The following is a 144,179-nucleotide window of genomic DNA, read 5'->3' as shown; positions in this document are numbered from 1 at the left end:
GTATGTGTTTTGCCATGAGTGTAACTACAATAAAATCACATGGTTATGGGACTGACACTGGTATTACACTTTTGTTGCTCTGCTTGCCAACAATCAACGTGTACAATTAAACAGCTGTTCAAAATGTCGACTGTTATTACCACGATAAACAGCTCAGTGTCACAACTTGGATCGTTCTTGCATATCAGAAAATTGGTACCCACGTGTGATAATCTTAGAAAAAAACATGGATTTGTCGAATGGAACGTCGTACTCAAAATTCTTCGCACATTCTCAGAAGAAAATGCCCAACACTTTCACATCTTGTGATCGACATGGTTATGAAACTGAACTTAACACTGAACACGATAGTATTTGGTCAAATGGCCTATAAAACACCTCCAACGGTTCGGTAAAAAAGAAGACAACTTAATACATGCTGTACGTCAGTGATACACAGAGTAGGAATGTAAATTACTCGGCAACGAATCACAGATGGTCGTATAATAATAAGCAGTCACCGGGAAACCTCACTTTGTTTCTCGGGGAGTTCTCTCCTTAATTTTGTACGTAATTAGGGCAGTGAGTCACGTAGGTTTCAAATAGGAATTTTGAGAAGAGCATTACAAGTATTTAAATATTCTCACACAACTTTGAGATCCGAGTAGATTGACGTTAATTGGTATTTGTTCTCGCTCCTGATTTAGTATTAATCATAACAAATGATGATTGATACTTCGCTTCGTAAAAGGAATAGTTACCATGATTTAACTACTATCTCGAAGGAGCTCTTACAGCAGGTTACTAACAGGAATGTGCTACAAATGATGAGTTCCTGAAGTCCGCAGTCAGTCGTCTTGACCGAGGTCATTATACACTCCTGGAAATGGAAAAAAGAACACATTGACACCGGTGTGTCAGACCCACCATACTTGCTCCGGACACTGCGAGAGGGCTGTACAAGCAATGATCACACGCACGGCACAGCGGACACACCAGGAACCGTGGTGTTGGCCGTCGAATGGCGCTAGCTGCGCAGCATTTGTGCACCGCCGCCGTCAGTGTCAGCCAGTTTGCCGTGGCATACGGAGCTCCATCGCAGTCTTTAACACTGGTAGCATGCCGCGACAGCGTGGACGTGAACCGTATGTGCAGTTGACGGACTTTGAGCGAGGGCGTATAGTGGGCATGCGGGAGGCCGGGTGGACGGACCGCCGAATTGCTCAACACGTGGGGCGTGAGGTTTCCACAGTACATCGATGTTGTCGCCAGTGGTCGGCGGAAGGTGCACGTGCCCGTCGACCTGGGACCGGACCGCAGCGACGCACGGATGCACGCCAAGACCGTAGGATCCTACGCAGTGCCGTAGGAGACCGCACCGCCACTTCCCAGCAAATTAGGGACACTGTTGCTCCTGGGGTATCGGCGAGGACCATTCGCAACCGTCTCCATGAAGCTGGGCTACGGTCCCGCACACCGTTAGGCCGTCTTCCGCTCACGCCCCAACATCGTGCAGACCGCCTCCAGTGGTGTCGCGACAGGCGTGAATGGAGGGACGAATGGAGACGTGTCGTCTTCAGCGATGAGAGTCGCTTCTGCCTTGGTGCCAGTGATGGTCGTATGCGTGTTTGGCGCCGTGCAGGTGAGCACCACAATCAGGACTGCATACGACCGAGGCACACAGGGCCAACACCCGGCATCATGGTGTGGGGAGCGATCTCCTACACTGGCCGTACACCTCTGGTGATCGTCGAGGGGACACTGAATAGTGCACGGTACATCCAAACCGTCATCGAACCCATCGTTCTACCATTCCTAGACCGGCAAGGGAACTTGCTGTTCCAACAGGACAATGCACGTCCGCATGTATCCCGTGCCACCCAACGTGCTCTAGAAGGTGTAAGTCAACTACCCTGGCCAGCAAGATCTCCGGATCTGTCCCCCATTGAGCATGTTTGGGACTGGATGAAGCGTCGTCTCACGCGGTCTGCACGTCCAGCACGAACGCTGGTCCAACTGAGGCGTCAGGTGGAAATGGCATGGCAAGCCGTTCTACAGGACTACATCCAGCATCTCTACGATCGTCTCCATGGGAGAATAGCAGCCTGCATTGCTGCGAAAGGTGGATATACACTGTACTAGTGCCGACATTGCTTTGTTGCCTGTGTCTATGTGCCTGTGGTTCTATCAGTGTGATCATGTGATGTATCTGACCCCAGGAATGTGTCAATAAAGTTTCGCCTTCCTGGGACAATGAATTCACGGTGTTCTTATTTCAATTTCCAGGAGTGTAGTTTGAGCAATTGTTCAGGCAGTTAAGGGTGAGGAGAAAATAAAGCGCAGCCATCCTGGAGCAACCACACCCTCTTTAGCCTGAAGTGATTCAGTGCTGATGATAATTGAGGCATTGAGATAAAAAACGGGAATTGTCATCATTTTTTGGGGTATAAGAGTTATTACGGTCATTGTTCTTTCCTTACGATTCCGCATCTGTTGGTTCTAAAAAGGGACTTCTTCAGTGATTTTTCCCTATCCAAACCAGTGATGGCATTTCGTTTCGTCACAGAGGCAAGTCCCTATATAGCAGGGAAGGACTTGAGGCGTGATGGCAGCACTATACTGCGATGCGGTAAACAGCTGTGAGGTTTCAAAATGGCTTCGGTGATGCAACCGTAAGGCGTGTCCAGAGACGATTTACATGAATTTAGATGGAAGAAACCCCGCCCTGAGTTGTGGGAAAGAAATGTGATAAAACAAAAGGTGGTCACGTGTTGAGAGCATACCAACTGGAAAGAAAACCTTGTTCTTAAAAGTAAACAGGTGCAGATAGCAGGTAAATAGTCATAGAAAGTTCACTGTTTGTATCCCCTGAGAATAATACAGCGAAGGAAAAAATCGCTGCACCAAAAAATAATTAATGTGGAGTAACGGAATTTCGGGAATACGTTTGTCTAGGTAACATATTTACGAGGTCTGTTCAGAAAATTACAGATCTTTCGTAATTTCTCGCAAATGGTTTATTGGAGCGAAACGCGGTTGGCATCCCTGTACACGCCTGTGTTTAATGTGTAACTGCCGGAAGTTTCATTGATGTATGTCTGCTAGTTATTGTTCAGTCTTCTATTGAGTAGTGTTGTGTCGCACAGTTTGCGAATTTCGAGATGGCAGAGTTACAGGAAATACGCGTCTTCGTTAAATTTGTCATGAAACTCAAGAAAATCTTTACAGAGACACACAAAATGATGCACGAAGCCTACGGTGATGAGTGCTTAAGCCGTACTTGGTGTTACGGGTAGCTGACACGGTTTAAAAATGTCCGGACAGTAGTTAAAGATGACCCTCGTCTAGGGCGCCCTTCGACGTCCATCGAAATTGTGCGTGCCAATTGAAGACTAACTGTTCGGGAGATTGCACAAGAATGTAACATTTGGGCTGGATCATGTGAAAAGGGAACGGCCTGAAATGTGGCGAGACAACTCTTGGCTCCTGTATCACGATAACACACACATACTTTCATCCCTGTTAGTGCGTGATTATTGCACAAAAAACGAAATCACTGTGCTGCCTCATCCTTCGTACTCTTCAGACCTGACCCCTGAGCCATTTTCTTTATTTCAAAAGTTAAATACCTCGTTGAAAGGACGAACGATTCAAGCGATAGAAGAGGTAAAAGAAAATTTGAGACGGCGCTTCGCGCGATCCAGCAAGAGGCATACTGAGACTGCTACCGGAAGCGGAAACGAAGCTGGGAACTGAGTATAAATAGTGGAGGACAGTATTTCGAAGGAGACCATGCACAATAAATAAAAGGTAAGAGTAGAAAAATTTTGTGGAGAAAGTTTCGGAACTTTTTGAACACATCCCGTAAGTGATCAAGATTGAAAAATCACAGATTAATGTAAGCGTGAGGTAAACCATTGCAAATGTGAAATGCTGGTACACTAATAACCAGTGTAACCGCCAGAATGTTGAATACTGAATCTGCAAGTGATGATCTAAAGTATATCTGTGTTAAAAAGAAGTCTGCGGTTACTTATGACTGTATGCTGTCCCCTATTTCGGTTGTACAAGAGATATGATTCTTTCCTTACGCAGGTCAGGAGGCCTGAAGATAGAGTAGTGTAACGCTGAAACTGGTAGCAAAAATAAAACTGGAAATTTAGACGGATGAAGGTGTTGTGGTTTGACATTGTAACTCGTGTTGTGATTTGACATTTTAACTCTCCAATGTCACAATCCAAGGCACTAAAAGGGATACTGACTTCCAGTATATTGTCTGTTTTGATATGTACTGTTTAATTATGAATATTCTTCCAAGTAATAAGAAAGTGCGCCAACATGTTGATACGATTAAAAAGAATATTTTGCTTGAAAATATACTATTTTTTAGCTTAATGATGCTTATGATGAAATGAGCGTTTTTTAAATAAAACGGAGATATGTCAGTGATTTCAATTACTATTTTCTATTATTTGGCTTTATTCTATGATTACTGATATTGGTATAAGATTGTATTCTTCCTGATGAGCATGTGGGAGTAGCTATAAGGCTGGGAATAGTAATATTCATGATTATATACTTTTTTAAATATATCTCAAAACTACTGCTGAGTAACATGTCCCCCTTCTGATCTTTACACCTCAAATGCTGCATGCCTGAAAACTCAGGGAACTTGCCGTCCGCTGGCATAATTTCAGGCCGAGCGGTTCTAAGCGCTACAGTCTGGAACCCCGCGGTCGCTGCGGTCGCAGGTTCGAATCCTGCCTCGGGCATGGATGTGTGTGATGTCCTTTGATAAGTTAGGTTTAAGTAGTTCTAGGTTCTAGGGGACTGATGACCTCAGATGTTAAGTCCCATAGTGCTCAGAGCCATTTGAACCATTTTGATAATTTCAGAAACATATTTTATAATGAGGTGATGGTGAGCCATTTTGACTCAGATTGGTTCCGTTATCCAGCCCACCGTAAGTCAGGATTAGAGAGTTCGTGAGTTATGCACAATATTGAGGGGGTTTCCGTTTTCAGCAAGATAACCGCAGATTCTTCTTGAACAATTGCTGACGGTCGACGTACACTATGTGATAAAAATTATCCGGACACCTGGTTGAAAATGACTTACAAGTTCGTGGCGCCCTCCATCTGTAATGCTGGAATTCAATATGGTGTTGACCCATCCTTTGCCTTGATGACAGCTTCCACTCTCGCAGGGATACGCTCAATCAGCTCGAAGATCTCTTGGGGAATGGCTGCCCATTCTTCACGGGGTGCTGCACTTAGGAGAGTTATCGATGTCGGTCGGTGAGGCCTGGCACGACGTCAGAGTTCCAAAATAAACCAAAGGTGTTCTATAGGATTCAGGTCAGGAATGTGTGCAGGCCAGTCCATTACAGGAATGTTATTGTCGTGTAACCATTCCGGAACGCCGGCCGAAGTGGCCGTGCGGTTAAAGGCGCTGCAGTCTGGAACCGCAAGACCGCTACGGTCGCAGGTTCGAATCCTGCCTCGGGCATGGATGTTTGTGATGTCCTTAGTTAGGCTTAACTACTTCTAAGTTCTAGGGGACTAATGACCTCAGCAGTTGAGTCCCATAGTGCTCAGAGCCATTTGAACCATTCCGGAACAGGCCGTGCATTATGAACAGGTGCTCGATCGTGTTGAAGGTTGCAATAGCCATCCCCGAATTGCTCTTCAACAGTGGTAAGCAAGAAGGTGCTTAAAACATCAATGTAGGCCTGCGCTGTAATAGTGTCAGACAAAACAACGAGGGGTGCAACCCCCTCCATAAAAAACACGACCACAAAAGAACACCACCGCCTCCGAATTTTACTGTTGACACAACACACGCTGGCAGATGACGTTCACCAGGTATTCGTCATACCCACACCCTGCAATCGGATCGCCACATTGTATACCGTGATTCGTCCCCCCACACAATGTTTCTCCACTATTAAATTGCCCAGTGTTTACTCTCCTTACACCAAGCGAGTCGTCGTTTGGCATTTACCGGCGTGATGTGTGGCTTGTGATCGGCCGCCCGACCATGAAATTAAGGTTTTCTCACCTCCCGCCTAACTGTCATAGTACTTGCAGTGGATCCTGATGCAGTTTGGAATTCCTGTGTCATAGTCTGGATAGAAGTCTGCGTACTACGCATTACGACCCTCTTCAACTTCGGCCGTCTCTCTGTCATCAGACGAAGTCGGCCTGTACGCTTTTGTGCTGTACGTGTCCCTTCACGTTGCCACTTCATTATTACATCGGAAACAGTGAACCTAGGAATGTTGAGGAGTGTGGAAATCTCTCGTACAGACGTATGACACAAGTGACACCCATCACCTGACCACGTTCGAAGTTCGTGAATCCCGCGGAGCGCCCCATTCTGTTCTCTCGCAATGTCTAATGAATACTGAGGTAGCTGATATGGAGTACCTGGCAGTAGGTGGCAGCACAATGCACCTAATATGAAAAACGTATGTTTTGGGGGCTATCCGGATTACATAGTGTAGTTTTTTCTGCATACCGCACATGCACGTCGAGCTGACGGTTGTTACAGCTCACTGCTTCTCCGCATCCAGTGCACTAGCGTGGAAGGACATGCGGATGCAACGGTTCCCTACGCTAGCAGCGCGCTAATGAAAGCGCCTGGCACTCGGCAGGAGTAGTGGTTATCAGGCTCATTTTAGCGGCGCAGTCTCGCTTTGTCTGTGCTCGCCCACGCTGGCCGCTCGCAACTCAATTGTACTCCTGCATCACTCGTTTGTTTCCACGTGGCCTTCGTGTAATTAAATTGGCTCGTTTGCAGCAGACCGCTCTGAAGACGCGAACTGTTCCGCGCCGAACCCGGTTTGCCACGTACACTCATCATCCCATCCTTTAATACTAATTTCCGTGAAGATTTGCATCTTAGTGTAACAACATCCAGCATTTTGGTCAGATACGTTTCGCTACACGAACTCACTGCATTCGGTTTGCGCTTCGTGTGCTCATTTTCCTAATTAACGAGGAGAACACGACAAGTGTAATAATCCGATTTCCCAGGAACTTAGCCTAGTGGAAGAGGAGCCAAAATAAGCGAACACGTGTCCCCGCATTTTGGCAGATGCTCGTCCGTTACTGAGAACATGACTGTCAAGGTTTAGATGCCTTTTAGCGTGCAACATCTTTAGCCTAACTTGTGGCCTAGTGGCTATAGTCGCGACCTCTCACTTTTGCGTTCCGTTTTCGAAACCTGTTTATTATTTTTATTTATTTTATTTCGTTTATTTTTTCATTTATCTTCCCATACCGTAGAAGGATACTACACGAATGTTTCTTGTAAGTTGGCCATACAAGGGTGTGTGTATGTGAAATCTTATGGGACTTAACTGCTAAGGTCATCAGTCCCTAAGCTTACACACTACTTAACCTAAATTATCCTATGGACAAACACACACACCCATGCCCAAAGGAGGACTCGAACCTCCGCCGGGACCAGCCGCTACAAGGGCGTCATATTAATTGTAAAATTACCACTGGTTTTCACAATGAGTGTCGTATATCTATTATATAACAGATGTGTGTACGGTATTTCCATCAGTTACAATCTTTTCAAATTCTCATAGTCTTACATTTCGTTCTATATCAGTTCTTAATACTTATATTTAATTTTCCAGGAAGATTTGGTGCATTCCTTTGGATGATACCCATCGCAGAAACTTTCGAATTATAGGAATTCAGATCACCACGAGTACTACATGAGGGGAGGTTCGCCATAGCGACATTTCTTCGTATGAATCTCACTTGGGAAAGAAACGCTACTACTGCTGGAGATTCACGCATCGGCAACAATTTCGCGGCAAGCCACGTATGACGGATTACTTTTTCGACAACTGGCGCTTACAACTGTTTATGAATCAAGATACACTACAAAGATTTCCCCGAAAACAATTTCAAATAATGTTTCAATTAATTTATTTTTTGTTTTGCTTTTTTCAAATACATTCAGGAGACATACAATTAGTAGATGAATAAGGACAACAGTACTTCAAAAGACACTGGAAAACATATGTGTAGTAATCTTATACGTAGATGGGTAGATAAATTAAAAACAAAATGAAAATAAAAATAATAGTAATAGGGTTTCAAACACGGAGTGCTAAATTGCATTTACTTGCTGAAAGGCACACAAATTGTCTCGAATAATTTGACCGTCGTTTTCTCACAAACGGTCTAGAAACGTGTTCGCCTATTTCAACCCCTCTTCCACTTAGATAAGTTTCTAGGAAATTGGGTTATGACGCTTGTCGTGTTCTCCTCGTAAACGTAAATACACCAATTTATCAGAAAGAAACGCCCCAGAGTGTTTGTTCTGATTCTAAGCTTTTCCTAATGTCAAACAAAAGAATGCCATATACGTGTCTTGTATACACAATTGTATTATGTTTGACAAATTATTCTCCAACGTTAGAAAGCAAGTTGTCAAAACCTAACAATGTCCTAGTATACAGGGTGTTTCAAAAAGGGCTATACAACTTTAAAAATTCATATACATTTATTGAAAGAAGATACAGACCTGGGTTTAGTGTTATGTTGTAGGGAAACACATCAAGATTTTTTTGTCTTAAATTAAACTTGTTGTTTGTGGCTTCCGTTGGTTATCCTGCACACATTCCATTGGAAGTCAGTTTCTTCCCAAACTCGCTGTAGCACTGCAGGTGTAACCTGCTCAGTGGCGGCGTAAATTCTTGATCTAAGTTCAAGTAGAGAAGCCGGCACAGGAAGAACAAACACGATATTCTTGATGAATCCCCATAAAAAAAAATCGAATGGTGTCAGGTCTGGGGAACGTGAGGGCCATGCAACTGGCGCATCACGGTCAATCCATTGACATGGAAAGCGGTCACTAAGAAAATCCCGGACGTCAGCCAGGTAGTGGGGTGGTGCACCATCTTGCATGAAGTAAACATTTCGTTCTTGGTCATTCTCATCGATCTGTGATATAAAAAATTGTTGTAACACACCCAGTTACACTATCCCATTGATGATTCTCTCATGGAAGAAAAGGGGCCATACACTTTGTTCTTGCTCAATGCACAAAAAACATTCAGTTTAAGGCTATCACGAACATGTTGCAATGTTTGATGTGGATCTTCACTGCCCCAAATCCTATAGTGATGTGTGTTAACCTTACCACTTAAGTGAACAGTCGACTCGTTATAAAAGATGATTTTCTCCAAGAAATGTTCATCCACATGTAAACCATTTAATATATCCACACAGAAGTTCTTGCGAGAAATTTTATTGGTATCTTTTATTGCTTGTTCTATCGTCAATCTGTACGGTTTCAAATGCAAACTGTTCCTCAACACACGACAAACAGTCGTATGTGGGATCTGCAGTTCGTGAGATGCACGCCAGGTCTATTTCGTAGGGCTGTTGACAAAACGTTCTTTCACTCGCTCAGCGACGTCTTCAGATATGCTTGGACGACCTGATGGTTTCCCATGTCTTACCGATCACCCTGTTTCTACAAAACATTTGTCACTCATAAATTGTAGGCGTAGTAGGAGGATCTTTAGCGTACTTGGTACGGAAATTACGCTGAACTGTTATCGCCGACTTTGATTCTTCAAACCAACACACACAGCTAGCTTGCTCGGGTCCAGTGCTGGCAGCCATCTTTAACGCAACTGCCATTAGCGCTCCTTACTGTGCGATTCGACACTAGCGAACTACGCGAGACAGAACTTGATATATTTCCCTAGAAATTGACACTACAATCACCTCTGTAGGTACTATGAAGTAATGTATATGAATTTTCAAAGTTGTGAAGTCGTTTTTGAAAGACCTTCTATATTTATTTCGACGGGAATCCCACGCTGTACTCTTCTGAGACTTATGGAATATCTTGGCTGTGAGGTAGTGAACATGAAAGATTGTTTCATATATACTACTTATTGCTCACACCATATTGCTCGCGTAGGACTGATCATTTTCGAAGCTATCATACAGACATGTTCAGTTTGGAGTGGGATACAGGATGGAATTGCAACAGACAAAAACGAACGTTATTACAAATTTCCTTCAAAAATGTTGACGTTCGATATTGCACACATGTTGGGCTTGTTACAACAAATATTATGCTTCGTGTTTTGTGCTTGACTGATTACAGCTCTCTTTGTTCTATCATCCCCCCCCCCTTTCCCCCGCCCCTCCCCCCCAATCCCTCACACACAGACAGATTCAAATAAGCGACGGCCAAATCAGATTACGTCACATTTTCTGTCATTCACAATTTCAGTGACATAATATGACAATTAAAGACGAAATTTGGCCTCATTCATGGCTGGGGCTCATTACAGTGCTTCATACTGGGTGAATACGAACTCCATCGACGAAGTTATGGAAGTTATTCAGGGATATTTTCTGGGTATTTTGGGAAGACGGACCCATGGTCTCCAATATCTCGTTATTGAATAGATGCACTTCGTTTGCGTTCTTATTTCTATAGCTGTGTGCACTAAAATATATGCGCAACAGTGCAGTGCAGATAGCAACAATATTCACTATTTGTCTTGCTTCCATTCATTCTCGGTACTGGCTGTGGATAACAAAAACGTTCACTTTACGTCTACAAATTAGCTTTCAGTAGTGTACGGTTCTATCTTGGGATTGTGTTTCTGGCAGAATGGACAGTGATACACAGTAGTACTGACAAACCAGTGAGAAAGAGTTTGCCGATCGGCATCTCGTGTGTGGGTTAATGGTGGGCAACGGAAGAGCGGCTTACGACGCTACACCGAGCTGTTCCCGAAGCGACGGTAACGTAGTAATTTTGTACCTGACGGCCGTTTGTGTCGTTTCTTTGTAGGTTGAGATGATTGTACTTTGCAAACTTTTGTACTTTTGTGATGGTATTTTCAAGGGAACAAAGTTACTAGGTAAAAACACGAATAAGTCACAATTACATTAATACTCCGTAACCAGCCACTGGAGACAAAGGGTCGCTTTTATCAAAATACTCCAAAAATATCTCCGAAATTTTATCGGTGGAATTCAGGTTCACAGAAAATTTATAAAATTTCGTAAATAGAGTTTTATTAAACCGTACAGAGCAAAATAAACGAATACAATTTTTAACATAAGCTTACATACTACCGTCTAGGAAGTGGAAGAAACATATCTACACCTACAACTACACACGTTTTAAGCATGTCACCATACAGTGCATGGCGGAGGGGAGTGTACCCTGTACTACTGCAAGCCATTCCCTTTTAGTTTGACTATCAAGTAGATTGAGAGAAAACGATTGTCTCTACGCTTCCGTGCTAGCCCTCATTTCTCTTTCTTTGTCGTATGTTACTTACACGAGATGTATATTGGTAGCAATAGAATCGCTGGGCAGTTTGTCGCAAATTCCGGTTCTCTAAACTTTCTCTATAGTGATGAACCCATCAGCACCAAAACTGAGATCACAGCCTAAGATCCACAAACCAGAATGTCCGATACGTCCCATTGTGAACTCCATCAATAGTCCAAGCTATAAAATGACCAAGAAACTTAATGATATTATCCTCAAGACATATGTATTTGAAAATAACTTCTCTATCAAAAACAGTTATGAGTTCATCAATAGTACAAAACATATCCCCATCCCAGTCACAACTAAATTTACATCTCTTGACATAGTCAACCAATATACAAACGTACCTGTCAAGGAAGCAATTAGTTTAGTAAGAAATAACTTACTCAAACATGGGACAATGGGTAGAGCTGAAATCTATGAACTCATAGAGATCCTGGAGCTTATATGGTCACACAACTACTTCCTGTTCAACAACATATTTTAGATTCAGGAAGATGGACTGGCAATGGGTAGTAGTCTTGCGGGTTTGCTAGCAGACATATATGTCAATAATCTTGAAAACAATTTTTTTAGATCCCAAACCCAACTAAAAGATAAGCTGCTTTATTATAAACGCTATGTTGATGACACTCTCATACTGTTCAATGGAACAACAGAAGAAATAGATAATCTAACCTAAGAACTTAATAAAATACACAATAAAATTCAATTCACAACAGAACATGAAACACCAGAAGGCATTAACTATCTTGATCTAACAATCTCAAATATAAATCAAAAGCATAAATTTCAAATTTTCAGAAAGCCAACAACCACCAATGTTACTATACACAAATCCTCTTGCCAATCAGACAAACATAGAAAAGCTTTCTTCAGAACAATGGTTAATCGCATGCTTAAAATCCCAATGGACACAAGTGAAAGACAAAAAGAAACAGAAATTATTAAATCAATTGCCTCCAGAAATGGGTACAACCCTGTAGTAATAGATAAACTAATCCATACAGCAAAATTAAGTCAACCAACTGCTGAACAACTACCCACAAACAAGAAGACCAAATTTGTAAGCCTGCCTTTCCTAGGGAAGATTTCTCACCAACTTGACAACCTCTTCAAGACATACAACATAAAATTAAGTTTCTTCACCAACAACAAAATACAAAATAAAATCATACACAGCACCAAAACCACTATACAACATTATCAAAAGTCAGGTGTGTACAAGTTCATTTGCAACTCATATCCAAGCTTCTACATTGGACAAACTGGTAGAAGCTTCACAACAAGATTTAAAGAACACATAGATGCACTCCGTCTTAACAACCTGAATATGTCCAGCTTTGCCTCACATCATGCCCACACAATCACTCTGCAAACAACATAGAACAGAATCTCCAAATACTCCATTTTGCCAACAAAGGCTCAATACTTGAACTTCTTGAAGAAATTGAAATATTTATCAACACAAATACAGCACCTGACTACCTGCTCAATGATCAAAGTGAACTGAGAAACAAATTTTTCCTTCAGAACTTTGATGACCTACTAGTTCAAAACAAGTAACCACTCAACGAACTCTACACCTCCTCCCCACCCCCCTCCACAACGACCTTCCCCCTCCCTCTCCTTACATCCTAACTACACAGGTGTCAATGTAATATCTTACCACAGAATAAAACCTGTACTATATTTCTAAATCTTAAAGCCCTCTACTGCTAACATAAATCAGTACTTTTATACATATTACTTCTAGCTGGAACAAACAGAAGCTGCCTTTACCAATATTCCAGATCACTTTAATGTAAGAATAAAAATAAGTCAACAGTTGAAGAACTTTTGTTCATGGTTTTTGAATATAAAGTGTACAGCCATACAAACAGCTTTAGTGTATTACAATCACAATAACTTTTATACAAGCTAAAATAAACAGAATCTACTCTTGCTAATACCCCAGCTCATGTTAACATAACAACATAAATAAGTCAACAGTTCATCCGAAGATTTGTTCTTAATTTAAATATAAAGGTCCTAGTCATACAGACAGCTGCATCTCACTGCAGATACAATGCCTCTGTATCATTGGTTCCTGGGTATTCATGTTAATGCCAATAATGATACAAAAAAATAAAAGAATTGCTATAAACTGCCTGCATTACACGTAATATACAAATGGAAATAAGATATCAGATCACCTAAAGTTTGTTCTTGTAGTAATTTATTTATTTATTTTATTTTGTGCTCTCATGTTATCGCCAGTCTGATTAAAATATTTGCCCTTATATCGGCTTTAATACATGTAAAGAAGAACAAATTACATCTCTGTGCAAAGTAGGCCTATGCCGTATCTTTCTGTCAAGATCTTTGTTACAAGCAACAGTTGTAAAGCGAATGCTGGATGCTGGCAAAGTCTCGCTGTCAGAGTGTAAATTAATGTAGTTTGTGTGGAAGTGTGTGTAGTGACATAACAACTGGACATTAAAATGGAGGCAGACAGATGGTCACTAACCGAAAAAAGCCGCCTGTACTGTTGCTGTAAATAAAAAACTAAATTTACATCCATATCGACAGATAATCTATAGTCATGGTGATACATTAGTGTGTTCCATCTTTTTGTCATAGAACCAGCACCCAGCATTATGCTATCAATAATGATGTAACCTCCTGAAACCATCTGAAGATGAACCTGAAAAGGTTCGAAAACCGGTTCATGGAATAAAACAAAATTATTAAAAGAAGTGTACTGGTTGCAGTCTTCTATAACTAATTTACATTTTCTCAATAGTGTTTCGCGAAACTAACGTCTGCTTCTCTGCAGGGAATCCTATTTAAATTCACGTTGCGTTTCCATAATACTCGTTTGTTGACAGGACAAATAGGTAATACATCTAGCAGCACTCTTCATGTGTCCCTTTAAACCAACCTGGTGGGGATCCCAAACACTCGAGCCGTACTGAAGAATGCTGTCTCCTTTAAAGATAAGCCACAGTTTCCTAGAATTCTCCTAATAAACAGAGGTCGACTATTCACCTCCCCTCCAACCAGCTTCGGTGCTCGTCTCATTTCATGTTGCATTGCAACGTAAGCCCTAGATATTTAAACAAAATAACTGTGACAAACAGCACACCACTAATACTGTATTCAAATCATACAGGGTCGTTTTTGCTAGTCATTAGCTATAGTTTACGTTTTTTCATTAGAACAAGCCGCCATTCGTTGCACCAAATAGAAATTCTGACCAAGTGATCCTGTATCCTCCTAAAGTCAATCAACCACGTCACTGTTGTACTATGGTGAAGCAAACAGTAGCAGATTGGGGCTCATTCTATCCGTGAGATCGTTTGTGGACTCTTATATAGAGTTATTGGCTTTCGGCTAGCGTCTATGCCGCCATCTCAGTAGTCGAAAAACACCCGAGCAGAGGAAATCTCGACCCTGCAGGGGTTCGAACCTGCGCCCCTACGTTTAGCAGTCCGTCGCGCTGACACTGCAGCTACCGAGGCGGACAATAGTTCATGTATACAAACAACAATAGCGCTCATATAACACTTTCTTGGGGCACTCCTGACGATAATCCTGTTGTCGATGAATAGTCGCCTTCGAGGGCGACATACTGGGTTCTATCACTTAAAATGTCTTCGAACCGCTCACATATCTGAACATCTATTCAGTATGCTCTGACACTTGTTTATAACAGTCTGCAGGGTGGCAGTTAGTATAGCTGACGCCTAGGAGTTGTGTGACACACACAGGGCCACGCCTACGAATCGTAGCGCTTTGACCTTGATCTTTGTTAACTGTTACTGTGAAGTACTTCTTTACGCGGATCATCCGTAGCCAACGTCACTAACGCCTGCTTTGCTAGTGCTGTTCCCTAACAGAGTCTGGCCTGTTGACTGGCGCATCGGTAACAATCGACCGTAGGTAACTTAGATCAGTCAGTTTTGAGGATAGATTTCTGAAATATGGAGAGGTTCAAACTTTGATTGTGTAGAAATTTGTAGAATAACACCCTTGTCCATTCCGCATTACGGATGTTTTGTGTCGTCGAGAAGATTGAAACTTCAAATGCCATGTTCATTTAGGAACGAAGGATTGAAGCCTGGCGATGTTTCGTTCTCTCGTCTGCTGCGAGTATTCCGAGAGTCGGTCCCATTCATGAAATGCCTCTTTCATTACAGTAATTACAGTACAAAGAAAGATATTCCTTTCCTGACACTCCTCCTCGCTAACTCGTCACCTATTGTATCTGTGATTCTGAAATGCTCTTTGACCTTCAGAACACGCTTGCTTTTGTATTGTTTGATACACTGATAGATAGTCGAAGATGCGATAGTTAGTTTTTAAACTACATGACTGATGTTCTTTTTTACCAGAATTTCTATTGCTTGAGCCTTTGTCCCGCAGTTACCCAGGGTCAGCCATCGTTAATCGGATTTGGCATGTTAATGGTTAAGGGGTGGGCAGATGCCCTTCATGCCGCCACCCATTACCCCCCCGGTACAGAATTAGTGTACCCCAAATGTCTGTGTCGAGTGTAATCCATGGAATAGTGCGAATGTGTTCAGATGTCTGCGAGCCGTGTAACTGAGGCATGGGGACCAGCCCGGTATTCACCTAGCGGGATGTGGAAAACCGCCTAAAAACCACATCTAGGCTGGCCGGCACATCGGCCCTCGTCGTTAATCCGCCAGGCGGATTCGATCCGGAGCCGGCGCGTCTACCCGAGTCCAGGAAGCAGCGCGTTAGCGCTCTCGGCTACCCTGGCGGGTATCTTTTTTACCAGAATAACGCTGATATTACATAGTGCGTATATGGGAGCCCCTATTATTGCTAAAACGTAAGCCATAAAGCTGTATGTTTCAGGAGGAAGGTCGTACATAACTCAGCTTTCCATAGAGGGATAAGAGAATGCAAATCCTATTCTTTCAATTTATTTAAAACCGTCAGTGTATATCGGGACCGTTGTCACCCACTCCGTCAAAATGACGTGGATGATATTTAGTTCTTCGGAGGCAGAAGTAAATACGGGACTTAGGAAGGGAAAAGTGCGGGAGCGTTCAATAAGTAATGCAACATTTTTTTCTGGAAACAGGTTGGTTTTATTCAGTATTTCACTACATCATATTATTACTCACTCTTTTGGCTAGAAAATGTAAACTCCGTTCAATGCGACGGCCTTACGCCACCTTGCTGGCTAAGGAAGAACAGTCCAATGATATTTTGTGAGGTCTTCTCTGGTGCGCAGACTTGGGTGAGGCCTTGCGTTGTCACGGAAAAGTTTGTTTGGAATTTTGTAACGACGAACACGCTGAAGTTGTTTCTTTAATGTCCTGAGAGTAGCGCAATGCACTTCAGAGTCGATCATTACACCATGAGGGAAGACATAAAACAGGATAACCCCTTCACAGTCCCAGAAGACCGTCGCCACGCTTTTCCTGGTGAGGGTGCGGATTTGAATTTCTTATTCGGAGGAGAGGTGGTGTGACGCCAATCCGTGGATTCCCGTTTTGTTTCCGGTTCGAAATGGTGAACCCATGTTTCATCGCCTGTGACAATATTCGACAAAAAGTTTTCACGATCACCCTCGTAACGCGCAAACAATTCCACACAGATGATCCTTCACTGCTCTTCGCGGCCTTCTGTTAAGTAGCAAGGAATCCACCTCAACTGGTGGACAAATGTCTAGTTGAGCAGCGAGATGTTCGTGATACGTCGATCACCTCGAATGAGAGTGTCCGCACGTTCCAGCAAAGTAGTATTCACAGCTGTGAGCGGGCGGTGACACGCGGTAGACCGGTCAGATTTGCATGTTGCGATGATGACAGACGCCTTGGGCGACGGCTCGCCGTGCTTTTGTTTACTGACAGGTCTCCGCAGACATTCTTGAAACGTCTACGAATATCTGCAATGTTCTGGTTATCCGCTAAAAGAAAGTCAATGAGAGCTCTCTGCTGGGAACGCACCTTCGTTACAGACACCATTTTCAAGGCTACGTATAGCTCACCACTTATTGGAACTTCATGAAACTATAGGAGCTGAAGCGTGAGTAATCTACGATGTCCCACAATAAATTCTGCATTTTTCAAGGGAAACTGGCCGAGAAAAGAATATGTTTTGCGTTACTTGCTGAAGGCCCCTCGTACCTCAGTAATCACGTTGTTATTACTGTTGTGACTTGGCAAGACAGCCAAGCCACTATGAGGAAGCCGAAAGGCACGCGTTTAAGCTCACGCAGGCTGGCGTGAGGTCTGGAACATTTAAGGAAGTTAGACTATAGCAAAAAAGGTCGTAGCTGTTGGAATACTTAACTTTAATCCATAATTGGTGAACATCGGTCTGACGGTACATGCATCACAAGATAAATAGCAAATGATAATGGCGCCTTGCTAGGTCGTGGCAAATGACGTAGCTGAAGGCTATGCTAACTATCGTCTCAGCAAATGAGAGCGTAATTTGTCAGTGAACCATCGCTATCAAAGTCGGCTGTACAACTGGGGGGAGTGCTAGGAAGTGTCTCTAGACCTGCCGTGTGGCGGCGCTCGGTCTGCAATCACTGACAGTGGCGACACGCGGGTCCGTCGTATACTAGCGGACCGCGGCCGATTTAAAGGCTACCACCTAGTAAGTGTGGTGTCTGGCGGTGACACCACAATTACTATATTAGAGAGCAATACAAGCGTAACAGTACTCTGCACTCATGAGTCTACTTCACGATACAGATACCCAATTGTCATTTCACAACGAAATCGGAGGAAGAAGAAAAGTTAAAGTATAACGTCCCGTCGACAACGAGTTCGTTAGATACGATCATCAGGCAAAAGACCACACTGCTCACTTTGGAGCGCTGTAGTTGGTGTAGAACTGGTGCCAGGCGATTGTGCAACCCTACGCCACTGACGAAAGTTGTAGCGAATTGGTGTGACGTTCCAGTTGATTGTATGATATTAGTGTATTGTGATACGTCGGCGTGAGAGCAATACAGAATGGGAGAAAGGAACTGTAGTGTTTGGACTTGTCAATAACCACACTATGAGTAAAGCTGCCAGATTTCACGATGTATCAGCATCGACTGTCCGATGTGTCTACAAGGTACGATGTCATACACGCCGCTATTTAACGCAACGTAGGAATAATGAACGTAGAGAGATCGGCAGTCTAGCGCCAGGACCTGCCAAAGACAGCCAATGTCAAGCTGCATGGGAATTGCTGCTGTCAGTGTATGCACACTGATGGGAAAAACTTCATAATCACCTGCTCAACAGCAGGTTGGTCCACCTTTCTCCATAGCACGGATTCGACAAGTCGTTAGTAGGTATGCGGCACCAGGTGTCTACCCACAGCCCTCTGTGGTTACGTAGAGTTCTCCGGCGTCATAAATGTTGTTCTTCACCGTTATGCAGCCATATTTCATCGTCCTGACGACACGATATTTCGACGGTCTAGCTGGCCTCCATCTTTAGGTGAGATGGGTTTTTACTATTTCGGATTTTGATAATTTGACGCAAGAACTGGATTTTCTCGAGGTTGTTTTAAGAGAAAATGGATATATTCATCATCAAATTGTTCGCGCTTTTCCGTTTGGACCACCATGCGAACCAACAATGGACACTTGTAAATAAGATGCTTTTTTTGTCCTTTGGAAAATTTGTTCGAATATTTAAAGAATCATCAGAAAATACGATATTAAAAGTGTCTTTTTGCCTTTGACCAAAACTAGAGTCTTTCTTGGACCTGTTTAACATGATTGCGAAAATTCCCAGTCACTGCGGATAGGCTTGTATCGGACAAACTACTCGACGGTTCATGACCGATGTGAGGAACATAAACGTCACACACGTTGGCTCCAACCTGAAAAATCGGCCGTCGCTGAACACTGTCTCAATGAAGGGCATAATATGTCATTTTTAAGACACGTAAATTATTGCTCCGGCTTCCCGTTACAGAGATTGTAATCCATCGAAATCCGATTATCCGATGACATTGTTAGTAGAGATAAAGGTTTTTCTTTAAGCAAGATATAGAATGCTATTTTATAAGATACAAAACAACAATGGTCTGGTTTTCGACGGGCTGCATCTCCATTTGCGTTTGATCGCTTTTGTTAGTTTCTACCAACTGCAGCGCTGCAACTTCTTTGCTTCGCTGAGGGCAGCCCTCGAGCTTCTCGCTCATGTGCAGCGGCATGTTCCCGGGTTACAAAGCAGGCGCCGTGTATTGCGGTACCTCAGTTCCGGCGTGACTGTTCGCCTACAATCTCACCTGAAGATGGCGCCCAGTTGGACCGTCGAAATATCGTATCGTCAGGACGATGAAATCCAACTGCAAATCAGTGAAGAGCATGAATACAGTCCTGTTGTTTGAGGACAAGTTGCTGATGCCCGATACCGTCCCAAATGTTTTCTGTTGGGTTCAGATTAGGCGAATTTACTGGCTAAATATCTACATGATTTCGTTACCATGTATCTCAAAGTACTGCAACGCGACTCTGTTCAAATGGTTCAAATGGCTCTGAGCAGTATGGGACTTAACATCTGAGGTCATCAGTCCCCTAGTACTTTGAAGTACTTAAACCTAACTAACCTAAGGACATCACACACATCCATGCCCGAGGTAGGATTCGAACCTGCGACCGTAACGGTCGTGCAGTTCCAGACTGAAGCGCCTAGAACCGCTCGGCCACTCCGGCCGGCCAACGCGACTCTGGCCTTGTGACACGGGCAATTATCCAGCTGAAAGACGTCATTGCTGTCGGGAATGACATCGGACGTGAAGGGATGCACGTGATCCCCAATAATGCTCGTGTAGTGCACAGACGTCATTGTGCCTTGGATTACTAACGCAGGTTCCATGCAAGTCTATCTGAATGTCCCCACAGCATAATATTGCCCCTACGAGTCTGCTTGAGTAGTGCAGCCGTCCGCTAGGACGACGGTCTATCCCGATCTGGTGTAATAAGAAACGCGACTGATACAGCCAAGTGACACGTTTCCATTGTTCCACTGCCCAATCTCCAAGATCTCGGGCTCATTGCACTCGTAGTTGACGATGTCGGAAAGTGGGGGTTGTTATAGAGTCTAGAGTTATAACGCTACCGTTGGTTACCGTAGACTATCATAAGACTACGGTAGTTTTCCTCGCAGCGTTAGTCAATTAAAATCGAGAAAGTAAGTGAGGACATATAAAGGGACATGTAATCTACAGAACAGTTTCGTTTTACATAGTTATCCTCGTGCCAGCTACTAAAAAACAGACAGCATTTATAACAAAACTGAAATTGTGAATACTAAATTCAGGTCTTATTCCAAAGTTGTTGATTTGTAACGTGAAGCAGAAGGATGTTGTGGGGAAAATAAAAAAAAAAATTTACAGATTAATCATGTAGCGCTAGAAACTCAATTGCCTCTAAAAACGTAAAATTAAAAATAAAAATAAAAACAAAGAACTATTTCAAACATAGCTCAAATAGTTCGTAGAGCTCATTTAAACATGTTTCTGTCTTTATTAATAAAGAACTTTCGCACTTCTCAGCAATAATAGGAAACTCTTGCCTTTGATCATGACGAAGAATGTTCTACTGAGTCCAAAACAACAACAATATTATATAGATTTCTTATGAGTGCATGTAAACTACTTGCATTAAAAATAATTCATTTGGTTGTAATTTACGTGAACAACTAATTTTTATTACTTATAAAATGCATAATGCACTAACACTGAACGATGTACGGCTTTAATTATGTGAAAAACAAAAAAATAACTAAAAACCAGAGATTTCATTGGCTCCAGTTTCTCTTTCACACATTCATTTATTTCTTTCCTTACCAGTGGTACCTATACTACACCTATACTACCGGTAATCCTACCATTTATTACGTAATTTATGTACTGTATCAAAATTACCGAACTGTAGGTAGAGCGCAACTCTAGCAGAGCCCCACGGTCAACAATTTGCGCTGAACTGCGTGTCCGATACACTGTGCGTGCACCAGCATTGAACTCTGTCGCCACCTCTTCTGCTTTACAGAGAGACTGAGCCTCCGACTTCCACGTTCTGTGACGTGGCGTAGGCGTCCAAGAGGTCGCTTGCTCGTGGTTTCACCGTTCTGCAACCGCTTTTGGTAGATGTTCACGACATTAGCATGCTAATAGCCGCCCAGCTTTCTAATTTGGGATATGCTCGTTCCCGAACTCCGGATCATAAGAATCTATCTTTTGCTGAATCCGCTTATGTCAGTGGATTTCTCCATTCGTTGTTTGTCTCCTCAATAGAATGACGGAACCAACTGGATAACTGTGCGTATTAAAATGCTGCGGGAGTTGTGCCGGCCGCGGATCAAATCCTCCCGGCGAATTAACGATGAGAGTCGCTGTGGCTGGTGGCTTGTATGAGGTTTTTAGGCGGTTTCTTACATCGCACTAGTTGAATACCGGGATGATACCCAAGTCCTGTCTCAGTTACACGGTTAACAGACACTTAGAATACTTTCACGCACTTTTACATGAAGAACACTACACGCAGACAGCTGTGTTGCACATACTCCGTCCAAGAGATTAACAGGATGGCGACAGGAAGGGCATCAGCCAACCCTTAAAGTTACGATGTCGACCCTGCCTGATGCGTGACAAAGAGAAAATAAAAAGAAGACCGTCATTTCAATGATTTCCGATTCTCTCTGCTCCGCTAATACCTGGTGTTATGGTTATAAGTGCAGATATTTCTATTGACGATTGAGACCAGTGTACTGAACAACATTATATTAGTATTTGGCCGGCCGGTGTGGCCGTGCGGTTCTAAGCGCTTCAGTTTGGAACCGCGTGACCGCTACGGTTGCAGGTTCGATTCCTGCCTCGGGCATGGATGTGTGTGATGTCCTTAGGTTAGTTAGGTTTAAGTAGTTCTAAGTTCTAGGGGACTGATGCCCTCAGAAGTTAAGTCCCATAGTACTCAGAGCCATTAGAACCATTTTTATTAGTATTTACTTGACTTACAGACTAGTAATTATAGCTATTATGAATAGTATCTTATTAGGTTGATTAGTACCTCCAAGTAAGGGGACACAAGCAAGCCATTAACATTTATCTTCCCATGGGCAGCAGGTCAGCTACTGAACTGTGCACTCTTTGACACAAGACGGGTAGTGCATACTGACAAGTGTAGTCCGAGTCACGACGTAGTTACGACCGATCATAAAACATCAGGCAGTACATGTTGTGATGTGTTTGCGGGAAGACCATTACACACACAGAAAAACAACGAACATAATGAAGTCGGTACATATAAAGGATCATCAAAGCAAGGGTAAAGTACAGCCGTAATTTTTCCCAAGGGCATGCAGCTTTAAGCTACTACAAACAGCATAGTGAACGCATTATTATGGCCAAGATAGACACGAAGCCCACGCCTACTACAGTAGTACAAGCTCTAGCGACTGATCGATGAGAGATACAGAACAAGAAAGCTGTAGTTCTTGCCGTAAGATAATTTCTGTCATTGGATAACGGTAAAATGTGCCAAGTGTCATAGTTATCGTCGTCCATAAGCAAAGTTCTCCACAAGTAAATGTACTTACCTTTGTCATATAGAAAATTAAAGTGCTATGCGTATAAATGTCATAGTTATTACGTTCATTTCCATGATCTTGAAAGTACTATACTGTAACGTATTGTTGTGTCACGAAAAATACCTGCCTCATTTTAGCTATGTCACAAAAGTCATTACCAAAACATGTTTTACTTTAAAGAAGAACGTAGAAAAACTGTGCATACATAAAACAGACACAGCGCAAAAGCAATAATAAAGATTGTGTCACTCATAAGTAGTGTCGTACTATAATCGTGTAGCTGTGAAACAAATCAAATACTCTGTCATCTGTCACCTCTCAGAAAGTACTTTAAATAAAAAAAATTTTTTTCAAGTAAACAAAATGTTGCAGTAAAACCTCATTAGCAGTATATGTTCCAAGAATATGAACCCTATAACTGTGACGTAATCGCGCAACTAACAAGCAAAAATGTTCACCCAATAAGAGTGTGTCGTCCGTTCCCTATAAAAGTGAAATCATCAAATTACTGTATTAATTGATAGTCATGCCAGCTACGTCGTCAGCTTCATAGGTACGTTTTTTGGCTGTCTGCGGTGTGAATCACTGTCTATTATCTCTTTGTTATCGCGCGTCGTTACTGGGATTTGGTGGTCTAATTTCTACAATATCAACTTGACGAGAGGGCCCTGCCCTTTTGAATCACGCCAGTTCTGATTAAATTCTCGTCTGTTGTCATAACTATAGCGTCTGTCGTCATGTCGGTAATTTCTGAAATGTCTTTCTTGTTGATGAAGTGGTGGAGAATTTCCCGACAATCGTAATTACGTGGTGGACCGTTGCGTCTGAAGTCATTTTTTCTCCGCTGATAACAATTGTTCTGGTTCCCATATTGTCTGTTTCTACGGTTATCTCAGTCATAGTCATTACTACGGAAATGTGATCTTTCTCTGTAACTATAATTATTCTGCTAATGGTTGTGATATGGGTGGTGATCACGATTTACGTTATAAGAGCCGCCTTGTCGTGTCCGGTTATTATTTCTGTCGTCACCGAATTGTGACGGATGTGACCTGTAATTGTTGTCATTTTCCTGTTTTCGCATCATCCCATTGTCTATGTCGATTTCCAATTCTTGCAAAAGTTCCTGAAAAGCTTCAATATCTTCTTTACAAAGTCCTGCCAAAATAATATGTCTTAAATGTTCAGGCAACTTAATTAAGCAAATGCGGATAAGTTCCTAGGGACTGTACGGGTTTGACAAAAACTGATTTTTGTGTAACATAACTTCAAAATATTTTACAGGGCTGGAAAATTCAGACTGTTCCAAATGTTTCATAATAATAATACTATGTTTTACTCGATATTGCCTAGCCTGAGACCAATACGCAGAAAAGAAAGCATGATAAAAATCTCCTTCACTGTGACAGTCCCGAATAACCGACCGTATCCTTACAGCTGGTTCTTTTTCTAAGTAGCCACACATAGACTAGAATTTATGTTCTAATGGCCAATTAGGAGGAAAACGATGAGACAATTGATGAAGCCAAGCTTGTGGATGTATATCATTACTGGAATTCTTGAATGTTTTAAATTTACGCGTTGTAATCATGTCGGCGAGTCGTAAATCTGTCATTCTTATGTCGCATCGGCGGTTCCATCTCAAGGTTTGGTGCACCCTGCCGACTCCTTAGAAAATCTCCGAAATGCCTAGTGTTATTACTTTGTGACTTTTCCGTAGTTCTAAATCCCTCTTCCCGTGTCAGAGCGTGAGTATCCTCTGAAATATGTAATTCTTTTGTCATGTGTGCTAACTGATCTTGTACTTCCCGCATTTCTCTTTTACGTTGCGTATTAATTTGTTTCTGATTTTGTTTGAATTTCCTAATTTCCTCGTACTCTTCTGCGTCAGTAAAGGCTACCGGTTTTGTAGAATTCAAATCATCATCTACCTTCGTAGATAAGTTTATTAACTGATCTGAAAGGTCGGCTACTTTTTTCAATAATGAGCTAATTTCCTCCGTGTGTTTTTCTGAAACAAATTTTAGTGTGCATTTGTGTCGTAATCGTATCTACTGTGTCCTTTAAGTTTTCCTGATTTTTTTTTTACAAGTTAGAAGACCGTACCTGTAGATGCAAGTGAGTCAGTTTTAGCCTGCAAGGTGTCGTGATTTTCGAGAACAATGATCTGTAGTTCTTTTATGGCTGCTTCATGATTCTGTAATGCGTCGCGAAAAAATAGGCTGCAAATTATCACAAATTTGTGTTTTTACGACTTTAAAAATTTTTTGAGATTTCGATTCGATTTTAAGTAACTTAGCAGTTAGAACTTCACGTGTTTGTTCCAGCGTTTGCTCAATTATGTCTAACTTTTGGAGTTGTTGCTGTGTTAGTTTCTGATTTTGTTCCATTTGTTGCTGTGTTTGTTTCTGATTTTGTTCCATTTGTTGCTGTGTTTGTCTCTGATTTTGTTCCATTTGTTGCATTAATTGCTATAACAATGTATTAGTAAATGAAACATGTCGCTTTGTGTTTTTCGGCAGTGCATTTGCACAAGCAATATTCGGATTTTGAAGAGCAAAGAGTGAATCTTGACTTAATTGAGAAAAGGGTAATGATGCAAAACCTGAATCTACGGTATTTGCCAGATTTTGTTCTGTTATTTCGCGTTCCTGAAGCGAACTGTTACCAATCGATCGATCGACAATATCTCCCTGTTCACTGATTGTTTCACTTTCTACACCACTATTTACTACCTGGTCCATGTCCCTACGCACTATTATCAAATTATTGTCTCCAACATTTGTCACTTCATTACAAGGTGGTGCTAACAAGCTACGCTCATCGTCACTGTCATTTCTCAATTTGCTTTGAAGCTTTTTCACACGCCATGATTGTCAGACTGTTTCACACGATAACACACACACACACACACACACACACACACACCACACACACACACACACACACACACACACACACACACACACACACAAAATTGAAGAGCAAAAGTGAGAAGACACACTAAATAGCACTGAAAATAATAAATATCTAATTAGTTGCAAAAGCGACTGCGAAAGACTTAGTGCAAATCCACTTGCCTGCCACGACTGCTTTGCTCATTACAATACAGCACAACAATAAGAAACTACAACTACAAAGGAAATTCTCTATAAACAATTACGCGCTAGCAGTAAACAATAACTAATTTCTAATGATGCTCTAATTATTCAAACTACGAGAAAATCAGAAGATTCCAGTGAAGTATCCTCGGCTAAGGGTCCACAGGTGGAACCTCTTTGTTTATTCTGAAACTGCTGAGTGCAACTGAACGTAGTGTCACTTTGCTTGTCTTTATCATTTCATTTCTGACCTACAAAATTATTCCTGACAAATACTAGTTAAACTTATTCATATACAAGGATAACGCAATCTGACTATTAATTAACAAAAATGAATGGCCCTGAATTAGAAGAAATCTTAACAATAACCCATACATTTCATAAGTCACTTACCTCACAGCAAATCTTCATGACACGAACTGCAGCAAATACAGCAAGTACACAGCCGGCTAAATAAAAAGATTCTAACTGCTGTAGGCTCTAACGACTAATAGGGATGTGGTTAGCAAAGGAAAGATTTTGTTGCAGAGCAAACAATGTATTTAGGAGATTTTACCTTATTCACGTGACATCCCGTTCCAAAAATTATATAATCGTCCGTGACATCCAGTTCCAAAAATTATATAAACGTCAATAATTCCATTACCCACATTTTACAATACATGTCCAATCAATATTAAATCTCCATGACGGATACACGTCCAGACCGTCCGCTCTCTCTAACACTGCTTCTAACCTCCATCACTGCTAGTTATTAACTTCTAACCGCGATTCGGACCAGCCAGCGAGTCCCTTACAGAGGGCCCACAGCGCTGTCAGTAATATTAATGCAGTCTAAAGCGCTGCCAACATACAAACATATAAACAGGCTACTTACACGTTGTACACAATGGTTCCGCATTGCCGACGTGGTGTTTATTTACGGAAAGGCACATGGCAACGGGTGGCGGGCAGCAGGGTTGTATCACGAGAGCTACCCATGCCGACAACAAACACATCATTCAGTGTTTGCAATAGTGTTTTTCCCCGTTTATCTGAGACAGGATCGTTTCAGGAAGCAGGAAATCGTGAAGGACGCACCCGAAATGTTCGGACACCAGACTTGGAGTAAAATGTGATTAACACAGTGGAAGGCGACTGCCGTGTCAGTACCAGCGTTGGCCCGCCCGTACTTTCCTTACCACATCACGTGCTTGCAACGCCACTACTCCGCACTCAACTCACTGTGGATAGCGGCCGTACTCTGACGAAAAAAGGATCGCAACACCAAGAAGAAGTTATGTGACATAAACGAAAGTTGGTAGGCGTATTTCTACGTCAGGAAGATGACGTGTATTCAAATTTAGCACTAGTGGCATAAGAGTGGCGCTACTAACGCCACCATGAGGATACAAATAAAGTTTGCTTTAAATACGCGAGGTAATGGTCGCCAGCGTTAAATGCCTTTGAGACTGAAAATGGTGACTCGATTTTAGTCAAGAATGCCTTCAAGACGACAAAGACATGACTGAATTTTAATGAGGTCGATCAATAAGGAAACTAGAAGCTGGATGTTCCTTCTGCGATACTGCAGAAAGTCTTGGCAGGCTCAAATGGGTCAAATGGTTCTGAGCACTATGGGACTTAACATCTATGGTCATCAGTCCCCTAGAACTTAGAACCTAACCTAAGGAGATCACACAACACCCAGTCATCACGAAAGTCTTGGCAGGATTGTAGACATCATACATGATTGTTGGCAGTAGTAATCCTGGGAATGTAAGGTCGCAAGAAGACCGGGTTCTGCCGGCCGGGGTGGCCGAGCGGTTCTAGGCGCTACAGTCTGGAACCGCGCGACCGCTACGGTCGCAAGTTCGAATCCTGTCTGTGGCATGGATGTGTGTGATGTCCTTAGGTTAGTTAGGTTTAAGTAGTTCTAAGTTCTAGGGGACTGATGACCTCAGGAGTTAAGTCCCATAGTGCTTAGAGCCATTTGAATCATCTGAGTCAGGGTTCTGGACGGCCACGTAGGACTACCGAGAGGGAAGACCATGTTCGGTATATGGCTCTGGCGCATCAGGCTGCATCTGCAGCAGCAGTTGAGCAGCAGTTGGCACCACAGAGACACAACTAACTGTTACAAATCGGTTACTTCAAGAACAGCTCCGAGCCAGACGAACCGTAGCCTTCCCCTGATCCCAAACCAACACTATTTGCGAGTTCAATGGTGTCAAGCGAGAGCTCATTGGGGGAAAGGGTGGAGGGTCTGTCGTGTTTTTTTGATGAAATCTGGATCTACCTCGGTGCCAGTGATGGCCGTGTGTTGGTTAGAAGGATGCCAGGCGAGTGCCTGCAACCGACCTGTCAACATGCTGGGCACACTGCACCTACACCTGGAGTTATTGCCTGGTGTGTGACTCCTTATGACATCAGGAGCACTCTCGTGGTTATCCAAAGCACCCTGACTGTAAATTTGTACGTCAGTCTGGTGATTTGAGCTGTTGTGCTGCAATTAATGAACAGCATCCCAGGTGGTGTTTTCCGAAAGGATAACGGTCGTCCACATACCGCTGTTATTACCCAACATGCTCTATAGAGTGTCGACATGTAGCTTCGGCCTGCTCGATCACCAGATCTGTCTCCAATCGAGCATGTGTGGGAAATCATCTGACGACAACTTAACAATCATCCACAAAGAGCATTAACCATCCCTGTATTGATCGACCAAGTGCAACAGACATGGAACTGACATCCGGCACCTGTACAACACAATGCATGCACGTTTGCATGCTTCCATTGAACATTTTGGAGATTACACTGGTTATTAATGTACCAGCATTTCACGTTTGCAATGGCGCATCTCACGTTTAGAGTAACATGTGATCTTGCAAGGCTAATGACTTAAATTTGATTTCTAGACATATATATTAGTGAAGATGAGGATTTAACCGAAAAGTTTAGATTTCAAATACATTTGTACTTCCTACGACAATATGTAGTACTGAAGTCAGTGGCGGTCCGTCACCACACATACGTAATTGTCTCACGAACTGCTAATTTTCAGATATGTATTCAGTTGAACTACCGGCGCAGGACGTCGTGGCAGCGCTACCTCCCTAAGGCACGGTGCATAATCATATTGCGGAAAAATGGACGCAATTCCAGACATATCCTGTACTGAACGGAGTCCGCCAGGTCAGAATAGAACTTAAAAGACATCTACCTTCATATCTGAATATCGGTGGTTGCCGTGCCATCGTCATCTACGACGGACAACTGAAGACCTGCTCTGGTTGTGGGAAGGAAGGACACCTCAGATCCTAATGTATCCAAAATTGGATCACTCAACTGCCGCCGGCTGACGCGGACCCGCCATCGCAGCCGACGCTGCTTCCTGTGACTTATGCAGCAGCCCTCACGACCGCTACCACTTCACCACGACAGCCGATATCCACTGTTGAGTCGCCGCTCCCTCCTCCAATACAGGGCGTTGAGAACACATCCGTTCTACATGTTACGGATTCAACTCCTATGGCGCTGCTCCCTTCGACGGATGACGCGATACATGACGATAGCATGGCAGTAGACTCGTTTATTGTGCCAACGGCGGCCTTTGTGCCGAAACGTCGTGAGTCGTTGCCATCGTCTGACACAGATGGACGCACCAGGAAGCAACGCTCTCCGAAGCAATGGAAGCGGAGGCGTAGAGCAACTTGCGAACGGGGTGCGACACAGCCTCCAGAGGACGACGACTCCACCTTCAATGACGACGCTACCACAGAGGCAGCCGCCCATTGCTGCAGTGTGGCACCACCGACCGGAACTGAGGACAAATCACACATATCCACAGTGGCGCAATCGGATGCCGATATGCAGGACAGATGATGCCCACCACACCACATTCTGCAGACAGTCGTGCCGTGTCCTGAGAAAGCTAGGGGAGCCGATATTGCTCAGAGTTCCCCGGCGTGGGTGGATGACCAGGACGACGACGGCACCGTTAAAGTTATACCAACAGGGCCCACGCCATTGGCGCCGGCTCTCTAGAAACGACTGCAGGTGAGATTTGGGGTGATGCGGAAGTGCCAATACAATCGGAAGCTCCATAGATAATTTCATTCTCAATGGATAACTTAGCACCTGCGGTTCGACAACAAGCGTATCGTATCGCCACGATTAATTTCAATACGATAAGAAAGGCAGTGAAGATCCAGTTGCTGCCTGAGATGCTTCGTTCTTCGGATGTTGACATTGCCCTGTTGCAAGAAGCGTATCTAGCGCCCCTCCCCGTCTTATACGTTTATGTGACATATATGTCACCGGCGGACCGAAATGGCAGCGGTACGGCAATAATAGTGCGCGACAGAATTGCCATCGAAGAAGTGACTTACCTTCCGTCAGGCAGGGGGCTGGCGATCACAGCGCTGCGCACGCGCATCATCAACATTTACGCTCCATCGGGAACTGACCAACGCCGCGAGCGATCGCAGTTCTACTCGGAGGATATCGCCCCCCTCTTTATTAGTCGCTTCGATCAATATATCTTCGGCGGCGACTTTAACTGTGTGCTCCACCCCAAAGACCAAGACCCACATTTCTCGACTTGTCAAGAACTTAGGGTAATGGTTCGAGATCTGCTTCTCACCGACACTTGGGAGAAAATGCATGGTGACCGTCCCGGACCCACATACCTTACCGGTCGCTCAGCCAATCGCCTAGACCACATTTATGTCTCACGAGCTCTTGCGCCGGGAGTGTTGGACGCCGAACGTTGGCCGATGGCCTTCCCCGACCATAGCGCTTTCATATGCACGGTCACTCTACAGCAGCAGCGGATATGGCGCAGCCGTGGACCCTGGAAGCTGAATGTGACACACCTTCAAGACCCGGAATGCCGTCAGATTATCGCCAGCACATGGATGGATTGAGAACGTCGTCTCCCCGATATCCTTCGACTCTAGCATGGTGGATGGAATGTGCGAAACCAGCGCTTCGGCGTGTGCTAACACAATATGGAAAAGTGATCGCAGCGTGGCATCGTCACACATTGGACATTTATTACACAATGCTCCGCGAACTCGCCACCCAACCATCGTCACCAGACCGACAAATGGAAAGCCGCCGAATTAAAGATAAAATATTGTCTCTTATGAGGCGACGTTTGGATGGGGTCGTCGTGCGGTCGCGACGTCAAGACCACGCGGGAGGAGAAAACCCGTGTATGCATCACATTGTGCTCGACAGCCGCCGACGCCGACAGCAGCTGACCACGGACCACTTCTTGCCCGATGGTAGGGTCGTAATGACTCAGGCGGCTGTTGCAGAAGCCTTTGCAGATCACTATCTCCGGTTTTACGAAGAGGTGACTACGGAGGAAGCGGACGATCACGACATACTGCAGCACTTCTCGCACACCCTCGACAATGCAGCAGCGGCGTCGTTTGTAACTGGACTTACACGGGACGACATCGAGGACGCGCTTAACAAGGGAGCACTCAACAATTCACCCGGGCCAGACGGACTGCCGCTCTAGTTTTATCGGACTTTCCGCGATCTCATGATACCCCGATGGTTCACCATGTACCAAGAACTGATGACCCCCGATTCCCACGTGCCACCTGGATTCGTCGAAGGTCTCCTCATACCGATACACAAGCCTTCCAGAGGTAGGACGGTCGAGGGCTGCAGGCCAATTAAAATGCCTAACTCGGATTATAAAATCTTCGCCCGACTACTCACCAGCCGCATAAAGAAGGTCCTGCCACTACTCCTATCAATGGAGAAAACGAAACAGGGCGGAGTGACCAACATGCAGACGGCAACCAGCGAATGCAGGGATTTAATAGCGATCGCCACATCCTGTCGCCTTCGAGCTCAAATGGCTCTGAGCACTATGGGACTTAACATCTGAGGTCATCAGTCCCCTAGAACTTAAAACTACTTAAACCTAACTAACTTAAGGACATCACACACATCCATTCCCGAGGCAGGATTCGAACCTGCGACCGTAGCGGTCGCGCGGTTCCAGACTGAAGCACCTAGAACCACTCTGCCACAACGGCGGGCCATCTTCGAGCTCCTCTGATCTCCATAGATTTCGACCACGCCTTCGACAGAGTTCACCACAAGTTCCTTCTGTCAGTTATGTCCCGCATAGGCTTCCCGCATGACTTTCCCGACGTGTTTCAGCGCCTTTTCCGCGGAGCTGCATCCCGTGTACTGGTGAATGGACGGATTGCGGGTCCTTTGCCGATCCGACGGTCAGTTCGCCAAGGATGCCCACTCTCCATGATCCTTTACGCGATCGCACTAGAACCACTTGTCGGAGGGTTGAAAAAGAGGCTCTCGGGCATGTCACTGTGGGATCACACATTTCACTGCAGGATGTATGCTGATGACCTTCTACTACTTGTCCGATCTGGTGAGGAGGTACGCTCGGTGATACAATGGATCAATCGATACGGATTGGCAGCGGGCAGCCTCATGAATGTGCCAAGTCGGCAGCAATGCCTATTGGGAGAGGTCTACAGGAGGGCGCTTTGGCCCCACTCCCACTAATCAACAAGATCCGGTTCTTGGGCATAAAATTTACACAGGATGTACGCCGCACAGTTGCCATGAACTATAAACGATTACTGCGGGCGATACGCACAGAAGTTCGCCGGAACCTACTTCGACGGATGGACCTCCTACAGCGTGTGGAATATCTCAACCATCACGTGGCGCCTAAGATGATCCACATGGCTCAGGTTCTACCAGTATCGACAGCGATGGCACACATACTGCAAGCAGCGTTTGGATATTACCTTACCGCTGGACTCCAAAGTCCGCTACGAAACACTCACCCTTCCTCCTCGTGAAGGCGGACTGGGACTTAAAAATGTACGAGCGAGAGCTACAGCGTTATACTTGTGCACAATGATGAAATTGTGGGCCCATGAAGATGTTTCCCTTACAGGACGTCTGTTAGAGGAATTGCCGCCGGCGCCTCTTCTGCCACCTGTCACGATTGCGCACATTACTCCCTCATTCTCGCGCCTCTCGGCACTTATTCCTGAGTATAGTTACGTACACCCAGACCTTCCCAACACTCGCAATCCCAAGGCGAGAGACATTTACAGTTTGCTGCTGAGGTCCATCCCTCGCAATGTGATTGAGAGGAAAAGCCCGACCACCCTACGGCCTGCAGTGTGAAGAGCGGTCCAGAAGCCGTTCCTCCCCACGTGGGTGCGAGCCACGTGGAACCAGGTTGTGAACGGGAAAGTTGTAACACGACGAAGGCTGCATGCTATTGGGATGATGGATACCCCTTTTTCCGACATTTCCACCTCGTTGATACTGACGAACACCGTGGATCGGCGTTCTGCTAGTGCAGAAGATCCTCGCCTGCTACCTACGTATCGAGCCCCGCACAATTGGGCCACGGTCCCTCCTTTGTCCGGAGGATTCTTATTTCCCTCCTGCGAAGGCTCACGCTGTCACATGCTTTAAAGGCATGTCCAAATACTGCCTCTTTCGAGATGATGAGAAGATGGTACTTGATTACTGGCAATTTCCCCAGGACAGTCATAGCACACTTGAGCGTACACCTCCATATCAATAGCTATTTGCGAACTATTCGCGCAGTGTCTTCGATAACCCGCCTCACAGTTGGGGAGTACCGGGCAGAGGATGACCGCCGTCATGGAGCTCCACACGCTGCGACATGTTTATCAACTTGGAAAATGGAATCTGTACGCAGATGGTCCATGCACATGGAATGGAGTGCAAGACTTGCTTACATTTTTCTTGGTGTATTATCTATCATTATACGATTAGTTTCAAATTCCATTTCATAGTTTCGAAGGTGCTCTTGTTCTGTTATTGCTCTGGATGTAAACTCTAATTTTGCTTGTAGTAACTGACAGACGCCTCTTCACTAAAAAATAAAAAAAAATAAAAATGCTCAGTGCGACGGCCTGTCGTGCCAAGGAGCACGGGGCCCGGGTTCGTTTCCCGGCTGGGTCGGAGATTTTCTCCGGTCAGGGACTGGATGTTTTGTTGTCCTAATCGTCATCTTCTCATCCCCATTGACACGCAAGTCGCCGAAGTGGCGTCAACTCAAAAGACTTGCACCAGGCGACCGGCCTACCCGACGGGAGGCCGTAGCCACACGACATTTCATTTCAGTACCACGCAGAAAGAATTTAAAAACTTAGTTGACAATGAGAGAGCAAAATATCACAACGATTGCCTGGTGGGATTCATTATTCTTTACGTTAAGAAGCACTTTCTGCTAAATTTGCAGGCGTGCAGCACTTGAAGGAATTGATGCTATGGATAATGTTTCTGAAGTCGCACGCATTATTCCATTGTCATTTGCCAACGTTTTCGATGGAACTGTTCGAAGAGCGTGGACATCTTTTATATTACCGAAAATGACGTTGGCTACGTCAAGTTGCATGCCTGGAACGATTATTCGATTTAAAACCCGCTATTGTTGATTTTATGAAGCAAAATGGAGTGCAGAAACGAAAATTATTATGACATGCACAATGGACTGCAGACATCTCATTTGATTGCACATTGCCCACAGTAAGACGTTGCAAGGTAACTTCTTTCTAAATTAATGAGGATGCATTTAAAAAGAAAATAAGGTTGTAGAAGGGACACATTCTGACAAAGGCAGTCCAGTTCGCTAACGTTAAAGTAAACACGAGGTTTGAAGAATTCATTGTGTCCTTGAAATAATTACAAGGATAGTTTCCTAAACGTTTTGAGGACACTGCTAATCTTACATCTGTTTTTGAGATCGTTTGCCATTTCAGTTGAAAGTGACTTGTGCTTGCGCAGATTTAACTGATAGACCTGCAAGGTAATTCCTATTTTAATAACAAATCCTTTTACGTTAAAACTGTTCAGAACGTCTGTGTTTCTTTCCTTATGTATAGTTTCAATGTCTCTGCAAAAGTGCTGCAATATTTCGATCGACGTGTTTGTGGGTGAAAAACCTTTCTGTAGTAACGAAACTGTCTTTGTGTGTGAAAAAACTTTCTGTAGTAACGATTACGTGGCGACTTCAGTGTGAAAATCTGTGAAATTGTCTGCATCTGCCCATATGCCGACAGTTCGTACCAGATACAAATTATGTCTTGAGAACGCCAAAAAAAATTAAATAATACTGAAAATTCGTTTTGTTAGTGATTTATGTTATTGCGAAATGTAAAATATGAAACGAAGTCATATGCAGTGCGACTGCATTGCCATCTAAATGCGGCGCCTTAGCAATCCCCCCCCCCCCTCTCCCACTCGCGCTCAGACAGCATGGTGTGGCAGTGGGAGAAATGTGCAGTAAGGTTGAGCGCTATGCAACTCATACGAGAGCACGCCTCGTGAGCCGAAATTTTGGCCATCCCTGTTGCATAAAATGCGGTAGACGATTTCTTAAACACAGAGTACCAGATTCAGGAGTTGTCGAATGACACATCAGCCAAACCTAACATCTCGTGGAAGACTGACCGGCAGAAATGGCGATGTCTCTTGGCCACCAAGGTACCTGGGACTTAACCCCGCTTTAAATTTTTAGTTGTGGGGATGGCTAAAAGGGGAATTCTAAATAAATAAATAAATAAATAAAAAAGTAAACTCAAGAGGCGAATCAATAGTTCAGATTATGAATAGTGCTGCTGACATTAAAGAAGTCCTGGACAACCACAGAAGAGCTACAGGCGGTGTTGTCAAATTCGAGATAACCACATATTTTGTTATAGTAAAAGTGTCATGTGTGAGCTGCATGGCATTACACTGCAATCTTCATATTCAAATAATACTTGCCCTGTTGTAAATATATTTCTTTTTCCTACCAATATTTTATCTGTTAAAAACAACGTGATAGTATCTTGTCTCCCAGAGCGGATGCGTTGAAAGTAAAGAACGTACTGAAAGAAAGAAAAATGTATTAAAATGAACAAACAGTGTCTTGGATTTCGTAAAAAAAATAAATCAGAAGGTGCAAAGCAATCAGTCCACGATGACACTACCCAGCTTCTGTCTGATGAGAGTAGTCTGTCTTTATCAGGTAGTCAAGCTGTCCGAAAATAAGATAGAATAGGCTCTAACACTGCGTCGACAGACGTAACACGAGCTGAGACTGAAAAAGCACGAGGAAGTCGACTGTGTCCTTTTCGAAGGAACTTTCTAAGGATACACCTTAATAGATTTTGGGAAAGTATAGAAAACCTTAATATCTATGAACGGATCGAGATACCATCCCTACTACTCTCGAACGTACCTCAACTCCTGCGAGACCGTTGTCGATACCGACCACGAAGAATAGTAGCATTGAATAAAAGCGTCCGTTTGTGGCGGTCAGATCGATGCCAGTACCTTCGTAGATGAGCTGATGAAAGGCAGCAGGAAATGGAATCATTTAATATCCACTATGTGCTGAAAACCTGCACAGAGGTTGATAAATAGTGGACTGGGGCTTCGTAGTGTAACATTTCTCATTTCCCTGTGTAAGCAGCAAAAAGTTTGGATTTGTCGATCTTTAATACGGAATTTCTCGTGGCGTCACACTTCTAAATTTATCGTGTTTACACTAGATGAGGCGGCACTGAAGGTCAACCGCAAAGTAGAGGAACCGAGCGAGGCGACGCAGTGGTTGAAGCCCTGCAGTTATTTTCGGAGGACAGTGTTTCAGATACCTAACATATTTATGTTTTCCGTGGTTTCTCTACATCAATTTACTTGAATGCGTGAATAGTTGCTTTGAAAAGGGTACGGCAGATTTCTTTCCCGTAGTCGTTGCAACTGTCTTCTTTTTCAAAATGCAAGGCGAAACACTGCAAGACCGTGTTTCGGTACTGTAATATATTAATATAATTCGCTGTGTCAAAGGTAAAATTGATACGTAAAGCAGAATCTGTATCGCTGCGGATGATTAGCAACGATTCTTCAGTTTCGTTTATCATCTCTTTTTAAATAACTGAGGCACGAGAAATCTCCTAGTTGCCTTTTATACTCCGACTGTCTTCATTAAGGAAGTCTTTTTTCTTGCTCTGTTTGGTATAATAATAAAATTATTTAATTTCAAGGAAGGTTTCCTCTACATTTGCGTTTTTAGAAATCAAATTTCTTATTACCAAGTCATATTACTGTTACTGTGTAATACAAATAATTTGTTGCATTATACTTCATATTATCACGGACCGCCGTCAGCGAGCTTTTCCGCTCCGCAATGACGACTTTGGACCTAACTCTAAAAGAAATCCAAAAATTGCAGGTAAAGGAGACGTCTTCCGCCAAGTAGGAGTTTTGATACCAGGTAACACTGAAATTCTGATCAGTCATGTTTTTAACGTGCTCCTGCTGTGGTCGGAAGAATTAGATTTCGGAGGATTAAAGTTCAATCATTTTCTTACAAATTCATTCATCATTACAGTACCTCTCCGCATTCTAGTCTCTGTGCTCTCTAGTCTTTCACCATAGGCTCTGTGATATACTTTGAACTTTGCGAGGTTCCCAAGAAATTGAGTCAGATACACTCTGAAAAAATTTACAGCTGTCATTTTTTTCATTTTGGCTTTCCATGTGTTTAACGGATTTACCCTTTGCACAAAAGCATCCCTAATTAAATGAAATATACTTCGATAATTTTCTTTGGTTATTAATTACATGATTTATGGGCTCGGCACGTGCAATACAATAGCCATACTCTCACCCTAACAATATGACTGAGTAATGAAGCGGGCAGCACAAAAGCCAACAGAAAATTGAGGTCGTTGTTGTCCGACGACTCTAGTCAGGACACGGTTGTTTAGTTTAATTAACGTAAGAGGATCAGGCCGATGGTTATGACTGGAGTCCACGTCTTACTCTTCCAAGTGACGCAGGTAACGAAATCCAGCCGAGATGTACATCACAAAAGCTCACCCAGAAACAAAAATGCTAACAAAACAAAGGCTGAGTGTACAGAAACTTCCTTCAGTTTTCAGTTTTGTTGATATTGTTGAGTTTGGTAGGTACCAAATATAGGCAACATCTAAAACAGCGAACCGTCACTAACAAAAAATGGGCATACGAAGTTTAGGAACACGCTCGTACAGAATACAAAACAATGGCTATTAACTTTATCGTTACAACAATTTTACAATTATTACGATAGAGTTGTCCCAATAGCGTAAATTACGACCATCTAAAATTATATTAACCAAGTTAGCACGTGTTTTACACGTGTATAGCACATGGATGGCGTGAATTAAAAAGTCTAGTACATGTTAATCTATAGTTTCCACAGCTTATCTTTGTCATGGGACGCAAGGATATTTAGAAAGTTACTTAAACAGGGTTACACAATAAGACACCACCTTATGAAACTTGAGTCTGAACTAAAACTACTCAGTCACACCGCTGGATGTCGATGAAAAACAACATTTACTGTTTCTCTCTATTTCAGATATTTGCATTTTCTGTGGCCCATATTTACAAAATCTGGTTATGATGCGAAAATTGTTGGTTGATTATAAATAAAATATATTGCATGCTTACCTTTTCCATGGATGGCTTTTGTATTAACCTAAACCTAAAATTAATTTCAGAAACTGGATCTATGCTGAACTTACTTAAGGAGTGGAAGACGTCAAACAAAAATAATTTCAGAAGGGTTGTAGTAGGTTTTATTACCTACAAGTAATTTAATTTCCAAGGGAGAGGGTCACATATTTTTATGATTGCATACTTGGCTCACCTTCATGCAAGAGTTTTGAATAGTGGAGGCTGTTTCCGGTCCTAGTGTTATATGAAAGAATGCCACTATTATTTTCAAACGTTCACCTGTTTTTAACACCATATTTCGTAAGATAGTAAAAGGATTGTCAGGCTCTTGTCTTAGGCCTGTTTATTTAAACAACTATCTGCTTGAGGGTGTAGGATGTTCGCCAGACATTATCCTTTTATGCAATGAGTCTGAGGGTGACATTTCTTCAGGAAATTATTTCGTAAGAAATAAATGACTGGAAGTATGCAAATTAAGTTACTGTTCTAGTGCTTTTGTTATCAAAATCAGCTATCACACTCTGATCGTATATGTCTGAACATAGGTGTGCGAGACAGGCAACATGAGACTTTTCGTTCTAGTTCTCAGTAGTAAGCACACCCAGAAATATTGAGTATATAAATGTACGTATTTTCTTTTCATGAGCCTCTGCTGTTATGGATTACTAGCGACCGGGCGTGCCTTCGGACAGGTAGCATTAAGTATCTACGGCCAGACGACTTTCTTAGCGTAGCGTATTTTATTTACAGGTCATTGAGTAGAATGTCATAGAACAGCGTTAAGCGACAGAATATCATGACCTTCATATAATTTAAGTGATGTAAGCAGCGCACTGCAGGAAAGTTGTCTGGAGCCGTAAATGTCATGTGTTCCGTATTGAATTGGTATGTGGAGTGACATCTCATGGCAATATGGGTGCTGTCATCAGCGCCCGTACAGTCCCAATTTTGACACACTCCAATTTTTACACAGTCCGATCTAGCCACTGTCACGAACGATGATGATGATGATGATGAAATGATGATAACATAAACACCCAGTCCCCGGGCAGAGAAGATCCCCAACCCGGCCGGGAATCGAACCTGGGACCCCGTGATCCAGAGGCAGCAACGCTAGCCACTAGACCAAGAGCTGCGGACTTTTGACGAACTGAAGTGGCGTTAGTTGATGTTTAGTAACACGGCGCATTACAGCTGTTATGATGAAGCAGTTGCCACTACAAACGGAACTGGAAGAGTCAAGACACGGCCTACGTATGACGTGGCGACGAGGGATGCGTGATACCGGGGGCTGAGGGCGGCATCATTGGCATCTCAACTTAGTGGCTTGCAGAGAGGCGGCCGAGGAACAAGTGGGAACATCGACGGTAGCGGGTACCGGCGTCTGGCATGGATCTCGCCGAGGACGGTCTTCAGCGCGCGCAGACTCAACTACGATGGGTGGCGATTGACTTTGCAGTAGTTAATGCAAGTTGTGCTTACATTATTATTAGAGAAATTGACTTTTATTATGTATTTAAGAAATGCTAACTTCGGAATTTTGTGATTTGAAATTGTTTTAATTTGTGTGAGTAACAGAGCAACAGGGCTTCTGCTAACGTAAACGTGGATAATGAAACCATCACTCGAGTGAACGCTGATAGTAATGGAGGGAATAATAATGAACTAGTAAACTTTAATATGGGTAATGAGATAACTGTTCAAGCAGATGTTTATAGTGTTCAAAACAATACTCATGAATTGATCAATAATGGTGACTGTAATTTAATACCACTGAGTAAATGTCAATATGTATCGTTTCATGACACTGATGGAGTAAATACGAAACAAGAAGTTGATGATAGTGTATGTCAGGTTGAAGCAACAGTATTATCAAGCAGTGATGATGTTAGCGTTGGACCACGAGAAGAGTGTAGTCGTCGGAATATTATGTATACATTAATACAGATATAAAACGCAAATCGTAGGAATAAGACGAGGTTGACGAGAAGAATTATTAAAACTGAGTGTAATAAAATTTTAGAAAGAAAAATTATTACTTTGGTTAATCAGTTAAAAAGAACTAATGAGAATCTGAGTAAGAATATTAGACAAACTAACAATGAGTCAAGGCAAAATAGAAAGGATTTATCAAAGAAAACAGATGAGCGAGTTAATCAGCTGACCAAATCTTGTAACGAATTAAAAACGGAATTAGGCTCGAATTGTCTAAATTTAAGGCTCAAATGAAGGGCGCGAGGGAAATGTTTAGCACAGTAAATCAAAAGACAAACATCATAACTGATCAGCTGAACACAAGGGCAACTGTCAGAAAAGAACATGGCCGGCCGGGGTGGCCGAGCGGTTCTAGACGCTACAGTCGGGAACCGCGCGACAGCTACGGTCGCAGGTGCGAATCCTGCCTCGGGTATGGGTGTGTGTGATGTCCTTAAGTTAGTTAGGCTTAAGTAGTTCTAAGTTCTAGGGGACTGATGACCTCAGAAGTTAAGTCCCATAGTGCTCAGAGCCATTTTTTGAAGGCACATGATGATAAAACTAGTGAACTAACATCTGGTGTTGATCAAGTAAGCGAAAAGTCAGATAATACTGCTCAGTACTATCAAAACAGCATGTACGTAGGCTGTTTATGTTTTCTTTATGTAAGTAGGCTGTTTATGTTTTCTTATTGGTAACGCCGCCGCCACGTAGCGCTCTGTATGAAAATCACTGGCTGTGCTGTGTGCAGTCTGTGGCTAGTTTGCATTGTTGTCTGCCATTGTAGTGTTGGGCAGCGGCAGCTGGATGTGAACAGCGCGTAGCGTTGCGCAGTTAGAGGTGAGCCGCCAGCAGTGGTGGATGTGAGGAGAGAGATGGCGGAGTTTTGAAATTACATATATTATGACTTTTGATGATATTAAGGTACATACATTGTTTGTTCTCTATTAAAATCATTCATTTGCTAACATCCCTATCAGTAGTTAGTGCCTTCAGTAGTTTGAATCTTTTATTTAGCTGGCAGTAGTGGCGCTCGCCGTATTGCAGTAGTTCGAGTAACGAAGATTTTTGTGAGGTAAGTGATTTGTGAAACGTATAGGTTAATGTTAGTCAGGGCCATTCTTTTGTAGAGATTTTTGAAAGTCAGATTGCGTTGCGCTAAAAATATTGTGTCAGTTTAAGCACAGTCTTGTATAATTGTTCAAAAGGGGACGTTTCATATGTCGACCCTTAGCCTAGGATACCTCACTGGAATCTTCCGATTTTTTTCTTGTAGTTTGTGTAATTAGTGTAGATTTTGTTTATTGCTATTGCGTAATTGTAGAGAGAATCTCCTTTGTAGTTGTAGTTTTTCATTGTTGTACACAGTTATGGCATACATTTAGATTTGCACCAAGTATTTCGCACCTGCGCTTGCAATTAACTAGATATTATTTTCAGTGCTATGTTAATGTATTCACCTATTTTTGCTCTTCAAATTGTGTTTTTCTGTGTTGTTGTGTGAAATATTGTGACAATAATGGCGTGTGAAAAACGTAATACTAGGCTCCAAAGTAAACTGAGAAATGACAGTGAAGACGAAAGTAGTGTGTTAGCGCCACCATTGTTTGTTGTTGTGGTCTTCAGTCCTGAGACTGGTTTGATGCAGCTCTCCATGCTACTCTATCCTGTGCAAGCTTCTTCATCTCCCAGTATCTACTGCAACCTACATCCTTCTGAATCTGCTTAGTGTATTCATCTCTTGGTCTCCCTCTACGATTTATACCCTCCACACTGCCCTCCAATGCTAAATTTGTGATCCCTTGATGCCTCAAAACATGTCCTACCAACCGATCCCTTCTTCTAGTCAAGTTGTGCCACAAACTTCTCTTCTCCCCAATCCTATTCAATACCTCCTCATTAGTTACGTGATCTACCCACCTTATCTTCAGCATTCTTCTGTAGCACCACATTTCGGAAGCTTCTATTCTCTTCTTGTCCAAACTAGTTATCGTCCATGTTTCACTTCCATACATGGCTACACTCCATACAAATACTTTCCTGACGCTTAAATCTATACTCGATGTTAACAAATTCCTCTTCTTGAGAAACGCTTTCCTTGCCATTGCCAGTCTACATTTTATATCCTCTCTACTTCGACCATCATCGGTTATTTTACTCCCTAAATAGCAAAACTCCTTTACTACTTTAAGTGTCTCATTTCCTAATCTAATTCCCTCAGCATCACCCGACTTAATTTGACTACATTCCATTATCCTCGTTTTGCTTATGTTGATGTTCATCTTATATCCTTCTTTCAAGACACTGTCCATTCCGTTCAACTGCTCTTCCAAGTCCTTTGCTGTCTCTGACAGAATTACAATGTCATCAGCGAACCTCAAAGTTTTTGATTCTTCTCCATGAATTTTAATACCTAATAGCGCCACCATGTAATGAATTAACTAATGTTCAACATAGTAATTTGGTAACTGTGCATAGGGAAATGGAGCAGGCGGCAAACAATGGCGTAGGCAGTGAAACAATTAGTGAACAGGGAAGCATTATCGATCGATCGCTCGGCAACAGCTCGCTTCAGGAATCCGAAATGATAGGACACAATTTTGCAAATACTGTAGATTCAGGTTTTGCGTCCTCACCGTTTTCTCAAATAAGTCAAGATACACTTTCTGCTTGTCAAAATGTGAATGTTGCTGGTGCAAATGCACTGCCAAAAAGCGTAGAGGAACAGATTCCGGACACTAATGCATTGTTATTACAATTAATGCAACAAATGGGACAAAATCTTCAAACGTTAGACACAATGGAACAAAATCAGAGACAAACACAGCAAAAGCTTCAAAAGTTAGACACCACACTTGAACAAACACGTGAAGATTTAACTACTGAGTTACATAACATTGAATCGAAATGTCAAAAAGTCTGCAATGACGTAAAAACACAAATTTGTGAGCATTTTCAACCTATTTTTTCGCGGCATGAAAATGCATTACAGAATCACGAAGCAGCCATAAAAGAATTGCAAACCATTGTTCATGAAAATCATGTGACCTTGTGGGCTAAAATTGACTCAGTTGCATCTACCGATTCGGTTACGCAACTTGCAAAAACTCAAAACTTAAAGAACACAGTAGATACTCTGAAAATTGGTTCAGAAAGACACATGGAGGAAATTAGTTCATTATCAGAGAAAGTAGTTGAACTTTCGGATCAGCTAAATAATTTATCTACGAAGGTAGATGATAATCTGAATGACACAAAACCGGTAGTCTTTACTGACACAGAAGAGTATGAACAAATTAGAAAATTCAAACAAAATCAAAATCAAATCAATACACAGTACAAAAGAGAAATCCGGGAAGTACAAGATCAGTTGACGCAGGTAATACAAGAATTACATATTTCAGAGGACACTCGCGCTCCAGTACGGGAAGAGGGACTTAGAAATACGGAACAACCACAAAATAATAACACAGGACACTTCGGAAATTATGAAAGAAATTGGCAAGGCGCATTGGATTTTGAGATGGAACCACCGAAACGAAGTAACAATGAGCGATGTGCGACTCGCCGACACGATGATTTCGACTATAAGCTGTTCATTACTACACGTAAATTCAAAACATTTAAGAATTCTGGCAACGACATTCATCCACAAGCATGGCTTCATCAATTTTCTCATTGTTTTCCTCCCAACTGGTCATTGGAGCACAGGTTAGAATTTATGTGTGGCTACTTGGAGAATGAACCAGTTGTAAGAATGCGATCGGTCATTCACGATTGTCACAGTGAAGGAGAATTTTATCATGCCTTCCTCTCAGCATATTGGTCTCAAGCTACACAAGACCGAGTAAAGCATAGCATCATAATGATGAAACATTTCGAACAATCTGAATTTTCCAGTCTTGTGAAATATTTTGAAGACATGTTGCACAAGAATCAGTACCTGTCCAACCCATACAGCCCCTCAGAACTCATCCGCATTTGCTTAATCAAACTGCCTGAACATTTGAGACATATTATTTTAGCAGGACGTTGCAAAGACGACATTGAAGCTTTTCAGGGACTGTTACAAGAACTGGAAATTGACACTGACAATTGCGGAACGCGAAAACAGGAGCAAAACAATTACAGATCACATCCGTCACAATTCCGCGATGACAGAAATAACATACGACAAGGTTATTCTTTCAATGTAAATCGTGACCGAAACAGACACCACCCGTATGACAACCGTTGGCAGAGTAGTAATAATTACAGGGAAAGATCACCTCTCCGCGGTAATGACTATCACAGAGACAATCAGAGAAACGGACAATATGGGAACCAAAATAATTATTATCAAGGGAGACAGTATAACTTTAGACGCAACGGTCCAGCGCGCAGTTACGATTCAGGGAGAAATTCTCCACCACGTGACAGACAAGAAAGAAACTATGGAATCTACCGACATGATGACAGACGATATGATCGTAATGACAGACCTGAATTGCATCAGAACTGGCGGGATTCAAACAGAGCAGAGCCCTCTCGACACGGTGAATTTGTAGAAGTTAGGTCTCCAAATCCCAATAACGACGTGCACCAACAAAGACACAATAGGCAATGACTCATACCGTTGGCAGCCACAAAACGTACTTATGAAACTGACGACGCAGCTGCCGTAGCTAGTAATTACGTAAAAATTAAAGACATTAGGGACATCTTACTCCAGGAACACGACGTAAAACATAACAACATTGCGTATCCTGTGATTCACATTACTGTAAATGATGTAAAATTTACGGCAGTACTTGACTCTGGCGGTCCCATTTCAGTAATTAGTGAAACAGCTTTTAGCAAATGCAACAAATCGAACGATTGCCCCAAACTTCCGTTACGTAAGATTAAATTACAAGGTGCAATCTGTGGAAAAAGTGTAGATGTACGCCAACAAACCAATTTAGAATTCTTTTGCCAAAGCCACAGCTTCTCTATGAACTTTCTTATTGTTCCATTATTGTCGACGGAAATTATACTGGGAGTAGACTTTTTGAATGAATACGAAGCAATCTTAAACTTTCACGATGCTGAAATAAGTTTAGAGAAGGAAGGTAAGTCAATAGCTTTAAAATTTGAAGATTGGCTCTAAACCATGACGAGGAAATTAATCGGCTTTACCTTCTGTTAGACAACAGTTCGGAATTTTCTACGGAACTAGACACTAACAATCACTCTGCAAGTACTGACAGGGATGATATCGACGGCATATTTGAAATTAATGAGTTAATTCTGAATAAAATTCAAACAATTGAGAATTGTAATGACATTGATAGGCAGGACATTTTTGAGATTTTACAAGCACATTCCACAGTTTTTACTCACAAAAAAGGAACAATCAAGGGATTTCAATACCAATTTCGTGTTTGTGAGCATACTAAATTTTGTGTTAGACCATACGTAATTCCAGCACATTATAGGGACCGTGTTAGAACAGAAATACAATCTATGCTTGACGAGGGCATTATTGAGCCTGCAGTAAGTCATACAACAATCCGTTACATGTTGTTGAGAAGAAAAATGGATCGATCAGGCTTGTCTTAGATTCGAGACAAATCAATACTATCATTATTCCTGAAACAGACAGGCCGCAGACGATGGAAGAACTTCTTCAAAATTTTAATGGTGCAAAAGTGTTGTCTTCCATTGATCTCAGATCCATCTTTTATCAGATCGAACTTCTTCCAGAATGTAGAAAATACACAGCTTTCCTATGTTTCGGCGTTTGTTATCAGTTTCGGAAACTTCCTTTTGGTTTGAATATTTCTTCGGCAGCATTCATTCGCGTGCTAAATTCCATATTACCTGAGTTCTTAAAACGTCACATCACCTTATATGTGGACGATATTCTGATAGCAGAAGCCTCATGGGAACAACACAATCGCATCCTCAACAGCGTGTTACATATTTTTGCAGAATCTGGAATTACAGTTAACTTGGAAAAGTCTGAATTCGGTAGGACAAAGGTAAAGTTTTTGGGACATATTATTTCTTCTGAAGGCATTCAGCCGGATCCTGAAAAGTTAGAAGCAATCAGAGCCATTCCAGTTCCATCCACAAAAAGACAAGTCCGCAGTTTTCTAGGTCTCGTAAATTTTTACCGTCGTTTTCTGAATATGCAAATTCTAGTTACACCAAAACTTTGTTCTCTCACTGGAAAAAATACTATTTGGAACTGGGACGAACAAGCACAGTTGGAATTCAATTCTTTGAAAGAATCGCTACTTAACGCGCCAATACTAGCTCATCCAGATCTGTCACAAGATTTCTGCCTTAGCACGGATTTAGCACGGATTCTTCTAAAGTCGGTCTTGGTGCTCATTTATTTCAAGAAGCCACCGAAAATGACACTACTGTTCAGAAAACCATTGCTTTTACTAGCCGAGTGCTAACAAAATCTGAAAAAAATTATTCCGTTACTGAATTAGAAGCTTTAGCTATCGTTTGGGCATTTAACAAATTCCGTTTCTTTCTTTCTGGTAAGCACGTAAAAGTATACAGTGATCATTGTGCATTACAATATCTTATGTCTTCAAAATTAAATCATGACAGGTTAAAACGTTGGGCATTGTTTCCGCTTCACAATAGTCTACATTCCCGGCAAGGAGAACATTGTTGCGGACGCGCTGTCACGCGCACCGGCTGGGCTTGAGAAAAGTAACACAGAAGGCAACCTCGAAAAAAATTTCAGTATTCCTTACATTCAGAAAGTCGCCTTTGAAAACTTCATCACCACATCTTTAAAGGACATTGCTCATGAACAAGATAAAGATCCGATTTGGAAAGACATCAAGAGCAAATGGCATGAAAAGACACACACACAGATTCGGCATTATTATCTGGTGAGAAACAACATACTGTTCAAACACTGCACTGTTGATGGCAAGCTATGGGTACTTTGCATTCCAGACGATTTTGTTAATAAGCTCATTTGGTACATTCATTTCAGCTACGCACATTTTGGTCCACGAAAATGTTATCATATTCTACGGACGACTTGTTATTTTAACAATATGGAAAAGAGAATTCGAAGAGTCTTGTCTATTTGTAAACTTTGTCAAAAGGCGAAACCATCTACTATCTCCCATCGTGCTCCGCTGTTTCCTATCATTCCTTCTAAATTAAAAGAATTTGCTGCTGTTGATCTCTTGGGTCCGCTTGTCAGAACGTCGAATGGATTTTCGTACGTTCTAGTCACTGTTGAACTTACTTCAAAATTTGTTTCTTTCACTCCGTTACGTAAAGCCACTGGACGGTCTGTATCCAACGCCTTTGTTAAAAATTTCTTACGTGAAGTTGGCCACGTTGCTAAAGTCATTTCAGATAACGGACCGCAATTCAGATCTGCTGTTTGGTCACGCATGCTTCGGAATCATAAAATCAAACCTGTTTTCATTTCATTGTATTCACCACATTGTAACCCCTCCGAACGGATTATGAAAGAAATCAATGAGCTTTGCACACTTTATTGTCACAGAAAGCATCAGCATTGGGGCAGATATTTACACTTATTTCAAAACGTTTTGAATGAAATGCCTCATGACTCCACTGCTTTACCACCTACTCTTGTACTGAAGAATGTAGAACCACCGAACAGAATCAGAGAGCTTGTACCTTTCCCGAATACACGTAAACTTGGACACAAAGACATAATTGATTTGGCTCTTAAAAATATAAAATTTGCAGCAGACAAAAGGAGAAAACTACATGGTAAAGCAAAGGCAAAGAAATTATGTATTGGTCAGAAAGTTCTCATTAAAGCTCATTCATTGTCACATAAGAAAAACACTTGAGTCACAAATTCTTTCTAGTTTACAATGGACCTTACAGAATCCGACGTATACCACATGATAATTGCGTCGAAGTTGAAACACTACGTACTAGGAAGAGTAAAGGTTTACACCACATTTCACATGTGAAACCGTTTATTGAAAGATAATCTGCCTTTTGTCTTTGCCATATAACTTTTCACTTTACATTGCTAGTATGCTTTGTCAGACTTAGAATCTGTTAACATGCAACAATGTTGGAAGTTAAATATCAAATCAAGAACCAAGAGAACTAACTTAAACAGAAATTACGAATGCATTGTTATAGTGAACAGACGTCACAGTGTTATTGTGTGTGTACATTCTTGCTTGTTAGTTGCACGATTACGTAACGACTATCAGGCTTACATACTTAAAACATATACTGCCAATGAGATTTTAATGCAACATTTTGGTTTACTTGAAAATACATTCTGGATTTAAAGTACTTTCTGTGAGATACCAGATGAGACAGTGGTTAGTTTATGTGACAGCTACACGACTATATCACGACGTTACTAATGAGTGACAATTTACAATGTTGCTTTTGCGGTGTATCTGTTTTATATCTGCACAGTTTTTCTGAATTCTTCTGGAAAGTAAAACATGTTTAATAGTAACTTTTGTGGTATAGCTACAATGAGACAGCCTTTTCCGTAGCACAACAATACGTTACAGCACAGTAATTTCTTCATCACAACAATAAGCGTAATAACTAAGATATCTATACGCAAAGCATTTCACTTTTGTGTATCATGAGGTAAGTACATTGACTTCTGCAGAACTTAGCTTTCGGAGGACGATAACTACGACACTTCCACAGAGATTATCTTACAACAAGACGCACAGTTTAGCGCTACAGTACAAGTATTTGAGTGATTAATTTTGTACTTAAAACATTTATTTTTAAAGATATTTGAAGTACAATGGTACAAAGGTTTTCCGTGATACATTTCATTCCATTGCTGTAACCTGTAACACCTGAAGGTATAATTACATTAATCCTCAGGGGGGTACACGCTTACTTTGTGTACCATGTGTTTGGCAAGCACAAGGAGCCCTAGCTAATATGGTATTTGCTTATACAACTTTACACATCGGTACCATATTTCTTTAACACATAATTACACAGCTATATGATCATTTAACTGAGAGAGACAAACTTTTTTATTACGTCAGTGACAGATGTTTACCTAATTACACCGTTGGATAACTTCACACTTACGAAATTGTATTTTGTGTGTACTTTGTGAACTGTTCATATTTTTTCAGAACCATTGTGATACTATGAGAGCTTTGAATGATGTATTTGGTATGAGATCATGATTTTTAAAGTAAGTTTGAGGTAGATGACACTACTGAAATGAGCAGAGAATTTTCTTTAGGTTTTGAAATTATTGCAGAAAGCTACGACGTTTTTGAGATTTGACTGAGGTGTTATGATATTATTACGATGACTATGTGTATTATGCTGTTGCGGTATGTTTATGATTAATAAGCTGATGCTATATGAGAAATTTGGTTATGCTACATATTTATAATGATGAAATATTGAAGAATGTCGACGAATATGTATATGTGTAACAAGGTAAGGAATAAGGAGTAGTGGTTAGGCACTCTGTTTGTGAAAAAGGTTGTTGGAAACCAAGAATCGTACTTGTAAGGGTTATGAAATGTGTGTAAATGCGTAAATGTATCACAATGCCGGCAAAATTTTTTTGGACACTGTTATATTCATAAGATTTTGTTTCTACACATTTGCAATGCAAATTCTCGACCCGTGAAATTTTTGTATATGAGACAGTCACTGTAGCGGAAACTGCTGTCGTAAATATTTCCGTAAGAAAGTTAAGTGACCACCTGCACGTAATGCGTCGTGGGCACCCAGCTGTGTCAGACACCGGGAGAACGAGTCATTAGTGAGTGCTTCATCAGAGGCACAGGAAGAAAAAAAGAAAGGGGAGGCCATTGTCCTCGCTATTGACATTTCCTTGTTGAAAGCATACTGTGGAGCTCGTAATTTATGATATTTACTAAAATGCCTAATGAAATGATTAGAAACATTTTACAAAAAAATGGTTCAAATGGCTCTGAGCACTATGGGACTCAACTGCTGTGGTCATAAGTCCCCTAGAACTTAGAACTACTTAAACCTAACTAACCTAAGGACAGCACACAACACCCAGCCATCACGAGGCAGAGAAAATCCCTGACCCCGCCGGGAATCGAACCCGGGAACCCGGGCGTGGGAAGCGAGAACGCTACCGCACGACCACGAGATGCGGGCAAACATTTTACATCTATTGTATTTGTAGTTGAGAGATTGCTCATTTTGTTTAATATCTGGTTTCCAGCTGTGTTGCAGCATTAGTTTTATAAAATAAACTTAGATGCATTTGCTAATGTGAACACTTTTTGTCAACAGATCTATTAAATAATTATTTTGTGATCCACATACTTAAAAAAAAAGAGCACTTGGAAAGGAAAGAACAACAACTAGTAACAGTAATTGCATACATAATTTTCTTTTCAAGTACATGGTAATATTTTTTTTACAATAAGTTGTTGTGGTGCACCACTTTAATTACATAGACATTAAGATGTGAATATACATTTCCCTTGTCTGCATTATTGTCTTTATTGTAATGTTTTTTTCTGCTTGAGCTATGTCATGTTTAGGTATAAGTTACTGCTGTTTGCCAGGCATAGTGTTACTGAATTTGACTTTGTGTTACTCTTCTAAGCTAGTTTTACTACTGATTTATTTTTCTTGTTTGCTGCACAGTGCCTTATATTAGTTGTAATATTGCAATTGCTTTGCCTATTTAAATTTTTTGTCATTGATGTTTGTGTTAATTGTTTTGTGCTGCTGCACTGCCTCGTCCCTTAGTTTAGCATCTGAGCTCAGTAGATTTAAGTTAGCTTAAGAGGGGGTAGCCTATAAGAGAATGAGTTGTGATGAATTTGAAGAAATGCACTGAGAGGTTGTACGAGAAAAATACAGAAAGCATGCTTGGATAGGATTTTTTTTTGGTGGAAGCAAAGGTTGAAATAAGACGAAAGATCTATGGAATGAAGTTTTGGGTTGGACTGCAGTATCAAATGTTACACTGAAAACAAACCCTGTCCTATCCTTTTGTGTTATCCCACTATGTGTTTGTGTACCCTTGTGTATTTTTCTTCCTGTCTCTGTGTAGTTTCATAGAATTTTTTCTTCTTCTAATACTAATCTACATTCACTATGATGAGGAATACTGTTATCCTCAAATATAATTGGCATTAATAATGTTATTTACTTAGTAAATATGCTTAGACATTATTTATTCTGTTTTGTTTTAATGTTCATGTGTAAAGTTGATGTTTCAAAAGTTATTCTGATCTTTTATGTATGTACTCATGTCATAATTCCTGTAACCCTGATGTATATGTTATTTCGATTCTGTTGTAAAGCCTGTACTACAAATGTTATCTGTATTGTTATGTTCTTTAATGATGTATTTTGTACCTTTGTAATTGTATTCTCATGTTATAATATTGTAATTGACACCAGTTCATCAAATTAAGTAACGTGTAAGCATTCATTTCACTGTACACATTTCTGTTGGTCATAGTAATGGACAATATGTGAGAAGTAGGGACTGTTAGTGTTTGCACGTGTATTAATAATTCAGCAAGGGACTGGATAACAGCATTGCTGGTTCTAAGGACAATTCCAAAAACTTTGTAAGTGCACAAGTGGTGGTTTATGGACTTGCTATATTCTCCGCAAGACTCTTCGATGGTGAATGTGCACCTGCACAGTCACAACAGATGGCTGCTGGCCATCTCTACAAGGACTACAGTGGGTCTGCATCTCTGATGACCCACCAATACCATTATTTCTACAAGGACTGCAGTGGGTCTGCACCTCTTGTGGCCCACCAATACCACAATCTCTACCAGGACTACAGTGGGTCTGCTCTGTGATGACCTAGTTACCAATATTCTTCAAAACGTCGAATGACTCTGCTGTGGGTTTGCTCTGTTGTGGCCCATTACCTGTCAGCATGTCAAGAGTCAGCATTGTCTTTCCGTTGGAAGGACAACACTACTTCTTCAAGACTGCATGGAAATCCACTACTTCCCTGTGCATTGTCTTTTACTGTTCAGATTTTGAGAAAAACACTGCAATTTTACTGTTATGAACAATCTGGACTGTCTTTATGGACTGTGAGAAAATTTTAGCTTTTGACCAACATTTTATAAATAAGTGTGTGCATTTGATATCTTTGTTATTGTAATTATGAAAAATTTTTTCAAATCGTTATTGGCCACAGCCCAAAACAATTTGTAAAATTTTTTGTGGGGAGCATGGGGGCTATGTAAGTAGGCTATTTATGTTTTCTTTATGTAAGTAGGCTGTTTATGTTTCCTTATTGGTAACGCCGCCGCCACGTAGCGCTCTGTATGAAAATCACTGGCTGTGCTGTGTGCAGTCTGTGGCTAGTTTGCATTGTTGTCTGCCATTGTAGTGTTGGGCAGCGGCAGCTGGATGTGAACAGCGCGTAGCTTTGCGCAGTTAGAGGTGAGCCGCCAGCAGTGGTGGATGTGAGGAGAGAGATGGCGGAGTTTTGAAATTACATATATTATGACTTTTGATGATATTAAGGTACATACATTGCTTGTTCTCTTTTAAAATCTTTCATTTGCTAACTATCCCTATCAGTAGTTAGTGCCTTCAGTAGTTTGAATCTTTTATTTAGCTGGCAGTAGTGGCGCTCGCCGTATTGCAGTAGTTCGAGTAACGAAGATTTTTGTGAGGTAAGTGATTTGTGAAACGTATAGGTTAATGTTAGTCAGGGCCATTCTTTTGTAGGGATTTTTGAAAGTCAGATTGCGTTGCGCTAAAAATATTGTCAGTTTAAGCACAGTCTTGTATAATTGTTCAAAAGGGGACGTTTCAAGCATAATATATCAATGCTGGAACTACCCACTAAATAATTGACAATACCCGTGAAATAAGGTATGTCAAATCTCAGTGTCATAACAGAGCAAGTGAAGTTATTGAAAAGATAAAAGGAATCCAAGAATGTGTAACCAAACATATTGATGTTAATAAGCAGAAACTAAATCAGTTTGGTGCTCAAACTGAAAATAGTATTACAGAACGGTTACAGGCTTCGTATTTGCAGGAAAGGCATCGTATTGGAATAAGAAGCTGTGATACAAGTGCTGACAGTTTTTTGCGGCTACGGAAGTTCCATCAGTTTTCTACGAGGGGTTTAATTCATCCTGTGGCATTTGTAAGACAAGACGTGTTAACTGCAGTGAAGCCTGTCCACGAACGCTCTGTATGCGTTCGACAGTTCTTGCAGTGTGGTGCGTGATGAAGATTTTTGTGGAACCGATCAGTGCGACATTCCGTGTGGTCGGCAACATGAACCATTTTGCGGCGATTAAATCAGGCTGGTTTGAATGTTCGGAGGTCTGTTAAATGCATCCTACTTGAACCACGCAATCAGTCGAGAAAGAGTTCGTTGGTATAGGGAGCGTGTAGCTCGGTGTCAGCAAAGGTGGTCCAGAGTTATGTTCTCCGATGAATCCCGTTTCGCTGTGGGAAGTGATTCTGGTCACAAGTTAGTGCGCAGACATATTGGAGTAAATTACACGCCACAGAATGTTGATGAACATCGTCGGTATAGCCTACACATTATGGCGTGGACAGGCATTATGCACAATGGCTAAACACCGCTACATGTCTTTGTGCAAGGTACCGTTACAGCACAGAGGTATTGCAGAGAGATTTTTCTGAACCATGTCCGTCTGTTGAGGGGTGTGGTAGGTCCCGACTCTCTGTTTACGGACAACAATGCCCGCGCAGATGGGACCGCTGAGGTATCGGACGAACTGAACTGGAAAGTAAGGATATTGAACGTATGGAATGGCCTAAGTACTCCCCAGACCCAAACCCTAGAGAAAATGCCCTCGATGCTTTTGGTAGACGTTTTTCTCACCGAACGTTCCCTACCCCCAACTGTGCAAGAACTGAAAAACGCCTTGAGAGAGGACTGGCCAATATTCTCTAAGGACTCCTCAACATTTGTTAGCCAGCATGAATACACTGTTTTCAAAATGTGCTGTAGTGCCCAAGGAGAGCATATTGCTTACTGAGAGTCCAATATCGACATTTATGTTGGGTGTCTTACCTGTGTCAAACATGAACGTTATTTATGGCTGTTATCCTGCTTTCCCATGTGGTGAAATCCGTATCAGTTTTCGCTATAAATATGCCACTCCACCTGTATTACGTATCTACTGTGTTTCATGGCGTCCGTCATTACCTGTAAATATTCCTGTCCAACAAAGTCTCTGTTCCTGAGCAATTATTAAGCTGTGCACAGTTGTATAAGTGGATTATCTCTCTGAAATGAGATTTAAATTTTCGTTGAATTGTTCAGTAACAGAATCATCTGAGTCGGCGGTCAGTAAAAGGAACCAATTATTAATTTATTCTGGTTGTCAACTATAATCTCTACTATATTAACTCACAGGAAATATCAGTAGGATAATAAGGAGAGTTCTGGGACAGATAACGATCTTATCACAACTGTTGCCAGGTTGCACACTTCGGCTCGTGGGAACCACCGAGAATTGATCAAGGTCACCTCTTGGAACCTCCAACCCCTCCGCTACACTCACTCTCTCCCTCCCCACCACCCTTTGCAAGGGGGGAGGATCCGAGGGTGTCTATACGTTAATAACAAATTACGCTAAGTAACGTCACTTAAGTTCTGGAGTATGGCTATTTTTTAAAAACAATTTAACATTCGTCATTCGAGGCACCAACAGAGACCACACCTAGGCAGATATATAAATACTCTCATTCCTTCAGAATTGTACGAATTTTTCCATATTCTCCCCAGTTTTACTTACTTCTCACTCATTTTCTTATCTTTCTGGATTTTCCACAACATTTTACGTACTTTTCCACATTTCTCGTATTTTATTCAATTACGCAAAATCCACCCTACTGTTCCCATTGTCGCGTCAGCATCATGATGTTCTCGAGCAGTCAGAATGCAGTATGTGCCCGAATTACATTGCAGCACCAGAGAAACTGGTATAAGCATCTGTGTTCAAATACAGAGATATGTAAACAGGCAGAATATGGCGCTTCGGTCGGCAACGCCAATACAGGGTGATTCACGAAGATACGCAAATATTTTAATATGTTATTCTACAAATAAAACTAAAGAAAAAAGTTCATATAAGCATAGGTCCGGAAATCTATAACTACGGAGTTACGGCTAATAAAAGACTTTGGCTGAAATTTAGCAATAATATGAGGCCATCACAGAACTATAAGAGGTTAAAGTAAAGCACGATTTCCATTTATTTTGTTGTTATTGATCTGGTGAATCTAATAAAACATGTACCACCACCGGCCGGGGTGGCCGAGCGCTTCCAGGCGCGTCAGTCTGGAACCGCGCGACCGCTACGGTCGCAGGTTCGAATCCTACCTCGGGCATGGATGTTTGTGATGTCCTTAGGTTAGTTAGGTTTAAGTAGTTCTAAGTTCTAGGGGACTGATGACCTCAGAAGTTAAGTCCCATAGTGCTCAGAGCCATTTGAACCAAAACATGTACCAGACGTGTATCTGCAGTAGTTTTCCAGAACATCCAGAGGAGCAAAGAAGTAATTTGGTAAAATTTTTAATTCTGTTAACTACCTGATCCAATTTGTTTTTTAAATTCCAGACAACTGCACAAAGTTTTCAGCAGAATTTTTGGAGAATTTAATTTTTGAAAATTGATCATAATAACGTTAACTGAAACTGTATGAATGTGTCAGATAATCTGCTTTTATTAATATCATAGCACACGCGAATTCATGTTAAACCGGAAAAAAATAAAGCTCAGTGTTAAGGAAGTTGTACAGTGTACATACTATCTCACAATACATTCGCCATAAATGTTTAAAAATGTCTCCATCGAGTTCAATCCATTTAGCTGCACGTGTATGAACAGATTTTGTTGCTCGTTTCAGTTTCACAGGGTTGTTCTTAATTTCGCCTACTGCATTCATAAAACGAGAAAGTAATGCCTCATGTGTATTGACTTTGTTCTCATAAACTATGTATTTCATCCATCCCCATACACAAAAATCCATTTGTGTTAAATCGGGCGATCTGGGTGGCCACAGACGTGTAGCACGACTACCAAGCCATTTCTGTGGAAAATGTTAATTTAAATGTGTAGTAACGGCGTTGGTGAAACGTGCAGGCTCTCCTTCATATTGAAAATCGCGTCGCAAGTGGAACATCGTCGAGCAAGCGGGGCATTTCTTCTTGAAGGAATTGTAAGTACGTCTCGCCAGTTAGACGTCCTGGGAAAAAGAAATGGTCCAATAAAATGTGTGTTGAGTACACCACTCTACACATTTATGGTAAACCGCTGGTGGAAATTGCGTTGCACTGATGCATGTGAGTTTGCTTCAGACCATACGTCCTCGTTATGTAAATTGTTTATACCACCTCAAGTAAACTGAGGCTCATCAGTAAATTAAATGTATTTGAGTAACTGCCGACAAGTGTTTAACCAGTTGCACAGCTCCAAGCGAAGGGCAGGATCTCCCACATGTAAATGATGAACTTTTTGTTTATGCTAAGGATACAGATTATTGTACTTCAGTGTACGCCATACCTTAGACTGTGAAATGCCTAATCGTTGAGAGATACGTCGTGTACTGGTGCCGGGCTACGTTTAACAGAATGAAACGCGTGGCTCACTGATTGGTAAAGAGCCCATCAGTATAGGGCATATTGAGGGTTTTCCTTGGGAGAGGTTACTTAAATTAACGTGTATCGGACGTTTGAGTGTTGAGATCTGTGTCTATTGTATGTTAATTTGAGAGTAATTTAATGTTACTTAATCCAGTAATATTGGATGCATTGCAACTGCTGTTGGCCTTTTGAGTGTTTGGAGAGGTAAAATTGATCTATTTGGTGATATGTGCCTCGGATAAGAGATCCGAATGTTCCGAAGTAATAATAGTAGTGCGTCTGTCTAGCTCTCTTCAAATGGTTCAAATGGCTCTGAGCACTATGGGACTTAACTTCTGAGGTCATCAGTCCCCTAGAACTTAGAACTACTTAAACCTAACTAACCTAAGGACATCACACACATCCATGCCTGAGGCAGGATTCGAACCTGCGACCTTAGCGGTTGCGCGATGCCAGACTGTAGCGCCTAGAACCGCTCGGCCACCGCGGTCGGCCTAGCCCTCTTCCAGTTAGTTGTGTCGAAGATTTGGGATATATTATGGTATTGTTGTAGATATGTGGGCAATGTGAAAGATTGTAGCTCTGTTGCGTGGTGAGATGATTTTTTTTTTACAAACACTACGTCAAAGTGGACGGAACGTTAAATGGTAGCAGCGTTGGTGAATGATTCAATTTTGCGATTCAGATGTTAAGGTTTAATTTCGTCGTCTCTGGAAGTCAACAAGTTACCATGGAACAAGTTCACTGAGCAAATATAGCTGACCCATCCACTATGAACAGAAAGTTACGAATGGCTTAAAGTAACGTTCAACGCCCGAAGTGACTCTGCATTCTAACTTGTTAGATGTCAGAGTTTATGTGGCGGTGGTTTATTTTTATTTATTTTTCTGATATTTAGTCCGCTTGTCAACGAGTTGCCAGCCCTCGTAACATATCATCGTATGACTGTATTTAGAAAGAAAAATAAAATGGTGTTATTCAAAGTGTTAAGAAAAGTATATCGCGACTTATTAATAAATTGCAACACAGCTGCTGTCCTTTAACGAAATGAGTGAAAAAAAATAACTGTTTGGAGAAAATAATAATTTTAATACAGAATTATTACGAAATCAGAGGTTTGCCAAAATAACTTGAAAGCTTGTGGAGCACTCAAAGATATTAAAACGAGGTTATTAATTACGAAAGAAATGATGTTACCAAAGCTAGTCTAAAAAGGATATAGAAATTCATTATGATGTAAGAATTAGGGGTGTGATAGAAAGTAGTTAATATCACGAAATATTTTGTGGTGGTAGCAAGTAAGAGAGTGTCAGTGGTCAGACTGGCAAGAATAATATCGCTGGCGTGTAATTACATTCATCGCTGACTTTAGAGTAAATATTTGTACACTTCAAACGAGAGTAAATACACACAAAATCCTCCAGCATTAAACTAATGCTCTCAAAAGAACAAGCCCGATATTTTTATTCCAGTGTTCCGGCAGCAAACCAAGGTTAAAATTCCTTAGTTTGCTGCCGGAACATTGGAATAAAAATATCGGGCTTGTTCTTTTGAGAGCATTACTTTAATGCAAGAGGATTTTGTGTGTATTTACTCCGCTGGTCTGTCAGTTATATGAAGTGAATCCACAGTGATATAATCTTGCGAGGATTAAAAGTAAGCGGATACCGCCATTTAAGGTTGTCGTGTATTGAAATTATGAAGAGCAAGAATTATTTGTTACGGAGTATTTAATCCCAAGACGGTTATTGTGAAGGAAGCTGATATTATTTAGACGATCGCATATTATAATGTTGACAACGAAAATTTTCATTAACAAATTACGTTTTCGTCAAGCTGATATTTCATTTTTTTGAAGAAGTAATTCTTTGAGAGGTATTCCGTTCAGCAATTTGGTTTCAAGTAACAAGAATATTTGCGATCGGGTGGCTAGGTCCTGCGACCTTCTAATAGAAATACAGTCGGTACAGGGTTGGCGTTCCGCTTTCACAGAAGTAGTGCGAGTGCATTTTATTTTTTACGAAGTCTTGTAAAGCTATGTTTACTGCGATTAGCATTGGTTTACTCGCGTGAATGAAACGGAGTGACGTGAGTAGTCCAAGACACAACGCTAACTACCAAAAGTGGTGTGTGCCCAAGTGCTACCTCCGGCGTAAGCGATTTGTTAATTAGATTACGCATCATTAAGGTGATCCCATCGGGGAACATTGTTTCGTACTACGACTGTCAGAAATGTTGCTTTATAAAGAAGCATACCCACCGTAATACAATACACGTAGCATGTTAACGTATAGTGTTCATGTACAGATCCGGTTTCCACAGGGCGCAAAGGATAAACATTACTCCGCACGAGTGCAGTGCTTACGACCACCGTAGCTCCATCGCCAACATCTGGCGAATGCCTTTGTTTTTCAATATCATCTCGACAAGCATGGGTCCTGCGATCTCTTCAGATCGTGTGTCCGTCAAAGATGGGCTTTAACCTCGACATCGATGGAAGTTGAGGTCTGGACACCTGATACAAAAACTGGGAGCAGTACAAGACGTCGTTCGAAGACGTGCTGGCTTCAACCACTCGACTTGAAGAGGCTGGCAGTGATACATCGGTTTGCCACCTCACAGAGCATGTACTGGATGCTTCCATGGCTGCAACGCCACGATAACTTCAGGATCCGCCGGATCGCTCTCGGCAGTTGCCACTGCACGCACTGGTAGCATTAACCGAGAAGAATAAAATCTTCCGGGAGCGGCGTCAAACACGACACTGAGGTACCAAGCGGCTGCTAAATCTGATGCGGCGAGAGATTAAAACTGCTGTTGACCAGCACCAATATCGGGATTGATCTACTCGTCTTGCGATGCTGCGTGTCAGCAATGGATCGACACGGGAGGACACAAACACCGTCCTCCACATACGACACAGTTACCAACACTGCAAGTGAGCCAAAAAGTTATCTGCGAGCTGGCAGCAGCGTCGATGGAAGATCGTGTGTATCTGGCCCACACTGCTCTCATCGAGCAACAACTTCCAGCTTTTCTGGCACCCAATTCAGACGCGGGGCAACAATTAGAAGAAATCAACGCAGAATAGGTGGCTCAACAACTCCTTTTCCTCTACGCTCAAAAATCCGGAGGCTTCACCTGCTTACAAACCAACTTCTACGTCAGGTGGCTCCCGCCGCCGCACAGCATCTAGTGACGACATTCAACAACATCCTCCGCATAGTGAGGTACCCAGCGGAATGGAAGAAAGCCAAAGTTGTAAGTTTAGGAAGAACTAACGACTTCCAAATAGCTGTCAGCGCATAAGCGTATTGTCATCCGGTTGCAAGGTGCCCAAATGGATATATCTGCACTATCTGGCCCAGCACGTCTTAGAGGAGTAAATGCTACCGGATGAACAGTTTTGATTTCGCCGGGGACATGTGACGAACAACCAGCTACTACGCCCAGTGGAGGAAGCGCTGCACGGTCTTGAAAGGAGCTCTCGGGCCAGTACAGCTCCTTGTTTCAAGAGCTTATGATTCGGTGTTGCATGGGGGATTCTCTTAATCTCAACATAGAGATAACTCTGCCACATGTTATCCTCACCAAATCCTACCTGAAAGGGTACCGAAGGCACATTTACAGAGCGCCGCATCTTCGCTGACTTCCCACAGGGGCCAGTCCTTGAAACCACTCTCTTGCACCCTGTACTCAGTAGGGAATGCCGAGGGTTCCCCAAGTCCATTTGGCCTTTATGCTGATGACACAGCGATCTACTCTAGTATCAACGATGCATCCAATGGGCCTGTTACATCTTGACACAGTGGATAAAGGAATAGAGGTAAAAATCCAACGAAGCATAGACGCTAGCTCTTGTCATCGCAAGACGGCCAGTTTCTGCGACTTTATCCCTAGAAAATGTTCAGGGAACGACAGTGCCTTAGGAGAGTACTGCAAAATAACTTTGCATGACCATCCACGGTCGCTTGACGTGAGATCGACACGTGGATAACCTCCAGAAAAAAGCGACTGGAAGACTGCGGGCAATCTGCCCCTTCCTCATCCTGCAACCTTCACTCACGCCGCAAGTGGGTGTCACCAGCTACGTGACCCTAATCAACCCCATTCTGAAGTTTACAGATGTCACATAGAGGCAGTGCCGTGGAGAAGTCCATAACACAGCTCCAAGGTCTACCTGCTTCGCCCTGCATCTGCCTTGGGACTACCAACTTATCAACCTCCAAAGTAATAGCAAATACCTCGCCTCTATGAGAGGTTCCACCAGGCCGCACAGGTCTTCTACCAGAAGGCAGTACAATCAACAGATCGCCACATACGCATGCCTGGAACTTGAACGTAACGCCTGAACGCCACGAGATGGCCATACTTCTTCCATAACGGTAGTGCTGGTAATGAGGAACATAAAAGCAGAAGACCAGTACATGATAGACCAACCAATACGATAAGAAACATAAAAATAAAGGCAAACCAGTTTGAATGCACCAACGTCAAGGATTGAATTTGTCAACAGATCGAGGAAATACGAACAAACCTGGCATTACTGCAGCCTGCTTGCCGCCCGCCACTTTCTTGTGTCTTCTGTGCTGCTAAACATTCGCCTCGCCACGCTGAAATATTATTGAATTACAGAGTGGTGCCTCTCTCCTGGATCCAAAAGTTCTTGTATGTGGTTGGACACTCAGCGGTAACCTCTTGTTCGGTGTCTCGCCACGAGTAATTAACTGATTCTATACGTTTTCTGTGTTTGATACAAGAAAAGAGGTAGTGTCCGCTAGTTCCGAATTCCAGTCGAAGGTTTGTGTTATATTCGCCAATAGTCGTGGCAGGAAGAGACTCGACTACCACTGGAAGCAGTTGCTCTTATTGAGTTGGCTTGCTTTGCACGCAGCAGCTATACAGCTTCGTCACAGGGCCAAATAGTTTTACACAAACTGCTGCTGAAATTGTAGCAACACACATTAGAAACATTTTACAATAACTTATCAATATAAATCATACATTACGTAACTTATGTCTGAAAATGTAGCGTGGCAATGTAGTTAAATGTTGACTTGCACTGAGTTCTGAATGCAGTGAACGGTGACTAACGAAGCTATTAGAACGTCCACCTGGGGCCTTCTCGCCAGCAACTGTAGCTAGTCCTGATCCTGTCTTGAGGTGCTGTTCATACCGTCGAAGATACTGATGGAGCAGTGCGTCGGCTTATATCCGCATTTGGTGGATGCATGAGGGCTGTTTAAGTGTCGTATGGCGGAAGGATAACGTAGACTGTGATGTGTGCGCCCTCTGTAGAGTCTGACTACTATGGAGGCTGGCCTTGCCATGTGGCGCTCTCACTGCGTGTGGATATATCTCTGGAGTCACAACAGTCGGAATTTATTTATAGGAGTCTCCATTTCTGATCCCATCAGAAGTATATGTCGATCTAGATAGAGCCCTGCACATCTAGGCAAGTGCCCAGAGTTTGTGCACCAACGAATGTTTCGTTTTAGCATCGGCACATGGCATACACTGAAACTGAGATTTTATATGGCGGTTTGTAGCATACTCGAGATCGGGGCAATTATGCCGAGATCCCCAACCTGTGCGTCACTAACTGTTCCACCGCCGTGCTACAGGCGCGCAGGGTAGCCGCGTGGTCAAAGATGCCTTGTCACAGTTCGCGCGGCTCCCCCCGTCGGAGGTTCAAGTCCACACTCGGGCATCGATGTGTGTGTTGTCCTTAGCCTAAGTGAGTTTAAGTTAGATTAAGTAGTGTGTAAGCCTTGGGAACGACAACTTCGGCAGTTTGGTCTCATAGGAACTTACCACCATTACTGGTCATGCCACACAGTGCTTGCGGCAACAGAGCGCTGTCGGCACCCACTAGACACCAGCTGAGAAACCCCAGATTTGCCAGACCTATGATCAGCAAAAATTCGGCAAGTATAACGTGCTCGCCATTTGGCACGACCCAAGTCGACAGTCATGGACGGGACTAGCTTTAACCGGCTGAAGTAACGGGCTTGTGTACTCGCTCAGATAAAGCGTCTCTACAGAGACAGGGATGCGCGCCGGCCTCTCCTCGAATCACCCGGCGCATTAATGACGACGGCGGGTGTGCTGGCGGGCCTGTGTGCGACTTTTAGGCTGTTTACCACATCCCACTAGGTGAATACCAAGTTGGTACCTAAGTCCCATCTCAGTTACACGAATCACAAACATTTAGAAAACTTTCACTCACTCTCACACGGACAACAATATACGCAGACAGTTGAGGCACACATATTACGTATTGGGAGATAACGGGATGGCGACAGGAAGGGCATCTAGCCACGCATTAAAGTAACCGTGCCAAATCCGTTAACAAGAAAAAGAAATGAAGGACATGTGTCTGGTGGAGTGAATAACACCGAGGATCTGTCATAAATAACTAAAGGAATTATCTCTTTATAGTCTAATTGTGCTTCAGTTTATAGAAGGATTGTTGACACTCATTCCTGTGGAGGGAAAGTGGTGCCCATTGGCCAAACGTGGAAAGTTACCACTGGTTATGCTGGGGTCCTAGTGGGTGAAATCTTCGTGTAGGATGGGCTTACGAAGCAACACATCTTAGATTATGGACAGAGAGATACTGCAACAGACGTACAAAGCTGAGTATCGCTGCTCCACATGTGTGACTTCTGAAAATTGTGAATGGTGGAGACTTACTCTTCAGCAAAAATGTTCAAATGTATTTGAAATCCTAAGAGACCAAACTGCTGAGGTCATCGCTCCCTATACTCAACACACTACTTAAACTATCTTAAACTAACCTATGCTAAGAACAACACACACACACACACACACACCCATGCCCGAGGGAGGACTCGAACCTCCGGCGGGAAGGGCCTGCAGTCCATTACATGGCGCCCTAAACTGCGCTGGCACTCCGCGCGGCTACTCTTCAGCACCAAGTGCTCTTGCAGACGTCTGCAGAGTCCGCCACGTCGACTTGACACATTGGACATTGCACTTCGTATAATTTTAAGAGCAGCCCTACCTGGTTCAGAACCAGGGACGCTCTCTTGGGATAAGCAACGTATCAGTTCAATCAGTCGCTTGTGCGCAGTCATCAGCGCCCGGCCGGCTGCCTTCCTTGTGACGGCCCTCTCGTTGTCTTCAGGAACGCACCTGAAACTTGATTATCAAATAAGAGAGGTACCGTGGCTAATCGTTTAACGTGAATTCTGACGATTCTTCGCTTGCTCTGCTCAATGGAAATCATCTCACGGCTTAAGACCTTTATATGCTCTTCTGCTCATCAATCTTTAGTCGCACATAAATGTTAGAGCTGTTACAGCACGGAAGCTGATGAGTGTGCACTTACTTCTGTAAGGTTCTGCTTGTAGAAACTTGCGGGAGTGGATCGTTGACAGCTCAGACTATTTCTAAGGCATGAAATTACTGATAAATATACCTTTTGAACTTTCTCATAAGGAATAAGCACCCTAACTGTCGAGCACGTGTTGCGGCTACCGTTGGATTTATCCGATTATTTCCTTTTAGTGGAAGCAATTCGATGATTTTGTTACTTTTCTTGAAATATGTGTCCTAAGTTTTAAAATGGTGCAAATGGCTCTAAGCACTATGGGACTCAACATCTGAGGTCATGAGTCCCCTAGACTTAGAACTACGTAAACCTAACTAACCTAAGGACGTCACACACATCCATTACCGAGGCAGGATTCGAACCTGCGACCGTAGCAGCCGCTTGATTTCGGACTGAAGCGCCTAGAACCGCTCGACCACAGCGGGGTCTGTAATTCAGGGATTACTCCAACTACCTTTCTTAAATATAGGTGTGACCTGTGCTACTTTCCAGTTTTTGGGTACAGATCTTTTGTCGATCGAACGGTCGTATATGATTATTAAGTATGGAGCTAATGCATCAGCGTACTCCGAAAGGAACCCAATTGCTATACACTCTGGACCAGAAGACTTGCTTTTATTAAGTGAATTAAGCTGCTTCACTACTCCGAGGATATTTACTTCTACGTTACTCAAGTTAGTAGCTGTTATCGATTCGAATTCTGGAATATTTACTTCGTCTTTTTTTTGTGAAGGCATTTCTGAAGGCTGTGATTAGTAACTCTGCTTTGGTACCACTGTCTTCGATAGTATCTCCATTGCTATCGCGGAGAGAACTCATTGATTGTTTCTTGCCGCTAACATACTTCACATACTACCAGAATGTCTTTGGATTTTCTACCAGGTTTCGAGACAAAATTTCGTTGTGGGAACAGTCATCAGCATCTCGGATAGAAGTCCGCGCTAAATTTCGAGCTTCTGTAAAAGATCGCAAATCTTGGGGATTTTGCGTCTGTTTAAATTTGGCATGTTTGTTTCGTTGTTTCTGCAAGTGTTCTAACCCGTTTTGTGTACCAAGGAGGATCAGCTCCGTCGTTTGTAATTTATTTGGTATAATTCTCTCAATTGCTGCCGATAATATTTCTCTGAATTCAAACCACATCTGGTCTACACATATATTGTTCATTTCGTAGAAGTGGAGATTGCCTCTCAGGAAGACGTCAAGTAAATTTTTATCTGCTTTTTTGAATAGGTGTATTTTTCGTTTATTTTTGGAGACTTTGGCGGTTACAATATTCAGTCTCGCTACGACAACCCTATGTTAACTAATCCCTGTATCCGTTTTGATGCTCGTTATTAACTCAGGATTATCTGTTGCTAAGAGGTCATGTGTGTTTTCACAACCGTTTACTATTCGCAAGGGCTCATGAACTAACTGCTCGCAATAATTTTCTGAGAATGCGTTTAGCACAGTTTCGGATGATATTTTAAGCGTACCTCCGGAAATAAATGTGTTTTCGACAACATATCGACGGAAATTGAAGTCAGCACCAACTGTAATCGTATGAGTCGGGTACGTGTTTGAAATGAAAATCAAGGTTTCTTTGAACCTTTCAGCAGTTCTATCATCTGAATTGGGAGGTCGGTAAAAGGATCCAATAATTATTTTATTCCGGTTGCCAACAATTACCTCTGCCCATACTAACTCACAGGAACAATCTACTTCAATTCCGTGAAAAGATAAACTAATTCTAACAGCAACACCGCCAACCGTGTTTAGCCTATCCTTTCGGAACACCGTTAGGTTCTTCGCAAAAATTTCGGCTGAGCTTATATCTGGCTTTAGCCAGCTTTCAGTGCCTATAACGATTGGAGCATCAGTGCTTTGTATTAGCGCTTGGAGCTTTGGTACTTTCCCAACACAGCTACGACAATTTACAACTATTATACCGATTTTTCCTGTATCTACGTTCTTCCTGTGTTCGGCCTGCACCCTTTGGGACTGAAGCCCTTCTTGTGTTTTCCCGAGACCCTCTAACCTAAAAACAGCGCAGTCCACGCCACACAGCCCCTGATACCACTGTAGCCGCCTCCTGCGTATAGTGGACATCTGACCTATTCAGCGGAACCCGAAACCCAAACACTCTTTGGCGCAAGGCGAGGAATCTGCAGCCTACACGGGTGCAAAACCGTCTGAGCCTCTGATTCAGACCCTCTACTCGGCTCTGTACCAGATGTCCGCAATCGGTCCTGTCGACTATGCTGCAAATGGTCAGCTCTGCTTACATCTTGCAAGCAAGACTGGCAGCCTTTACCACTTCCGTTAGCCGCTCGAAACCAGCGAGAATCTCTTCAGATTCAAAGTGACACACATGATTGGTACCGATGTGAGCAACCACCTGGAGTTGGCAGCACCCTGTGCTATTCATGGCATCCGGTAGGACCCTTTCCACATCTGGAATGACTCCGCCCGGTATGCACACGGAGTGCACATTGGTTTTCTTTCCCTTCTTGGTTGCCATGTCCCTAAGCGGCCCCATATCGCTTCTAACGTTGGAGCTATCAATAATCCCACCGTCTGTAACTGTCCGGATCTTGCAAGCTGAATTGTTTCCTCGGAAAAGGGAGAGGCGATAGCATCTGGGTCTGGCTCTCTTTAGCTGGTAGCAATTGATTCGTAGCTTTGAATGGAGGCTGATAATAAACGACAATGGACGTCATAGGAAGCGTCTGTCACATGGAAGTTTAATAAGGACCGTTGTCGTTCAAGATATACGAAAATTTGTTCAGTGTAATCAGCATCTCTGAAACGTGTTTTCGCGTTGATAATAATATAGTTTGTAAGGAGATGGTCTTTTGCGAGAACTGTAACGGCAATGAAGAGACTGTACTCAAAGTAAATATTGGTGAGGCGAAATACAGCTCCTTTCAAACATCATCAATTGGAAAGCAAATGCCTTAGTCTTCAAATGTCTCCTGTTTGTGTGCAATGTCAGCGATGAATCATTAGCGTCAGTAATTTGGCCCGTAATACCTCGGTGTGGCAGTTATGACTGGTCTAAAACCGAATGGCCACCATTATCCTACAGTGCGTTCGTAGCGCTGTGGATAGATGCATCTTCTCTATTAATGAAGTAGTTCACAAGATCCTCAGTCAACCCATCCGAGTGTACAGCTCGTCCGTCTTGGATGCATATCATGTCAGACAGACTGAGAATACTCTGACGGGAAAAATCACAACTCCGAAAAATGATGAATGCAGAGTAATGAAATTTCAGGGATAGTTTTGTCTAGGTAACATATTTATGTGATTACATTGCAAGTTGACTGGTTAATGTAAGCGCGAGGTACAGTATTACAAATGTGAAATGCTGGTACATTAATAAACCGTATAACCGCCAGAATGTTGTACAGGTGCCGGATGTTAGTTTCTGGGATGGTGTTCCATGCGTGTTGCACTTAGTCGGTCAATACAGGGACGTTTACAGCTGTTTGTGGATGACGCTGGAGTTGTCGTCCGATGATATCCCATATGTGCTCGACTGGAGGCAGATCTGGTGATCGAGCAGACCAAGGCAATATGTCGACACTCTGTAGAGCACGTTGGGTTACAACAGCGGTAGGTCTATGTAGGTGAACGTCATCCAGTTGGAAAAAAAAAAAACCGGGAATGCTGTACACGAATGGCAACAGAAAAGATCGAATCAGCAGATTGACGCACAAATTGACAGCCAGGGTACGCAGAACAACCAGGAGAGTTATCCAGCTGTCATACGAAATCGCACCCCAGACTATAACTCCAGGTGTAGTTCAAGTGTGTCTAGCACGCAGACAGGTTGGCTGCGGGCTCTTAACTGGCCCCCTTCTAACCAACACACGGCAATCAGTGGCGCGAAATTTGAATAGTCATATTCTTTCATGCGTAGAATACGCCTATCAACTTCGTTTATGTCGCACAATTCTTTCTTGGTGCTGTGATGCTTTTCTGTCAGTTTCATTAAAATAAATTATAACAAAGAGCTGCCAAAGTTGTGTCTGTATTATTTGGTCGGCACTCGAGAGTTACAGGCAAAGGAAAGCCCCGCACTCTGGCTCAGACGGGCCAATGAGTACCGACCGTCTGCCGAGCCATCCTTTGCCAATGCCGCCATTCGAATGCAGTACGGTGGATTCAAAATGGTTCAAAAGGCTGTGAGCACTATGCGACGTAACTTCTGAGGTCGTCAGTCGCCTAGAGCTTAGAACTAATTAAACCTAACTAACCTAAGGACATCACACACATCCATGCCCGAGGCAGGATTCGAACCTGCGACCGAAGCGGTCGCTCGGCTCCAGACTGTAGCACCTAGAACCGCTCGGCCACTCCGGCCGGCAGTACGGTGGAGTATTGCGTAGGCACATCGCTCTCTCAGCCGTTGTCGGCTTACTAGACCTTGGAGCCGGTACTTACGACTCAAGTAGCTTCTCAACTACCACCGTGGGGCAAAGTACTAGCCGTAACAGTACTACCAACAAGGAGACAGCGATGGCAGTACCGGGAATCGAACTCGAGTCGATGGCAGTCAGCCGCGCTGACTGCTGGGCTACTGAGGCAGATAGGGTTATAGGACTTCAGAACGGCGCACTGCACGAGTTGAGTAGCTGTGAAAGTTTCGAGAACCTATTTTCGTGGAAGTTTCTGGCGAGGTGGTGATCCCTTTTACATGCGTAGAGAGCGAAGTGATAAACTTGCAGAGGCGGAGGCGTCTGCGGAAGTGTACAGGCAATTAGTCTGCCCGAACAGCTTCCGTGAATGCAGAGGGCAGGGCCGAGGCAAGTAATAACTGCCGCCGTATACAACGCGCTGGCGTGTCGAGTGTGAATCTAAATGTAGATGTATTGCCTCTCGTTAAGCATGCGATTTAATTAAAGACGGACCGGATAAAATTTGTTTTACAAGCTACCGCGCATCTTTAGGAAATACATTTGTGTTCTCACATATCACTTACAAGTAGAGTTCCGCTCTACGAAAACTACAATTCGGTAATTTTGGTACGCTAGTAGAAAAATGGTAGAATTATCTGTGGTATTGGTAACATAGTTAAGGAAAAAAGAAAACAAATGAACGAGTGAGGGAGAAACTGGAATCCAACGACTTCTCTTTGGCTTTTGTTCGTTTGTTTGATTTGCACATAATTAGAAACGCATGTCGTTAGCCTCCCAATGTAGCCGTGTGGTCTAGGGTGCCTTGTCACGGTTCGCGTGGCTCCCGCCGTCGGAGGTGCGAGTCCTCCCTCGGGCATGGGTGTGTGTGTCGTCCTTAGCGTATGTTAGTTTAAGTTAGATTAAGTAGTGTGTAAGCTTAGGGACCGATGACCTCAGCAGTTTGGTCCCATAAGAACTTACCACAAATTTCCAACTTCCAAATTGCATGTAGTTCAGTGTTAGTCCACTATGTATTTTATATCTGTACAAAACATAATTTGCGTTTTGTAAATAATAAAAATTAGTAAATCGCGTAATTTCTCCGCAAATCATAGAAATTAATTTTGATGTGAGTACGATTTACATGCATGATCATAAAAAACATATATAATTATTGTTGTTATTTTGTACTCAATAGAAAGTTCTTTATCATGGTCAAAGGCAAGAGTTTCCTGCTATCAGTGATAAGTGCTAAAGTTGTTCATGATTACCACAAATACGTTTTATATAAGATTGACAGAATATTGAAGCCATGTTTCATTTTGCCGGCCGGTGTGGCCGTGCGGTTAAAGGCGCTTCAGTCTGGAATCGCGTGACCGCTACGGTCGCAGGTTCGAATCCTGCCTCGGGCATGGATGTGTGTGATGTCCTTAGGTTAGTTAGGTTTAATTAGTTCTAAGTTCTACGCGACTGATGACCTCAGAAGTTAAGTCGCATAGTGCTCAGAGCCATTTGAACCATGTTTAATTTTTTCATTTTTTTAGGTAATAGCGTTTTCTAGCGCTACCGGCATATGATAAAGTTATATTTTTTAAATTTTTAGTACAACGTCCCTCTGTTTCACGTTACAAATCAACAATTTCCGAATAAAATCTGAATCAAATATTGACAATTTCGATTTTGCAATACACACTGTTTATTTTCAAGTAACGGACTGGAGGATAGCTATGTAGGAGAAAAATGTGCCATAGGTTACGCGGCCTTTTATTTATCCTCACTCAGTTTCTAGACGAATCAACGCTTCCGGTTTCTAGTGGAATGTAGTAGAACACTGATCGCATACGTAAACAAAGCGATCGAAATGAAGTAACAACCGATAGGTCTCCAACACACCCAACGCACAGATGATGCGGTTATGATCTCAACCGACCAAGGCTACCAGAAAGACTACCGTAGTCTACAATCACTTATGATAGTCTATGGAAGCCTACGTATTTTTACAACTATATTACAAGTGACAGAATCATGAATTAACACTAGATCTGCACAGAAATAAGTCATTGTGTAATGCAATGTTTCCTCTCATCTCCGCACACAGCTTCTTTCTGCAAAAACATTTCAAAGCACAAGCAACGAGAATGCGTATTTGATTACCTGGATCAGAAATACAGCACGTATAAAATACGTTATGCGCTACTGGCGGACTGCTGGTACCTCTGAGCTCCATAAGACGTCAGTATAGGATCCCACCGTAATCCCAAACACAGCCTACACATTCAGAATAGAATACCGTGCTGAACGCCAGATGTACTGAACCGTTTCGTGTTGGAAACTGATTTCCATGAGCCGATCTACGTGAAGGTTAACTTTATCTTCTTGAAGAATGTAATCCTTGCCGGAATAACAACGTACAAATCCCACGCAGTCACATGAAAAGTCAGAGTTTTAACTATCCGAGGCCGGCCGGGGTGGCCGAGCGGTTCTAGGCGCTACAATCTGGAACCGTGCGACCGCTACGGTCGCAGGTTCGAATCCTGCCTCGGGCATGGATGTGTGTGATGTCCTTAGGTTAGTTAGGGTTAAGTAGTTCTAAGTTCTAGGGGACTGATGACCTCAGAAGTTAAGTTCCATAGCACTCAGAGCCACTTGAGCCATTTTTTTTTAACTATCCGAGAGGAGATTTAACGGTCCGAATGCATCCAATGCAAGAATGTTGTTGGATGGGAACAGTTTCAAGCTTGGCAGGAAATCGAAACATGTTTGCTGTTAATTTAAACGCTAAGTTTGGAATTATCTGTTGTATCAGCGATCTAGTGAGGTTACCGCGTAGCGCTGCTGCATTGAAAACTTAAGATACAAGTCGAAAATTGGGTAAGATATCTACTTGGTGCGAAAAGTGACAGTTGACCCTAAATCGTAAAAAAGTGTAAGATCTTCCACGTGAATACTAAAAAAAAAATCCGTTGAATTGCAATTCCACGATAAATCACACAAATTTAAAGGTTGTCGATTCAACGAAATAGCTTGCGATTATAATTACAAACAACTTAAACTGGAACTAACACACAGAAAACGTTGTGCGGAATGCGAACCAGGGAATTTGTTGTCGAAACACTTATAATACGCAACAAATCAACTGTAGAGGGTACATACGCTACGCTTGTCTGTCCTCTTCTGGAGTACTGCTGTGCGGTATGGTATCTTTACCAGATAGGATCAACGGACGACATCGAACAAGTTTAAAGAGGAGCAGCTATACCACCACACTGTCAAACTGTAGGTTCCCTCAAACACCTCAATTTCCCTGCATTTATTTATTTCTGTTTATCTTATTGATATTGCCTAAGTTCCTTATGTATTCTGTATTTATATTGATAACTGTCTCTTCTTTTAATTAGTTGTGTATCACTCTCCATGTTTCATACCTCCTGATGCAGCCTTGTCTAGTACTAATTTTATTTTATTAGTTTTGTTTATTAATTGTACTATTATGTAGGCATGCTATTCCTATTTTGTGCTAAAGGTTTTCCTGTGTAATCCATTGTTATTTATGCACTGTTCAGTTTTTACTTATACATTGCAAAGATGTTACTTACTGTATGTTTCTACTTCAGTCTAGATGTGTTACTTCTCTTCCAATGTTGTCTGCTAACATTTAACTTCTTTGGTGATAATACTCAGTAAATGTCTGATGACGGCCTTGTAAGCCGAAAACCGGTTAGCAATAAAACTAATACTGTAGAACGGGTGCTTTTCATTTATTATAATGTTGTTCTACCAAAAACCGACGGAAGATTCTGTTAATGCCAAATAATTAAGTGTAAATTGCAGACTGTCATGTAGATGTAGAGGAACAGTTGCATCATTCGCAATGCTTGTGTGTATGACATGGATACGAATAGCCTTCAAACAACATGTTGATTTGAAACTTCCTCGCAGATTAAAAGTGTGTGCGCTACCGAGACTCGAACTCGGGACCTTTGCCTTTCGCGGGCGAGTGCTCTACCAACTTTTTTTTTTTTGCAATAACGAAAGAAAATGAAACAGAAGAAAAAAAATGCCAGAGGAGGAATCGAACACGAAACCTCTGGCGTAAGAATCCGAGTCCTAAACACCTTTTTTTATTTTTTATTTAGCTTCTTTTTTTTCTACTTTTTTTTTAAGAGTGTTCAGTTATGAGTAGGTGGAGACAAGGCGGGCAGGGGTCGAAACCCGAGGCCTGGCCGCGATGTCTCCCCCCTCCCGTCCCTGAAATACTCCCTCAAAGTAGCTTTTTGATTTATTTTTGTTTTATTTTTATTTTATTTTTTTCACCAGGAAAAGGGTAAATGAAAAAAAGATCTTTATTGGTACAAACTTAAATACAACAGAAATGCCATCCTTCCGGCGAAAATAACACAAGACAATATACTCGTACAAGGCGAGCAATTTTTTTTTTATGAACAAGGTGTAGGAAAAAAAAGAATAATAATTCTGCTGTAATCTAAGAGGTGTGAAGCAATCTACAGTGGAGTGAGGGAAAGGCCAGTGTTTTCTGGGGTAGAGCATTAAAGAAAGGAGGCGCGTGTCCATGCGCCTACTCCACTGTGGGTTACAATGTAGAAAGTAGCGCGGGGAGTCTCAGATGTCAGCAGGGGGGGGCGGGAGTGCTGCCGGCGTGTGGCACCATCCAACTGAGCGGGGGTGAAGTAAAGATCGCATGTAGGTAATTGGCGTAGAAGGCGCGGTAGCGCGGTCGCTGTTCGACTTCACTGTGGGCGGTTTGTAAGTACTGCCAGAAATCAAGGCGTGATTTGTCGCCATCATTATACATGTAGGTGATCGTCCATCCCTTGACCCATACAATCACATGATTTTTGGAGGCGGGGAAATAAGTATTCTCAGGATGGATAAAAGTCCGTGGGTCAATCGAGTTCGGCGGAACGCGGAGGTAACAGGCAACGAACTGTCGGGCAAGTTTCCAGACGTCACTGGTGGCAGCACAAGTCAGTTGATGGACATCGTCATCCACGAGGTGGCAAATGGAACAAAGTGGAGAGTCCTTTAGTCCGATGGCGTGAAGGCGATGATTTGTGGCGAATTTTTCATTTGCGACTTGGTACCATGTTGCCCGGACGTTGGAGGGAAGAAAAGGCTGGTGGATGTGACGCCAAACCGTTGGCCACCGCGTGGACGGATGTCTCAGTTCGATATTGTTGCCGGATATGGAACGAAGGAGTGGGGTGTAAAAATCTTTAGGTCGAGGAGAACGCGTGGTCGGTAAGTGTGTGTAAGCATAACTGAAGTCGACGATGAAATCAGAAATGTGCGTCAGATGGTGCTTGATGTCTTGATGTGTCCGACTGGTACTGGTGGTGTTATGGTCGCGGGCACAAGAATTTCCAGCAAGCTGCGCGTAAGGGAGGTGCCCCCGTGCCACTGCTTGTGCATGGTGGACATGTACAAGGACGCCGCGCGGAGTCGCACATTGACAAGACCGAGGCCCCCCGCTCGCGGGGGAAGGGTGAGTGTGTCGTAGCGGACCTTAAAGATCGTACCGGCCGTAAGGAAGTATCCGAGGGCAGCCTGGAGGCTGCGTCCAATAGTTGATGGCAGCGGGAGGACCTGTGCGATGTGGACCATTCTGGCCGCCACATGTTGATTGAGGTATTGGACACGTTGTAAAGAATCGAGTCGTCGGAGAAGATTTTGTCGCACCGTCGTGCGGATAGTTTGGAGTGCACGCCGAAAATTGATGGCAGCGGAGCGGCGCACGGTGGAGGTGAAAATGATACCAAGATATCGTAGTTGTTGTACACACGGGAGAGGTGCTAAGTCGTCGTGTGAGAGGCCGCGTCCAATGGGCATCGCCGCGGATTTAGCCACATTAATGTTACTGCCCGCTGCAGTGCCGTACGTTGATATCAAATCGAGTACCGTGTGTGTTTCAATCCGTGAGCGGATCAAGAGGAGGAGGTCGTCCGCATACGTACGACATCGAAAACTGTGCTGTTGCAAAGTGAGACCAGAAAGGTGGCTCGTCAGACTCCCGATGAGTGGCCCCAGGCTTATGGCATACAGTAGGGTCGAAAGTGGGCAGCCTTGCCGTACGGAACGCCGGATCGCCACTGGTCCCGCCACACGGCCGTTAACCTGAATCAGCGATTCGGCGGTGCCGTACAGGCGCCGGATCACGTCGATAAAGGCTGGTGGAAAACCCATGCGGTTCATCACTGAGAACAGAAAAAGATGCCGCACTTTGTCGAATGCGCTGTCAAACTCAATGGCAACCACTGCGGCGCGGAGTCTGCACGCCGCTGCCAGTGCAATTAAATCGCGATATTCTCCTGTGGCCGTTTGTATATTAACTGAGCCGCCCGGAGTTGTCTGTTCCGGGGATAGAATGCTAGGCAGGATCTTGCGACATCGCGTTGCCAGTAGGCGTGTAAAAATTTTACAGTCTGCGTTAAGCAGAGTCAGGGGACGGTAATGTGCTGTCGTCACACCTGGTGTCGGTTTGTGGATGGGTATAATAATTCCCGTGACGAAGGACGGCGGTACGGCGTTCCCCATCGTCAGCAGTTCATGAAACATCGTTGTCCACCGTGACGCCATGAGTGTGAAGAAAGCGCGATAAAATTCTATCGGCAATCCGTCGACACCAGGTGACTTATTCAGAGCACCTTTTTTGACTGCATCGTGGATTTCGTCACGCGTAATGGGCTCCATCAGCTCGTCCGCTTCGTCGCTGGTGAGGGTGCGAGTTACGTGTGGTAACACAGACTCCTCAGCGTGGTTGTTGGTAGTCTCCTCCTGGTACATTGTGCGGTAGTGGTCGACAAAGGCACTGACGATTTCAGCCTGGCAAGTGACGTGCTGGCCGCGACAGGTGGTGATCTCGGTGATGAGTTGTTGTCGTCGATGTTTCCTATCGGAGGCGATATGATGCATGGTCGGATGTTCTTGTTCCGCCGAATCTTGACGTCGGGTTCGCACCATAGCCCCCTGCAGTCTACGGCGTGTCAAAGTTACAATTTGCGCCTTAATCCTGCTGCGTTCCCTCTGGGTGTCGGGGGTGGGCGGTTGGGCGTCCAGGTCGCGGAGAACGGCGTAGAAGTAGTCGGTAGTGTGCCGGCGCCACATAGCAACTTCCTTTCCATACTGAATCAAAGTACGTCGAATGGCAGGTTTGGCACATTCCAGCCACCAGGTCAAGGTCGTGCAGTATTTAGGTAAGTGACGTTCACAGGTGGCCCATGTCTCGGTAACACGTTGAAGATATTCGGGATCATGAAGATGGGAGGTGTTTAGCTTCCACGGTGCACGACTACACCAGACCACTTGCTTGGGGAAGAGAATGTTGCAGATGTAGGCACAGTGGTCCGAAAAGGCCAGGGGCCAAAGTTCTGCACCTTGGACTGCAGGTGTGAGTTCCCGAGAGACGTAAATTCTATCAAGGCGGCTCGCGGAGTGACTCGTCTGGTAAGTATGTCCAGGCGCGTCGCCGTGCCGAACTTCCCAAGTGTCGCGGAGCAACAGATCTCGGACGACAAGACGCAGTTCTTGACAGGTGTTGTAGTGGGGCACTTGATCTTTAGGGTGCAAGACACAATTAAAATCACCCCCAAGCAAGTAATGGTCGCAGCGTCCAAGAAACAAAGGAGCGATTTCTTCTGAATAGAAGAGTGCCCTGTCGCGTCTGCGGGTGGAGCCTGACGGAGCGTAAATGTTGACGATACGCGTCCCCATGACGGTGACGGCCATGCCTATGGCAGATGGAAGGTACGTGATATCGGCCACTGGAATGCCTTCTCTGGCGTAGATGGCTACGCCGCGTCCCAGGTGGTCACCAGGAGAAGGATAAGTGTTATATCCCGCGACGTCTGGAAGTGTGGCCAGGTGTACTTCCTGTAGTAGTGCGATGGTGGTGGTTAGTGTTTAACGTCCCGTCGACAACGAGGTCATTAGAGACGGGTAGTAGTGCAATATCGACGTCCGACGCCCATATCATCTCTCGCAGCAGTTGAAGTTTCACGGGTGAGCTAATGGTGTTAGTATTGATCGTCGCTATTCGGTAGGTTTGGAGCCGTATCCCGCCGTGGAGGGGAACTCCACCGGCGGAGGATGAAGAGGGACGAGGCAACGGTGAGTCGTGCCGTACGCCACCTGACGGCATTATCAGCGGCGTAACGATGCTTCCGTCTGGGGTAACTCTGTCCCCAGCGTGTGTCCGGGTCCTCATCGATGTCCTCACTCCACACCATTGAAAGCGTTGTCGTTGTGATGGTCGTACGTTCCACTTCGGTCGTAGGGGCGGAGGACGTCTCGGCGGCAGTCGCATCTGTGGAGTCCATTGGTTCAGGAGCACCTGAGCGAGCCAGTAGAGTAGGCATCGACGTATCCACAGTCGGCGTCATTTTGTCGTTAATCGTATCGTCGTGTAGGTTCTCCGAGGCCTCGTCGGGTCGGACGGCCTCTGGAGCATCAGGGGGAGGTGATCCGTCTCGTTCCGAGACCGTACGGCGCCTCCTCTTGCGCCTCTTAGGTGAACGTTGTTTGCGGGTTCGTCCCTCCGTGTCGGAAGACGGAAGGGAGTCGCGTCGCTCTGAGAGGAAGGCCGTCGCGGGAACGTCAATTGAAGGGGCGTCCATATGTTCAGGCGGGTGGGTGTCGGAAGTCGTCGCGGTTGGTAGTGGCGCCGGAGTAGCGTCAGGCTTTGAGCGCGACGCGTCGGCCCCAGCGGTATCCGTAGCAGCTGGAAGGGTCACCGGTGCATGGTCCGATGGGCGCCGGCCGGTGGGAGGAGAAGAGAGCGCCGATGCGTAGGTGATCGGTAAAACCGTCGTCGGAGCCGGAGGTGCCACGGTAGCGGCTGGCAATTGGGTGATTCGTCGCTGAAGACACTCAGATCTGAGGTGGCCTTCTTTGCCGCACCCGGAACAGGTCTTGGGTTGGCCGTCGTATATGACAACCGCGTGGCACCCGCTAATTTGCAGGTAAGATGGCACGTGGCGATGGAGGTCGATGGTGATCTGTCGTACACCGTTAAGAACAGGGTACGTTTGGAAGTGCGCCCAGCGTTCGGCAGTGTGGCCATGTACAGTGCCATAGGGGCGGAAAGCCGCGATAACGTCTTCCGCTGGAAGCTCGAAAGGGAGTTCGAAAACTCGTATGGTGCGCATTCCTAAGCCGGCATGGTCGACAGTGACCGCTCCGACATTGCCGTCGGCGTGGCAAAAGCGTAATCCATGGTTGGTGTCACGAAGTATTCTTTCACATACCGCGTCATTGACGACTTTGACGTACACAGTACTGCTTAATATGGACAAATGGATGCCCAAGATGTCAGAAGCTGGGATCTTAGCAACGTCGCGTAGGAAGCGTTCCACTTCCAAGGCCTTTGGTCGTGCGTAGTCGTTGCAGAAGTTGAATCGTAAAGTTGATTTTCGAAAACGGTTGGCCATGATTCTAGTGCTCGTAAGCGACACGTAAGTGACGGCCGCTGAAATGTAAACAACAGCGAGCGCGCGCGCTCCGCAGGCGGAAACAACAACACGTCCTCACTGCACGGCGGCGAAAGCCGGACTGCCCATCTGAGCTACCGAAGCACGACTCACGCCCGGTCCTCACAGCTTTACTTCTGCCAGTATCTCGTCTCCTACCTTCCAAACTTTACAGAAGCTCTCCTGCGAACCTTGCAGAACTAGCACCCCCGAAAGAAAGGATACTGCGGAGACATGGCTTAGCCACAGCCTGGGGGATGTTTCCAGAATGAGAATTTCACTCTGCAGCGGAGTGTGTGCTGATATGAAACTTCCTGGCAGATTAAAACTGCCATGATATACACCTTCCAGTGCCTTCTACAAAGTCAAACCATAGCTGGGGGGAATAATGGAGATGCAGTCTTTCAAGGCAAACTAACGATTTCACATCAACGGTACGCCCACGCCTCTTGGGCAGTTGCGTGCGGTACAATCAAGTTCAGGATGTAAGCTGATCCCTGACATCCCGTCTCTGGCATTTAAGTGACATAAAAATCGCGAAAAAATGAAAGTCAGTCATTCACTTTAAGAGGTAAGGATATAAGTGAAGTTCACCCTCCAACTCCTCCCTCCCCCTCCTCATTCCAGCTCGACAGGAATCATTTACTTCCCTTCCCTTTTCCCTTTTACTGTTATTACAACTGTGTGAGTTTCGTCATTTTAGGTGTATACGGAATAGTGAAAGGATCATGAAGTGCCAGCAGCCGATATCAGCCATCACCTCTGGCCAGTTTACAAAGCATAAAAAGCCAGTCACATTCGAAAATAAGTATTAGTATACCAGTCTCTCTCTACATCTACATCTACATGGATACTCTGCCTGGCAGAGGGTTCATCGAACCACCTTCACAGTTCTCTATTACTCCAATCTGGTACAGCGCGCGGAAAGAATGAACACCTATATGTTTCCCTACGACCTCTGATTTTCCTTACTTTATCGTGGTGATCGTTCCTCCCTATGTAGGTCGGTGTCAGTCTGGAACCGCGTGACCGCAACGGTCGCAGGTTCGAATCCTGCCTCAGGCATGGTTGTGTGTGATGTCCTTAGGTTATTTAGGTTTACGTAGTTCCAAGTTCTATGGGACTGATGACCTCAGATGTTAAGTCCCATAGCGCTCAAAGCCATTTGAACCATTCTGAACATTTTCTAAGTGTCCTGCGAATAAGCCGCAGTCTTTGGTTAGCCTTCCCCACAACATTTTCTGTGTGTTCCTTCCACTTTAAGTTGTTTGTAATTGTAGTACCTAGGTATTTAGTTGAATTACGGCTTTTAGATTAGACTGATTTATCGTGTAACCGAAGTTCAACGAGTTCCTTTTAGCACACATGTGGATGACCTCACACTTTTCGTTATTTAGGGTTAACTGCCACTTTTCGCACCATTCAGATATCTAAATCGTTTTGCAGTTTGTTTTGATCTTCTGATGACTTCATTAGTCGATAAACGACAGCATCATCTGCAAAAAAACCGAAGGCGGCTGCTCAGATTGTCTCCCAAATCGTTTATATAGATAAGGAACAGCAAATGGCATATAACACTACCTTGGGGAACGCCAGAAATCACTTGTTTTACCCGATGACTTTCCGTCAGTTACTACGAACTGTGACCTCTCTGATAGGAAATCACAAATCCAGTCGCATAACTGAGACGATATTCCATGAGCACGCAATTTCACTACGGGCCGCTTGTGTGGTACCATGTCAAAAGCCTTCCTGAAATCCAGAAATGCGGAATCGATCTGAAATCCCTTGTCAATAGCACTCAACACTTCATGTGAATAAAGAGCTAGTTGTGTTTCACATGAACGATGTTTTCTATACACATGTTGTCTCTGTGTCAATAGACCGTCTTCTTTGAGGTAATTCATAATCTTCGAACACAATACATGTTCCAAAATCCTGCTGCATATCGACGTTAACGATATCGGCCTGTAATTTAGTGGATTACTCCTACTACCTCCGTTGAATATTGGTGTGACCTTTGCAACTTTCCAGTCTATGGGTACAGATCTTTCGTCGAGCGAACGGTTGTATTTGACTGTTAAGTATGGAGCTAATGCATCAGCATACTCCGAAAGGAACCTAATTGGTACACAGTCTGGAGCAGAAGACTTGCTTTTATTAAGTGATTTAAGATGCTTCACTACTCTGAGGATATTTACTTCCACGTTACTCATGTTGGCAGCTGTTCTCGATTCGAATTCTGGAATATTTACTTCGTCTTCTTTTGTGAAGGAATTTCGGAAGGCTGTGTTTAGAAACTCTTCTTTGGCAGCACTGTCTTCGATAGTATCTCCATAGCTATCGCGCAGAGAAGGCATAGATTGTTTCTTGCTGCTAACATACTTCACATACGACCAGAATGTCTTTGGATTTTCTACCAGGTTTCGAAACAAAATTTCGTTGTGGGAACTGTTATAAGCCTCTCGGATAGAAGTCCGCGCTAAATTTCGAGCTTCTGTAAAAGATCGCCAATCTTGGGGATTTTGCGTCTGTTTAAATTTGGCATGTTTGTTTCGTTGTTTCTGCAACAGTGTTCTAACCCGTTTTGTGTACCAAGGAGGATCAGCTCTGTTATTTGTTAATTTATTTGGTATAATTCTCTCAATTGCTGCCGATACTATTTCTTTGAATCTAAGCCACATCTGGTCTACACTTATTAATTTGGAATGAGTGGAGATTGTCTCTCAGGAAGGCGTCAAGTGAATTTTTATCTGCTTTTTTTAATAGGTATATTTTTCGCTTGGGGATTACAATAGTCAGTCTCGCTACGACAACCCTATGTTCACTAATCCCTGTATCCGTTTTGATACTCGTTATTAACTCAGGATTATTTGTTGCTAAGAGATCAAGTGTGTTTTCACAACCGTTTACTATTCGCATGGGCTCATGAACTAACTGCTCGAAATAATTGTCAGAGAATGCGTTTAGCACAATTTCGGATGATATTTCATGCGTACGACAGGAATTGAACATGTATTTTCGCCAACATATCGAGGGTAAATTAAAGTCACCACCAGCTGTTATGGTATGAGTCGGGTACGTGTTTGAAATGATACTCAAGTTTTCTTTGAACCTTTCAGCAACTGTATCATCTGAATTGGGAGGTCGGTTAAAGGATCCAACAATGATCTTTGCCCATACTAAGTCACAGGAAGTATCAACTTCAATTTTGCTACAAGTTAAACTACCTCTGACAGTAACAAACACGCCACCGCCAACCGTGTTTAGCCTATCCTTTCGGAACACCGTTAGGTTCTTACAAGGGAACCTCCCCATCGCACCCCCCTCAGATTTAGTTATAAGTTGGCACAGTGGGTAGGCCTTGAAAAACTGAACACAGATCAATCGAGAAAACAGGAAGAAGTTGTGTGGAACTATGAAAAAATAAGCAAAATATACAAACTGAGTAGTCCATGCGGAAGATAGGCACCATGAAGGAAAGTATGGGCTTCTGAGCGCCGTGGTCCCGTGGTTAGCGTGAGCAGCTGCGAAATGAGAAGTACTTAGGTTCAAGTCTTCCCTTGAGTGAAAAGTTTAATTTTTTTATTTTCAGTTTATGTGACAAACTCTTTTCATCACTTTTTGGGAGTGATTATCACATCCACAAGAAAACCTAAATCGGGCAAGGTAAAAGAATCTTTTTACCCATTCGCCAAATGTACAAGTTAGGTGGGTCGACAACATATTCCTGTTACCAGTGTCGTATAGAATATATCAGAAATGTTTTCTTGTGGAGGAATCGGTTGACCTATGACCTTGCGATCAAATGTTCTCGGTTCCCATTGGAGAGGCACGTCCTTTCGGCTGATAATCACACGGTTCTGCGGTGCGGTCGCAAAACACCGACACTAAACTTATGACAGTGAACAGAGACGTCAATGAACGAACGGACAGATCATAACTTTGCGAAAATAAAGAAAGTAAAATTTTCACTTGAGGGAAGACTTGAACCAAGGACCTCTCGTTCCGCAGCTGCTCACTCTAACCACGGGACCACAGCGCTACGAAGCCCATATTTCCTTGATGTTGCATATCATGCCATGGACTACTCAGTTTGTATATTTTGTTTATTTTTTTTTTCATAGTTCCACACAACTTCTTCCTGTTTTCTTGATTGATCTGTGTTCAGTTTTTCAAGGCCTATCCACTGTGCCAACTTATAATTAAATCTGAGGGGGGTGCGATGGGGAGGTTCCCTTGTTAGCAAAAATTTCGGCTGAGCTTATATCCGGCTTTAGCCAGCTTTCAGTGCCTATAACGATTTGAGCATCAGTGCTTTGCATTAGCGCTTGGTGCTCTGGTACTTTCCCAGCACAGCTACGACAATTTACAGCTTTTATACCAATGGGTCCTGTATATACGTTCTTCCTGTGTTCAGCCTGCACCCTTTGTAACTGAAGCCCTTCTTGTGTTTTCCCGAGACCCTCTAACCTAAAAAACTGCCCAGTCCACGCCACACAGCCCCTGATACCACTGTAGCCGCCTCCTGCGTATAGTGGACATCTGACCTATTCAGCGGAACCGGAAACCGAACCACCATTTGTCACAAGTCGAGGAATCTGCAGCCTAGTCGGTCGCAGAACCGTCTGAGCCTCTGATTCAGACCCTCCACTCGACTCTGTACCAGAGGTCCGCAATCGGCCCTGTCGACTATGCTACAAATGGTCAGCTCTGCTTTCATCTTGCAAGCAAGACTGGCAGCCTTTACCACTTCTGTTAGCTGCTCGAAACCAGCGAGAATTTCTTGTGATCCAAAGTGACACACATAAGTGGTACCGACGTGAGCAACCACCTGGAGTTGGCTGCACCCTGTGCTCTTGATGGCATCCGTTAATACCCTTTCCACATCTGGAATGACTCCACCCGATGCACACGGAATGCACATAGGTTTTCTTATCCTTCTTGTTAGCCAAGTCCCTAAGGGGCCTAACGTTGGAGCTCCCAACTACCGATAATCCCACCCTCTGTGATTGCCCGGATCTTGCAGGCTGAGTTGTTTCCTCTTAAACAGGACAGGCGACAGCACCTGGCTCATCGTCAGTGTCAGCCACAGACAGCACTTGGAAGCTGTTTGTCAGACAACCCGGGGAGGCCTTACATGCGGCCGTCTGGGAAGTCTTTCGCCGCCTGCTTCGCCCCGGGGCGCCCTCCCACTCAACCACAAGTGAGGGATCTGCCTCACTGCGAGCAGTAACTGGGTTTCCCACCGGTGAGGACCGATCGGGGGACTCGGACGTGCAGGACGTCCGTTGGATCCCCACGGCCGGCCCACAAGAGTTGTGCCCATCCACTGCAGCCTCAAGCTGTGTAACCAAAGCCATCACAGCCTGAAGCTGAGAGCGAAGTGTCACCAACTCGGCTCGCATCCGCACACAACAATCGCAGTCCCTGACCGTACAAAAGACAGTGGAAAATTAAACTATGCAGATAAGCGGACTAACGGCACGTACTGCGCAACTCTACTGTAGACCCTGACGAAAACGCACGAACTGTGACTAATAATACGCAGATACTACCGAAGCACTCAGGTGAAACTAAATAATTCGCCCCTGATTAGAAACTTGTAATATGTCACAAAATCTGTTTACTTTCCGACGCAAACGAAAACGCGAGAACAGTGGCTATTAGATATTAAATATTTATTAATATTCTATGGGTTTTCACTTAAGTTTTTCCTTTTCCAAGAGTGCAACAGGCCTCTGATACAACACTAGCAGATGTAATAGATTAGGACACGCAAGCGTTTGAGATTCTGTGGTCTACACTGGCATAGCAGGTGCATCCCACAGTAGCCCTACCTGGTTTATCGAATCTGCTGTTTCGGTATACTACGCCACAGCATATTCCTGTACTACTGGATCAGGAAATGCAACTTGTGTATGCACCCCAGTAGCAGTGGCACAGTGACAGTTGATCCCAGATATTTAGTTCTGGTTATCTCCATCATTACCATCGCTCATCAGACTGCTACCATGGAATACCTCACCTACTAAACTGATGTTATTCTCTATGGCATGTAATCTAAATGTGATAGTAATAGTTGTTTTCAGGTTTATCCCCAGATTGTGGGTGCAACGTAAAGGTGATGACTGAAAACGTCATAGTAGTGGAATGTATGTAATTTTATTTTCAAACGTTGAATGCAATTAGTTTTACTAGATTACCTCAGTATGTGTTGGTGACTAATAAAGAACAGTTGATGTATATAACAAAGGAAATATCAAGGAGTGCACGCACATTCAAGTATCAGCAATGAGAAACGTGTGTGCTAGCTCGACAATCCAGTGTGCTGTGAATAAGCGTCTCAGGTAGTGTATTTATATGTATGAATTTTTAAGAAATGTAGAATTGTGTGGCACAAGTTTACCGAGCTTACCCATCGGAACAACTCAGAGGACGTTTGTGCAAAGATTTTAAATTGAGTGTTTTGATTATGTACGTTGTATATATGGTGAATCATCACAATCTGGCATTTCTAGAGAATTACGTGCATAATTGTACATATGTATGTACCCTACTATGTAGACTGAGATCATAAAAAAGATATAAATGAATGTTTCCAATATGCAGTGCATTATTTAAACAAATAAGCGTTTTGCTATGTACTAAGATCATAAACAATTTTTCCTTAATCACTAATGTGTGACATCACAATATGTTGAATACAATGGTATTTTCTATGTGCGCTTCAATGCATGAACACCTCCCACTGATAATTTACAATTTGTTATGTGTTGAAACCGATTTTCTCCCATTTTACAGTATCATAATTCTAAGACACACGTAAACATGAGGGCGTATAATTATCACAGTGCAACAAAAATGGTTCAAATGGCTCTGAGCACTATGGGACTTATATGCTGTGGTCATCAGTCCCCTAGAACTTAGAACTACTTAAACCTAACTAACCTAAGGACGTCACACACATCCATGCCCGAGGCAGGATTCGAACCTGCGACCGTAGCGGTCACGCAGTTCCAGACTGTAGCGCCGAGAAACGGGCGGCCACTCCGGCCGGCACAGTGCAACAAATAAATTATAGTTATGTACCAAGTGTACATGGAACTTCTCCCTACGTTGTTAGTCTGTTAAAGAAAACAATGACGTGAGTGGGAGGTTGCCTTACAGGAGCACGATACTACAGGATTATAGTAGAACTGTAAAGAACACTGGCAAACCCAAGTAAGAGCGTTGTTTTAGACACGTATTTTATGTTAAAAAACATGCTAAGTGCACTGTAAACGATCTCCCTAGCACAGGATAAGAATGACAGCGGCATATAATTTATTAAAACAAATTAAAAAAAGAGGAGGCCGACATGTCATCGTCTCCATAGTCGTGTGTGAGACTCGTGTGTGAGTCTGATTGAGGACCCACTCCCACAGCCACCAGACGTTGGCCCTCCGCCTGACCACAGCTTCAGTCTGCGGAATTACTGGCAGAGGCCACCTGCCCACGGCCTGAATGGTCGACTAGTGGCCACACAAGAATGGTTCAAATGGTTCTGAGCACTATGGGACTTAACATCTATGGTCATCAGTCCCCTAGAACTTAGAACTACTTAAACCTAACTAACCTAAGGGCATCACACAACACCCAGTCATCACGAGGCAGAGAAAATCTCTGACCCCGCCGGGAATCGAACCCGGGAACCCGGGCGTGGGAAGCGAGAACGCTACCGCACGACCACGAGCTGCGGACCCACACAACAGGGATGAGAATTTCTTCCATCTTTGTGACTCTGGCTAACAGCCAAAAATAACGTTCCTCCTGGTTCACGTATACATGATAGACAATGTTACTGGACAGAAAGGGAGAGAGGTGGACTGTTCAGCGCTCTCTTTGCAAAAACGTCCTCTGCGGTATTCTAAGCGATAAGCGCATCCACAGAATTCCTAAAAATCCATTCACTACCTGAGATGCTCATTCACAGCACGCTGAATGGTAGAGTTCAAGGCAAAATAACGATTTTACATCAAGGGTAGGCCCACGCCTCTTGGGCAGTTGCGTGCGGTACAATCAAGTTCAGGATGTAAGCTGATCCCTGACATCCCGTCTCTGTCATTTAAATGACATAAAAATCGCGAAAAAATGAAAGTCAGTCATTCGCTTTAAGAGATAAGGATATAAGTGAAGTTCACACTCCCACTCCCCCCTCCCCCTTCTCATTCTAGCTCGATAGGAATCAATTATTTCCCTTTCCTTTTCCCTTTGATTGTTATTACAACTGTGTGAGTTTCCTCATTTGAGGTGTATACGGAATAGTGAAATGATCATGAAGTGCCAGCACCTGTTATCAGCCATCGCCTCTGGCCAGTTTACAAAGCATAAAAAGCCAGTCACATTCGAAAGTGTCTCTCTACATCTACATCTACATGGATACTCTGCATACCATATTTAAGTGCCTGGCAGAGGGTTCATCGAACCACCTTCACAATACCCTATTATTCCAATCTGGTATAGCGCGCAGAAAGAATGAACACCTATATGTTTCCCTACGAGCTCTGATTTTCCTTATTTTATCGTGGTGATCGTTCCTCCCTATGTAGGTCGGTGTCGGTCTGGAACCGCGCGACCGCTACGGTCGCAGGTTCGAATCCTGCCTCGGGCATGGATATGTCTGATGTCCTTAGGTTCTACTTGTACTTCTACTTCTACTTTTATACTCCGCAAGCCACCCAACAGTGTGTGGCGGAGGGCACTTTACGTGCCACTGTCATTACCTCCCTTTCCTGTTCCAGTCGCGTATGGTTCGCGGGAAGAATGACTGTCTGAAAGCCTCCGTGCGCGCTCTAATCTAATTTTACATTAGTGATCTCCTCGGGAGGTATAAGTAGGGGGAAGCAATATATTCTATTCCTCATCCAGATTTTCACCCTCTCGAAACCTGGCGAGCAAGCTACACCGCCACTCCCTGCGCCTCTCTTGCAGAGTCTGCATCTCCGTAACGCTATCACGGTTACCAAATAACCCTGTGACGAAACGCGCCGCTCTTCTTTGGATCTTCTCTATCTCCTCCGTCAACCCGATCTGGTACGGATCCCACACTGATGCGCAATACTCAAGTATAGGTCGAACGAGTGTTTTGTAAGCCACCTCCTTTGCTGATGGACTACATTTTCTAAGGACTCTCCCAATGAATCTCAGCCTGGTACCCGCGTTACCAACAATTAATTTTATATGATCATTCCACTTGAATTCGTTCCGCACGCATACTCCCAGATATTTTACAGAAGTAACTGCTACCAGTGTTTGTTCTGCTATCATATAATCATACAATAAAGGATCCTTCTTTCTATGTATTCGCAATACATTACATTTCTCTGTGTTAAGGGTCAGTTGCCACTCCCTGCACCAAGTGCCTATCCGCTGCAGATCTTCCTGCATTTCGCTACAATTTTCTAATGCTGCAACTTCTCTGTATATTACAGCATCATCCGCGAAAAGCCGCATGGAACTTCCGACACTATCTACTAGGTCATTTACATACACTCCTGGAAACGGAAAAAAGAACACATTGACACCGGTGTGTCAGACCCACCATACTTGCTCCGGACACTGCGAGAGGGCTGTACAAGCAATGATCACACGCACGGCACAGCGGACACACCAGGAACCGCGGTGTTGGCCGTCGAATGGCGCTAGCTGCGCAGCATTTGTGCACCGCCGCAGTCAGTGTCAGCCAGTTTGCCGTGGCATACGGAGCTCCATCGCAGTCTTTAACACTGGTAGCATGACGCGACAGCGTGGACGTGAACCGTATGTGCAGTTGACGGACTTTGAGCGAGGGCGTATAGTGGGCATGCGGGAGGCCGGGTGGACGTACCGCCGAATTGCTCAACACGTGGGGCGTGAGGTCTCCACAGTACATCGATGTTGTCGCCAGTGGTCGGCGGAAGGTGCACGTGCCCGTCGACCTGGGACCGGACCGCAGCGATGCACGGATGCACGCCAAGACCGTAGGATCCTACGCAGTGCCGTAGGGGACCGCACCGCCACTTCCCAGCAAATTAGGGACACTGTTGCTCCTGGGGTATCGGCGAGGACCATTCGCAACCGTCTCCATGAAGCTGGGCTACGGTCCCGCACACCGTTAGGCCGTCACCCGCTCACGCCCCAACATCGTGCAGCCCGCCTCCAGTGGTGTCGCGACAGGCGTGAATGGAGGGACGAATGCAGACGTGTCGTCTTCAGCGATGAGAGTCGCTTCTGCCTTGGTGCCAATGATGGTCGTATGCGTGTTTGGCGCCGTGCAGGTGAGCGCCACAATCAGGACTGCATACGACCGAGGCACACAGGGCCAACACCCGGCATCATGGTGTGGGGAGCGATCTCCTACACTGGCCGTACACCACTGGTGATCGTCGAGGGGACACTGAATAGTGCACGGTACATCCAAACCGTCATCGAACCCATCGTTCTACCATTCCTAGACCGGCAAGGGAACTTGCTGTTCCAACAGGACAATGCACGTCCGCATGTATCCCGTGCCACCCAGCGTGCTCTTGAAGGTGTAAGTCAACTACCCTGGCCAGCAAGATCTCCGGATCTGTCCCCCATTGAGCATGTTTGGGACTGGATGAAGCGTCGTCTCACGCGGTCTGCACGTCCAGCACGAACGCTGGTCCAACTGAGGCGCCAGGTGGAAATGGCATGGCAAGCCGTTCCACAGGACTCAGGACTACATCCAGCATCTCTACGATCGTCTCCATGGGAGAATAGCAGCCTGCATTGCTGCGAAAGGTGGATATACACTGTACTAGTGCCGACATTGTGCATGCTCTGTTGCCTGTGTCTATGTGCCTGTGGTTCTGTCAGTGTGATCATGTGATGTATCTGACCCCAGGAATGTGTCAATAAAGTTTCCCCTTCCTGGGACAATGAATTCACGGTGTTCTTATTTCAATTTCCAGGAGTGTATATTGTGAAAAGCAATGGTCCGATAACACTCCCCTGTGGCACGCCAGAGGTTACTTTAACGTCTGTAGACGTCTCTCCATTGATAACAACATGCTGTGTTCTGTTTGCTAAAAACTCTTCAATCCAGCCACACAGCTGGTCTGATATTCCGTAGGCTCTTACTTTGTTTATCAGGCGACAGTGCGGAACTGTATCGAACGCCTTCCGGAAGTCAAGGAAAATAGCATCTACCTGGGAGCCTGTATCTAATATTTTCTGGGTCTCATGAACAAATAAAGCGAGTTGGGTCTCACACGATCGCTGTTTCCGGAATCCATGTTGATTCCTACATAGTAGATTCTGGGTTTCCAAAAACGACATGATACTCGAGCAAAAAACATGTTCTAAAATTCTACAACAGATCGACGTCAGAGAAATAGGTCTATAGTTTTGCGCATCTGCTCGACGACCCTTCTTGAAGACTGGGACTACCTGTGCTCTTTTCCAATCATTTGGAACCTTTCGTTCCTCTAGAGACTTGCGGTACACGGCTGTTAGAAGGGGGGGCTAGTTCTTTCGCGTACTCTGTGTAGAATCGAATTGGTATCCCCTCAGGTCCAGTGGACTTTCCTCTGTTGAGTGATTCCAGTTGCTTTTCTATTCCTTGGACACTTATTTCGATGTCAGCCATTTTTTCGTTTGTGCGAGGATTTAGAGAAGGAACTGCAGTGCGGTCTTCCTCTGTGAAACAGCTTTGGAAAAAGGTGTTTAGTATTTCAACTTTACGCGTGTCATCCTCTGTTTCAATGCCTTCATCATCCCGGAGTGTCTGGATATGCTGTTTCGATCCACTTACTGATTTAACGTAAGACCAGAACTTCCTAGGATTTTCTGTCAAGTCGGTACATAGAATTTTACTTTCGAATTCACTGAACGCTTCACGCATAGCCCTCCTTACGCTAACTTTGACATCGTTTAGCTTCTGTTTGTCTGAGAGGTTTTGGCTGCGTTTAAACTTTGAGTGAAGCTCTCTTTGCTTTCGCAGTAGTTTCCTAACTTTGTTGTTGTACCACGGTGGGTTTTTCCCGTCCCTCACAGTTTTACTCGGCACGTACCTGTCTAAAACGCATTTTACGATTGCCTTGAACTTTTTCCATAAACACTCAACATTGTCAGTGTAGGAACAAAAATTTTCGTTTTGGTCTGTTAGGTAGTCTGAAATCTGCCTCCTATTACTATTGCTAAACAGATAAACCTTCCTCCCTTTTTTTATATTCCTATTTACTTCCATATTCAGGGATGCTGCAACGGCCTTATGATCACTGATTCCCTGTTCTGCGCTTACAGAGTCGAAAAGTTCGGGTCTGTTTGTTATCAGTAGGTCCAAGATGTTATCTCCACGAGTCGGTTCTCTGTTTAATTGCTCGAGGTAATTTTCGGATAGTGCACTCAGTATAATGTCACTCGATGCTCTGTCCCTACCACCCGTCCTAAACATCTGAGTGAGTGTCCGAGTCTATATCTGGTAAATTGAAATCTCCACCTAGGACTATAACATGCTGAGAAAATTTATGTGAAATGTATTCCAAATTTTCTCTCAGTTGTTCTGCCACTAATGCTGCTGAGTCGGGAGGTCGGTAAAAGGAGCCAATTATTAACCTAGCTCGGTTGTTGAGTGTAACCTCCACCCATAATAATTCACATGAACTATCCACTTCTACTTCACTACAGGATAAACTACTACTAACAGCGACGAACACTCCACCACCGGTTGCATGCAATCTATCCTTTCTAAACACCGTCTGTACCTTTGTAAAAATTTCGGCAGAATTTATCTCTGGCTTCAGCCAGCTTTCTGTACCTATAACGATTTGAGCTTCGGTGCTTTCTATCAGCGCTTGAAGTTCCGGTACTTTACCAACGCAGCTTCGACAGTTTACAATTACAATACCGATTGCTGCTTGGTCCTCGCATGTCCTGACTTTGCCCCGCACCCGTTGAGGCTGTTGCCCTTTCTGTACTTGCCCAAGGCCATCTAACTTAAAAAAATCGCCCAGCCCACGCCACACAACCCCTGCTACCCGTGTAGCCGCTTGTTGCGTGTAGTGGACTCCTGACCTATCCAGCGGAACCCGAAACCCCACCACCCTATGGCGCAAGTCGAGGAATCTGCAGCCCACACGGTCGCAGAACCGTCTCAGCCTCTTATTCAGACCCTCCACTCGGCTCTGTACCAAAGGTCCGCAGTCAGTCCTGTTGACGATGCTGTAGATGGTGACCTCTGCTTTCATCCCTCTAGCGAGACTGGCAGTCTTCACCAAATCAGATAGCCGCCGGAAGGTTAGTTAGGTTTAAGTAGTTCCAAGTTCTATGGGACTAATGACCTCAGATGTTAAGTCCCATAGTGCGCAGAGCCATTTAAATCATTTGAGACGTGTTTGGAGGCAACCCGGCCGGCCTAAACGCCTTAGAAACACTGTCCAGCGAGTGCAGCAAGGTGCAGATTCCCTGCTGTTTTCGAGTGGCATTATATGGGGCCGACGGACGCCGCTGGTTGTCACGGAAGGCGCTGTAACGGCTGTACGATATGTGAATGCCATCCTCCGACCGATTGTGTAACCATTTCGGCAGCATATTGGCAAGTCATTCGTCTTCATGGACGACAATTTGTGCCCCCATCGTGCACATCTTGTGAATGACTTCCTTCAGGATATCGCTCGAGTAGAGTGGCCAGTATGTTCTCCAGACATGAACCCTATCGAACATACCTGGGATACTCGAACAGATCACGGGTATACTGTCGGTTCATAGTGTCCAACGGGCACGATATTTCGGCGATCAGACATGTCGCTATCGTCAGATGCGCTGACGAACTGAGCTCTTGAGGGCGGGCGACCTATTTAAATCCCCTCCCCCCGCGGGCCGCTCTCTTTGCCGTCCGCGTCCGCGCGCCGGCGGTCGCGAAGACGTGGGCGTCGGAATCTGTCGTAGCGGCGATGTGCTTGCTACGTCCGCCCTTTACCGCGGGACTGCTACGGTCGCAGGTTCGAATCCTGCCTCGGGCATGGGTGTGTGTGATGTTCTTAGGTTAGTTAGGTTTAAGTAGTTCTAAGTTCTAGGGGACTTATGACCTAAGATGTTGAGTCCCATAGTGCTCAGAACCATTTGAACCATTACGTCCGCCCTGGTCGCCAGTTCGTACTTCTTGCTGAGAGTCTTCTTAATTACATTCAATGCCGGGTCCCAAGCCTTGCTGAGATTGTAGCCGCATTCTCGGTTGATAAGATCTTCCCTGATCCCCTCAAGAGCTCAGTTCGCCAGCGCACCTGACGATGGCGACATGCCTGATCGCCGAAATATTGGGCCCGTTGGACACTATGAACCGGCAGTATACCCGTGGACTGTTCGAGCAACAAATACGCCGAGAGAAACTGAAGAATCACATACTTGGGATAGATTGAAAAGGGCTCTTTATGGACGACGTGACCCATCAACCACTCTGAGGGATCTACGCTGAATCGCCGTTGAGGAGTGGGACAATCTGGACCAACAGTACCTTGTTGAACTTGTGGATAGTATTCCACGTCGAATGCAGGCATGCATCAATGCAAGAAGACGTGCTGCTGGGTATTAGAGGTACCAGTGTGTACAGCAATCTGGAGCACCACCTCTGAAGGTTTCGCTGTATGGTGGTACAACATGCAAGGTGTGGCTTTCATGAGCAATAAAAAGGGCGGAAATGATGTTTATGTGGATCTCTCTTCCAATTTTCTGTAGAGGTTCCGGAACTCTCGGAAACGAGATGATTTAAAAAATTTTTTTGATGTGTGTAATGAAACTGCAGCTACTCTCAGGGATCCAGTGTAGGTTGCAATTATCGTATGGAAGCGAAACGTGGCAGACAAATCAATGCGTTTAATGCGGAATCAATTTGCACAGGAAAAAAAACTTCCGGTTTTCACCAACAGGTGTAAATCTGGTGCTGTGAATGCAAGATAGACGTATAGAAATGTTTCCATATCTATTGGATTAGGAATTTGACGTAGACAAAAGAGGTCATAAGAGTGAGAAAGAAATAATGTTGATTTTATTATTAACCGCCTCATACACAATTCCTTGAATATCAGCACTGGAGACATCGAAGATATGTTGCTTCCGCAAAACGAGGTGTTCAGCAGTTGCTCGCAGCGGTTCCACTGGAATCTGAGCAACGTGTTTCTGCTCATTGGCCTTCACATCAGGTACAGACGGAACGCGTGCCTGGTAAAAGCTTTCTTTCATACCTGGAGCCAAAAGCCACGTGGGCTGAGGTCAGCTGATCTTGCAGGCCATAGAGCTGGAAAACCTCTGTGGATAAAACATTCATGGAAGGCTGAATTAAGCAGATCTCTCAGTGGGCGACGGAGATGAAGTGCTGCCCCATTATGCATGAAAACAGTGGTTTCTACACAGTTGCACTCTTCCAAAGCAGGACTCACGTGCTGTAGAAGTAGGTCTTGATAACGTGCAGACGTTAGGGAACACCCGACAGTTCCCCTGGATATATTCTGTTCAAAGAAGAACAGTCGAGGATAAACGTGTTTGTGAACCCACACCACGCAGTCGCGGCGAATGCAATGGCTCTTCGTGCACAACACAGTACTCAATACGGCAGTTCTCTGTATTCACTGCTGCACGTTGTGTAAAATGTGCCTTGTCACTCCATAGAGTACTGCCCGGCCACATATCTTCAGCTCAGATCCGTTTCAGCAACAGAAACGCAAATTCAGAACGTTGCTGCGGATCATGAGGCTTCAGTTGCTGCACCGTCTGGATCTTGTACGGGTACCAGTGTCAAATAGACCGCAAAGCTGTTGACCATGGGACGGACAATTCTCATGACACTGCACGAGCACTAGCACTGCTCAGGCCACATGCTGCATGGCCAGTTACAGCGGCAGCAACCTCACCACCAGTGTTTTCAACTTTCATTATCCTCTTCTCTAAACTACTTATTGACACTGCGCCTCTCCTCAGGCGTTTCAGTTAGCGAAACTCTCTCAACACGGCACTGTAATTGCTTCCGTTAAAATAAAACCAGTTCACTAACAGCGCAGGGTCTCTTGTCGATAGCCATACTGTTCATTGACGTTATGGCTTGACAAATGACAGCGTGGATGTCGTACCGCCATACAACCAGTGTACTGCGCCACATTTACACCTGGTGGCCACAGTGGGAACTAATTTGTTTTCCATGTTAAGTCGGTTCCATATTAACGCATCAACAATCTACCAAGTTTCGCTGCCATACGATGTGCACTTTAGTCATAACCAACTGGTAGTCAAACGCCGTTTATGTCTTGTCTGACACATCATGCCCGACTCAGCCGATGCGCTGTGGGGATACAAGTCCTCGCAAGGCAAGCGTACGCTGCGGACCGTTCCTCGGACTCTGGCCAGTGACGGATCACTTTTAGCCGAAATACGTTCTAGGAGCGCCCTTGGAAAGGAAGTCCGAGAAACGTATATCTGAGGCAGGACGTCGGTACCAACGCGATGTTCACTAGTCTGATGTGGGAAACCGCCTAAAAACCATATCCAGGCTGCCGTCGATCCGGAACGCTGCGCCTCCCTGAATCCCGGAAACGGCGTGCTAACGCGAGCAGGTATCTGGGCTGGTCATTGTTTATCAAATGTGTATTACAAAAACTTATCCAAGAGTGACAGAAACTAAAATCAGAGTTAAAAATTGACGAAGCGATCAAATTTTTGAAACAGCAGAAGACCAGGGCCCCAAATATCGATTGAAAAAACAAAATACATGTCCAGCAACAACTTGATAACCAAAACTCTAAAAACTAAATGAAGGAAAATCGATAGTTTCCCGGGTCAAATATTTGCGCGAAACTATTCAAGAAATTGTCCTGTAGAAGACCTTCAACATTACAAGTGCCATATACAACAACAAAAAAAAAAAAAAAAAAAAAAAAAAAAATGCATCTCAAAATACACCAAACTGATACTACAGCACCGTCACCAAACCAGTGTGCCTCTATTGGGCTGATGAAGTCATTTTAAACATAGACATTGAAAGAATTGAGAAGAGGGAAGGAAAAGTGATCATGAAAATTTTTGTGTGTAAATTATACTGAAGGAGGGACATATTGACTAAGAGAAAAAAGAAATAAATATTATTTCCAGGATATGAAAAAAGGATAAATTCTGTGCTAGTATTAAAAGACTGCAACAAACCATTTTAATTATAAATGTAAATGTCGTGTGACAAGGGCCTCCCGTCGGGTAGACCGTTCGCCTGGTGCAAGTCTTTCGATTTGTCGCCACTTAGGCGACTTGCGCGTCGATGGGGATGAAATGATGATGATTAGGACAGCACAACACCCAGTCCCTGAGCAGAAAAAATCTCCGACTCAGCCGGGAATCGAACCCGGGCCCTTTTTTTCGTTTTGTTCGTTGTTGATCGTTGTGGACGTCACATGACTTAGTTCAAATTCGTTTGTTGATCCTACCAATCCGTTTTTTTGTACAGTGGCCAACCGGCTCTCTGACCGAACACGCTGAGCTACCGTGACGGCACCACTGAGCTACAGGGGGCGGACATTTTAATTATAAAGGTAGTAGAATTCTTCGAAACTCACAGTGCACCAAAAATTGAAACAATAAAATGATTCGATGCAGAAAAAACAGAGTTGAAAGCAGCAGGAATAACACAACTTGATGTACAAGACAGCAAAATATTCAGACAGAACATTCACGACCGGCAACTTGGCATAGCAAGAAAAATCCAAGACCGGGCCAACTTGGTATGACGAGCGGAAGAGAGGCCATTCTGAGGGAATTAAAGTTATGTGCTCACAATGGCAACTTAAAAGAAAGGGCTGAAAATACACCATGTTGTACTCGTACATCGTGTGCTACAGCAGGGGATAAACGCGAATAATAATAATAAATATTGTAAAATAATAACTTCGCGCCACGAATTTAATGTGAAGACGCTGACTAAAATACAAAAATACATCAGTAAAAAGGAAATCACAAAACTATGTGGACAGAAACATTTCAGTAAAATTCCACTTCTGTAGACAAGTTTTCGAAATGTCAGTCACTGGAGTAAGGACTTTTGGAGAGACTGAACATATTCATTCGTTATCATTACACATACTGCAACAGCGAGATGTTTTAAATTCTCTTGTGTCGTCGGAACTTGTGCATAGACGTCATCTTTGACATAACCCCGGAGAAAAAAATCCAGTGCTTTCAATTCAGGCAAACGTGCAGGCCACCTAATAACGCCTTCCATGATTTCTAAAGGTAACTTCATCGGTAAAAATTCCACAAAGACGGAACCTATCATCCAGATGTCGCTTCAGAACTGGGAGATAGAATACTATTCGTCTTCTGGAATCCTGGTGGTTACTCTGCTGCTGAAGTGACGCATGATACGGATGAAAGTCGTCTGCACGCAAAATGCGAACAGCACTGGGTTTACATTCCAGAGAGACTCGCAGTTTCTAACGTGTGGGTTATAAGCAACAGCTGTCAGAACATCTATTTCGTTCGCTGCGCTCGTTGCAGGCTCGCTCTTCTCTGACTAGAATTATAGTGCCCTTCCAAAGACAATTGTTTACACTTTAGATGAAATGTCATCCTTGTTGGACACCGTTCGTCGGGATACCTTTGTGCATGCATCTCAATTCCTCCATTATCGTTCCTTTTGCATTCTCCGTAAGTAAGTAGCATATCTAGTTTCGCTTGGTTTGTGAAAGACATTTATCTTCTGTATGTATGTGGTGTCTGTTCTTTCAGATATATCCGAAAGAACAGACAGCTCATATATACAATTAAAGCGATGCTGGTCAATGACTGTCCAGTGCACATGCACACCGAACTCGAACTCTTGTGGGAATCGACGAAATGCCGCGAGTAATAAGGCTAACGAGCAGTAGTGAGTGGCATAAGTTGAGAATGTGGATCTGATAGAAGCGGTGCTACGGTAGTCCGTGCCGTTAAGATGACCGCTATGTCCGCACGGCCCATCTCCCTAGTAAGCGGAAAATATGGGTTCAGATCCGTCTCCGGCATAAATTTTCAACTTGCCCCATTGATATAAATCAATGCCCACTGGAAGCTAATGTTTTTAATTCCTTTGTGTCTCGATTTATTTTTTTAGTCAAATGTTTGAGCGGAGCGAAAATAAGACTTCCTTAAAATTACGCAATAGACTGACATTTTATAGCCAAACGAAAAGTGGAAGAAGAGTCGAAAACGGACAAACGGGGTATCAAACTGACCATCGTGGGGTCTAATTCTACAAAAAGGTTTTAATTGCTTGAAAGTAATCACGATCATTAAGAAAGCCTTAGTTAGTGTGTTCAGGGAAAATTGTTATATTTCACGAACAGTGTCAAAAATGTGAAATCACAACATAAATTGAAACTTCTCTGTTTTCTCTTGATGTATATGCTCTAAATAATCATAGAACACGGATCGATATTTAAATATATTTCATGTTTTCTAAACAAAATTTAACAAACAAATTGAGGAAAAGAAACAGTCAAATATTTCCGTCTGAAAGAAAGACATAAAACAGATTACTGAGACATTTGGTATGCCTTTGAATGATTCTCGAAACGATGTACAGCAAATGAGGTGCTGATTGAGAATTTAAAGTTCAATGTTTAACTTAGAATCTTAACGATTGGTAGAGGATACTTATCTGGTTGAATTTCACTCAGTGGCCCTCTTATGTCACTAACGTACGAGCATCTCAGCTACTGTACAAGATTTCAAAACATCTTTCGAAGGCGCGTAAAATCTTTCCGTAACCTAAATTGTTTTTTACGTCCAGACAAATAATTTCACAAAACATTTGGCTGTCTTTTTCCATTTTTTTTTCCAAATTAACTAGCACTTGACACTCGTGAACGACAGACAGAATGAAAGCTATATTTCCCCTGTAGATGTTATACACTGGTATCGTGGCGATGTGACAATCTCTTTCCTCCTTATTCGATATAAATATTTCCTTATTTGGGTGTGAAATTACGAATTTCTGCAGAAAACAGCACTCGGTTTCATGTTCAAAATAGATAAATCCTAAGTTCTATATATTGTAATTACCCCGAAACTAAAAATCGGATTCTCAAAAGTGAAACATAGTTGAATTCTTCACTTTTAAGACTAGCAACAGAAATTGATGAAGTTCCATTTCAGAAAGTAAAGTTGATACTGATACCGATGGCGGCTTATGCCATAAGATGTACTGATAAAGTTTCAACGTCGTCCACCAACAGATGGCGTAGTGGCGTAGCTACGAAGGCGCCGTCTGTGTCTACCCTTTAATGGGGAATGCTCACAGTCAGAAGGCTCAGTGTGGTGCAAACGTATGAAGCAAGCACGCAACCATTCCACAGAGATTCACACGTGCTTCCTGCAATTAAGTGAGCGAGTTTGAAAGAGGTCAAATTGTGGCCTTCCGAGTCGCGGGATGGTCCTTTCGGAGAATTTCCATTCAAGTTGGACGTGCTGCGTCGCTTGTGCAACGCTGCTGGTATCAGTAGTCACTTGAACATTGTCACACACGTACACGAGGCTCTGGACATCCACGCAGCACAGACGCATGCCAGGATCGTCGCATTATAAGGGCAGCAGTGGCAGATCGTACAGCTACCACAGCACAGATAGAAGGGCTTGTGATCCCTGACTTGTCAACACGAACTGCTACGAACCGGTTATTAGCAGTGACACTTCACGCACGCACACCTCCAGAACGCCGCACACTCACTCCAGAGCGATGACATGCACGGATAGACTGGCGACGTCAGAGGATCCTCTGGAAGATGGAATGGAGCGCTGTGGTCTTCAGCGATGAAAGCAGATTCTGCCTGCACACAAGTGACGGTCGTTTGCTCGTAGGACAGAGACCTGGTGAGAGCTGTCATTCGTCCAAACGGGTTGCCCCCACCCCAGGCCTAATGGTCTGTGGTGCGCTAGGCCACAGCTGTTGTTCATCTTTGGTGTTTGTGGAGGGGACCCCAAAAAGCACTAGGCACACGAAGAATGTTGTTAGGCTAGTTCCTTCGCCGTTCGTGCATGTTCGAACAGGATGATATGTTCGAACAGGATACTATGTTCGAACTGGATAATACTTATCCACACACTCGCGTGAAACTCAATATGCAGCAACTTCCCTGGTTAGAAAGATCCCCGAACTTGTCTTTGATCGAACACGTGTGAGATGTGATGAGACGAGAAGTGACTCATGCGACTCGTCGACCAACAACTCTTACAGAACTATGTGAACACGTCTAGCAGGCGTGGCATAATGTATCCCAGGACAGTATCCACCATTTGCAAGATCGACTGGATGTCAGAGTCAGCGCCCGCACTGACGCCCTTGGAGGCTACACTACGTACTAATATGGGTGTCTCAGCGTAGGTAGATACCCGGTACCTCAGAACCGCTTGGGCTGTTTCTTTGTAAATCTAATCATTTCATGTACTCCATATGCACTGTTGCAAAAGTAAACCTAGTGTGAACTGGAAGCCTATAAAAGTGTGTTCAAATTTTTTCTAGCACTGTAATCTTGTGTGTATGGTATTTCGCCATATTGTCCACTATAACTTAGCGGAAACCTCACCGTTCTCGACGTACTCTGCGTGACAAAGAAGTGGAGCACCCAGAAAGTGAGGTGAAAAAAAAATGAAACTTCTAGGTTGAGAGGGTACGTTATATTACTTCTGTAGTTACAATTTAGAGTGGAACTGATAAAGAACTTCGCAGTATGACCCAACTCATCAGTATGATGTTGCATTGCACCCGCTCTGGCCTGGATCAGGCGTTAATTCTATTGGGAAGGGCGTCACAAAGACGTTTTAACTTCCCCTGAGGCAAACTGGGCCACAGCTGTTGCAACTGGCCCTTGATATCCCGGGGACGGATATGAGGTCCAAGCTGGTCCCACACATGTTTTATCAGAGACAGATTTGTGGGGCTTTCTGGCCTTAGGAGTAATTCAAAATCACTCAGACAGTTCACAGAGATGGTTGCCATGTGTGGATGAGCATTGTCCTATTGAAAAATGACATCACAATACTTTCGCATGAAAGGTAACACAGGAGAACGCAGGATGTCTGTGGTGGACGTTGTGCCGCCAGAGTTCCCTTAATCACTACCTGTTGCGACCTGAAGACATACCCTATAGCTCCCTACACCACGACGCAAGGAGTAATATCGTTGTGCCTCGTCAAAACATTAGAAGAACAGGATCTCTCCTCACGTCGCCGCCATACTCGCCGACGATGGTCACCCAGGATCGTACAGAACTGTGATGCGTCACTGAACACAACGCGACACCATTCATCAATTATCCACGCTTCCCAGTCATGGCACCACCCCAAAAACAGCCGCTTTGATGTGGTGTTAAGGGTAGCCTATGCACGGGCTGGTAATTCTGTAGTCTGGCTGCTGCTAATCGCCGGCCAATGGTGCGGGATGACGCAGAATGCTGCAAGGAGTCCATTACCCTGTTCTCGAATGGAAGGCGAAGGATGTGAAGGGGTTGTGATATGCTTGGTGCACAATACGGCGATGTTCCCTTGTCTTGGTCAGACGAGGTCGACCGGACCCTTGACGACGAGTACGGCTGTCATTACGTTACCGTGCAGTCGAACATCGGACCACTGTCATATCCGAGTATTCCAGAAATCTGGATATTGCGCGTTTCGACCAGCCGGTCAAATGGAGACCCAGTATGAGGCCTATTTCAAACTCTGCCAGGAGCTGATAAAGTTTGTAAGGTGCCTCTTATTTGTAGATAAGACCGCATTTTGAAGTTTTGCTATGTAACATACGTGAAGTCACTGTTTCAACGCTGCAATATGTACGGAGTAAGGAGCGAGTTGTAGCTTCCCATGCTGGCTAGCAGAGGCTGTTGGCCATCTGACACTTTCAGAGCCAGTGGGATGAGGTGCCAATGCAGAAATCACTTGTGACGTCAGCAAAGAGATACGTAAGGAAAGTACATTCATTCTGGTGCGAATTAAGTAGTTATTAATATTAGCTAACAAAAGTTTTCTTTTGCAACTCAGACGTTAGGAGCAGTCTACAGGTCATAAATACTACTATCTTTCAGTAATTTTATGATGTCAGGAAACTTTGACATTAATAAATAAACGCATAACTTTGGCATAACCGAAGATGTACCATGTTATACGAATTATACCGATTGTACGCCCAAATTACAGACTGTGCGCCATATTCGGCAGTCGTCGACAGGATGCCTTTCGATCTAGTCATGCGGTAGACCACGCTCTCGTATCGCTAAGTGTTAGCTTATAATCAGTGTGAACAAGTTCATTTTGCGGTGTTTCTTAAATAAAAGCACCATAATGGCATACCACGAAAAAATTATTTGCACAAAAAACTTCTACCCGCTTCATTACGTAAAACATAGATAGTATTGCACTTTCAGAATTCCATGGCGCTGCTACGGCTCTGCAAGGGGACATAAAACTACACATAACAGGTAGGAAGAATTCCTATGCGGCGGCTCACTAAGTCAGTTCAAGGGCTGTGACTGGCTTAATTATCGCTAAACTCGGGTGGGAAAGCTTGGCTAGTTATACTGTACGCCCCTTAGACCACCATCTACGGACTCACTGGCTAAACTAAGACATTTGTGGAGGTTTATTACGAGTGGTTCAAATGACTCTGAGCACTATGGACCGAGCGGGCTGGCGCAGTGGTTAGACACTGGACTCGCATTCGGGAGGACGACGGTTCAATCCCGCGTCCGGCCATCCTGATTTAGGTTTTCCGTGATTTCCCTAACTCACTCCAGGCAAATGCCGGGATGGTTCCTCTGAAAGGGCACGGCTGACTTCCTTCCCCATCCTTCCCTAATCTGATGAGACCGATGACCACGCTGTCTGGTCTCCTTCCCCAAACCAACCAACCTGAGCACTATGGGACTTAACTGCTGTGGTCATCAGCGCCCTAGAACTTACAACTACTTAAACCTAACTAACCTAAGGACATCACACACATCCATTCCCGAGGCAGGATTCGAACCTGCGACCGTAGCGGACGCGCGGTTCCAGACCGTAGCGCCTAGAACCGCTCGGCCACTCCGGCCTGCTGTTCCGAGTGGGGGTTCTTGCATGCTGTCTCACACGAGTACGCATCGTTTCCGTGTCCTTTGCAGCTCTCACTCAACATCTGACGCTGTTCACCCCCCTTATACACTGAAGCGGCAAAGAAACTGGAATAGGCATTAGTATTCAAATACAGATATATGTAAACAGGCAGAATACGGCGCCACGGTCGGCAACGACAACAAGTGTTTGGCTCAAATGTTAGATCGGATACTTCTTATACAATGGCAGGTTATTAATATTTGAGTTTGACGGTGGTGCTATAGTCGGAGCATGAGCAATGGGACACAGCATCTCCGAGGTAGCGATGAAGTGGGGATTTTCCCGTACGACCATTTAACGAGTGTACCGTGAATATTAGGGATCCGGTACAACATCAAATCTCCGACATCACTGCGGTCGGAAAAAGATGCTGTAAGTACGGGACTAACGACTAGAAGGGATTCGTTCGACGTGACAGAAGTGCAAACCTTCCGCAAATTGCTACAGATTTCAATGCTGGGCCATCAACAAGTGTCATCGTGCGAACCATTCAACGAAATATCGTCGATATGGGCTTTCTGAGCCGAATGCCCACTCGTGTATCATTGATGACTGCACGACACAAAGCTTTACTCCTCGCCTGGGCCCGTCAACACTGATATTGGACTGTTGATGATTGGAAACATGTTGCCTGGTCAGATGAATTTAGTTTCGAATTGTATCGAACGGATGAACGCGTACGGGTATGGAGACAACCTCATGAATCCATGGACCCTGCATGCCAGCAGGGGACTGTTCAAACTGATGGAGACTATGTAATGGTGCCGGGCGTGTGCAGTTGAAGTGATGTGCGATCCCTGATACGTCTAGATACGACTCTGAAAGATGAAACGTACGTAAGCATCCTGTCTGATCACCTGCATCCATTAATGTCCATTGTGCATTCCGACAGACTTGGGCAATTCCAGCAGGACAATGCGACACCCCAGACGTCCAGAATTTCTGCAGAGTGGCTCCAGGAACACTCTTCTGAGTTTAAATACTTCCACTGGCCACCAGACTCCCCAGACATGAACATTATTGAGCATATCTGGGATGCCTTGCAGCGTGCTGTTCAGAAGAGGTCTCCACCCCTCGTACTCTTACGGATTTATGGACAGCCCTGCAGAATTCATGGTATCAATTCCCTCCAGCACTACTTCAGACATCAGTGTGTTGCGGCACTTCTGCGTGCTGGTGGGGCCCTACACGATGTTAGACAGGTGCACCAGTTTCTTTAGCTCTTCAGTGTATATCCTACCAGGCCCGGTAACAATAATAAACATGCACATCACTGACGCAGTCTAGTGGACATTCTACCTTCACAGAGAACTGCAACTCCCAACATTTACGTATCCTACGATGGCGTGTTCGAATGCGAAGAGGTTGACATCCGACCATATCTTCTGGGTTCTTCACTTTTTTTGTTATGCAGTAAACTTTGATTGGCCCATCTTTGCTAGCTTACCCTGTAATTAGTGGCTCGTCTTCATAGTCGTTGTAGAAGATGTAGTAGTTAAATGTCTGGGACAACAGGGACATCTGTACGTTCTTATGTCAGTTGCCCCACAGACGTGGTTTACAAATTTTCGTGTGTGATCATCATATATACAGGGTGAATCGCCTAGAACGTACGTTGCAAATATTGCAGGAATGGAAAGTGCTATTGATGTGTAGTTTTCATAGACGGGATCGGTAGTCAGGGGCTCGTATTGTAAGCCAGTCAACAGACTGTAATACACTCCTGGAAATGGAAAAAAGAACACATTGACACCGGTGTGTCAGACCCACCATACTTGCTCCGGACACTGCGAGAGGGCTGTACAAGCAATGATCACACGCACGGCACAGCGGACACACCAGGAACCGCGGTGTTGGCCGTCGAATGGCGCTAGCCGCGCAGCATTTGTGCACCGCCGCCGTCAGTGTCAGCCAGTTTGCCGTGGCATACGGAGCTCCATTGCAGTCTTTAACACTGGTAGCATGCCGCGACAGCGTGGACGTGAACCGTATGTGCAGTTGACGGACTTTGAGCGAGGGCGTATAGTGGGCATGCTGGAGGCCGGGTGGACGTACCGCCGAATTGCTCAACACGTGGGGCGTGAGGTCTCCACATTACATCGATGTTGTCGCCAGTGGTCGGCGGAAGGTGCACGTGCCCGTCGACCTGGGACCGGACCGCAGCGACGCACGGATGTACGAGAAGACCGTAGGATCCTACGCAGTGCCGTAGGGGACCGCACCGCCACTTCCCAGCAAATTAGGGACACTGTTGCTCCTGGGGTATCGGCGAGGACCATTCGCAACCGTCTCCATGAAGCTGGGCTACGGTCCCGCACACCGTTAGGCCGTCTTCCGCTCACGCCCCAACATCGTGCAGCCCGCCTCCAGTGGTGTCGCGACAGGCGTGAATGGAGGGACGAATGGAGACGTGTCGTCTTCAGCGATGAGAGTCGCTTCTGCCTTGGTGCCAATGATGGTCGTATGCGTGTTTGGCGCCGTGCAGGTGAGCGCCACAATCAGGACTGCATACGACCGAGGCACACAGGGCCAACACCCGGCATCATGGTGTGGGGAGCGATCTCCTACACTGGCCGTACACCACTGGTGATCGTCGAGGGGACACTGAATAGTGCACGGTACATCCAAACCGTCATCGAACCCATCGTTCTACCATTCCTAGACCGGCAAGGGAACTTGCTGTTCCAACAGGACAATGCACGTCCGCATGTATCCCGTGCCACCCAACGTGCTCTTGAAGGTGTAAGTCAACTACCCTGGCCAGCAAGATCTCCGGATCTGTCCCCCATTGAGCATGTTTGGGACTGGATGAAGCGTCGTCTCACGCGGTCTGCACGTCCAGCACGAACGCTGGTCCAACTGAGGCGCCAGGTGGAAATGGCATGGCAAGCCGTTCCACAGGACTACATCCAGCATCTCTACGATCGTCTCCATGGGAGAATAGCAGCCTGCATTGCTGCGAAAGGTGGATATACACTGTACTAGTGCCGACATTGTGCATGCTCTGTTGCCTGTGTCTATGTGCCTGTGGTTCTGTCAGTGTGATCATGTGATGTATCTGACCCCAGGAATGTGTCAATAAAGTTTCCCCTTCCTGGGACAATGAATTCACGGTGTTCTTATTTCAATTTCCAGGAGTGTAATACTGAGAAAGTGTTTTTTGTGAAACGTATACTTCTTTAAACGGAACAACGCCCATTGACACTAACAAACTAAAAGTAGAGTAAATTAGAATGTTAGTGGTGTTTGTTGCAGAATTCTAGTGCGAGTAGTGTACGAGATATCGTATTTTGAAAAGTTCCCACACCGACACTTGTACAACACCTGTGGTAGCACACATAAAAGAACAACACAAGCGCATTCTCTAGGTATGTGGATGCTGATCAGTAACGAGGCAACTGAGCATCGCAGGTTGCCTTCAAAATCACACCGACAACGGCAATACGCGCTTCCCTTCTGGTATGGAACGACTGCTGCACGCGTGATAGCATTTCAGTGGAGATGTCCGTGCAGGTTACAGGTTGCATATCATTGGGTGTATTTGGTATGCCCTTGTGGACAGTGTCTTTCAGCTTTCCCCCAGAAAAAGCTCTACAGGCGTCAAATCCAGGGAACGGGCCGACCAAGGTAAAGGTCCTCTGCTTCCAATCCAACGATTTGGAAACAATTCGTGAAGACATGCTGTAGTACTTCGTGCACTATGGGCTGGACAGCCATCCTGTTGGTATCACAGGCTCCCCCCAGGTCTGCTGTGCAACCTCGTCTTGTATTAGTGGAAGATGTTCTGTTAGAAGGCTGTGATACTTGTCCACTTTCAGTGTTTCGTTTGTGACGGGCTTATGAGCAGATAGTTCACTTTTCACACCACACTTTAACACTCCATGGACGCTGTTGTTCCACCTGACGAAACCAACAGGGATTATCAATAGACCAATAGCGCATGTTATGGCGGTTTACACGGCCATGATTGGTAAATGTGGCTTCATCATTAAAGAAGATACATGATACTTCTGGAGTATCCTGTCTTGATGCCCGTGTACAGAAGTTAACACAATTCTCATAATCGTTTCCATGCCGCTCTTGATGGAGACAGGTGTGACAGGGATGGTCCGCAGCTCGTGGTCGTGCGGTAGCGTTCTCGCTTCCCGCGCCCGGGTTCCCGGCTTCGATTCCCGGCGGGATCAGGGATTTTCTCTGCCTCGTGATGACTGGGTGTTGTGTGATGTCCTTAGGTTGGTTAGGTTTAAGTAGTTCTAAGTTCTAGGGGACTGATGACCATAGATGTTAAGTCCCATAGTGCTCAGAGCCATTAAAACCATTTTTTTGTGATGGGAATGGAACCTATGTCGATGGGGAATGCGTCGGACAGTTGCCTGACTCGTGCCACTTCCTCGTGCGATTGTGCAGGAGAACCTGCGGATCAATTGCAACAGAAGCAGGAACATTAACTGCCCTGTCTTCTGTCGTTAATTGTTTTCTTCTGCTGCGCTATCTAGGTGTTACACTACCATATGCGCGTCATGGGTTGACGTCTATTGGGGTATCTTGCCGCATACACCGTACACAAAAGAACTGCATTCTTCCTGCACCCTTCACGCACATGACCATGTCGGGTTTTTCTGCATTAATATATTCCGTCGTCCACTCACGACCTACTGTCACTCACTGACTGACGAGTGCAACGCACTCAAGGAACACACAGGCACACTGTAAGCAAACACAGCAACATCGTACCTAGCAACTACGAAGGGTGACGGCACAAACGAGTGGCGATGTGGAAACTTTTCAAAATACGGTATCTCGTGAACAACTCGTACTAGAATCCTGCAACAAACATCACTGAGATTCTAACTTACCCTGCTTTTAATTTGTTAATACCAGTAGGTATTTCTACATTTAAAGGAGTGCGTGCTTGTACAAAAAAAAAAAAAAAAAAACACTTTCTAAGCATTGTTACAATCTGTTTATTGATTAACAATACTAGCTCCTAAATATAAATCCATTCTGTAATTACGTTGTTTAGTGACTGAGAATGATTTTTTATAAGTGATATCGGCCCATGTTTGAGTACGCGTGTCCCAGTTACGCCTATGCTGCTTCAGACAGAATACAGAAGCTTGAAGTGCAACAGAACCTTGTGGCGAGCGTTACACAGCCCATATTTCAGTTGGTTTTTCTTCTCTCTCCAGAAATACAAGGCGCTAGCAATCAATTTGTATCTTTCTCGGCACTGGAACACCCGGAACTTCAGGACGTATGACATGAACGAAGCCTTGAAACACTGGTGCCTCTTGTGGCTGCTATAGAACTTTACCACTCATTTCTCATTATCATTTCAACCTGTCACATCCAAGCCATAATTATCTCCATAATCATTAGTCACTAATTAATTACTGCCCGCATCTCGTGGTCGTGCGGTAGCGTTCTCGCTTCCCACGCCCGGGTTCCCGGGTTCGATTCCCGGCGGGGTCAGGGATTTTCTCTGCCTCGTGATGGCTGGGTGTTGTGTGTTGTCCTTAGGTTAGTTAGCTTTAAGTAGTTCTAAGTTCTAGGGGACTGATGACCATAGATGTTAAGTCCCATAGTGCTCAGAGCCAGCCAATTAATTACTGCCACACCATATCGGCCAGTGCGCACGTAGTTTACGCCATATGTGGCTTATAGTACTGAAGTAAGTGCCAATAGCCATTTGAGGTTTACGAAGATGTGTGCACCTAGTGACGTTGGAAAGGCAGGGTGATTTTTTCATTCCCCAGAAGGAAACATTATCGACAAGGAACTTTCAACACGGCTATCCTTCTTAATGGGACAGTGTAAACATATAGTTTTTTCGTCACGCAGTTGAACGGCAGTTTCGTTTCATCATCAATACCTGGAGTTTGTTACTATGAAATCTTTCTTTTCTTATGAACTACGTGTTGTTCACAAGCACTAAAATCCCGAATTCTGGCTGTAGATACGAAAATTTAATTTTGCATTTTTCATCATACAGTTACTTAATTTTTCTAGGGTGCCATTTTTAAGATTTTACCTCATTTTTTACACGTTTGTGTTGAACTTCCATTTATGACACATCAGTTCATTCCTTTAATGTTGGCAAGATCAAAAGATGCACGTGTATCTAGGAAAAAAGTAACAGCACTATGTCAGTGTGAAATGACCACATAAAATAAATAATTCTGGCCGAAAAAAAATCGCAGCGTCAAGGAGGAGTTGTGTGACATTAACGAAAGTTGTTTGGTGTGTTTCTATACCTGAAAGAATGCAAGCTGGACAACGCACCAGTCGCATAAGAATGGCGCTTGTAGCGCTACTATGAGGATGTAAGTGAAGTTTGATTTAAGTACACACTGTAACGGTGGTGAACGTTAGTTACCTTTGAGACTGGGCATGGTGAGTTAATGATAGTCAAGATTGCCTTCAAGATGACAAAGACGCCATATCAACATCTCACTGAGTTTGAAGAGAGTCTTGTATGGGGCTAGGAGTAGATGTTCCTTCTGCCATATTGCAGAAAGACTTGGCAGGAATGTAGCCACGGTACATGACTGCTGGCAGCGGAGAGTATGAGAATGTACGGTCTCAAGAAGAGCCGGCTCCGGACGGCCACGTGGCACTACCGAGAGGGAAGACCATCGTGTTCGGAGTAAGGCTCTGGAGCATCTCCAGTTGCAATTTGAGGAGCAGTGACACAATGGACTGTGACAAATCGGTTACCTCGATGACAACTCAGAGCCAGACTCCATGTCGGTGCATTCCACTGACCCCAAACTACTACTATCTGAGACGTCAGTGGTGTCAAGTGAGCGCCCATTGGAGGGCAACATGGAGTTTGATGATGAAAGATGGTTCTGCCTCGGTGCCAGAGACAGCCGTGCGCTGGTCAGGAGCAGGCCACGTGAGGGCCTGCAACCAACCTGTCTGCGTGCTAGATACACTTGGACATACATCTGGAGTTATGATCTGGGGTGTGGTTTCGTATGACAGCAGGAGCACTATGTTTGTAACTGTCCCACGTACCCTGAACAGTAGATTTGTACGTCAGTGTGATGATTCGACCTGTTGAGCTGGCATTCATAAACAACATGAAGTGGATGTTTTCCGGGAGGATACCGCTCGCCCACATATCGCTGCTGTAACCCAGAATGCTCTACAGAGAGTCGACATGCTGCCTTGCTCTGCTCCATCGCCAGATCTGTCTCCAGTCTAGCAAATATGGGTCAACTCCAGCGTCATCCACAACAAGCATTAACCATCCCTGTACTGACCGAACAAGCGCAACAGGCGTGGAACTCCGCATCACACTAACTGACACCCAGCACCTATAGAACACAATACATGCACGTTGTCCAGGTTGCATTCTGCGTCTGGACGTTACACCGGTTATTAATAGACCAACATTTGTCTTTTGAGATAGCTTATCTCGCCCTTACATTAACTTGTGATCTCGCAATGTTAATCTCTTAAATAGGCTACTTAGACAAATGCATCCCTGAAATTTCACTGCTGTCATTAATTATTTTTAATGTTGTCATTCTTTCCCGTCAGTATATGTTGATCAAGAACGTACTCGTAAATTCCGAAAATAAATTGAGGTTAATTCGTTTATTATCCTTGTCGCGACCCTAGCTGTTGTTAACTTATATCAGGTATTGGTTGTTGTTGTTTTGGTCTTGTGCTGAGAGACTGGTTTGATACAGCTCTCCATGCTAATCACTTCTGTGCGAGCATTTTCATCTTCGCATAACTTCTGCAACTTGAATCATCTGAACATGATTACTGTATTCAAGCCATGATCTCCCTCTACAATTTTTACCCCACACACTTCATTCCAGTACCAAGTTGACTATTCGTTGAAGCTATCCCTTGTTTTAGTCGAGTTGTTCCATAAATTTTCTTTATTACCCATTTCGATTTAGTACCTTCTCATTTTTTATTCGATCTAATCATCTAATCTTCATCGTTCTTCAAGAGCACCGCATTTTAAAGCTTGCATCCTATTCTTGCCTGAACTGCTTATTGTCCAATTGCGCGCAAGTCTGCACTCCAGACAAATACCTTCGGAAAAGACTGTCTAATACTTATAGTGATAATCGACTTTAGCGAATCCCTCTTTTTCAGAAATGCTTTTCTAGCTATTGTCAGTTTGCATTTTGTGTCCTATCCACTTCAACAGTCTTCAGTTATTTTACTATCCTAGTAACAAAATTCATCTACGACTTCTAGTTTCTCATTTCCTAATCCAATTATCTGGCTTGATTTAATTCGAAAACACTGCATTACGCTTGTTTTACTTTTATTGATATTCATCTTATAATCACTTTGCAAGACACTATCCGTTGGGTCCAACTGTTCTTCCAAATCCTTTGCCTTCTCTGACAGAGTGACACTGTCATCGCCAAATCTCAAAGTATTATATGTTAACCGTAAACTTTAATTTCCTTCTCCTTTGTTTCCTATACCGCTTTCTCAGTGCACAGATTGAATAACATCGAGGATAGGTAACAACTCTCTCTTACTCCCTTCTCAACCACTGCCCATCTTTCATGTCCTTCCACTCCTGTCTCTGCACTCTAATTTCTATACAAGTTCAAAATAACCTTTCGTTCCTTGTTCTTTATCCCTCCTGCCTTCAGAATTTCTAAGACAATTGTCCAATCAACATTGTAAAAAGCGTTGTCTAAATCTACAAACGCTTCAAACATAGGTTTACTTTCCTTCAACCTATCTTGTAAGATAAGTCGTTGGGTCGGTATTGCCTCGAGAGTTCCTAATTTTCCCCGGAACCCAAACTAATCTTCCCCGAGATCGGCTTCCACCAGTTTTTCCCATTCTTATAATAAATAATTCGTTTCATTATTTTGCAGTCATGACCTATTAAACTGTTGATTTTGTGGTATTCACACCCGTCAGCACCTGCTTTCTTTGGAGTTGGAATTATTACATTTTTCAAGAATTTCGAGAGTATTTCGCCTGTCTCATGCATGCATACATCTTGCACACCATGTGGAATAATTTTGTCATGGGTGGCCTCCTTGTATCTCAATAATTCTGAGGGAATGTTGTCTGTTCCAGGAATATTGCTTCTAATTATGTCTTTCAGTCCATTCCTTAATTTCTTCCCACAGTCTTATATCTCGCATCTCATCTTCATCTGCTTCCTCTTCTCTTTCTATACCTTTGTTCTCAAGTTTTTTTCTCTTATACTGTACAGTCCGCCTGTCATCTGAACTCTTCATATTCACAAAGTTGCTTCTATTTTCTCCAAAGTTTTCTTTAAGGTCCTATCTTCCCCTCACATATGCATGCTTCTACAGCCTTACATTTGTCCTCTAGCCATTTCTGCTCAGCCATTTACATGTTTTGTCAATCTCACTTTTTAGACGTCTTAATTATCTTTCGCCTGCTTGGTTTGCTACATTTTTATGTTTTTTGCTTTAGTCAATTAAATTCAATGTATCCTACATTAAGCAGGGATTTCTGTTAGGTGTAGTCTTTTTACCTACTTGATCCTCTGCTACAGTCTCTATTTCGTCTCTCAAAGCCAGCCATTTATCTTCTAACTGCATTCCATTCCCCAATTTCCGCCCAACGTTACCTGATGCTCCCTATGAAAATCTCTCGAACCTCTGGTTCCTTTAATTTAACTAGGTCCGATCTCCTTTATTTCCTACGTTTATGCAATTTATTCAGTTTTAGTCTGCAGTTCATAACCAATAAATCGTGGTCAGAGTCCACATGTGCCCTTGGAAATGTCTGACAATATAAACTCTAGTTTCGAAATCCCTGTCTCGTCATTATAAAATCAGTCTGAATCCTTCCAGTTTCCCAAAGTCTCTTCCGTGTATACAATCCTCTTTCATGATTCTTAAACGGAGTGTTAGCAACGGTTAAATTATACACTTTGCAAAATTCTACTAGGCACTTTCCTCTGTCATTCTTTTCCCCCAGACCATGTTCCCCTATAGTGTTGCCACATCGTCTGACGGCTACCGCTCGGTTACAGGTGACATAAAAACACTGCGGATCGCTCCACAAATGCTGTCAATGTGTAGCGCGGAGCAATGTTAGAAGTGGGAGCCGCGAGGTATGTCGGAAAGGCGAGATGCTCTGACGACAGTTAATTTTAAGTAACCAATGACTGAGCTGGGACAGACGAGTTTTGTACCTCATGTTCTAAGCTAACCACAAACTCGTGGTGTGTACTGTATCCGAGAAAACGGCGGTCAACAATCTGCGGCAGAACCAAAATCGCGATCGCTTTATTCACGGTGATTAAAGCTAACCTCTACGAGAAAACACCATACAGAAAAAATACGGTTTCACCGCTACAAGCAAACTGTAATTTCTCGCCATCAGTGGTTATCCGAAACTATCCTCACACTGGCTACCGAGCTGACGACTTACCAGCTGATGAGAAATCCTCGTTGACACTTGATTGCAGATTATAGGCGACTCAGGCAGATTCCAGACGAAAAAAAGATAGGAATAAAACTAAGAGCAAATAAACAAGTCAATACGATGATGAAAATAACGTGGAAAAGAATTACAAAAAATTACATTTAAACAGATTAATTGGAGGTAATCTGGTATGGCCATTAAAACAAAAAAAAAATCATTTTTGTATCGATAATGTATCAGACGTTATTTGAATTTCCGAAACACCGATATTTGATTGACTATTTTTTTTAGTTTCATTTTTAATACTAAACGAAAATATCAAACTGCGCTCTCGAGTTACTTAAAAAAATGTTGGAAGAATATCTAATTGTAAGCAAGTGTTGTCCGATAACAGATGTTTGCTCACCTTCGAGAATCTCTGCGTGCTGACTTCCATATACTGCAATAACCTTAAGATGGTTACACAAGTTCCGTACATCGCCAAGGAATGAGATTTTTTTAAAGAAAAACATAGCGACAAAGTAGTTATCTTTACTGAACTGTCATGTCTAACCGCCTACAAAGTTTGCATTCCTTTAGTTCATTTTGTAACTTACTTCATATATGTATATCATTTTTACATTATTTTATCGAATTTTTCAGTTCATTTCAGTGCTAATTGTCCGGGTATTTTAGATAGTATCATTTTAGTTCTAATTGTCCAGGTACTTTAGATAGTATCATTTTAGTTCTAATTGTCCAGGTACTTTAGATTATATCTGGTCCCTGCTGTTGTAGGTTGTTCCTAATATTCAGAAACGAAATGAATTCTCGCTACAGGCCAGTGCCCTCACTGCAACCCCCTCCCCTCCCCTTTCCCTGCGGGCTCACCTGGACAAAAGTAATTTTCTGTTTTTCTGTGATATTATTGAAATAAATATCCTTATTTTTGGCCATTATGATAAGGAGAATCGCAAATAATATAAATAAGGGGGGCCGTATAGTATGTGCATACTGTTCATTTCGAGAGCGAATCAAATGTCCAACTGTAGCGCAATATGGCTCAGTATCTCGATCCTGGAGCTTGTTGGTATTAACGGCTAGGAGATACTTGCAAACTTAGGTAATGTCATGAACACAGAAAAAATTCTGAACTGTCAAGATCGCTAAAATCATTTATTCAGCAATGCTAGTTGCCATTTTCCGATCTGCAAAAGATGAGACAGAAAGTGCTAGGATACAGCTAGTAACATAAGAGCGTACATAATTATGTCCAAAATTTACAATACATGGAATAGCAAGATACCCACGTTTGCATCATTACAAATTCTCCCCCATCAGTACAGTAAGTGGTGCTATACAATATATGCCCATGTTGGTATCGTAAGTTACTGTAGAAGTCGGCACATCATATTAAAACTGACATGCCGACTTCTACGGTAGCTCACGATACCAACATTGACATACATTTTATAGCACCACATACTGTAGTGATGGAGGAGATTATGTAATGATGTGATCATAGGTATGTTGCTATTACATGTGTTGTAAATTTTGGACATAATTGCGTGCGCTGTTATGTTAGTAGTTGTATTCTAGCGTTTTCGGTTCCATCTTTTACACATTCGTAGATGGCAACAGAGAATTGTCGTAAACGGTCAACTATAAGAATAAATTATTTGAGCGATATTGGCAGCTGAGAATTTAATCAGTGTTCAAAGTACTACAGATTGCCCGCACACTGACGATGTCAGAAGTGTAATAGGTAATGTAAAGTCAAATAAAGTCAAGCCAAAAGGTTTGTTGGCACACGTTATTACCTCTTCTCCGTGATGGACAAACATGATGACCGAGTTGTCGAATGATCACGTTGTATGTACGATTACTTGGTGATGTGTCGTTCTAGAGAAAAAGTGGAACTCGCTATCGTGCGAGACAAACTTAAATGTTGCAAACAGCACTTGTTGATTCTCCGCCTTAGCATATATGGCCCAAGGGTGGTTTGCGTAGAGGATTTTGCTTCACCATGAGAATGATACAACACACATCTCTTAGCTACAAAGAGCGTCTATGATCCACAGTGGCGTCTCATACAGGGTAATACCGTGTTTCTCAATGTCAGCTAATACACTCTAAGACAAAGTAAAAGACTTACCACGAGGGAATTACGCGAATGGGACGGAAATCGGTAGATGTGATAAACATTTACGGGCAAACACAAGACTAAATTTTCAGGAAAATTGGATGATTTATTCGAGAGAAAGAGCGTCATAACTTGCCCAAGTCAATAACGCGTTGGTCCATCTCTGGCCCTTACGCAAGCAATTGTTTGGCTCGGTATTGATCGACAGAGTTGTTGTATGTCCTCCTGAGGGATATCGTGCCAAATTCTGTCCAACTGGTGCGTTAGCTCGCCAAAAGCCCGAGGTGGTCGGAGGGCACTGCCCGTAAAGCTCCAAACGTTCTCAGTTGGGGAGAGATCCAGCGACTTTGCTGGCCAGGATGGTGCTTGGCAAGCACGAAGACAAGCAGTAGGAACTCACGCCGTGTGCGGGCGGGCATTATCTTGCTGAAATATAAGTCCACGATGGATTACCATGAAGGGCAACAAAACGGGTCGTTGAATATCATCGCGGTACGGCTGTGCTGATAGAGTACCGCGGATGACAACCAAAGCGGTCCTGCTATGAAAAGATATTGCATCTCAGCCCATAACTCCTGGTTGTCGGACCGTATGGGGGCGACAGTCACGTTGGTATCCCGCCACTGTCCTGGGCGTCTCCAGACACATCTCCGCTGGTCATCGAGGCGCACTTCGAAGCGGGACTCATCACTGAAGACAATTCTACTCTAGTTAGTGAGATTCCAGGCCGAAGACGTGTCTGTTCTACTTACTGTTCTGGGTGCGACCCCATAAGAAATACGATATTGCAACGCCTGTGCTGTTAAGAAGAACGTTGCAAGTTCCGTAGGACGAGCATGCATGTCAGAAGGAACGTTGAAGCATACTTCTTAACAACTCAGGCATTGCAACATTGTATTTATCTGCCGATACTGGGCAGCGACTTACAATTTAAATGTCCTCACCTGCACAAGAATTACATAATGCGTGTAGGAGTATAGGTTGTGACGCAGGAACGACGACATACGGAAGTTCGGGTCTGGCCGTGGGTCTTGCACAGCTGGCCAAAGCGGTTAAGGCCACCGCTCGGGTAAAGCGGGGAACCAGAGTTCGAGTGCCAGTCCTGCACAAATTTTCATTGTCGTCATTCCATTATACAGCTGATGTTGTTCTGTTGTCTATTCAGTTCCGTAACTTGTTTGGTTACGTTCTGTAGTGCTTCCTTGCTCTTTCAGCTGTATGTAAAAGATCGGAAGACGTGTACGTGTCGGTACATTTATTGACGGAGGATGAAGGACGTGTTTATGATTTATTTATTGTAAGAGAAATCGTCTGTAACTTACAGAAAGTGTTCAAAAGAATAACATGATTTCAAAGAAATACGTGGGAACAGACTGCTAATATTTCGTATATTTGGTGATAAACCGAGCAAGCTAGTTCTGGAAAAGTGGCCCTCAAAACGCGGTCTGGACATCGAGAGTTTTGTTGTAGTTTCCTCATCTAATTTTAAGCTAGTGTGATGGGTACTTCTACAAGACTACGGCCGATTCCTTTCCCTGTCCCCTTCCAGCCGAGTTAATGCGGTTATTAATGAACAAGACGACGACGATACATTCTCTCCAGTTTTCTTTTATAGCGATATAGACTTAAATAACAGAAATAGTGTTACAACATATTCACCGCAATAAATCCTCCGATACCGCATAAGACTGAAAAACACAAGTTGTTTTACCGATATATTCTGCAAACTCCGTCTTATATCCAATAGACGACGCGGTATCAGCGAATAAATATTCGCATAATACAAAATGTAAACTAGCTGTGGATAAAATGTAATGACAAATAGCATTTGCTTCGGCTACAATATCATCGTTAATGCTGTCTGATGAGTCATTATATTTCTAACGTTCTAAAGTAATTAAGAATTTGGTTAGTAATTCGTGAAACTTAGCTACAGAGTAAGCTACTAACATAATTAAATAGATTTATAAAATTTCGTTAGCCTACTTAATCTTTAAAGTCTCGTTCCTTTGTACAGAGCCACATGGTAGAAAGATTGAGCCACTGGATTTGTGTTTGCTAAATGTGGGATACAGATCTTTCTTCAGCTAGCCCATTAAAGTTTTGATGGTTTCCATAAATATAGTTTGTTTAGTTAAACCACGGGCCAATCCTTTCCTATTCTTGCGCTTCGTTTCCAATTGCCTCTGCGTCAAAGGTATGTTAAATTCTAATATTCAATTTTTCCTTTACTCCATTCTGCATACTATAATTTGCAAACAAAATGCTCCTACGTCATCTATTCCTTCTGAAAAATAACATAATACTGGCAACCACTGTATGATTATTAATTAAAATTCCTGAATGTTCAATTAACTCCCATCATATGAATATGAATGCTCCAATTCCGGTACTTGCGTAAGACGCACGTCTTGTGAACTGAGACTTAGACAATACTCCACGGAGGGGCACTTGTAGGCAGTCTACTAAGTCTGCGATGATTCATGGAAGCAGGCTGCTGCCAAATGTACGTGGCAGTGCTCCAGCATTGCGTCAGCACTCAAGAAGAAGCCGAATGGTTCACCATTGCCACGGGCATGCGACGTCTGTCATTCTTTGCTGTCGTTACATTTCATCGCCCTAGGCGAGATTTTCGGTTTCTCTGGCTGTCTCTTGTTCATTTCCTCCACCTAAGCACCACATTTAGGGCGTTATGTGTCATACGACAGCAATCTCACTCTAGAAGACATGGAAATTTTTCAGAGTGCAGAAGTTAACCTTGACTTGTTGGAAGATTGGAGCTTTGAGTTGTGTCATCAAGCGTGGTTGGATGGTTCAACTTATTTCTCCGATAGGCAAAAAGAAACGGTTTTGAGTCTGCATCCGCCAAACAATTTTAATCTGCCAGTCAGGTTCATTCACGAACTGACTATGAAAATTCAGCTTTTATCCAAAATTTATGAGAAGGAAAAGTTGTTTATCTGCAGTCTTTACCGAGAGACGCAATCCATTCACAAGGGGGAAAGTTTATGGACGAAATTCCTAGAGTACAAGTATTATTGAGCATTAACGACTGAAGAATTTTATCGTGCATGAAAGTACGTGAAATAGGGCTCACTACATTACCAAATAATGTAATATTCTCATCACTGCAACACGTCCGTTCACTCCGAATAGGTATCGAAGTGCATCATCATAATGGCCTAAAGATAACACACTGAACAATGAGTCAAGGTATAATGGTTGACCTCTGTGGTTGTTTGATGCCCCTGTAGAAAGGGAAGAATTAGGAATATTGGAGAATAATGCATCCGCTGTAAACGTTACATTTGCCCACGGAAAGGCACTAGCAATATTTGAAATAAGCATTCAGCATAGTTTTCAGTAATGTCTCTGAGATCCGATAAAGGATGTTAATAATGGAAGGATAAAGTTTGCGAATTCGAGTCCCATAGAGGCTACCAGTCCGTGCGTAGAACTGGAAGACATTTTCATCGTGGATACGAGAAACGCGCAATATATTTCTCGTCGCTAGATTGTGTCTCATCGTCCTGGTCGACAGCAACGCCTCACAAAACACGGCGGAAATACATTTTTGATGCCAAATCATCCACGTAATATGGACATTACAATCAGCAGCCATTTACAACATTTCGATACGAGTATCCTACGCATAGATATCAAGTTTCACCGTGTACGTGATCAAGACACGAGGCTTGTATTTAGGAGTAGCCGGGTTCAAATTCCTGTCCTACTATTCCGACTAAAGTTTTGTGTGGTCTCCGCAAGTTGGATAAGCAAATGCTTGGGTGGCTTACTGTGAAAGCCGACAACCATTTCCTTTCCAATCCTTGCGCTATCAAACTTCGTGTGCTCCGTCTCCAATTACCTCGTCGTCGATAGGACGTTGGAACCCTAATCTTCCTTCCTTCCTTTCTGCTGTTTATATTACTTTTCCATTCTCTCCGATAGTATCACAACTAACCCACTTCACTCACCTAACGACAAATTTCTTCATTGCACACACTCACCTAACGACAAATTTCTTCATTGCACACCAAGAAAAACAAATAAGAAGGTGCCAAAAACTTGAGTTCAAAGGCAGTAAGCATACATATATGTTCTGTATCCCCATCCCCTCATTCCTCCTGCAATTTCTACACTCACCCATGTAAACTCAAATAATACACTGAAAGGATGAAAATAAAATAAAAAATATGCTAGTTGTTGAACAATAAACGTGTTTATTTCCTGTCTTATTTTTCAGGTTCTAAAGTGTTTAGATATTCACTGTTGACTACATATCACGAACACAGTTGAAATTAAATATCTCAAGAATACCTAGAAAAATCTGTCTGAAATTCAAATAATCTGAAACTCGGTTTTCTACTCAAGCTTAAACTTGTAATCTACAAATTTCTGTGAAGGGCTTCCCCTGTTTCAGTGTAAAACTGCACAGCAATCTTCGCTTTACTATCGCAGACTCATCGCACAAGATTCGGGTTGAAAAAGTTTATCATCTTCTGTATTAATCTTTTAAGTCGGATTACAGAATTTGAAAGATGCAAAGCAATAGCGTGTTACTGAGTTATTTGGTTTTCAATTTCTGCTTGAGCAGCAATACCACAAATATTTTAGGCCAGAAGTTTTATAGATTGTGAAATGAAACTGAGACTAAGTTTTACTTTTGAGTGTACCAGTTCTCAGTCAAGGAAGTCTCATCCTTTCTGCGTGTGTTGCAGGAAAATATTTGCCTGGGGTAATTTATATTTGAAATAATTAAGGCATTAAACATCTACTCATATAGGTACGACAAACGAACAGTTTTATCGTATCCAGTACAATCTTCTTCAGAAACTGCAGGAGGGGATAGCTGTTTGTACGTTTGTTGATTACATTCTTACATATTTTAAAATTATATGAGATTACTTTTAATGTGACTACGTTATAAAAATCACAAAATTCATTCTCCATCGAATGAACTTATGTGTCAAGGACAAGCCACACTGTATAGATATACACTCAAGCGTTGTTTTCCAAAACGAATGTACACAACGACACTGCATCTCTGTTCGATTACACCAATTAAGAGTAATTATTCGAGTGTGCTGTGTGCCTCTTAAGTACTACACATTAACGTGACCCCTGTGAAAAGCCCAAATAACCACATTTTTGCAACACGGATCGCTGCGGGACATGCAAGAAGAGAGTCATTGAGGTTGTGGAAGGGATGTGGAGCCAGTGCCGAGGCAAGCTGCGTTAGGAGGACACATGGCGTGAACAGCCCGATCACGGTGGTCCCACAGTTTCCCAACTGCCTTTAAATTTGGGCGAAGGGAGTACGGTAAACTCATCCTGGTGCACTTATGTCAGCTGTGACACGTGGCATTGTTCTTCTGCTAGATGCCGTCGTGTCAAGGAAAAGCAGACTGCACGAAGGGGTGGACACGGTCCCCAAGGATAGATGCATAAATTTGCTGATCCGTTGTGCCATCCAAAATGAAGCGATCACCCAGGGAATGCCACGAAAACATTCCCAAGTCCATAATTCTCCGTCCTCCGGCCTGCACCCTTCTGACGACTGTTCGGGGTGTTTGCTTTCAGGCCTTTTACGCCGTACATACCGACGGTCATCTGCCCGATGGAGCATAAAACGCAATTTATCTAAAGTGGCCAGCTGAAGCCATTTATTTTAGACGACGTCCAGTTGTGATATGTTGTTGTTGTGGTCTTCAGTCCTGAGACTGGTTTGATTCAGCTCTCCATGCTACTCTATCCTGTGCAAGTTTCTTCATCTCCCAGTACCTACTGCAACCTACATCCTTCTGAATCTGCTTAGTGTATTCATCTCTCGGTCTCCCCCTACGATTTTTACCCTCCACGCTGCCCTCCAGTACTAAATTGGTGATCCCTTGATGCCTCAGAACATGTCCTACCAACTGATCTCTTCTTCTGGTCAAGTTGTGCCACAAACTTCTCTTCTCCCCAATCCTATTCAATACTACCTCATTAGTTATGTGATCTACCCATCTAATCTTCAGAATTCTTCTGTAGCACCACATTTCGAAAGCTTCTTTTCTCTTCTTGTCCAAACTATTTACCGTCCATGTTTCACTTCCATACATGGCTACACTCCATACAAATACTTTCAGAAATGACTTCCTGACACTTAAATCTATACTCGATGTTAACAAATTTCTCTTCTTCAGAAACGCTTTCCTTGACATTGCCAGTCTACATTTTATATCCTCTCTACTTCGACCATCATCAGTTATTTTGCTCCCCAAATAGCAAAACTCCTTTACTACTTTAAGTGTCTCATTTCCTAATCTAATACCCTCAACATCACCCGACTTAATTCGACTACATTCCATTACCCTCGTTTTGCTTTTGTTGATGTTCATCTTATATCCTCCTTTCAAGACACCATCCATTCCGTTCAACTGCTCTTCCAAGTCCTTTACTGTCTCTGACAGAATTACAATGTCATCGGCGAACCTCAAAGTTTTTATTTCTTCTCCGTGGATTTTAATACCTACTCCGAATTTTTCTTTTGTTTCCTTTACTGCTTGCTCAATATACAGATTGAATAACATCGGGGAGAGGCTACAACCCTGTCTTACTCCCTTCCCAACCACTGCTTCTCTTTCATGTCCCTCGACTCTTATAACTGCCATCTGGTTTCTGTACAAATTGTTAATAGCCTTTCGCTCCCTGTATTTTACCCCTGCCACCTATAGAATTTGAAAGAGAGTATTCCAGTCAACATTGTCAAAAGCCTTCTCCAAGTCTGGCATGCAAATTCCGGCCTTTGTCGGCGAAGAACAGCATTTAGCACTGACGCGTGAACCAGGCGCCTGCTGCCGACGCCCATACACAGCAACGTTCGCGGAGCGGTTGTTGAGGAGACACCGTCGGTAGCCTCTCGGTTCATCTGGCGGTCGCTGCTCAACAGTGGCACGTCTATTCGCAGCCGTCGTTCACCCCTTTCATCTATGGTCCACAGATGCCTCCGTGCCAGTTTTGGACAGCGTCATTTTGGCACGCACGATTTATTTTAACCACTATTGCACGCAAACAGCTTACGAAATTAGCCGTTTCGGAAATGCTTCCACCCTTGACCGGAAAGCCAATAATGATGCCCGTTCGGACGTCAGATAAGTAGCTCCGTACAACGACTGCGCTGTTTGCCGCGTAGCCCCCCCCCCCCTCCCTCTCCCCCTCACTACTGCTAGTGCTGCCACCTTCCGTCTGTGAGTGGTTCTTGCACGTTGGCGTCGAACATTGGCGGTAATCACAGTAAAGTGAGTGGACCGTGTGTAACCTATGGTAATCTATTCTGTCTTTTGGGTGATAAATTTTCGAAATACACTGTCAGGTGAGACCATTTGAGCAAAAGCTACTACAACATGAAACAAGTCACTGCATACTTGACACAATCCTGACATAAAAATAGATCCAACAAATGTTCAAATGTGTGTGAAATCTTATGGGACTTAACTGATAAGGTCGTCAGTCCCTAAGCTTCCACACTACTTAACCTAAATTATCCTAAGGACAAACACACACACACACACCCATGCCCGAGGGAGGACTCGAACGTCCGCCGGGACCAGCCGCACTGTCCATGACTGCAGCGCCCAGACCGCTCGGCTAATCCCGCGCGGCTGGATATAACAACAATGCCAAAATTGCGACCAAAATATTTGTGATAACAGAGAAAAATAAATAACACATTATAGTATAAGGTTCTAAACTACTGCACGTTTCAACAGAATAAAAGAAATATGCCACAAGGTAGGCTTTCGAGTTAAATTTGAAAATCTGGGTTTTTCTCGCGAATACAAGTAAAGTACCACTTCACTCGGTAGGAAAGACTGCAGTTGTTTCGGGTTGTGTTACAGTATTAAAGATCCAGAACGTCCATTTGTCGAAGTTGCTACCCACGCGTGCACGCCTACCTTAGGTGCGGGCTCTTTACGCCAGCTATTCGTCTGGAAACTGGCGTGGAGCATGACAGTATCTCACCCGAGGTCACATCGACTGTCCCTTTCCCAGTGCAACGTGAAATTTTCTCGTTCTGACATTGGAAGACTACTATTTGTAGATAAAAAAGGTGGTTAATTTTCGACGTAGTCCCTTATCAGGTTAATGCAACTCATCCAGTGAGTATATTCCATTTCTAAAGTGTAATTGTGGAAGATCTGCAAACTACCCATCTCAGGCGACAAAAATTTCTTTATTAGTAGTAAATCATTTGCCAACAATGTACCACTTCTAGTGTATAGAGCAGAGCAGGTAGTGTCAGATGAGGCCAAATGTTGTGGTAGGGCTTGTGCTTCAGGAATACACACTTCAAAACCCTCAGGAAAAACGTTATCAAATCAGCTTCTGGACTCGTACTTCACCCCGAAGAAAAATGTTTTCTGTCTGTTTCAATTCATACCTCTCCTCACGAAGATTTTTGTACAGCTGGTACAAAAGACTTGCAAAGTATTCGTCAGTCGTCGATTTACTGCTTGCGAGGTAACTGATAGTAAGAATTCTCGTTCATCCCAAAAAACGCAACCTACAACTTTTCTGGCAAACGCATCTGGAGCAGTGTTACCGGCTTCCAGCTACGACTTTGATTACTGTTTCGTTTCTTGTTTGAAGTGGTGGACCCATGTTTTACACACAGTTACAAATCGGAATATAAAATAAGTTGGCTTATTTTTTTAAAACGGTCAAAACGATTATAGGAAATAAATTATCTCGTTTGATTTCATCAGTATTTAATAAATATGCAACTATTGAGAACAAAACTTGCTGATAGGTAATACTTCGTCTAAAACGTACTGCACTTTCTTTTTGTGTTCCTTGGCGCCAGATACTTCACATACCTTCAAATTATATCGTCAGATACAATATTGTGGACTGTCCCTATCATTTCCGTAGTGGTTTTGGTTTCTGGACGTGAACCATCTTCGAGAACAGTACGGCCACGTTTGATTTCATCCACTTCTTTATTAACTGTTGAAAATGATAGAACAGGCTTACAAATCTTATAGAGACATGACAGAACTTACGTTGTCGATAAACCGTCCCACACAATAGAGGCAACACTTGAGAAAGTAGTTCAAAAATGTTCAAATTGGTGTGAAATATTATGGGACTTAACTGCTAAGGTCATCAGTCCCTAAGCTTACACACTACTTAACCTAAATTATCCTAAGGACAAACACAGACGCCCGGGGGAGGACTCGAACCTCCGCCGGGACCAGGAGAAAGTAGTGAGGCTGGTTTGTCGCCTATCGCTGATGATGTTCATCTGCGCATGGAAGGAATCTGAGAAGCAATTTGAAAAAAAAAAGTGTAATAGTTGAAAGAGAAGAAATAAAAAAATTGAGATTTGCAGATGATACTGTCATTTTGTCATATTGTCAGCGAAGGCTAAGAACCTCAAAAACCGCTTAAACAGAATGGATAATATCTTCAAAATTATCATCAGCAAACGTAAAAAAAGAGTAATTGTGTGTAGAATTAGGACTCTAAACTTAACAGACGAATTTCGTTCCTTGAGCAGCAAAGTAATTGACTGTGGGAATAGGAAAGAGAATATAAAATGTTGATAAGTAATGTATATATGTATCTAGGTATTAAACTGGGGACCTAGAAACGACGCAGAGGCTTCGTCCCGCCGTAGCCCTCAGTGGGTCACAACCCCACAACAGGCCACTGCAGTCCACCCACCCCACCTCCGTCCCATTCCGATCTAGGGTTATTGTGCGGTTCGGCCCCCAGTGGATCCCCCGGGAACGTCTCATACCAGACGAGTGCAACCCCAAATGTTTGCGTGGTAGAGTAATTATTATGTACGCGTACGTGGAAACGGTGTTTGCGCAGCAATCGCTGACAAAGTATAACTGACGCGGAATAAGGGGAACCAACCTGCAGTCGCCGAGGTAGACGGAAAACCGCCTTAAAAACCATCCACAGGCTGGCTGGCACACCGGACCTCGACACCTCCCCGCTCGGAAGCAGCGCGTTAGACCGCGCGGCTAGCGGGCGGGCTAGATAGGCAATACCGAGAAACATTTTTCTGAAAAAAGTAAAGTGTTAGGATTTTGCAAGTATTTGCCAGCAAAATTGCGTTATGTGGAAGTGAAACGACGACGATAGATTGTACAAGAAAATAGAAGCTATTGAACGTTGAAAATCAGTTAGTTGTATCGGATAACCTCCTCGGTTTGGCTTCGGCCCTCCTTTGGTTTGATAGTGCTACCGGAGTCACTCTTCCCCACGCCCTTTCCGCCGAGTAGGAGGATGCCTGAAAGTCTTACCACGCCCCCGTCCCTTCTTACCTTATCCCCAGTTTGTCTACGGTGTCACACCTCTTAGCTTACTTTCAGTTTTTGTTGTTTACGGATGCACGCATTTTTATCGCCATCATACCTTGTTAACAAAACTTTTGTATGCATTGATCCAAAAGTAAATAAATAACCAAAAATAAAATAAAATATCGGAGGCGGTGGTTCAGAGACGGGAAGTGGGAATCATTGTCGCCAAGACTCGGGATTCGTCCGCTGCCACCCTGTCTCTATCGGCCTGAAATGGCACCATACCTACCTTGTGAAGCAAGGTCGGGAAAAATAATAAGGAAAGACAAAATTGAAAAAGTAAAAAAAAGAGCAATAAAAGGAAAAAAGTGGGTTCGACACGTGTGATGCAAGAGCGACGTGAGGTCTCAGTTCTAATCGCGCTGATGGTCAGTGCACTCTATATTCCTATTTTCTGTTTTATTTAATGGAACTGCAACTTATTATAAGAAATTCTTTAACAAATTCTGAAAAAGAGTGGTAATCTTAATGAAATGTAGATGCGGAGTAGCGCGTTCGAGTAGCGCGTTTATTTTTAATCCGCGTTTCAGCTGTCTGATGGAACCTCGAAGATAATTCGCTTCACTTTCTCTTTTCTGACCCACCAGTAATAGCAGAAACTTCCGGAAACAATTCCGCGAAACAGCTCGTGCCTGCGTCCCGATTAGAACTGTATGCGCTCGAGAGTTTTCGCGACCTACCGGAGACACCGGCTACCGGCAAACGCCCGCATGCCATTCGCTGCTCCATATCGAGTGGTAACAGCGGCGAGGCGCGGAGCTACGAGTGAACTTATCAACTGTCATTTTCTTGTTAGAAGTTCTAGCATTTATCTTGCAGCTACGTACTGGATTTTGCATACTTGAAACTTACGAACATTGTTTAAGCGTGGTACAATAGAGTCGCAAGTGGAAAAAAGTCTAACATTTGTGACATATTGTTCATTGGGTTTAACAGAGAGATGAACGCTGCGGTGGCAACTCTAATCCTTCGTATTGTGTGTGGGGTGACTGCTTTCGGGAAAAACACGTAAGAAAAGCATTTGTTTGTTTCGAGAATGATCGGTCTGGATGAATGATTTTCAAAATTCAGGTAGTCTCGATAACTGACATATGTGTTGAACTGGTAACATTTAATAGCCGTGCGGCATTTACATTCACTAAACAAAGTTCAGAGATCGCCATCACAATAAATGTGCACCCCCTCAACGCCGTGGCCACCTGAACTAGCTGGTCTAAAAACTCCCGTACTGGAAATACATATTAATGAGTTATAGTACCCCAACAGATGACTGAAGTTCCCAGACGTCACAGTGGTCGTCAGAAAGCTGTGGAGAAACCGTAACTCTCAATGCCGTGTTTGTGACTACGATTGCTGATTTTGGGTCAGCTCCACTGCAAATCACTTGCCAATTTGCTGCCGTAAATGCGATTTGTCCAGCGAGGGATTACGGCTCCCGCAGACACAGCACGTCTAGACTCCTCTCCTCCACCACCTTTCGAAGCTCCTGCATTACTAATCCGCTTTTTATGCGCATTGATGTGTCCCATGTTAAGACTGGTCGTCATGGGAAGTACGTATGAATGTGTGACTCTGGCTAGGTTTTCCTCCAATAATGCGCTATCCTCCCATTAGTTGGGACAAAAAATGGCTCTGAGCAGTATGGGACTTAACATCTGAGGTTATCAATCCCCTGGACTTAGAACTACTTAAACCTAACTAACCTAAGGACATCACACACATCCATGCCCGAGGCAGGATTCGAACCTGCGACCGTAGCAGCAGCGCGGTTCCGGACTGAAGCGCCTAGAACCGCTCGGCCACAACAGCCGGCAGTTAGGACAGATTGATTATAAAGTTCTTCCAAGCCGGACTTTTCGTTCCTTCTTTCTGACATGCGCCACATGTTGCAGAGCTGTGGTTAGGATGGCCAGCTGCTCCAGGTGTGCTAACTGCATTGCGTGTTCCAAGTTAGGATATACACTAATAGGGTCCATCTCCAAACTTCTTAGAGGAGATGAGTCTGTTAAGCCACTCGTACCGCTTACAGTGTTTACCTGCACCTGCTCTCTTTGAATTACATCATTCTTCATTACCACCAGTCGACTCCCTACCACAGGATGCCCTCCTCGTCGTTCCCGCTCTTCAGACGACCTCTATCCCCGGCGTAGAGGAGAGGGAGCTTCTTCCTGACTGCAGAGGCCAGTTTGAACACATACATCTACTGTCACTACTTTCTGAGTTCGAGACTCGACAATCTTCTGTACAAATTCCTTAGATCTACTGGCCCTCACCGCATCTCTTCTCCTTTTGCTCGGAGACTTCCTCTTAGGCTTCCTGTGTTCAGGTATGGCCTCAGCCATAGTCCTTTTTGGAAATGAGTCTCTGCTCTAGGATCCTGTGCAGTTCGTCCCTGTGGTGTTGCAGGTCTTCTTTCCTCTTCGGGTGCCAGGAATGCACACCCCAGTTGTACTACAATTTTTCAGTACACGATCCTTAGCCCCGCACCTGCAGCAAGCCGGCATTCGATCACAGTGCTTGTGTACGTGGTCCAGATCACCACAACTGTGGCAACGAGGTACCACCAAATAATCTCGCACGTTTATCGCGTGAAAACCCACGTAGATTTTCCCCGTAGTGATTAGTTTCCTCCAAATTTTTATGGAAACCTCAGCAACGTGATGCACCGCGTCAAGTTCCCGAGGCCCAATACTGATGCGCAGTCTGAACTAATTTTTATAAGTTTCCACAACCATTTGGTCAAAGTTTTGCCGGCATATTGTTTCATACTTTCCGTTATCCTCTAGTGTAACAGGCACGTCATACAATATTTCTAGTGGATTTCTCCTCTTAGGCGGTTTACACTTCACTGCTTTGCTCAGTTTCTGGTTATTGAGAATTTTATCCCTATCTTCTTCTGTGGCAACATCTACAATGACCACATTCTTTGTTGCCTTAACTTGGTTGCTTTCATCTTTCGCAGGATTTACCATTGTAGTCAAAACCTCCTGTACTTTATATCTTGACCGGACAGGGGTCTTTGAAAGACCGCCGTGTCCGTTCTTTGTGACACTTTCGCTATTGTTTCCTTAGTAGTTTGGAGCTTGGGGGCTACTTCCGCAGCCACTCCTGCTCATGTTCTCGCGGGTTCTTACGCAGCCGCTCCTTTTTTTCCAGTTCTTCAACTCGCCCTTCGAGCTTCGCACTTGAGATAGCCCAAGCGGCGAGTTCGTTCTTGATTGCTTGGCTTATCTTTCTTTTTTTTAACGCTTGAGTCCAGGACCTGAGTTATCCTGACATGTTTTTCGCAAACAGTTTCCACGGTCTGTCCTAGGCCCTCTTCTGAGGAAATAACAGCTAGCATTTAAGCCTTCGAAGGCCCACTCGAATCACTCGATCAATCGCCTCTTGTTCAGACATCATGATTGTTAGACGAATGAAGAAACGTGAGAAAGGAGAAAGGTGGAAACCCGTCTTTAGCCCCGGACCGGCAACTCTGGCATGGGGGGTGGGGGGGGGGGGGGGGGGCGGGCTGCAGCTCGCCCACCAACCTCTCCCTTAGGCCGAGGGCACTCCTGAGCTGCCGCGTTCAACACGCTGTCGTCAGCAACTGGTCATCCCCGACGGCCCCCTCACCGACGATTTCACTCGGCACTCCTCGGCAAGTATAGCCCGCTCTCTGGAGAGGCGGATGCACCTCCCGCTCTTCGCCACCTACTAGCCCGAGCTTCCACCTCTCAGCCGAGGACCCATTGCCGGTGAGGTGGTGGGCCGGTCACCCAGTCGTTCAGCGGTCTGCACCCAGCTATCCTGGCGCAGGCGATGTCACCACTCCCTGGTTTGGCAGAACACGCCCCGGTTACCCACGAGAGCTGCGTAGCATCCTTGCCGACTTGCACCGAGATCCCACGCTGACGAACGAGGGCGCCGGCATGCATCACGCCAGACTTCACCTCTCTACTAAACCCAAAGCGACTAATATGTCGCAAAATTTAAATTTAAAACAAGAAAATGGCAGTTGAAAAACGAAATTCCACGCCGCGGTCACCTGGTAGGACGACACTTGATGTGAACCAGTGGGTGGCGTGTTGCTGGTAGCCGGTAGCCGGTAGCCTTTACCCGGTAGCTGCGGCACGACGCCGAACACCTCGAGAGTATACTTCCTGATCTCGACGCAGCCTCAAACTATTTTGCAAAACTGTTTGCTGAAGTTTTTGCTATTATTGATTGGTCGGAAAATGAAGTGAATCAGGTTCCATGTGTGTGAATTCCTAAGGGACCAAACTGCTGAGGTCATCGGTCCCTAGACTTACACACTATTTAAAGTAACTTAAACTAACTTATGCTAAGAACACACACACTCATGCCCGAGGGAGGACTCGAAGCTCTGGCGGGAGGGGCCACGCAATCCGTGACATGGTGCCTCAAACCGAAGCCGGCCGCTGTGGCTGAGCGGTTCTAGGGGCTTCAGTCTGGAACCGCGCGAACGCTAGGTCGCAGGTTCGAATCCTGCCTCGGGCATTGATGTGTGTGATGTCCTTAGGTTAGTTGGGTTTAAGTAGTTCTAAGTTCTGGGGGACTGATGACCTCAGATGTTAAGTCCCATAGTGCTCAGAGCCATTTGAACCTCAAACCGAGCGGCCACTTTGCGCGGCTCAGGTTCCATCAGACAGTCGAAATCCGTTTTAAGAAATAAGGGAATGTGTGGACCAAACTCGTGACCTCGCGTCAACAGTTTGCTACATTGACCACTTCCTCTTCCTTTAATTAAATCTTTTTCTCAGTAACTGTAATTTATTGAGTAATCTCCATGTACAGTTATCTTACATTGTGATAAGGGTAATAAACGTGACTATGACATAATTTACAAATCTGAAAATAGAATTAATTAGAAGGTATCTGAATATTCGTTCAAACAAGAAACATATTGTACTGTTACGACTTCTGCACCACTTGTTAGCAGCAGACATAGTGGCTGCGCCAAAGACTGAGACGGCGTGGAGTCTTACAATTATTTATTGAACTTTCTTTACAATTTCTCTCTCGTCGTTGCTGCCCAGCCTGCGGGTCCCTCCGGCCGGCTGCCGCTGTGTAGATTCTCCCACAATGCGCGCAACGCGCACCGCTGGTCGCACTCGGGAGCCTCAGGCCACCAGTGCTCCGCTGAAGCCAGGATGGCCTGTGGTTGAGATGAACTCGTCGCCGCTCGGCGCCCCAGTACGGGCACGCCCACGGAGCCGCGTCGCCGTGAGGTCAGCTGCCGACGCCTGCTGCACCGGCGGCTGGGAAGTCGTCAGTCGCGATGTCCGCGAGCTCCCGTCACGGGCGGACCACGCGCCGTGGGGTCCGGGCGTCAGTCCCAGCGGCGCCTGTGACCGAGACCGCGCTGCGGCCGGTCCTGCTGGAAGTCCTCGCTGTAGTTAGTCAGCCACGGTGCCGACCAAACTCGGGCCGTCCTCCAGAGCTGAAGTTGACTTCTGGTGGCGAACGGATGACTCCTGCGAGCTGGAACAGACTTCCAGAATCGTCACCTACGAAGATTGAACATTCGGACACGGACCACGTCCGTCCTCAGATCTGAACTGCTTCCTAATGCCTTCTGTCTGTTGCTGTCTGCGCTCCACTTTTTATATCCGGCAGGAGGACGTTTTTTACCCTCGGTGGTAGCTTTTTGTTATTACCCCCGCAGTATACTGCAGCGTAACTTAGCGTGCTGGCTTCACTTCCCCTTACTCAGCACTCTCCAGGCTTAGCTCGGCGCTCGGTCTGTGTGCGTCTTTGCGGTAGCCTGCTGGTAGACTGCTGCTGTCAGCAAGGCTATCTGTGCCTGCCTACTTCGCAATGCCTCGGTCGCCGGCGTGCCTCTATTTTGCCATTCTCCACTGCGTGAAGCAATGCTTACTACATGTGGCTGCAACACTGCCTCCTCCTCGCCGCTGCACGTTCCGGCTGTACATGTTATTTAACCCGGCTGCGAAGCATAATTGCCTCTGTAGTAGGCGGCCTAGGCGAATCTTGTACCACTTCCATTTCAGTCTGAGACGTCTCAGGGTCGAAGACCTGCCACACAGAAGGATCACTCTGCAAAGCATGCAGACTCCCAAATGGAGGGCAGTATGTGTGAATCTCAGAGACAATGGGAGACAACTCTGGCGTAACAATTTCGGCGACGGGAATCGCAATAGGCTGCAAATCGTGATCTCCATTGTCGAGGGCAGGCAGAGGAACAAGGGGCACTGTATTAGTATCAGCTGTACTTATTGTGGATTCTGCGATGGAGACGACTCCGACATACTCGCTCCAGGATGGCTCCACAGGAGCAACACTCGCAGCCGCAGGAATATCAGAAGCTGACTCCCCGATCTCCACCTGGTCAGAGCTGTATGGTACCACGCTACTGGTAGGAGTGACAGACGGAAGGCGGGCACAACTATTTCATCACCATCTTGAGTGCGACGCCGCTTATTATCAATCGCGCGAGCCTCTACATCTACATCTCCATCCATACTCGGCAAGCCACCTGACGGTGTGTGGCGGAGGGTACCCTGAGTACCTCTATCGGTTCTCCCTTCTATTCCAGTCTCGTATTGTTCGTGGAAAGAAGGATTGTCGGTATGCCTCTGTGTGGGCTCTAATCTCTCTGATTTTATCCTCATGGTCTCTTCGCGAGATATACGTAGGAGGGAGCAATACACTGCTTGACTCTTCGGTGAAGGTATGCTCTCGAAACTTTGACAAAAGCCCGTACCGAGCTACTGAGCGTCTCTCCTGCAGAGTCTTCCACTGGAGTTTATCTATCATCTCCGTAACGCTTTCGCGATTACTAAATGATCCTGTAACGAAGCACGCTGCTCTTCGTTGGATCTTCTCTATACCTTCTATCAACCCTATCTGGTACGGATCCCACACTGCTGAGCAGTATTCAAGCAGTGGGCGAACAAGCGTACTGTAACCTACTTCCTTTGTTTTCGGATTGCATTTCCTTAGGATTCTTCCAATGAATCTCAGTCTGGCATCTGCTTTACCGACGATCAACATTAAATGATCATTCCATTTTAAATCACTCCTAATGCGTACTCCCAGATAATTTATGGTATTAACTGCTTCCATTTGCTGACCTGCTATTTTGTAGCTAAATGATAAAGGATCTATCTTTCTGTGTATTCTCAGCACATTACACTTGTCTACATTGAGATTCAATTGCCATTCCCTGCACCATGCGTCAATTCGCTGCAGATCCTCCTGCATTTCAGTACAATTTTCCATTGTTACAACCACTCGATACACCACAGCATCATCTGCAAAAAGCCTCAGTGAACTTCCGATGTCATCCATCCAAGCAGTAGCAGGAATAAGGTCAGGCTTTGCTTACAACGGCGGAAAATCACCCGAAGTGATAGCGGAAACTGTAGGATGATTACCAGAATCGAGGGAAGATGTAGCCCCCCCCCCCCAAGTTCTTTACCAGCGAGACAAGGTCAGCAACCGTTAACTTACGCCGCTGTTTCAAGTAAAAAATCTCCGTTGGGAGTTGGTTCGCAGATGGTCACTTTCGTTGCACAAGAAACACGTCCGCATTTGTATGTAAAATGAATACGATAGCCGCAGACTTACAAATGAGACGGAATGTCCTTTTTTATTGGCATTTCCACCGAAAGTATGCCGCTATAACAATGTAGCTTGTGTTGACTTGACGAATGTGCACGGTGAATGCCTCCGGCGTCACCATATTGCGCCAAACTTTCTTAAGATAAATATCCCCTACCTCCGTAGGAAGGCTGAATATTCTAACATTGGTATATTGTAAGTAGCCTGTTTGTGTGTTGGCAGCGCTATAGACTGTGTTAATATCGCTCGCAGCGCTCTGCGACCTCGGCAAGAGATTCTGTGGTTGGACTGACTAGCAGTTAGCGAGTGGATTGAGAAGTGTACGGACATGGTTTTTCTTAGTGGAGACTCAGTGTTGATAGGACATGCATTGTAAAGTGAGACACAAGGAAATGCAGGATGATGGATGTTGTTGATAGTATTTGGGTAGTGGGATTATTGACAACTATATATTTTTTGGAACTAGATATCACATGAATAAGTTCAAATGTTCTAAATACATTGTTTGCTCTTGAACAAAATCTTTCTTTTTCTAACCATATGCCTCCTTGTAGTTATTCTATAGTAGTTAGAATCTTTTTATTTAGCTGGCTGTAGCTGCTGCTTGCTATAATTGCTGTGGTTTGTGTTATGAAGATTTTCTGTGAGTTACGTGACTTATAAAAAGAATGGGTTCGTGATTGAATTGAGTTTAGGCAATTAACAGACTTGGAGGTAGTTCCAGATTTCTTTAATTTCATATTTTTTTGGAATTTTGTTATTCTTAGGATTTCTTGCAATTCAGGGCCATTCTTTTGTGTTAATTGTTGGAGGCCATGTTGTCACTGTATAGCAGTCAGATTGCGTTGGGCTTTTATATTGTGGATAATGAATGAATAGGTTAAGTTTGAGTTGTCTTTGTCAGGAAAAATTCTGTAGGTCAGCGTTTAAATGATAAATATACCGCTACGGTCGCAGGTTCGAATCCTGCCTCGGGCATGTATGTGTGTGATGTCCTTAGGTTAGTTAGGTTTAAGTAGATCTAAGTTCTAGGGGACTGATGACCTCAGATGTTAAGTCCCATAGTGCTCAGAGCCATTTGAACCATTTTTTGACCAATATAATTAAAGACATAATTTCAATATTCAGTGCCTGCATTCGTAAGCAACACCATACTGATCGAACCGTCTCTATGACGGAAGGGAACCTGATTACCGCGCTTTTATAGGACCTTTTCTACTTGAAGAGGTTCTACGTACCGGATGATCAAAAAGTCAGTATAAATTTGAAAACTTAATAAACCACGGAATAATGTAGATTGAGAGGTAAAAATTGACTCACATGCATGGAGTGACATGGGGTTTTATTAGAACCACCCCATATTGCTAGACGCGTGAAAGATCTCTTGCGCACCTCGTTTGGTGATGAACGTGAGCTCAGCCGCCACTTTCGTAATGCTTGGCCTCCCAGGTCCCCAGACCTCAGTCTGTGCGATTATTGGCTTTGGGGTTACCTGAAGTCGCAAGTGTATCGTGATCGACCGACATCTCTAGGCATGCTGAAAGACAACATCCGACGCTAATGCCGCACCATAACTCCGGACGTGCTTTACAGTGCTGTTCACAACATTATTCCACGACTACAGCTATTGTTGAGGAATGATGGTGGACATATAGAGCATTTCCTGTAAAGAACATAATCTTTGCTTTGTCTTACTTTGTTATGCTAATTATTGCTATTCTGATCAGATGAGGCGCCACCTGTCGGACATTTTTTTAACTTTTGTATTTTTTTGGTTCCAATAAAACCCCATGTCATTCCAAGCATGTTTGTCAATTTGTACCTGTCTATCTACATTATTCCGTGATTTATTCAGTTTTCAAATTTATACTGACTTTTTGATCACCCGGTATTTCACAAAGAATACGTAAATCTCAAGGTCAAAGTAGGCAATACGGTTTGATGCGGCCCTCCACGAATTCCACTCCTGTGCCAACCATTTCGTCTCGGAGTAATACTTGCAACCTACGTCCTCAGTTATTTGCTGGATGAATTCTAATCTCTGTCTTCTTTTACAGTTTTTACCCTCTACAGCTTCTTCTAATACCATGGAAGTTCTTCCCTGATGTCTTAACAGATCGTATCATCCTGTCCCTTCGTCTTGTCAGTATTTCCCACATATTTGTTTCTTCGCCGATGCTGCGGACAACATCCTCATTCATTACCTTATCAGTCCACATAATTTTCAATATTATTCTGTAGTTCCACATCTCAAATGCTTATGTTTTCTTCTGTTACGGTTTTTCCATAGTCCCTGTCTCACTGTCACACAAGGTTGTGCTTCAAATGTACATTCTACGAAATTTCTTCCTCAAATTAAGACCTATGTTTGATACTAGTAGTCTTCCCTTGGCCTGGAATGCCCTTTTTGCCATTGCTAGTCCGCTTTTTTGGCCTCCCTCCTCTGTCCGTAATGGGCTACTTTTCTACCTAGGTAGCAAAATTCTTTAACTTAATCGACTTCGTGTTCACCAGCTATGATAAGTTTCTCGCTGTTGTCATTTCCGATACCTCTTATTACCTTCGTCTTTCTTCGATTTACTCTCAATCCATATTCTGTATTGACTAGACTGTTCGTTCCAGTCAACATATCTTTCAATTCTTCTTCACATTCACTGAGGGCAGCAATGTCTTCAGCGAACCTTAACTTTGATATCCTTTCGTAATCCCACTGTTGAAGTTTTCTTTTATTTCCGTCATTGCTTCTTCGACTTATAGGTTCAATAGTAGGGGTGAAAGGCTACATTCATGTCTTACATCCCCGCGCACATCGTTCCTGGTCTTCCACTCTTATTGCTCCCTCTTGGTTCTCGTATTTATGTCCCTGTAGCTTACACCTATTTTTCTCATGATTTCGAAAATCTTGAACCATTTTACATTTTCGAATGTTTTTTCCAGGTCGAAATATCCTATGAACGTGTTTTGATATTTCTTCAGTCTTGCTTCCATTATGAACTGCAACGTGAGAACTGCCTCTCTGGTGCCTTTATCTTTACTAAAGCTGAAGTCATCGTCATCTAACACATCCTCAGTTTTTTTCCATTCTTCTACTCTTCTGTATACTATTCTTGTCAGCAACTTTGATGCATGAGCTGTTAAGCTGAGTGTGCGATAATTCTCGCACTAGTCGGCTCTTGCAATCTTCGGAATTGTGTGATGTAGCTTTTCCGATAGTCTCATGGTATATCGAGCGTCTCATACATTATATAAACCAACCAGAATAATCGTTTTGTTGCCACTTTCGTCAATGATTTTAGAAAATCCCATGGAATGTTATCTATACATTTTACGTTATTTGATTTTAAGTCTTCCAAGCTCTACTAAATTCTGGTTCTAATACTGGTTACCCTATCTCTTCCCTATCGACTCCTATTTCTTCTTCTATCACGTCATCAGATAAATCCTCCCGCTCAAAGAGGCCCTCAAGTTACTCTTTCTACCCATCCGCTCTCTCCTCTGCCTTTAACAAATGAACAACTCACAGTACCTTTACGTGGAAGATTTTTAGAATCCATGAGAAACAAACAGGAGCAGACAAGGTCGCTGTCAGACACCCAACAAAGGACGAGACGAGACAACGAAGACGCCACACACACGAAAGCACAAACACCACTGAAGCGATAAACTGCCAAACACTTGCGAACCTGAGGTGGAGCAGGTAAGTAAACAACTACCTACTCACTCGGCGCACAAGGCGGAACTGCAAAGCGCCAGACTCTTTTTCAGCCACCAGATGAAAAATATTTTGACACTGCCATTTTACTCGTGTAAGTATGTTTTTGTCAGTGCGCAGCCGTTAATTTCTTCTTAAGCTGTTAACATAAAGGCATCGTAACTAGTCACCACAAACAGTATTGCACACAAATGCCCTATGAGCGCACTGACGACGTTCAAGCAAATATGCACTAATATTCACCCGTTAAGTTCTTGTTGCTTTGAATTAGAGCATGCAGAACTCCTAAACCCGACCTCTGAACGTTGCTTACTGAACGCAAATGTCGCACGACGGTTAAAGGGTCTCAGTTCATCACATATGTCAGTTATCGAGACTACCTGAATTTTGAAAATCATTCATCCAGAACGATCATTCTCGAAACAAGCAAATCCTTTTCTGACGTGTTTTGCACGACAGCAGTCGACCCACACACAATACAAAGGATTCGAGCTGCCACCGCTGAATTCGTCCCTCTATGAAACCAAAGCGAACAATATGTCACGAATGCTAAATCTGAAACAAGAAAATGGCAGTTGATAACTGGATTTGCAGTGACGCGTACGGCACTTACACGAGGCGGCGGGTGGTGAGTGACCGGTAGCTTACCGCCGCGGAAACCCTCGAGCCTGTACTTTCTGACCTTGACACAGCCACGAACTGTTTTGTGAAATTGTTTCCCGGAGGTTTGACTGCTACTGGTGGGCTAGACAGTGAAGCGAAATATCTTTGAGGTTGCGTGAGACAGCAGAAATGCGGTTTAAAAAACAATGGGGTATTTGGAGTCGAACTGGCGATTTCGCGTCTACGTTTTGCGAAATTTACGTTTTTTTTTTTTTCATTTTGTTCGTCAGTCAAAATTTGGTGCAGACGGGCGTCACATGACACCCCTTCAAGTTCATCGTCGAATACTTCACTCAAATTTTTTATGACAGGGGTTAACCAGCCCTCTGATCGAGCACGCTGTGCTACAGTGCCGCCTTCACTAGACCACAAGCTCATACCCCACTATGACAACTCTAGAAGAAGACAACACTTCCTGCAGAAACTTCCGAAAGATACAATGTCGCCAATTCGAGCAGGTAGCCGGACTGGGAATTCTGAGGGGCGGCTGGTTTTATTGGCCACGTTAGGTGAACAACTCAGGCTTAGTCTCTGCGTTGGCCGGCTGGTGAACAGGATTTGTGTTATGTAAACTGAAGAGGATGGCGCAGAAGAGAAATGAAAGGGAAGGGGAGGGGACTGTTGATATCAGCTGCGGTTGGGACTTTTTGGGGAATCAGCGGCGACGAGTGGAAACGTGTGCCGGAGCGGGATTCGAACTCGGGAGCTCCTGCTTACTAAACAGTTGCCACCCGGACATAGTGTTATCGCAGTTGCGCGGGCTATCTCGGCACGCTCTCACCAGCTAACGCCGCCTATCCGAAGTCTCAACTTTGACAGTCCCTCAGGAGAGCGGACGTACACTCCTGGAAATGGAAAAAAGAACACATTGACACCGGTGTGTCACACCCACCATACTTGCTCCGGACACTGCGAGAGGGCTGTACAAGCAATGATCACACGCACGGCACAGCGGACACACCAGGAACCGCGGTGTTGGCCGTCGAATGGCGCTAGCTGCGCAGCATTTGTGCACCGCCGCCGTCAGTGTCAGCCAGTTTGCCGTGGCATACGGAGCTCCATCGCAGTCTTTAACACTGGTAGCATGCCGCGACAGCGTGGACGTGAACCGTATGTGCAGTTGACGGACTTTGAGCGAGGGCGTATAGTGGGCATGCGGGAGGCCGGGTGGACGTACCGCCGAATTGCTCAACACGTGGGGCGTGAGGTCTCCACAGTACATCGATGTTGTCGCCAGTGGTCGGCGGAAAGTGCACGTGCCCGTCGACCTGGGACCGGACCGCAGCGACGCACGGATGCACGCCAAGACCGTAGGATCCTACGCAGTGCCGTAGGGGGCCGCACCGCCACTTCCCAGCAAATTAGGGACACTATTGCTCCTGGGGTATCGGCGAGGACCATTCGCAACCGTCTCCATGAAGCTGGGCTACGGTCCCACACACCGTTAGGCCTGTCTGCCGCTCGTGGTCTCGCGGTAGCGTTCTCGCTTCCCGAGCACGGGGTCCCGGGTTCGATTCCCGGCGGGGTCAGGGATTTTCACCTGCCTCGAGATGACTGGGTGTTTGTGTTGTCCTCATCATTTCATCATCATCCAGGACAGTGGCGAAATTGGACTGAGCGAAGATTGGATAATTGTACGGGCGCTGATAACCACGCAGTTGAGCGCCCCACAAACCAAACATCATCATCATCATCATCACACCGTTAGGCCGTCTTCCGCTCACGCCCCAACATCGTGCAGCCCGCCTCCAGTGGTGTCGCGACAGGCGTGAATGGAGGGACGAATGGAGACGTGTCGTCTTCAGCGATGAGAGTCGCTTCTGCCTTGGTGCCAATGATGGTCGTATGCGTGTTTGGCGCCGTGCAGGTGAGCGCCACAATCAGGACTGCATACGACCGAGGCACACAGGGCCAACACCCGGCATCATGGTGTGGGGAGCGATCTCCTACACTGGCCGTACACCACTGGTGATCGTCGAGGGGACACTGAATAGTGCACGGTACATCCAAACCGTCATCGAACCCATCGTTCTACCATTCCTAGACCGGCAAGGGAACTTGCTGTTCCAACAGGAAAATGCACGTCCGCATGTATCCCGTGCCACCCAACGTGCTCTAGGAGGTGTAAGTCAACTACCCTGGCCAGCAAGATCTCGGGATCTGTCCCCCATTGAGCATGTTTGGGACTGGATGAAGCGTCGTCTCACGCGGTCTGCACGTCCAGCACGAACGCTGGTCCAACTGAGGCGCCAGGTGGAAATGGCATGGCAAGCCGTTCCACAGGACTACATCTACGATCGTCTCCATGGGAGAATAGCAGCCTGCATTGCTGCGAAAGGTGGATATACACTGTACTAGTGCCGACATTGTGCATGCTCTGTTGCCTGTGTCTATGTGCCTGTGGTTCTGTCAGTGTGATCATGTGATGTATCTGACCCCAGGAATGTGTCAATAAAGTTTCCCCTTCCTGGGACAATGAATTCAAGGTGTTCTTATTTCAATTTCCAGGAGTGTATTTTGCATCCGCACTGAAGGTGGTCGATTCGTGGCCCATCGAGGCGAATCAATTATACAAATGAGTAGTATCTGTTCTTTCAGACATGTTCGAAAAAACAGACACCACGCATTCTTATAAAGGATCCTAGTTTAATAGCCGGCCGGAGTGGCATGCGGTTCTAGGCGCTATAGTCTGCAGCCGAGCGACCGCTACGGTCGCAGGTTCGAATCCTGCCTCGGGCATGGATGTGTGTGATGTCCTTAGGTTAGTTAGGTTTAATTAGCTCTAAGTTCTAGGCGACTGATGACCTCAGAAGTTAAGTCGCATAGTGCTCAGAGCCATTTAAACCATTTCTTTTCTGGTTTAATACTGTATAATTCTGATCTTTATTTGTCCAGAAGTAGGTGGCTTTAGAGGTATTTCGTGGGAAACGACTAAAGACGTGTGGCACGATCGTGGCTCTTGATGTTACATGTTCTGTAAAATATCTCCTTCTTGGCGAAATTTCACGATTCAGATCCAATCTTCCTGTAATTATAGCGTCATTGAGCACTCGGAACGTTAGCTTGTTGGATGCTGGCCACTGAATATTTCTGCCACGAAAACTTCTGAAGCTATTTTCCGAAGAAAAAAAGTAAAAAGAAAACTTGTTACACTCCCGCCTAGGCCTTTCCGTTGCGGCGGGACTTTCTCCAACTTTTACATTTCATACAATCCTACAGTCCCTAAGCATGAAGCAGTCATATGTATAATAGTTTAAAAATATGTAGCATTAATGAACAATTTTGAAAAGAACATTGACAAATTAACTGCATTTACCAGAGGTTACAGAATCAGAACAATTATTTCTATATGTTTCAAATTAAAGGATGTATTGCAACACTGATATTACATCATCCATAGGAAACATAGAGGTTACGTGAAGGCGTCATAATCGATAACAGACGTAAGTGTTACAAGGTCCCCACCCATTTCAGTGCACCATTGTCAACCAACACTGTAGACGAAGTCATACAGTCACTTACGTCTATTCGACGAACATGACAGTCATTGCATGCAAGGTCAAATCAAGAGTTGCAATATCTACTCCCTGAATTTGCGTTCGACACAGTTCTGGCTGCCTGTTCTATACACGGAGCACTGTTGCAGATACAACTACAGTAAGATTCAAAATTTCACGGTACTGAAAATTTTAGTAAAGCAATCGTGCCCGTTCGAGCTTAGTCAGACGCTGATATTCCATCTTTTGACTCTGTCGACACAACCTTGTACATGCTTTTACATTATTGATGGGTGCTACAGTTAGACACACGAAGGGGTATTTATTACCATCACACAAATACACAAATATAGTCAGTGCTGCAGTCAAGCCAAGAAAGTTACTTTCTCGTGTCAAAACAGTGCATGTTACTGAAAGTAACTTTTTAGACAGACATTCGTCTCAGTACAATCACTCAATACAAGCACTTGACACATAAATGACGACATAGTAAAAATTTTCTTTCAGACAACTGTGAACAGCATCGACATGCTTGGAGAAAAGCTTGATACACATTGCGCGGTCTTACAATACATTTATTCACTACCGATGTCGATTGTGGACCATCTTCACAGTGATATCACAAAAATGGAAACAAAGTGAAAACTGTAACTCTCAAAACACAGTACATTTTCATGATGATTATTCGTCGAAAAAAATTAAGTGTAGTTACGAAAAATATCTATTGTGACAACTTCTTGTGGCATACATTCTATTTAATGGTAAAAGTACACGCCATTGGTGACTAGAAAACGTGAGAAAATTGGTACTTCACGCCGTGATAGAGGTTTAACCAAGCAGAAAACAACGTTGAAAACATTAAAATCTTAAGGGTAGTGAGTGCATAGCACCACTGCTGAGGAACAACACGACCGAATAGGCTAACGCACAAGTGTTGATCAAAATGGTTCAAATGGTTCTGAGCACTATGGGACTTAACATCTGTGGTCATCAGTCCCCTAGAACTTAGAACTACTTAAACCTAACTAACCTAAGGACATCACACACATCCATGCCCGAGGCAGGATTCGGACCTGAGACAGTAGCGGTCAAGCGGTTCCAGACTGAAGCGCCTAGAACCACACGGTCACACCGGCCGGCTCACAAGTGTTGATCAAAGAAGCTAAAGCCAGAGTCAAATACCATAGGTCAAAGAACAAATTACAAAATATGTGTACATTACAGCCATATACACTTGCAATACACTTACAATAAAAGAAACACAATATAAGAAGATACAGTTGTATACGTTTTTTTTAATTCCATACTATAATATCTAATATAATAGTCACATGATACTATTATAATGTCACATTATATTATAATGTCACATGACAAAAATATATGCCGTAGTTATCATCAAATGCTTGGTTAAGGCTGTACTACGGCGTTAAGTATCAACTTTATTACGTTTTCTAGTCAGCAATGGCGTATTCTTTCGCTGTTAAATAGCACGTGTGCCACGTGAAGCTGTTACAACACATAATTTTCGTAAGTACACCTAATGTCTCCGGCTGATAATCCTCATGAGAATGTAATGTGTTTCGAGATTCACAGTTTTCACTTTGTTTCCATTTTTGTGCTAGCACTATGAAGGTGGGCCATGATCGAAACTGGTAGTGAAGAAATGTACTGTAAGACAGCACAGTGTGTATCCCGCATTCCTCCAAGGACAACGCAGTAATTGGAAAAACAGTATAGAAATTGAGGTATTCATAAATATATTTGGGGTTTCGGAAGACGACAAACAACACGAAAACTACAAGACATGCAGAGAAATAACACATATAAGTGGACAGAGCCTCTCTCCAAGTTTTAATTCGTAGTACGCGCTGTGACGAAGTTGCTATTAGAACATGTAGGCGATTCATTCGCTCCGTATTGTCGTATGAAATTAATTTGTGCCTGCAGATACGAAAGCCGCAGAACTGATTTCCAAAGCGGACGACTATCGCCCTTTCCCGAGCAGTTTGTGTCAGCGATTTCAATGAAGTGGCCGCACGAACTAAGTTTCCCGCGTACAAATGGTGCCCATACCGACCACATGTAACGTCAGTTTTAAAAACTATCCATTGATATGTGTCCTTTTTCGGCACATCTTGCAGTTTTCGCACGGGCGTCTTCTAGAAGCCTGGAAGTGCTTACGAATAACCGTGCATGTGTGCGAATACTGAGGGGTCCAGAAAAATGTAGACATTCTTTGATAGTTAATATCTCTGGAACAAAATAACATATCGTTATGCACGGTAGATTAGTCCATTGTTTTCTCAACAAAAAAATGGCTCTGAGCACTATGGGACTTAACTTTTGTGGTCATCAGTCCCCTAGAGTTTCGAACTACGTAAACCTAACTAACCTAACTAACCTAAGGACATCACACACATCCATGCCCGAGGAAGGATTCGAACCTGCGACCGTAGCAGTCCCGCGGTTCCGGACTGCGCGCCTAGAACCACTAGACCACCGCGGCCGGCGCTGTTTTCTCAACAGATCTTGGTGCACATTTTCCAACAAATGACAGTGCAGCAATGAATGTCGTTTGAGAAAGGCATGGGCGTACTGAAGTGGTACTGGAAGTACGAAAACATCGGCAATGGCGTAATGTGTACCGAACTCAGCCACCAAAAAATACAACAATTTATCGTATTCGGAATAAATCTCAAGCCGACGGTACTGTTCAAGATGTGCAAAAGGAAAGGTCTGGCTGACCAAAAACATCAACAAGTCGAGTTTGCAGCGCTACAGTGTTGCAACGTTTTACTAGGTCATCCCAGAAGTCTGTAAAGCAGGATGCACGAGAAGGCGAGGTAAGCCGATCAAGCGCACGACGAATTCTGAAGGCTGCAATGTAGAAAATGTACATCCCAAGATCTCTGAGCGCTATGACCGATGACGACGCTGATCCAAGGATGGAGTACTGAGAGTGGTTTAAAGGCACGCTTCGCGAGTATCAGCAGTTTGCAGGGATGGTTATCTGGACTGACGAGGACCACTTCAAATTGAACGGCACTGTAGACCGCCACAGCTGCTTGTACTGGATTCCTGAAAATCCTCGCGTTCACGTGGACAAACATGTTAATCTACGGAGTGTTAATGTGCCGTGTGGTCTGTCCTCGTGCGATTTGATTGGTCCATTCTTCTTTGAATGTACCGTAACTCGTGAGGTGTATATTCAATTGCTGAAAACAGCGATCTGACCTGCCGTCCGAGAGGTGTTTGAAAATGAAAGACAAGATGGTGTTCCGCCGCACCACCGCAGAGATGTCAAAGCCTACTTGGGTGAAAATCTACTTGGACGATGGATAGGTAGAAGAGGAGCTGTTGAGTATCCACCACGGTCTACAGACCTTACACCTCTTCACTTCTAT

Source organism: Schistocerca cancellata, chromosome 4 (assembly GCF_023864275.1).
Source record: "Schistocerca cancellata isolate TAMUIC-IGC-003103 chromosome 4, iqSchCanc2.1, whole genome shotgun sequence".
NCBI classification, from domain to species: domain Eukaryota; kingdom Metazoa; phylum Arthropoda; class Insecta; order Orthoptera; family Acrididae; genus Schistocerca; species Schistocerca cancellata.
The sequence above is the reverse complement of the archived record's forward strand: the minus strand, read 5'-3'. Positions refer to the sequence as shown.